The sequence below is a fragment of the Artemia sp. Qi Xiang Cuo genome, chromosome 3 (assembly GCF_049724085.1).
Source record: "Artemia sp. Qi Xiang Cuo chromosome 3, ASM4972408v1, whole genome shotgun sequence".
In the NCBI taxonomy this organism is placed as follows: Eukaryota; Metazoa; Arthropoda; class Branchiopoda; order Anostraca; family Artemiidae; genus Artemia; species Artemia sp. Qi Xiang Cuo.
The window spans coordinates 79,764,386-79,908,564 of NC_142796.1; the positions used below are offsets into that span (position 1 = coordinate 79,764,386).

Sequence of the window (144,179 nt, forward strand, 5' to 3'; positions counted from 1 at the left end):
GTAACATTGTTATTCCCCATGGAATTGCACGTAATTTGTTTTAACTCTAATAAGACAAATCGTCTTTCAAAGCGTGAATTCTTATTCTTTTCTTTGTGCCACATAATACGATAGGTACTGAATTACAGGAAAAATAAATCCTAGCGATAATTCGATTCTAAAACACCAAGAAAACAAAACAAATTTGTCTTTAATTCCAAATTTTAAATTATTATCAAAATACATTATTCCGAAAGCTTTTAAATAAAATTGCATATCTTCCATTCAAGAATGAGTAAAAAATGTCCTACTCACCAATAAAATATTCAATTTTCACTTGCATACTTGGGGCAGTTCACATTCCAATGTTTTAGTATTTTACAACTCGACATTAATTTGCATACACAATCACTACACTAAGATGATATACAGTTCAGATTAAAACATCAAGCTTGTTAGGTACAGTCATGATCACAGGAAACTATAATCTCAAAAACTTCTTAAACTGCAATGCGCTGCCGAGGATTCAGAAAATGTACGAAAAAATACCCAAGTAGCTCCAAATGTTTCCTGTTGTATGATTCAAACGGCTACTGAAAAGCTCACAGATCTTGGATTCCACTCACGATGACGGAGATTTCTTGACCATACAATCCGGATAAAAACCACAGGCCTTTTCTTATCATGAACCGATTTCAAAGACTTCTTGTTATTAACTCAATACGAAAGGGACACAGAAGACTTGCAAAACAGTTGAGTAGCCCAAGGATTTTGACTTCCACGATTGCTAAAAACTACGAGGATCTACAGCTTTCACTAATGATCGGACTTTTTCTCGGAATGAGTTACGTTTTGGATACTGAAGTCGACTTCGTCTTATACACCCTGGATATTGCAGACTAGGCGAGAATGACTTGAAGAGTGATCATTGAGAAGTAATGAGAAAACATAAGAATAAAGAAGGTAAACAGACAATAGACAGGGTGATTGAAGGGATAATTCAGGCTAATTGTGAAATGGCATAAATCTTGCCATTTGTTACCCAGAAGAAACTAAGATTTGAATTAATCGATGTTTCTTTCAATTAAATCTTAATACAGCCAGAAAACCAGATACATGAAAAAAGAACGTCAAAGATATTCTCGGGAAAAAGCTGAGACTTACAAATAACTCGTCTTCAACAGCCAGCTTACAAGGGATACATGAAATAGCTCTACACTCAAATTTGATTACTTGATAACAAAACGTGAAGTGTAAAATCCAAAACCATGCTACTTGAGGCTGCATAACAGTACGCTGGAAGACTTCAAATCGACGAGAGGACACAAAGGGGCGGGATTAGTCCGCAGAAAGTTTCTTCTTTATTTTCAACTTGATCCAGGATGCATTTAATGCAGGTGTGGATACAACTTAAATAATATACATCCAAACCTATACTTTTGTAATCATCTGTCCGAAGCGTCTGGAACCTTACAACGATTTCGCTCATTCAGCATTTCTTGATATGAGATTATTTCTATGAGATACATTTTGATGTGAAAAATATTTCTACACCATTTCTTTCTTCTTTTTTTCTTAATTGATCTGGGATGTATCTAAGTATCCAACATTAAAAGCATAGAAAACACAAAGATCCAAACGCATATTTTGTTAATTATAATTCGATGTGTCTGGTAGCTTATAAACAATTTCATTCGTTTAACATTTCTTGATATAATTTGCTAAAGTTTTCATACGAAGATGACTCATAAAGACGCTGACAAAAACTAAGCTAGACAATTGAGAACTGGGATAATTTTCAGTAGTTACGGTTCTAATTGATTATTCTAACATTGCCAATCTTCTAGTTAAAATGATGCAACGAGATCCAGTCAGTGAACGTCAAATTGATACCGCAATGGAATTTGATAAGGTCGACTTCGGTAGGCTTTATTAAGGTAGTGATTGAAACTACACCTCAATAAGTATTTATTACTGCCATCGTTCTTCAAGTAGGGCGAATTAGTGCTAAAGCTTCCTTGAAACGTTACATTGAATTCTCTTTCAATTCTTCTGAAATATCTTCTAGAATTAGAGCTCCTATTCACCAAATTACTGTCGAGGTTTTCAGCGACTGACTTATATATGCTTCAGAAATAAAAAGGATCGTATAAAGCCTGCTTTACCATGAGTACACAATCAAATGAATCCAGTACATCATCGAATATATAGATACATCCTTAATTCCATATATACGTATTGTATTAACCATTTCGGGGTAGAGAATATATTGGAAAAAATTGTACCAGGTTCGTTAGCGTATACAATTTTCAATCAGACATTTTTGATTATACGACGTTCACCATTCGATCAAATGCGAAAACAAACTCAATTCTCTTATTTTTTTCTAATAAAGATTATTCTATAATTGACCATTTCAACGTTGGGATTGGACTTCTTCAAGCCATCCTCGTAATTGACCAAGCCATCTTCGACTTAGATAACATTAGTATGTCTAGTATGTTTTGACTTTCTTGAATTTCTACTCAATCCTAATGAGTTGGAGATGTCGTACCGCTTTTCCAAGTATCATTTCTTGAGCATTGTTTCCGGATGTATAAGCAACAGAAAACAAAAATGATGTTCAAAGCTAAAAGAATTCACAGGAAGTTCCAAACATTCTTCTGAAGGATCATCAGCGCGCACTAGGACTAAGTCCCGCCCCATTTTGTAACTTTTAAGTCCATAATCACGTCAAATTCAAGCAATATATGACTAAATATTCTGCAGTACGGAGACAGAGGTTCTACAATCAATTAGCTCTTTGGTTTCGTCCGTGTAGGTAAGGCCCATATCTTTTGTGAATAAATCCCATTCATCACGGGTCATACACAAACTTTCCCTAATGAATTTAACATCTACATTTGGACGATAACTAGAAATAGAACAAACATTAGTGATATCTAAACACAAATGTTACCCTAATCTTTAAAATATCTATTCAAGACCAGTTCGGAATTTAGGAGTATCTCTCGATATAAATAAACACTAAAATAAATAAATGACCTCCAAATTAATGAGTTGTGCTTAATTCGTCTTAAAATAATTTTTATTTTTGTGGATAAAATTTTTACTTTCGAATAAATGTTTATTCATATATAGTCAAAATATACAGAAACATGTTCGATATTTCTTCATTTTATTTCGATTTTCTTCAAAATTTTTTATTTCTATTTGTATGGATGAAGTTTTTACTTTTGGATAAATATTTATTCATATATAGTCAAAATATATAGAAAAATATTCGATATTCTGTATCCATTGATTCAAAATATTAACAGTAAATAAATAGAAGTGAAATTGGCGTCAGCAATATTGATAATATCTTTAGTGAGAAAGAACCATTCAATTTTATTTCTGGTGGATGTGTGCATTAAAAAGCTAGTCAAAGGTAGAAAATGCAAAGGTAGAAGTACCAAACTTATTAAAAATCTAGTATATCTTATAACCCTCAAGTGTCTAGTGGGCAAAACCTTTTGTATAGATCTGTAGATTGATGTCAAATCAGAATAAAAAAGTTTTATATTAAGTGTCACATGGCTAGGAAAAAGATGGCGTTTAAAAGATGGCGTTATTGGCGTTTCTGGTCGATAAAGTTGGACTACATCAGTAGCCTACTATTGAAAAGTTTACTGAAAATAAGTGAACAATTATGGATTTGCTACGTTTTCATAAGCTATACTATTGGGTACATACATTTCTGTGGTGAGAGACACACGTGCTTTAGTTCAGAACTTTCGTCTTATTCTGAGGCCAACTATTGCGCTTTCCAAGTTTCAACAGACAGGGTGCCAAGGAATGTCTATTACTCCAACACCGCCTATTTAGTATTACCCATTTGAAAATTAGCCTGCAAAACTATATGTATCTAATAGTAGAGCCCATATAAATTGTTTTTGCTGCTCTAGTGTCTAAACTATGAATAGTTTAGACACTAGTTTAAACTATGAATAGTTTAGACACTAGAGATACTTTATTTCCTCATTTTGGCCACAGTTGTGGAATTCTCTCCCGTAGGGTATAAAAGTAACATATAATGTTTGCCAGTTCAAGAGCAGGTTGAAACGTTACCTCCAGGGGAGTTGTGAACGATTTAGATTAAAATTTATCCGTTTTATTTGTTTTTCCTTTTTTTCGTTATTTGGTCTTCCGTTTTGTCATTTTTAATTTATAGGCGAGGTATGGATATATACGAGTAGTAGTAGGTTATAAGGCTGGAAATAACCATCATATACAACCCGATGAATTTTCCTGATCATTACTGAAAGGTTATGTAAGCGTTGGTTTTACTAATAATTATACTTGTCTCTTTTGTCTCTCTCTCAAAACTTTCATCAGCCAAGCATTGAACTTCCCTAGGTGAACGAAACTTGATCAATCAAGTTTTCAACAATTCTTATTTCTATCCTGATGGATATCATAGCGTTGTGTTTACACATTAAATTATTCGAAACACGGATCAGTATATATTCATTTTTATCAATGTATATCTTCCGGCATATTTCTTGCTAAACTAGGGATAAAAAATGGTAAACAAAAAATTAAGCTTGAGTATCGCTTTCGTAGTGTTATTGCAAAACCGTTTTGTTGAAGATATACAAATATTCAAAACCAGTAATACTATGCCCCCGTTAATTAACTTGTTAATTAACACCCGTTAATTAACTAATCTTGACTTCGGTCCGCCGTGACGAAAAAAGAACATTGATGTTACGTAAGTAACTAAAAGAACATTATTTTGGTATTTTTTATATTTAATAATATTATCAATGTTGTTTTCAGCATAAGAATTGAGAGATACAAAGGATGAGTACTACTCCCCCTCCTCCTTAGACTTTATTTTGAAATACGCAGGCATTTCTTTTATTTGCGAGACTACACATAGAGATATGAGACCTCTCGGGGCATTTCAAGAACAGCCCCGACGTCTGATTGACATTGACATCTCAGAAAGGCAATTTCCTCAGAGAAACGCGAGGAAGAAAAGAAAAATGACAGATGAGATTTCTGACAATAAATATTTTTTTTTGAATTTTACATCATTTTCATTTCAAAACATTAAAAAAGCGGCTAATCTCGACGCGTACTTTTTTTCACTATTTTTTATTTTATTTTAGCCACTATTGAACTAGTATCTGCTACATTTTAACATAAGTTTATTTATATTATATAAAAACCCAAAACTATTTGCTATCAAAATCTTATTATAGTTTTCAGAGCAATTCATTTTTAGGCTAAAAATCCTTAATTATAGATTTTAAGCCACAATAAATAAAAAAAGAAGGAGGAAACAGAATTTTTTCAAAAAGATAAGACCAAAAGCTTTAACTTGTTTCCGTTTTTTTCATATTTTTGATGTGCATGCAACAACCAGGTTATTTACTAATAGTTTTGGTAAATCTAAGGGAAATATTTTTATACTAGGGAATGAATTCCAATGACTCCCCAACAATTCTACTGTGCGGAAGATAAAAAAAAAACTTGGCGAAAACTTTGCTAAATCCCTACGTAATTTGGTCTAAAAATAAAAAGAAAAGAAAAACTAAGAAATCATACGCCTTGATTATCATTTTGAGAGCTCTCTTCCTTTCTCTGGGAATGAACTTCTCTATTAGATATCCCGAAAATCTGGGTGCAACTTGATAGAGGCGGAAAATTTGAACGAAATTACCAATCTGCCATGCACTTCTAAGTTTTATGGCGAAGTCAACCAAAGGATCTTCCCGTTCTTCTTTTTGTATCGTCGATAGTTCCGTTACCATGTCTGAAAAAAAAGAAAGTTGCTTTATAGATCTCAACTAGACCCCGGCGCCACGCCGCCAACGAGAGGCACGGTTGACCGCCGCCGAAGTGTCGCGACGCTGACGGCAAAGGCGGCGGCGTTCGGCTGACTGAATTATTTTTGCGGCAATTCTTTATGGTGTCAATCACAAAGTCTGAGCTTTTCTTTTCTCGTGTGGTTAAGTATTTCAATTTTCCTGATCAGAAATCAAGCAGGGCCTGCACTATCCCCGAATTTTCGGGGATTTCCCCAAAAATCTATGTGTCACCGCAAAAAAAATTTGGTTCCCCGAATCTCCGAAAATCACCTAGTCACGGCGCCACCCCTAGTGATTTATCCCTAGTGACTATCCTTGCCAAATATTATTTAGCATACCATAATTCTTCACTACTCGCTTGTTCATTAATTTTCGTCCCTTGTGTTACTTTGCATAAAAACCAAACAGATACAATACAATTGCAATATACACGGTTCTTCATATGTTGACGAAAGTATCGATTTTATGAAATGAGATTAAACCATTTCGAATGCAGTTTCCCAACATCATTCGTAGTCAAAAATTTTATTTTAAAATTGAACGGAACGCATACACTATACAGGTTCAGTTGGACTTTGAAATTGATATTCAACAAATTGTTGCGACAGCCCAATCGTAAGTTTGCAGAATTTTGTTTTCTTTTGCTATTTTCAGATACATTTTCTTAATGTTTAATACACAAGTATTGAATGCCTGATAGATTAAGGAAAATGCAATCTTCTTTCTGAAAAAAATTTACCGCACCCCCTAAAAAACCTTCTATTGAGACAAAATTTAGCTATAGACTATGTACAAGGTTGGGGAATTGAAGATTGAAACAGAAGTTACCCCAAAACATGATCATACAAAAATTGTAAACTATTGCCAACAGCGGCGGGGATAGGGGGCTATCATTTTAAATTATAATACCTCAATTTTTTTTTTAATTGAAAGCAGGGATCCCAAAAAAGATAATTATTTTTTTTTGTTTAAAGCGGAGACGGAAGAAAATAATATCAAATTCCCTGGGAAACCATAGGAATACTTTTATAGACCCAGGGCCCCCCCATTGGGACTTGTTCATTGTCGTGGGTACTTTTAGATTTCTCATAGGCTATTGGCACAATTTGACTTTTGTATGTGCTCCCTTTTAATTAGATTCCTTGGATCTTATTGAATGTCACGGCGAATCTATGACTCAGTTTTCCAGTAATTTGAGGTATATCTCGACACTTTTGTTGTTCGACCTTTATAATTTTTAATTTAAAGCAGAGACGGTATCCTATCAAAGTGGTATCCAGATAGGGGGGGGGGGGGTTAAGGGATTGCCATATTTAAACGATAATACACCGAATTTTTTTAATTGTAGGCAGGGATGCCAATTTTTTTTTTTTAATTTAAAGCAGAGACGGTATCCTATGAAGCCAGTATCCAAAGGGGGAACGGGCAGGGGCTTTCATTTTTAAATACAAATACCTCGATTTTTTATTGAAAGCAGGGATGCCAAAAAAGTTATTTATTTTCTTAATTTAACGCATAGAGGGTATCCTATCGAGGCGGTATCCAGAGCGGGGTGTAGTGGGTTATCTTATTTAAATGATAATACCTTGGTTTTTTAACTGAAAGCAGGGATGCCAAAGAGTTATTTTTTTTTTAATTTAAAGAGGAGACGGAAGAAATGATATCAAATTCCCCGAATTTTCCCGAAAATTCCCGAAATTTTCCAGAACACTAAGCTGTTTAACGTTATTTCGCGTGTTTGTTTGAACCATATAGTAACCTAGTTAATTATTAAGTAAATAATTTTTTTTAATGTAAAGCTGAGACGGTATCCAATCAAGGTTGTATCCAGGCGAGGTGGGGGGAGGAGGAGGTATTATATTTAAATGATAATATCTCGATTTTTTTTTTATTGAAAGCAGGGATACGAAAAAGTCAATTATTTTTTTAATTTAAAGCAGAGACGGTATCCTATCGAGGTGGTATCCAGGGGCGGGGGCGGGGGGTTAGGGAAGTTATCATATTTAAATGATAAGATCTCGATTTTTTTTATTGAAAGCAGGGATGCCAAAAAATAATTATTTTTTTAATTTAAAGCAGAGACGGTATCCTATCAAGGTGGTATCCAGAGGGGGCGGGGGTAGGGAGTTATCATATTTAAATGATAATACCTCGAATTTTTTTATTATAAGCAGGGATGGCAAAAAGTAATTTTTTTAATTTAAAGCAGAGACGGTATCCTATCAAGGTGGTATCCAGAGAGGGGGGGGGTATCACATTTAAATGATAATACCTCAATTTTGTTCTTATTGATAGCAGGGACACCAAAAATTTAATTTTTTTTTTAATTTTGTAGAGACGGTATCCTATCAAGGTGGTATCTAGAGGGGGAGGGGGTTAGGGAGGTATTATATTTAAATGATAATGATAAATATATTTAAATGATATTCAACATTGATCGCGCCGACATTTCACCGGCGGCGGCGCGGAAAAATCATCGGCGGCGCGCCACCGCTGCTATTTTTGGCCCCGCCGCAACCGGCCTTCCCTTATCGGTGCGGCGCCGGGGTCTGATCTTAATTAATAACAAAAATATTGTAGCTCCCGGACGTGATAATAATCGAATTCTGTTTAAAAATACAAGAAAGGAAAGTTTCTGTTTTGTTAGATAGGCAAACAGAATCCTTAATTGTAAGTCTGTACCAACTTTCAAATACCCTTGGAATCTTTTCGGGTTAGAACATCCTTATAGGTATTCTAACTTTGAAGCCTTTTTTCTCTAGCATAAATTGAATATATGAAATCGGCTCTAAAGCCTTTTCAGACATTATGAAAACCAGATTCAACGAATGTGGTTTGACGAATAGATTCATCTCAAGAGTTCAGGTTAGAAAGAAAAATATTTGAATAAATAAAGTAGAACAAAAACTGTTTTAATTTTTAAAGAAAATAAAAAAAAAACGACGTAACAGCAATAAGTCCGCAAGTTTTTAATTTTTTTTTTTTTGAGAAAAAAGGCTAATAGATTCATTCAAAATGTTTTACTTCTCAAAGAGTTTTCATTTTTCAAGTATACTGTTTTCTTGTTCATTTGTCAGACAATGAAAAGGACCAGAATTCAAAAATCCAGATATGAGGGAAATTCTTTACATTCTAATGGAGAAAAAAAAAATTAATTATAAAAATCCTTCACAAAGTTTTAAACACTTCAATGTCAACGCAACGTAAGCTTTCAAGTGTAATATAGGATAGAATGTGATCCGTAACCAGTAATCCAAAAACTTGCTTCATGCGTTGAAATATGATAATCAGCGCCTTTTCTCCGCTCAATTTTGAAAGGATCAGAATCGAATGACTTTTTTCTAATTTTTAAAACGATTCTACTGTGTAATTTGGCGTTTCATTACCTCTTTTGTTTACTACCATAGATTTTCATATTTCTTTCATCTTTATTTGATTCATGATACTAACAACCCCAACGTACTTAAGAAGAACCACCCCTGCCCTCTCAAAAAGGCTGATTATTTTCTTTTTTGTCTCTATGTATAAATTATAATCATACCTAAAACTTTTGATTTTTCAAATTTTTTTTTTCTTTTGACTCTATTTAAAAAAAAATCATTGATAATTCACCCCAGGAGCTGACAAAAAGCTTAGAAAATTGTTCTTTTAGAGGCAAAATATCCGTATTCTGATTTTCTTTGACATTACTTCATCTAAGATCGTATGACCCCCCCCTTCTCCCCTAAAAACCCTCACCTCGTTTTTTCATGTAATTTGAAATTCTCACTATTCTTTCGACACATTTTTCATTTAATTAACGCTACTAAATACCATATTAACTTGAAAGAAATTGAAGAAAGGGGAGGGATTTTAACCTCGTATACGTAAACACTAATAACTAACCTTTGGTATTGATGATATTGCTTATAAATTAAAGTTCATAGAGCCAATTTATACTACGCACCAACACAAGTTATGAAATCAATAACTATAGAAATGATCAAAACCTTATTCTAGAGACAGGAGGGAATTTACACTTCTTTGTGTTTCACAAAATCATCCTAAGGAATATCTTCCCTACAACATCTTCTACGCAGAGGTCTGTTTTCAAACAAACACTCAACTCTAAATGACAAATACGGTTCTATGCGTTTCCCTTCCGGCAATTACACCCCGCGGAAAATACCCCCCCCCCCTGTGGAAAATAAGGCTGTCCAAATTAGAAATTTTATTTGAGTTTTATTTTTTTAATTTCCGTAGGGGGAACGAATTTTGGTACTTGTGTATTATGCGCCACTCAATCAAGTTTACGCTGTGGAAAACTCGAGAAATAACTGGTTTCTTCGTTGTTTTTTTTTTCAACTTAGCGCGAGACAAGACAAAGACAAGTGACAGAATATATGGGCTATATATGTGCACCTAAGGAGGGGGGGGGGCAAAGTATTTGGACAGTTTGAAGTCACGAAACAATTCTTTCTAGGTATATGGCCACTAAAAATTTACAGAAGAATAGCGAGGTATTTGGAAATTTTGTTAACAAAAACAAAATACAAAATATAAATAAAAAATTATATATAAAATCTAAAAAAATCCAGTATAAAGTAAATGCAATGTTTCACTTAATTCAATTCAATTTATTTATAACCTGTCAAAACAAAAAAGGGCGCAGATCCCCTAAATGACAGAGTACATAAGGGGAAAAAGAGAAAAGAGAAGAAAACTTATACATTGAACAAAAATAAGTAGTTTTTACAATCATAATAATCATAGACATAATCATAAATCATATATATTAATTAATCACAAGATAATTGAGACATAGAAAAAAATCATAGCCCAATCATAAAAATAAAGAAGACCAATCATGATTTAGTTTACTGGCGGAAGCTTTAAAATCTTTCACTCTTTTATCAATAATTGTGGAAGGAAAAATGAGTTTAAATTTGTGAGACAATAAAAAAGAGTTACTAGTCCAAGGGGGCATATGTAAACAGAATTTAGTAAATTTAAAATAAATCTGGTGAACAAGTTTTTTTTTAAGCAGGAAAAAGTTGCCAAATAGGAGACAGCAAGAAGATGAGGCACAGTTAAGACGATTATAAATTTTAGAAAGATGGAAACGACTAAGGTGTGAAACGTTAGAGACAAGTGACGCATAAGCTATCTTGTCTTTTTTTTCAAGATCTTGGATGGCAAGCTTAATAGTTTCTTTAATTGAATTTCCAATGGGCATTCCCAGGTAAATAAGGCCTTTAGAGAGAGGGGTACAAGTTTCAGTAAGTTGGAGGGATTTATCAGAGTACCCTTTGAGGTTGAAACCGACAGCTACAGTTTTACCCACATTACAACTTAAACCAATCTGCTGATATTCTAGTTTTAACTTCGAGAAAGTGCTTTCACAACCAGAGAAAGTGCGACTCAGATTCAGGATATTATCAGCATATGTAAGTAAAGAGACGTCTAAACCCCCGGAAATATAGGTAGACTCAACAGAACTTTGGGCTGGAATGACTGAATTATTAAAAAGCGCGGGGGAAGTGAGACCTCATTGTCTAACACCCTTTAGCACATTACAAAGCTCTGAACCGCCCTTCATTTTGGCAAGAAGATGTTTATACATGTATCGAACACATTTTATAACTGAGAAGTCAACCCCTCTCTTTAGAGCTTCTACCGAAATCTGGGCAAAAATACACGAATCAATTGCTCTGCCAATGTCCAGAACACATAGAACAAGAAAATCCCCGGAATCTTCCACATTTGCAAGAACCTTAAAAAGGGAAAAATTAGCATGCTCACGAATAAGTTCTTTCTGAAAACGGAACTGATGCGCAGGCACAGAACACTTTTGGGAAATATCTCTAAGAATAATAGACTCAAATATTTTAAAAGTAGTGCTAGAAACGGTTATAGGCAGATACGATCGACAATCATCGAGCTCTTTTTTTCCCTTTTTTCGGTATAGGCGTAACCTGGCCAATACAAAACTAGTGAGGCACAAACCAGAAGAAATAGACATTTGAAAAAGTAACGAAAGGTGCTGCAACAAAAGACTACTACAATGTTCCAAGTGTTTAGCAGTTATTAAATCAACACCGGCAGAAGATTTTTTCTTAATTTTTTTTTAGAGTAAACTCAATACCAGACGGCGTCACTATAAAAGCAGAATGCATAGAATTAGCAAGCAAACGGTCAAACTCTTTCATATTTTCTTTCTGCAACAAGGTCAGGCAACGAAAAATCACTTTTATAATAATCAATCCTGCTTTTTTCTGGAATACTACCGACAGAAGTCCGGTCACTTTCTTTAAAACTTTCCCACAAAAGTGAAGGATCACTAGCTATCTTATCAACATTATTTTGTGAACTTTCTTTTTGTCTTCAGACGCAATTCATTTATTATACCGGAGCGCGTTTTATCGGATTAGTCCCAGATTCGGAGCCACAATTTAGCTGAATTACAAGCTGCAACAAGACTTTGATTTTTAGACCAGTCGGTGACTTCCGTCTTTTTGCGAACACGTCTAGATGGGACTGCACACTTTTCTGCGCATCGAAGCGCGTGGTTGATTTCTGCAAGATAACTCGTAAGCTGTATTTCGATCTTGTACTCACTAATATAAGACCAGCATTCTTAACTAAGTAGGTGAAAATGAACTTTTAATTTTGTTGAGTAACATGTCCCACTCGGACACGATTAACTTACGATCAACGTGACTCCATTCTTGAACATAAAACCACTTTTCCTCTTGCAGGGTTTTGCTTTCGACATTGCACTCAATTGTCACACAAATAGGTAAGTGGTTAGAGTAGTATTTTTTCCAGGTGTTAAGTTTTTTTTTTCAATGACTGTTTTTCCAAGTATTAAATGTTATTTGTGTCTTTCATTTATATTATTTTACTGTGTTCATGGCCGTATATTTGGCTTTAAAATACACTTATCTATCTATCTATCTAATATGCAGAATAATAGTACCAAACACATTTTGCATGTAGACCCGCTATACTTTACCCCCCACCCTAATGTGCGAATCTATAGCCCAAATTTATTTCTAAAGTACCGAAGAAACTAACAAAAGAACCGGTGTGTTCTCGGATTTTACACAGCGTAAACTTGAGTGAATGGCACATAATACACAAGTACCAAAATTCCTTCCCCTACGGAAATTAATAAAATAAAACTCAAATAAAATTCCCAAATTTGGAAAGCCTTATTTTCCACAGAGTGGGGGGGGGTATTTTCCAGGGGGATATTTTCCGGGGGGGAGGGAGGGGGTTAACGCCGGCCACCGACAAATACGATCCCTAAGATTGACGATATCATGTTTAGAGGTATTAAAACAGGACAACCTTCTTTTCAAAACCTTACCTCGAGTATTTTTGGTGAAAATATAATAAATAAGTCGGTAAGCAATGAATTCATTCTTTTTTTCTCCACCAACTTCTTTATACAATATTTTGAGCTGAGATTGGCATCTGTTAAACTCTTCATGATCAAACTTCTCCAATGCTATAAGGGCGTGGGTCTCATATACGTCCACTGTAAACTTGTTTCTTATTCCCTGAACCTAAATAAGGAAAAGGCGTTGATCAAAACAACATTAATAGATATAAAAAAACCTATATGTCAACCTAAAAACCTACCTCTTCATAAAAAGAAGGATGTAAGTACATCGCAAAGTTGGAACTTGAAACAAACAAAAATTATTGATTCGGATTCCATGTAACACCTAGCTACAAAACCACCTCAGATTATACCTGTGCTTTACTGAAAACACAAAACCCTCACGAGAAAATGATGCTCTTCTAGGAGCGTAAGAATTGTCAAGTACCAGCGAAAAATAAAAAGCCAATTCACAAGGTTCTTAATGTTCTTTCACCGCCCACGATCTATTAATTTCAATTATGTAAAATACTTAAAGAAGCTCATATTTCAGTAAAGCGCTATTTCTCAGAATTCTATAAATAATTACAATAATAATAGTGTAATGTTACCTCCTGCACATGACGTACTAAGAATAGTATGGAAAAAAAGAAGAAAAAGAGGAAAATAAAAACGAAAAGGACACTGACAAAATAACGCACAAGTATTAAGAAAGTGAACTTTAAAGCATTCACTCAAAATGGGACAAATACTATGAGATTTAATAGCTTACGTCACTAGACACTTGATAAGAAACACACTAATGGAAAATCAACAACAATATGGCAACGGTCAGCAAACCCACGAACAGTTCATCCATTTTTTTGTTTGACAAATCTCCAAAACACCATAGAGTCGGGAGAAGTAGCTATTATGAGTCCAAATAGGAATACTGAGAAAATACTAGTAGGACTTCACGAAAACAAAGGTCCTCAGTAGGTTAATTCCTTGACATTATTTCTGTGAATGAAACATTTTAAAGACTAAGAATTTGTATATGGACTTATGTCTACTTAGCTTAGGACAACATTTTTAAAAAAAGGTTCAATGGAAATATAGGCATTACTATTAGATTAGAGAAAATAAATACTAGGTTTTGATATTGTGGGTATATTTTTTTTTCTTAGAGAAAAATTAGTGTTAACCCTGATCCAATCTATGACCTTTTCTGCCTTTTCAAAATTAAAAGTTCAATTGTTATAGAATTGAACGCTGCTTAGCCAAAGTAAACATTTCTTACCGTCATATCTTGTCTAATAGATTTGAGCTGATCACATGTCCATAGATAGTCCTGCTTTTTCACCCATTTCTGCTTCGCATTTGTCAAAGCCAATTTTAGTACAGACTCAGGCCTTATTGTAGATGGGTCAGGTGCCTAAGAATAAAAAATCCAATCTTAGTTAATAAAACAACGGAATAAGGACTTTTATTGACATTGAGACTGTAATTTTTTGTTACCTAGTTAAATCCCAGCAATCGTTTTGTAAGCTTCTAGTCTGCATCAAGTTATGGAAGTTATCAACATTTTTGAACTATTGATCCAATTGCAGTTGCCTTCCTGAACAGGACCCTCCTATGATGATATTCTGCATAATCATTCCTGGAACAGTTTGAAGCCAATGGGATATGTGCCCACCCTGGCAAGCTCTGACCAGCGGGTATCCAAGAAGACTTCCTCCTTCTCAAATAGTACTTATGATTCTCCGGCATTGGTGTCCCAGTTAAGCTTCAAGACCAAATAATTTACTAGCAAATTCTATAATTTCGAATATTGGACAATCCAATTTGATTGGGGAAGGGGGGTGATGTCCCAGGAGATTCACCAACGAGTCCTCTCCCAGAATAATCTTCCACCTAAGAGTCGGACCTGTGTGCAGCAACAGTTACGTACTAATTTTCTAGAACTAGAAATGTTAATTTAAAACTGATTTGCATGGGTGTGTTGAAGTCCATGTCTTTTTTATATTTACTTTTTTGTAATAATCAGCCCCTTGGCGCGAAGCAGAAGCTACTTTTGTCAATTATTTTCACAGCATCACCATGTCGGAAAATTTGTCCCTAGTTACTGCTTTATGGATATTAGCAAAAGAACAAGAGATGTACCGGAGAATTTATCTGGAACAAGAGCAAATAAAAATCGAATCATTATTGTTCTTACACGTCCTGAAATTGGGTTCATCAAAATTGTATGCAGCGATTTGTATAAAGCAGTACTGCTTAATTAATTAGCCACCCTGCTGTGGAAGAGGTCAGTTGAACGACATGAGAGTGATCAGTAAGAGCTTTGACATTTAGCATGTAATTAACATTCAATATATTGTTAATTGGAGATCTCGGAGACATCCAGACTTGGAGATCTCGATTTTGCTGACGACATAAGCCTTCTTGAAACTTGCAAAACTGAGACTGCAGACCTTTATAAATTGTGTTAAAGATGCAGCAGAACAATTTGGACTAAAAATTAACACATATAAAACAAAAAGCATAGCTACCAGTGGATCTCCTCTTGATAATAAGTGCGGAGCTGACCGAATAGAGCAGGTGATTGATTTCAGATACCTGGGCAGTACAGTCAAAAATACTGGCTCAAACGCAAAAGAAGTTCAACTTAGGTTGGGACAAGCACACGGGGCGTTTAATCATCTCAAAAGACTTTGGAAATGTCAAAAATACTCCTTGAGGCTAAAGATACGACTGTTCCAAAGCAAAGTTTTGTCAGTACTGCTTTATGGATCTGTGAACTGACACCCCAACCAACAAAAAGAGAAAAAATATAATCCTTCGAAAACACTTGCCTCAGAAGAATCATAGATGTAAACTGGATCCAGAGGATAAGAAATGACACCATCATGAAACAGGTCCAGCTACCTTTAATAACAAACATTTTCCGTCAACGTAGAAGGTGTTATCTTGGGCATGTCATTAGGATGAGAAGAAATCGCTTACCAAACTTCATCCTCTTCTTGTAACCAGAAGGATCAAGAAGACAAGGCCGTCCTGGAAACACCCAGAGACGTTCACACAGAATAGACTTGCCAAATGTACATGCGTCCCAACAGCCCGAATGAGAAGACGTACTAGCTGCAGCACACCTCCGAGATGACTGGAGACTTTTCGTGGATGCCCTAGGTGCCTCTGGAGGCACAGGAGGAACTAAGGTCTAAGGTAATATTGTTAATTCAAACTTCACTTTTGTGAAGCCAGTTTGTTTTTTGTTTATGTATAGATTAGGGGCTAATTCACAAAAATATATGAGGCAGGAACAAGGATTCTTCAACATTCTTTTCATAAAGTAATGTGGTATTTCTCTACCTGAGGAGGGGGGGGGGGGAATTATTTTACTTCATAATGAAAATATCAACGAAGGTTTTTTTAAACCAAAACATATGTTTTCACATTTTAGGCGGAAGTTACCTCCCCCTCCTCTGTCGGCAATACTGGTTTATTGAATTGAACTGATTTCAGTCAATTATTGAATTGATTTGTTTTGATGTATCTTAATCAAGCTTTGAACTTGTTTTGATACAACTAAAATTTCCAAAATCACCACAAGGCACGTACGGCATGCAAGAGTTAAGGCATAGGCATTTAGCCTATTTTCGATGACAAGTCTGCCAAAAGAACAGAGTAAGCAATTATTACCGAATTTTGATCATATATAAAAAAAGCTATTCTATGATATATCTTGAAGTCACTACTGTCTTGGGTTTATTTTTCCTGCTCTTGCTGTAGAACTCTTTCTCAATTCTCAGCAAAACCAATAGAACATAAGTGCCAGCAAGCGTTGCAAAGCGACACGAGTCGCAAATTTTTAACATGTTCCAGATGATGCAAATTAATTTCCTGTGGTACAATTTTACTCAGAAAACTGGTACAGTTTATCTCAAAACGTTGGCAATCTCATCCTAAAAGCATCTACTAGTTTAGATAGTTATTGCAAATTATCACAATGGATAATTTGCAGACTTGAACATAGATGAATTCAAGTCCGAATCCTTAGAGAGAGGAATCAATCTTGGGAAGAGTAGAGCCCAGTGATATATGAAAATTTTTGAAAAATACATTTTCATTGCATCAAGCAAATATGCACGGTGCAGGTCCTCAGATCAACCCAATGGAGTTTATTGCAATCAAATGCAGTAACTTACTGAATAAGCGTAATTGTTATACTCTACTGAACGCTATTTGAACATTATGATGAATTTCTTGAAACTAAACACAAGCGCTGTTAGCTTATTCTGATAGATAAATACTCCGAGAATTTCCAATCTGTGAAGACGAGTTGTAGCTTATAAGAACAATAAGCAAATAATTAAGTGCAATAGACTTCTCAACACCACAAATTACAAAAATCAACTGCGATAATGAAGCGCAAGACGAATTTATACCAATGGGCAACATATCTTGGATTCATCCATATACTAACGCTTTTCATATACAAAACAATGGAAGACGGTCCTTTGCACAACCTTTAAGGAACAAACATTTTTAGGAAGGTAAGGGGGAGGGGCTTAAAAAGCGAGTTTTTATGTGAGCATAGGGGGAAGGGCACACCCCTCCCCTCCTTCAAGAGTTTAAAGAATACTATTTTGGCATTTTCATTCAAATATGTTTTTTTTTGTTCATTGAAAAAAATATCATGAAAAAAGAAAATTGTCCCCTCCCTAGATTTTGGAAAATACATTTTTGACCAAACTCAACCCCCCCCCCCCCACACACACACAACATATTTTAATTCAATTAAATAGCCAACATTTGTAACAGCCTTTTGTAGAAAAGACAACAACAAAAAACTCACAGTTGTAAGCCTAAAAAAAGGTTTTTCTATATCAGTTGATGTTCCAACAATGTGCAGCGAGTTGAGATCAAGTACTTTAGGCTCCAAATCCAAGTCGATTTTCATGCGTTTTGCCACAGGAGGGCTGTTTACTGATCCATACTTTTTAGCTCGCATTGCTAGTAGAGATCTTGCATCAGTATTGTCTTCAATTCTAAAGAGGAAATAACTAGTTATTTAAAGAAATATACAATAATCGAATTAAATAAGGAAGAATACAACTTGGAATATTAATCACTGGTGTTCCAACAACTAGTTTAAGAACTACTTTTTGTTCTTATTTTTGAAGCTCCCTTTAGCTCGAACTATCTTGAATGCTCCGTGTCCCACCAAAGATCAGATAACAAATTGGTTACATTCAAACAGGACTGTGAATATTATCCGTGGCTTTTCCTGTACTTTTTACAAAGATGAATCTTTACTTCAAGAGAATGTAACTTGGCAATATAAAACATACCCTACTTGTTTTGTAAAGGCATTTATTCCTCATTTTACACATCTGATTTTATTTCTTGGCGTTTTTTATTAAGTTTATGGTATTGAAAATGATGTAGCACTTGCTATTTTATACTTTTATTGTTACTTGCCTTATTAATTAATTCCTCACATTATTCATTTTTTTTTAAAAGATGTGCTCGCTAAAAACTGTTGCACCGAATAAACATACTCTGTTCTATCCGAGCCTAAAATAAGCAGATATACCACTTGGTCTATTGCCTTTTCTTGTTTAATACTTTCTCAGTCACGTTTAACTTATTGCCATGTTTCTTTCTATTTCCTGCGATCACCCAAAATCTCACGATTTATCTGGTTTTTTTTTCCTATTATATGTTCATATAATTCGTTCATATCGGCTTATTTAAATAGCTATCGTAGCTCTAAAAATTAACTCTAAATTACCCTACTTCTACAATCACAAAATAAATAGCAACTAAGAAAAAAATGACTTGTTAAATGCACTTACAAAATATGGCACGAAGGAGTTACGGCACTTAAGAGGTCGTAGTAATTCTGCTGATCTTTGCAGATGGTGGAAAAATATATTGGTGTTTCTCGTTTGCTAATAGCGTTTTCCCAGATCATAGGCAGCGCAATAGTGCTACCTAAGTAAAGAGCGATGTGGGCAAATGTTTTTTTTTGTGTTTTAGATCAGGGCACTTCGAGTTGAAAGAGTTGTCGTAGAAACTTCGAAAAGGGGTCATTCGATTGGAAACTGAAAGGGCTAGTGTCCTTTTTAATAGACGAAAGTGATTGGAGAGCAACTAACCCCCCTCCCACGGCTACAATTTCCCCAACACATCCAATAAAAGTTTTGAGATGTTCAACGCAGTTGAGAGATCCGGAAATGATGTCTTTGAGGATGACAACCTCCCCCCTCCCCCACAGCCCTCAGGGCAAGGGTTTTAAGTCATGCCCTTGGGGCATATAAGGTATATATATATATAGAAAGGGTGATTGTATAAACTTTGGAAGGGGCTCATTGGATTGGTAATCAGAAGTTCTAGTGCCCCTTTTAAGATTCAGAGTGATCGGAAGGTGGACACCTCCTTCCCCAGACCTCGTATTTTTCCGAAATGTATCTGATAGTAAAATTTGAGATGGCCATTTTTTGTTGTAAAAACTTCGAAAAAAGCTCAGTCGATTGGAAATTGAAGGGCCTAGTGCTATTTTTAATAGTGAAAAGTGATTGGAGGGCAACTAACCACCATCCCACGCCCACCATTTCCCCAAACACATCCAATTAAAATTTTAAAACAGCCATTTTGTTCAACGTAGCTGAAAGGTCCGGAAATTATGTCTTTGAAGATGACAACTGCCCCCCCCACAGACCTCATGGCAAGGTTGTAAATTATGCCCTGGGGGCACAAAAGGTTTATATAGAAAGGGTGATCTTATAAACTTCGGAGGGGGCTCATTGGATTGGTAATCAGAAATTCTAGTGCTCTTTTTAAGATTCGGAGTAATCGGAGGGTGGATACCCCTCCCCCCCCCCCCCCACACCTCGTATTTTCCCGAAATGCATCTGATAGAAATTTTGAGATTGTCGCTTTGTCGTAGAAAGTTGAAAAAGGACTCATTCGATTGGAAATCCAAAGGGCTACTGCACTTTTTCATAGTCGGAAGTGTTTGGAGGGCAACTAACCCCCCTCCCACGCCCACCATTTCCCCAAACACATCCAAATAAAACTTTGAGGTAACCAGTTTGTTCAGCGTAGTTGAAAGGTGAGGAAATTATGTCTTTGAGGATGTCAACCCACTCCCCATATCCCTCAGGGTAAGAGTTGTAAATCATACCCTGGGGGCATTTGAGGTTTCTAAAGAATGGGTTGTTGTATAAACTTCTGAGTGGGGCTCATTCGATTGGTAATCAGAAGTTCTAGTACCTTTTATAAGATTCAGAGTCATCGGAGGGTGGATTCCTCCCCCACCCTATACCTCCTATCTTCCCAAAATGCATCTGATAGAAATTTTAAGATGGCCATCTGTGGTCGTAGAAACTTCGAAAAAGGCTCATTCGATTGAAAATTCAAAGGCCTAGTGCCATTTTTAATAGGGAAAAGTGATAGGAGGACAACTAACCACCATCCCACGCCCACCATTTCCCCAAACACATCCAATTAAAATTTTAAAACAGCCATTTTATTCAGCGTAGTTGAAAGGTCCGGAAATTATGTCTTTGAGGATGACAACTCCCCCCCCCACAGCCCTCACGGCAAGGTTGTAAGTTATGCCCAGGGGGCATACAATGTTTATATAGAAAGGGTGATCATATAAACTTCGGAGGTGGCTCATTGGATTGGTAATCAGAAATTCTAGTGGTCTTTATAAAATTCAGAGTGATCGGAGGGTGGAAACCCCCCCCCACACCTCGTCTTTTCGCGAAATGCATCTGATAGAAATTTTGAGATTGTCACTTTGTCGTAGAAAGTTGAAAAAGAACTCATTCGATTGGAAATCCAAAGGGCTAGTGCACTTTTTCATAGTCAAAAGTGATTGGAGGGCAACTAACCCCCCTCCCACGCCCACCATTTCCCCAAACACATCCAAATAAAACTTTGAGATAACCATTTTGTTCAGCGTAGTTGAAAGGTGAGGAAATTATGTCTTTGAGGATGTCAACCCGCTCCCCATAGCCCTCAGGGCCAGAGTTGTAAATTATGCCCTGGGGGCATTTGAGGTTTTTAAAGAATGGGTTGCCGTATAAACTTGTGAGGGGGGCTCATTTGATTGATAATCAAAAGTTCTAGTACCTTTTACAAGATTCAGAGTCATCCGAGGGTGGATGCCCACCCTATACCTCGTAATTTCTCGAAATGCATCTGATAGAAATTTTAAGATGGCCATCTGTTGTCGTAGAAACTTCGAAAAAGGCTCATTCGATTGGAAATTGAAGGGGCTAGTGCTCCTTTTAATTTTCAAAACTGATTAGAGGGTAACTAGCTCCCCTCCTACGCCCATCATTTCCCCAAACACATCCAATCAAAATTTTTAGACAGTAATTTTTTTCAGCGTAGTTAAGAGGTCTGGAAATTATGTCTTTGGAGGATGACCTCCCCCCACCACAGCCCTCAGAGCAAAGGTTGTAAGTTATGCCCTGGGGCATATACGGTTTTTATAGAAAGCGTGATCGTAAAAACTTTGGAATGGGCTCATTTGACTGGTAATCAGCAGTTCTGGTACCCATTTTACGATTCAAAGTACCCCCCCTCGTATTTTCCTGAAATGCATCTGATAAAGATTTTGAGATAGCCATTTGTTCTTGTAGAAACTTAAAAAAGGCTCATTCGATTGGAAATCGAAAGGGCCTTTTAATAGTCAAAAGCGATTGGAGGGTAATAAGCCCCCCCCCCCCCACCCGTAAATTCCCAAAACACATCTAATCAAAATTTTGAGATAGCCATTTTTGTTCAGTGTGGTTGAAAGGTCTGGAAATTTTGTCTTTGAGGATGACAAACCTCCTCCCTACGGCCCTCAGTCCAAGGGTTTTAAGGTATGGCCTGAGGGCATATAAGGTTTTTATAGAGAAAGGCGGTAAAAACTCCGAAAGGGGGCTCATTGGATTGGAAATCAGATGTTCTAATTACCTTTTAAGAGTAAAAGTTATCGGGGGCAGCCCCCCCCCCACGTTGTGTTTTCCACAAATGCATCCGATAAAAATTTTGAGATGGCCATTTGTTCAAAAGAATCCAAAAAAACATATAATAAGGCCTTTGGGTTGGACAGAATCCCCCGGAGTCTGGGGGTAAGAGTTGTAAGTTATGTCCTTGTAAGTTATGTCACCCCTTCCACAAAAGCCTGAAGGCTTTTGTGGAAAGGGTGGTCGTGTGAACTTTAGAAGAGGCTCATTTGATTTGAAATGTATAGTTCTAGTTCCCTTTTAAGAGTCAAACATAGTGGAGAGTAACTAGCCCTCCTCCCTCCCCGACTTCCTCTTGTTCTAAAACGCATTCAATTGACATCGTGAGATAGCCATTTTGTTACCAATAGTCAAAAAATCATGAAACAATATCTTTAGGGCGGACAAAATCCCCCCAGAGCTCTTGGGCATAGGCTGTAAGTTATACTCACGGCATATAAAGCTTTAATGGAACAGGTGGTCGCATAAACTTTGGATCGAATGGAGCTCATGTGATTGGAGTTCGGAAGTTTTAGTGCCCTTTTTAAGAGTCAAAAGTGAATAGGGCAATCAGTCCCCCCCCTCCAAGCCTACAATTCCCCAAACATATCTGATCGAAATTTCATGAGATCTATTTTGTTCAGCATTGTTGAAATGTCCAGTAATTATGTTTATGGGGATGTCAGCCTCCGCACAGTCCTCAGAACAAGGGCTGCAAGTTAGGCAATTCGTTCATCGTTTACACATACCATATGTTATTGAGAAAGGTATGCATGTTCAAACTTTACTTTCCAGAAAGAGGAAGGGCATTCAGGTGAACCTTGAAGAAAATGTTGAGGGAGTATTAAACAAAACCAAAACACGTTATGTGTATACGGATTTTCAAAAGGGTGCAACTATAATTTCAGTTCTTTTCAATGTTGTGACAAAGAGTCAAACCTTTGGCGTAAAGAGCGAAGCGTTGAGGAAGAGACAACTCCTTTCATATACGGTATAATTTCTGTTCGTTTTAAGTTTTAATGTCGCTCCTTACTTTCCGTTAAAAAAACTTGTTTTTTTTAAAATTTAATTTCTGAATGTTTTTGAATTAATGCAGGTTTTTATTCTGTCTTACCGCATGTGTATAACCAGAAAGAAATTTGCATATTAATTTTACTTTTTTGGTTAAATGGCTTTCTCGAAAGTTGTTTAATTTTATTTACGAACGTTTTTATTAGTAATAAATATACGTAACTTAAAAATTAACTTACGTAACGAACTTCAATATTCATATATTTTTAATATGTATATTAGGGGGTTCGCCCCCTAGTCAATACCCCGCTTTTTACGCTAAGGTTCGAATTTTGTTCCAATGCTTTAAAAATGACCCTTAATCACAAAGGCCGTTAATTAGAATAAATAGTTCTTATGAAAGTACTAAAAAACTTTAGCGTAAAGAGCGAGGTATTAACTAGGGGGCGAACCCAATCATATACGTAATAATTTCTGTTCGTTTTAAGTTTTGATGTTGCTCCTTACTTTCAGTTGAAAAACTTGTTTTTCAACTGAGCGCAATAATCCTCTCCATCCATACCAGAATTTTTTTTTTAGAATGCCAGTTCTCTAAAAATTATACAAGCTACGTTAATACCACGTGCAAAACAGAGAGGCACAGGCCACGTGCAGAGTTATCAGTTGTAATCCGTTTTTAAACTCTTTCTAACTTACACAGAAGCTCTCTTCAGGATCAGCTTGAAACATATCTTAAGAAAAATGAGCTTTTTCTTAGAGCTCAGACAATCAAATATTTTTTGCGAAAGTTCATAAAAGGGATTAAAAAAGAAAGAAAGAGATAAAAACATACTTTTCCAAGTCTGCGTATCCCCGCTTTTGAGCTTTCACCTTTTGTTTCGTTTGTCTTTTTTTCGATAAAGATGCTAGGCGAACAGGGCTAAAAATAGAAAGAAAAGGTTAAAAGATAATTCTAACCTTGTTATACGCAAAATATTTAAACAAAAAAAATATGAGAAACATGAATTAAAATACAGTACGTTTTTAGAAGGGTCATTTTTAGATCAATCTTCGGCTGTAGTTTAATTTTGATTTTGATATAGGCCTATTTGATTACTACATAAATCCAAGAGCCAACAAATACTTGGAGGCTAAAATGTCAAAAAATTAAAACATAGATTTCGCCCGATAGACTCTGAAAGGGTCTTAAAGGCATCCATTCAGCCAAGTCTTTAAAACTTACCCGGATCTAGTCTGCCGCATTACTTATCCAGTGATGTCTGAGCAGGGGCGGATCCAGGATTTTTTTTTTTTGGGGGGGGGGGGCAAAATAGGTTGATCCGAAACTTTTTTAGGGGGGGGGGCAAAATAGGTTGATCGGATAAACTTGCGTTAGGAGCAAGCTTATTTAACACATACTTGAGTTAATTAAGTAAATTACATTACTTCAAACTACGCTAGGGGGACCCCCACGCCCCCCTCCCTGGATCCGCCACTGTGTCTGAGTTGAAACAATTCAATTAACTAAGAATATGAAAATTCACTAGTCTAAACGATAGAGTACAACAAAAGCCTATCAAAATAAGATGACTTCAGTTCAAGGTTCAAGGTTTAATTTTAAAATATCTGTACAAAATAAACATAAATAGAGGGTAAACGCCGGAGACATAAGGTCGAATGACAAAAACCCGGTACATTAATCGGAATAAACCTGCTGGACAACAAAAAATAAATAAGTCATTTCATGGCACACCAGTAGACGGGCACCCACCACACAAACCCACCGACACCGGGCAAAGATCCACCAAAAACACACCAATAAAAAAACAACAACGGGCGAGCAAGGGTAACCGATAACCAGCAGCTCACAGGGCAAAACACCCAACAAAACAATATTATCAAATGTACCCAGTTTATTAATATATTATTAATTCTTGGATTTATTTATAAGGATAGAATGAAGTTGCTTTTTTATATTTGGAAGAGATTTGCTGCAATCAATAAATGGTAGATAAAGACACCATGAACCCGTGATTAAAAATAATGGCGAGAACCGGGATCCCTCTGTGTTTAATTTTAGGTGCAGAATGTTCCATTTATGTCGGGTTTCATAAGCATGGGCATGTTGCACAGGGAAAAAATTATTCGAACGAAAGTACGGAGGTAGTTCCGACCGGTCATATTTTACCTTAAATAAAAAGAATTAAGGGTGAATATCTGTGAAACAGGCAAAATATTAGTTAGAAGATATAGTTTCAATTTTACTCTTATTAGGATACGAAGACGGTGATGATAAATATTTCTGTAAAATTAGAAGAGATTTGTATCAGTTTCACATGACATTTGAATGTTGCCAAATATATCAGAGGACAATACGTAAGATGGGAATGAACCAACGCAAAATAAATTAAACGTAGGATTACATATGGAAAAAAAAATGCTGAAACCTTCGCATTATACCAACCCCTTGAGCAACTTTAACCCGTAATCTGTTACAATGTTCTTTATTTGACAGGTTTTCATCAATAATAATACCCAGATACCGGAGCGAAGTTACCCTTTGAATTTGAATATTTGTAGCATGATCAAATATTGTTCAAATTCCTTGTGCATTCTGCCCAATTCTACTATAAATGATAAATTTGGTTTTTTATGCATTTAATGACAAACGATTAGCTTTTAGCCATACAAGAAGTTGTGAAAACACGATTTACAACTTCTCTTTGAGATCCTCTTCCGACTGTCCAGTAAGTGATGATCCGGTATCATCAGCTAAAAGAACATTCAGACCATGGTTTTCTGTCGCTGATGGAAGGTCATTTATGCATACTATAAAAAGCAGTGGTCCCAGGATTGAACCTTGCGGGACACCATTATTTGACAACAGACATGGATCCGAAACTGTGTCGTTGATCCTAATCACTTGGGAGCGACCACTTAGGTAAGATGCGATAAAATCGTGCGCTGGTCCTCGTATCCCACCATGGTTTAATCTGTACAACAATATTTCATGGCATAACGAATCGAATGCCTTCTCAAGGTCCAAAAATATACTCTCCGGGATCCATTTTTTTCAAGATATTCGTAAATAAATTGTACCATAGTTAATGATAATCTAACTAGCTTTTTTGAAAAACTAGAAAATCAAAGAATAGTATTAAAAATAAAACATAACTTAGCAAAAACTTGAAATCCCCTCGTTTGTATTGTTATTTTACTAGCTTAAATGACAATACAAATTTAATCACAGTTGTTTGAAACGAAGATATACATAGAAGAACAAAATTCTCATAGAGGATGAAAGTTCTCACAAATATCTATATTTCTTGCCATACAAATAAGTTTTCATTCTTAGCTTATGAACAGGTAAAGGAAAAAAGAAAAACAAAATAAAGAAGAGTAAAGCGAGGTAAGCCGCCTGGTCAAAATTATTACCTTCTTGATCGGGATCTTTTACGTCTTTCTCGGGATTTTGACCTCGACCTGGATTTTGAAGAACCAGATGATCTTCTTGACCTTGCCGACAAAGACGAATCTCTGGATATCGAGCGACGAAACCGTTCTTTTTTTGAAATAGTATCTGGACTTTCTCCAAATCTTTTACTGAGAGGAGCCGAGTTTTTAGCTAACCGTTTGAATACACCTTGCTGCTTAAAAGAACCCTGTTGCTTAAAAGTCATCCTTGTTTCATGAGCCCTTTGTCCCAAATCTTGAAATAGCCTTAAAATGAGAAAAATTTGCGGATGTAAAGAGAAACATTCCTGCTTATTTTTCTAGAATTACATAATAATAAGCCGTCCCTTGAGATTAAAAATGCCTGTTTGGAAATTAACACGGGACATCAGTTGTAGCTCTTGCTCTCTCTCTGTTGTTGTTGGGTTGTACTAATCGAAGCTATAGCAGTCAAAAGGACCTTCAGATGCACCAGAATTTTCTTCACATTCATGTTTTAAATAGAAGAAAACAAAATTTCAAACTCGATCTCCACAGAGTCTCTTTTTATTATGTGGCTCGTATGCTAAAGGAACGAACGAAGTCGATTATTACCTTTTTTGACACCCGACTTATAAATATTACAGTTAACCCGCAACAAGCGGCCCGCACCAGAAATACCACGTGGTCTAAAAAGCCGGTTGAGGGGGGGGGGGGGGCCAGGATCCAGAAGAAGTGTCCATTTCTGCACGAAAATTCTACCAGTGAAGTCAAAGGCTATCCTGCCATGTCGGGATCATAACGCCCCATTGCGAAGCAACGGGTACAAATTTACTGTTAAAATGAAATTTGAGTATTGCAGCCAAATAATAGGGTTGTATCAGACATGACAGCACGGGTAGGGATCAAGAGAAACTACTTTCTTCTATTTCTAGACAATTTATTGCTCGTTTTTAGTATTATTTTGGAAGGACCTTGGACAAAACAAAGTAATTAAAACTTAGCTTTGACTAATAGAGGAGCAAGGCACCCGACAAACAGAGCTGTTACTCAAAGAAGATAATAACGTATGTTTTCCTCTGATTTCATGATTAATTAGAATACTTGAAAAATAGAGACCCAAAATTTGTCTTGGTATTTTTGGACCAGCATTTTTTATATAATAATTATTAATGGAATATTTAGGGGTACAAGACTTTTACAACTTAAAAATTTACTTTTTAACTCAAACATTATTATTATTTTAAATCAAATCTTGACATAAATGAACAATAACCAAAACAATAATCAATAATAAAAAGTAACCACATATAGTGAGATTAGATATTACTTCCAAGAAATAAAGGACTTTTTTCACAGACACAAACAACACAACAACTGACCATACTTAGTTAAAACACATCCAGGACAAGCATTTCCAACAATTGATTCTAAGAATTTTCTAGTCTAAAAACTTTCAACTTGGAAACGAACAACTGACTGTACTATCTGCATCATGTTTGCAGCAGTAGCTGAAACCTAGTAAAGAGCTAACCACACTAAGAGCACCCATAATAGCCAAAACTTAAAAACACATTTTTAAACAAAATTTCAAATGTAAATGAAAGGAATGTTAGCTACAATTAAAGGTAAACTTAACAGTAAGGAGCAGACGAAAACAAATCTATGGGTATTTCGATCTAAATGAGCATTCCAGCTCCAAAAATCACGAAAAAAGGGACACATCCAAACATAAAGTATACCAATAAAATCACGATAGCCAAAATCCCTTAACCGAAGGACTTCAGCTCTCTATATAAAAAATTGAAGAAAATCACATTTTAGCTTAGCCAGCACTTGTGTGTCAATTTTTTTTTACTCTAGCCGAAGTGGGGCACTGTGAGATTGAAGAGTTGTTTAATGGCTTCTTTGAAAGCTAATACTTACATATGTATGCTTTTTATACATTCCTTTCGCATTAAACTAAATTTCCTTTTTTTTTTATAAAAAACTGCATTTTCCCGGGTCATTTCTTATTTAACCTTAAAAATGGAGGCGGATCGAAATGAAACATGCATAGCATAGGGATAACCATGGTCGAAGACCCTTGACTGGAGAGTTTCTAACCTACCCTTTCCCTTCTCATCAGTCGAGTAAATCATACTTTAGCCTGAGTATCAACGATGTATCTGCTTTTTTCTGGTGGCCGCTAAGAAAAAGCCGAAGATTTTTTCATATATGTGATAGGATATCAATGTGGCTGCCGTAAGTTTTGTAAGATCTAAAACTAAGAAACTCTTAAATAAAATTTTAGGAAAGATTCATTTATTATCAGATACTATTACTCGGTAGTAGTTTCACCATTTTATTGAAATCCCTATGTTTCCATAAGTTACTATGATAATACGCTACTATGAGTTCCAGCCTTAAAAGGGAACTCTTCAAAGATAACTTATTAATAGTTTCTTTTGGGATCGTGGGGTTTTAGCAAACAACCAGTAAGCTGGAGGATTTAGCATAAGGCCTTGAAGTAACAAAAGTATCACTTGAAGCAAGGCTGGGACTACTGCTTTTAAGATGCCTTCCTTCCACCTAGACAAGACCTGCTTTAGTTTGATTTTTTCCTTTGTTTTTTTTTTTTGCTTACTTTGTAAGCTATATGTTATAGCTAGCTTGATTCCAAAGGTTTCAGATTTACTATGTATAATCATACTCTGATTTTGTTATTTTAAAAATGAAAGGGCGTATTTCGTATTTTATTAATTGCAGAGAAGAGCAAAAATAAGGTGCTAAAGTTGTTATTGGGAAAGAGCGAATGGTTTGCACTTGGTGGAAGTAGATAAGATTGTTCAAACTCAACCGCATGAAAAAGAACAGATAATTTTATAGATGATGAACATCATAGGCAGCGCGCTAGCGCTGCCTAAGTAAAGAACGATATGGCCACAATGGGGTTTTTTCCCTTTGACAGGCACTTCGTATCGAAGGAGTTGTCGTCATTCCCCCAAACACATCCAATCAAAATTGGAATCGAGATTGCCATTTTGTTCAGCGTAGTTGATTTCCAGATAGAAAATGTGTTTTTGAGGAGGACACTCCCCCACAACCCTGAAGGCAAGGGTTTTCAGTTATGCCCTGGGGGCATATAAGGTTTTTACAGAAGGCGTTGTCGTAAAGACTTCAAAACAGGCTCGTTCGATTGGAAATTCAAAGGGCTAGTACCCTTTTTAATAGTCGAAAGTGATTGGAGGGCAACGTGCCCCCCCACGCCCATCATTCCCCCAAACACATCCAATCAAAATTTTGAGATAGCCATTTGTTCAGCGTAGTTGATTTCCAGATAGAAAATATGTTTTTGAGAAGGATACTCCCTCACAACCCTCAGGGCAAGGGTTTTAAGTTATGCCCAGGGGGCATATAAGAACGATGTTGGCACAATGTACTATTTATTATGTTTTTTTTTCCTTTAGAGCTGGGCACTTCATATGGAAGTGGTCGTCGTAAAAACTTGAAAAGGGGCTCATTCGATTGGAAATTGAGAGTTCTACCGACCTTTTTAATAGTCGAAAGTGGTTGGAGGGCAACTAGCCCCCCCCCCTGCCCATCATCCCCTGAACACATCCAATCAAAATTTTGAGATAGCCATTTTGTTCAGCGTAGTTGATTTCCAGATAGAAAATATGTTTTTTAGGAGGAAACTCCCCCTATATATGTGCTCTTTTTAATAGTCGAAAGTGATTGAAGGGCAACTAGCCCACCCCCGCCCATCATTTCCCCAAACACATCCAATCAAAATTTTGAGATAGCCATTTTGTTCAGCCTAGTTGATTACCAGATAGAAAATATGTTTTTGAGGAGGATATTCCCCCACAGCCCTCAGGGCTAGGGTTTTAAGTTATGCCCGGGGGCATATAAGGTTTTTATAGAAGGCGTTGTCGTAGAAACTTCGAAACAGGCTCATTCGATTGGGAATTCGAAGGGCTAGTACCCTTTTTAATAGTCGAAAGTGATTGGGGGCAACAAGCCCCCCTCCCCACGCCCATAATTCCCCCAAACACATCCAATCAAATTTTTTAGATAGCCGTTTTGTTCAGCGTAGTTGATTTCCAGATAGAAAATATGTTTTGGAGGAGGACACTCCTCCACAACCCTCAGGGCCAGGCTTTTCAGTTATGCCCTGGGGGCAAATCAGATTTTGATAGAAGGCGTTGTCGTAGAAACTTCAAAAAGGGATCATTCGATATGAAATTGAAAGGGCTAGTGCCCTTTTTAATAGTCGAAAGTGATTTAAGGGCAACTAGCCCACCCCCGCCCATCATTTCTCCAAGCACATCAAATCACAGCTATGAGTTAGTTAGTTTCTTATACCTAACTAATTACCAGATAGAAAATATATTTTTGAGGAGGACATTCCCCCACAGCCCTCAAGGCTAGGGTTATGAGTTATGCCCTGGTGTCACATGATGCTTTTAAAGAAGGTGTTGCCATAGAAACTTCAAAAAAGCTCATTCGATTGGAAAATTCAAAGGACTAGTGCCCTTTTTAATAGTCGAAAGTGATTGGAGGGCAACTAGCCCACCCACGCCCATCATTCCCCCTAACACATCCAATCAAAATTCTGAGATAGCCATTTTGTTCAGTGTGGTTGATTTCCAAATAGAAAATATGATTTTGAGAAGGACACTCCCCCACAACCCTCAGGGCAAGGGTTTTAAGTTATGCCCTGGGGGCATATAAGGTTTTTTATAGAAGGTGTTGTCTTAGAAACATCAAAAAAGGCTCATTCGATTGGAAATTCAAAGGGCTAAGCCATAACCCTCGGGGCAAGGGTTTAAACATATGCCCTGAGGGAATATAAGAACGATGTTGGCACAATGTACTATTTATTATTATTTTTTTTCCTTTAGAGCAGAGCACTACATATGGAAGGGGTCGTCGTAGAAACTTCAAAAGGGGCTCATTCGATTGGAAATTGAGAGTTCTAGTGCCCTTTTTAATAGTCGAAAGTGGTTGTAGGGCAACTAGCCCCCCACACCCATCATTCCCCAGAACACATCCAATCAAAATTTTGAGATAGCCATTTTGTTCAGCGTATTTGATTTCCGGATAGAAAATATGTTTTTGAGGAGGATACTCCCCCACAGCCCTCAGGACAAGGGTTTTAGGTTATGCCCTGGGGGCATATAAGGTTTTTATAGAAGGCGTTGTCGTAGAAACTTCAAGAAAAGCTCATTCGATTGGAGATTCAAAGGGCTAGTGCCCTTTTTAATAGACAAAAGTGATTGGAGGGCAACTAGCCCCCCCATGCCCATCATTCCCCCAAACACATCCAATAAAAATTTTGAGATTACCATTTTGTTCAGCGTAGTTGATTTCCAGATATAAAATATGTTTTTGAGGAGGACACTCCCCTACAACCGTCAGAGCAACTACTATAAGTTATGCCCTGGGGGCATATAAGGTTTGTACTGAAATCATGGTAGTTAAAACTTGAAAAAGGGTTCATTCGATTTGAAATTCATATGGTTACTACCCTTTTTCATAGTCGAAATTGAATTGTGATATTTTTGTTGTTGTTTAGACCAGGGCACTTCGTATCGAAAGAGTTGTCGTGGGAACTTCGAAAGGGGCTCATTCGATTGAAAATAGAAAGGGCTGATGCCCTTTTTAATAGTCGAAAGTGATTGGAGGGCAACTAATCCCCCTTCCTCTCCCACCCTCCGATGCCTGCACTTCCATTGGCCCATTATGTTTAAAAACTAACTGTTGTCTTAAGATTAAATCAAAATGCACTGTGATATTGCTAATTCCAAAAAAGGCATCTCAGCAGTATACCAAGAACGACTGAGGGCATTATTTTCAAACTTTCGGGGCTACTTCAGCTCTTAAAATTTAACCAAATCAAAATAGCGTAAGTGTATCCATGCTATCAAAGAAAGTAAACAGATTTTTTTGCAAATGGTATCAAGTTTTCCAACTAGAGGAGGTATGAAACTAAATTAAACAGTACTATTTGTGTCCAGATTTTTAAAAGGGTGTATGTTGTTAAAAATTGCTGAAAATTTTTTTCCAGCATAAAAATAGCAGGCCAAACTATAAAGTCTTAAAAAGAAGAAAAAAATTTAACTATTATTTTCTTTTTCCCTGAAAAGACTATGTCAACATAAAACGAACAGAAATTAATTAAAAAAACTTTTTCCACAAAATAAGTTTTTCAAAGAAAAGTAAAGAACTCCATTAAACAAAAAATGTGCAAAAATAGAATCATATAATCTACCAAGCGTGAAACTACCACAAATCAGCATCGATAAATAAAAGGAACCAAAAACGAACCGAAATTACAATAATTAACTGAGTCAAACTCAAAACGAGCAGAAATGAATATAACTTGGGCGCCAAACCCCTATGCCTTCCCAATGCCAGAACAAAATTTGTACTTTACTGAAAAAATACAAGTGAATGTGCATTGTCAGTTTAATATACATATACTGATATTTAGTAATCAAAATGTTAATATTATTTGATTTATTAAATTTATAAAAGTAAAAACATTTATATTTTTTTCAGTAAAGTGCACAGAAAATACAATAAATAACCGAGTCAAACTCAAAACGAGCAGAAATTTACATAAGTTGGGCGCAAAATCCCTATGCCTTCCCAAGGCCAGAACAAAATTTGCACTTTACTGAAAAAATATAAATGTTTTTACTTTTATGTTGCTTTAATGTTTTGCTCCCAACGGCCCAATCACTTGAGGATATGAATTTTAGGTCAATCAGAAAACAATTCTTCTTCATTGTAGGAAGCCCATATACCACAACTAAAACTGTTTTGACACAACAGGGTCACTACGACACAGGGACTTGAGGTTTTAAGCTTCAAGTCATTCAGGAAAATAAGTTTTTGTCTCTTTGTTGGGCCCTATTTTTGAGAGAACCAAAATTAGTTTATTTAACACTTTCTTTCTGCATTAGAGTCCCCTTAGCCAAAGGAGTTCATGATATAAGTTTTGAGAAGATTAAAAAATAAAAGATTTTTGGCTCTTTTTTGGGGGCCTCTGAAACAAAAAAATATTTTTAATTAGGCAACCGAGCAAACACGCCAATTATTATTATTGAGACAAATATAATAATGATTAACCACATACAACTTTATTACAGATAATAATGCATAATTGAACGGGTTTAGTTTTAAATTACAACTACTCATTTTCAGAGGCAACGCTATAGCGTTGCCCATAGTAAAGGCCATACGGCTCCAACATTTTATTATTTATTATTATCTTTTCCCAGAGGCACTTCATATGGAAGGGGTCGTCATATAAACTTCATAGGGGACTCATTCGATTGGAAATCAAGAGTTCTAGTGCCCTTTTAAAGAGTCAAAAGTAATCGGAAGGCAACTAGCACCCCCCCCCACGCCTTTTTCCCCCAAATACACCCGATAAAAAAATTTTGTGGTACCCATTTTATGAACACTAGTCCAAAGATTATATAACGAAACTCTGGGGTCGACATAAGCCCCCAAGGCCCGCGGGCAGGCTCTGTAAGTTATAGCCTGGGGGCAAAAATGGTTCTTATAGAAGGGATACTCGTAAAAACTTCAGAGAGGGCTCATTTGATTGGAAATTAAAAGTTCTAATTAAATTTTTTAGAGTCAAAAGATATTGGAGGGCAACTAACCCCGATCTCACGCCCTTTTTTCCCCAATTGCAGATTCTTATGGAAGAATTCTCGTAAAAACTTCAGATAGGGCTCATTTGATTGGAAACTAAAAGTTCTAGTTCACTTTTTATAAGTCAAAAGTGATCGGAGGGCAGCTAGCCCCCCCCCTCCACCCTTTTTTCCCCAATTGCATCAGAAAAATATATTGAGATAGACATTTTGTTGAAAATAGTTCAAAGTTCAGATAACAAAAACTCCGGTGTCGATACGGCCCCCCATGGCCCGGGGGCAGGCGTTGTAAGTTATGCGATGGGGACATATATGGTTCTTATGGAAGGGATGCTCGTATAAACTTCAGAGGCTCATTTGATTGGAAATTGAAAGTTGTAGTTCACTTTTTAAGAATTAGAAATGATCGGATGGCAGCTAGCCCCCCCCCCCCCAAAAAAAAATTTAAAAATTTTGAGAGCCATTTTGTTAAAAATAGTTTAAGGGTCAGATAACAAAGTTTTCTGTGTCGAAACAAATTCCAGGGCACGGGGGCAGACGCTGTAAGTTATGCCTTGGGGGCATATATAGTTCTTATGGAAGGGATGCTCGTATAAATTTCAGAAGGGTTCATTTGATTGGAAATTGAAAGTTTTAGCTCACTTTATAAGAGTCAAAAGAGATTCAAGGGCAATTACCCCCCCCACGCCTTTTTTTGAGTTAGCTATTTTGTTCAAACCAAATGTCAAACAGATACAGTTCCAGGTTTGAATCCCCCCCCCAGCCCTGGAGGAAAGGGCTTTAAGTTATACTAGCAGCCCATCGTTAACATATAAAGCTTCTATGGAAAGCGTGGTCGTATAAACGGCGAAGGAAGTTCATTCGACCTGAAATCAAAATTTATTATGCGCCTTTTAAGAATCGAAAGTGATCAAAAAGTAGCAAGTCCCCACCCCCCTTGGGCCTTTTTCCCCAAATACATCTTGTAAAAATTTTGAAATGGCATTTTTTTCAAAATAGTCCAAAATTCAAATTACTATAACTTAGGGATTGAGAAATCGTCCTTAGCCCCGGGGCACGGATTGTAACTTATGTAAGTTCCTTTTATTAGAATATAAAGCTTTTGCGGAAGGGGTAGTCGTATTAACTACGGAGGCGGCTCATTTGATCGGAAATCGAAACTTCTAGTTCTTTTTAAGAGACAAAAGTGATCAATGAGCAACTAGCCCACGCCCCGCTTTTTCAAAGGATATCCGGTCAAAATTTTGAGATTACGATTTTGTTCAAAAAAGATCAAAGGTCAAATAACTATTCTTAAGGGGTTTAACCCCCAACCCCGGGGAAATGGCTCTGACTTACGGAGCTTGCTTATTGTTACTTTGACACTGTGTTTACTTCAATACTTGGATTTAATGATTTACGTGGCGATTTCGATTTACGGTGCAAGGGTTGTAAATTATGCAAGTTGCTTATTGTTACTTTGATACCTTGTTTACTTTGATGCTTTCTTTCCTTAGTTATTGTTTTACTTTGATACTAGTTTTGATACTTTGATGAACATTTGATGTTAAAAAAAAGTTCGAATTTGAAAAAAGGAATTTTTAAAAACTTGAAACTTTTTGGAGTCAAAAACAAACAAATATTACTTTTAAAAAAAACTTTCCAAAAAAGAAGATTTTCAAAGAAAAGTAAAGGCCATTTTAAACTTAAGATCAGCAGATACTAATACCTGTTAAAATTCAAACCCAAAACGAACAGAAATTAAATAAACAATTATAGCAAAAAAAACATACAACAAGTAATAATATAAATGAATAAATAAATCTTAAAGCGAGTAATGCTTAAATTGAATATGCAAATCAAGCTTTAAACAAAAAAAATATTTTGCTATTTAAGTATAAATAAAACGAATAGAAATAAAATAAATAATCAATGCAAACAAACATACAATAGATACTAATATAAATGAATAAAATAAGTCTTAAAACTGTTTAAACTTAAATTGAATTTGCGAATCAAGCTTGAAACGAACAAAAATCACAACAAACAAGAGTTTGGGTATCGCCTCCTTCTCTCACCGTAAAAGTCTAAAATCTACTGCGTCATTGGCGCTTTACTGAAAACGAATTATATTACAAATCTTTTCTTTTGTACTTAGAATTGAAAATAAACATTAAAATTACAGTAAAATTTTGAACTGATGAGGTTTCAGCAATTAATATCATTAAACATCAAATATTCAGTTGAATTTATTAGTTCTTAGTAAAATTGTTCAAGACAAATATAGTTTCACTACAAACAAGAGTTTGGATACTGCCCCCTTCCTTAACTGTAAAAACCTAAAGCCTACTGCGTCATTGGTGCTTCACTGAAAACGAATTATATTACAAATATTTTCTTTTCCAGTTCTTACAGCAGTTCTTCTTTCTTTCCAGTTCTTATTTTCTTTCCCAGTTCTTACAGTATTGAAAATGAAAATAAAATTACAGTGAAATAAAATCTTGAACTGATGGATCTTTCAACAATTAATATCATTACACCTCAAATTTTCAATTTGATTTTGTTTATACTTTCCAAGACTGTTCAAGACACACATAGTTTTCAGTAAAGCGCCATGACGCAGTAGGTTTTAGACTTTTACAGTGAGAGAAGGAGGCGATACCCAAACTCTTGTTTGTAGTGATTTTTGTTCGTTTGAAGCTTGATTTGCATATTCAATTTGAGTTTGAGTCGTTTTAAGATTTATTTATATTTATAAGTTCATTATAAGATTCATAGTATCTATTGTATGTTTGTTTGCATTGATTGTTTATTTAATTTCTGTTCGTTTTGAGTTTCATTTATACTTCAATAGCAAAATATTTTTTTTTGTTTTAAGCTTGATTTGCATCTTCAATTAAAGCATTACTCGCTTTAAGATTTATTTATTCATTTATATTATTACTTGTTGTGTATTACTTGTTGTGTTTTTTTTTGCTATGATTGTTTATTTAATTTCTGTTCGTTTTGGGTTTCATTTATTCTTTAATAGTAATTTCTGGTCGTTTTGAGTTTGAATTTTAACAGGTATTTGCATCTGCTGATCTTAAGTTTAACATGGCCTTTACTTTTCTTTGAAAAGCTTCTTATTCGGAAACTTTTTTTTACTTAATCCGTATAAATGGCTAATTCGGGTTCAGTGATATAAACTGTCATCTCTTTGAAGCCTGTGAGGCAAAACTTTTGCATGGGTCCCAGATAATTTGGTTCCTATTCCTCAGAATTTCTTCCTTTGATAATATCCCTCTTTGACTGTTTAGACCATAATATTGTCTTAAGATATGTACTTTTTTCTAGCAGCCAAGTCTCATATTAATACAATGGAAACCTAGCGGTTATACCAGCTCCTAGAATTCAGTAGAGAAGTAATATTGCTTTCTTTTTGACAATTTTCTGGTTCAGTTAATTATGCACAGTTGAAAAATTGAGAAAAATAGGCAAAAATATAAGGACAGTTTGATTGAAAAGAAAGTGCAAATACCAAATACCTAAAGGTTTACACAAAGAGAAGGAACAAGAGAGTGAGGTAGAGAGGAAAAGAGAGATCAAAACAGAAAGAACCACCTGGAACTTACACTGGAAGAGGCTCCTTATCCCAGTCTGCGTCTTGCAAAATACGTTTTTCTTCTGTTACTTTTCTTCTAATGAATGAATTCACTTCTTTTCTTTGGTAATCATCAGTACAGGCTGACAAACACCTATACATATAGCGCCTAAAATTTTCATCCCAGATAATAAAAATGAAATTGATAATTCAATACCGTCAACAACGACAACGTCAAGAACGGTTTATACCGTTACCAACGAGATTAATACCGTCAACAACGAGTTCAATATTTTAAGACAGACTTCTTATGCAAGTTTAAAGGTACTCCTGTCAGCGTTCCATGTCATCAGAGTTCTAGTTTTATTTCAAGGGTGACTATTATACTAACCTTCTACTGCTTTTACACATTTTAGGAAGCAAAAGACAGATCCAGTTGTGCTTAGCGTTAGTGTTGGCCTTTCTTTCGTAAGTCTTACGCTGCATTATATGCATATTGATAATAATAAACTGTATAACAAAATAATAATAAAATGCTATAACAAACGTAGCTTTGTATCACTGATTGTACCACGAAATTGACAACGCACAAGAGAGAGAAGCAGAGAGGGAGACAGAGAAACAGATAAAACATTTATTTAAAAAAAGAACGCTTATTCGAAAATTCGAATGTGGGTTAATATCCTAATTGCTTAAAGGCTAAATAGACATTCTCTTAAAGCCCTAAATCTCAAATCTATAGAAGATTTGAATAAAACTCTCCAACACAGTTAACCTTCTTTCTATTCCAAACATTACTTCAAAACTGAAAAAAGTTTGTTTAAAAACAATTTATCTGTTATTTCTAAAAGCAATTTAAGTGTTATGGACCTTCTTAATTCTCTTAAGGATAAAACACCAGTTACTCATTAAAGAGGGGTATATCAAACACCGTGCAGTTGCGCGAATTATTAACGTAGAACACATAAAAACTTTGGAGAACAGTTAAAGCCATACAAAGAAAGCCTAACAAAAGCATTAAATTCAGATAAGTTTAACATCCTTTGATTCAACATTAAACAGAACCTTCACATGTTTTTCTTAGTTTCCCCATTCTTCTTTCGAACTTCAAAGGAGAAATAAAGGGTAAAGGCAAAAAAAAATATCAGTTGGTAATAGGTCAGACAATGCTGGAAGGCTCTGGACAATAGAAGCAACGGATCTGTTAAGGTTATTGGCGGCAACTCTCGGGGGGGGGGGGGTCAGAAAGTTTGAAATTAAGTGGGTCATGTCTCCTAACATACAACTTTTAAACCTCGGGGTACCAATTTTTTTGCTTATTTTTAAACCATTCTTCGACATTAAACTGTAATTTATTTCTAATTAATGTCTTTAAGGGTTGATTTGCATACGGTTTGTCATTAACGCGTTTTTTAACCTTTTTTTTTCTGGGAAAGATATTCGATATTTATCAGTTAACTGTTAGTGGAAAGCAGCAGTTTTCACATCAAGACTTGATCAATTGTAAATATCGGACCAGTATTCAGCCATATGCCAAAAGAAAGAAGGCTTGAGTTCTGAAGAGGGGGGTAAGAATTATAGGCGATTGAGAAAGAATCTTTGAAGTTTGAAGAGAGACAAAACAAGAGAAGGGTGATAACTCCCATCCAGTAGGGGCAAAGCTGAAGGATGACTAAAAATCATTCACACTAGTTGGAATAACATCAAGAGAGGTATTTCCTCTAGTTGTTGGTACTTTAACTATTTGCTTAACCTTGCCGAAGAGCAAATAAAACCCATCTTAAGATCATTAGCATCACTAACTGAAAAAAGGCCAGCATTGCGATACTTAGGAATAACCAAATCAGCACCTGTCGGAATTACTGGATAATCTACGTTTTTCATCAACATCTTGGTAAGGCGAGTAATAAAGGACAGTGATTGCAATAATATTAAAGAGACTGGGGCGCACCTTCGGCCTGATACTTAACCAAACAATTTCCTCATACTCAAATATGATGGGGCAAAGGTTACTCTTAGTAGAAAGACAAGGCACCACCACGTTTTCTTGGTGATCTAGAGGACGGAGTTTAATAAACTGTGAATAATTAACAAAATAAGGGATTTTAGGTACTGGGAATGTAGTTCTGTAACAGCTATAACATCTATTTGATTTAATTCCGATAACACCTCAACTTAGGTAAGCTTGTCATATTAAAAACTTCCGCGTTAGTAACTACGGGTTACAAACGGCTTGAGAAATGCGACAGTTGATGGGTTTGAGCGTTTCCTGACAAGGGTTTCAATTTTAGGCGTTGAGATCTCGGAAAGGTGGGGTTAGGGGTTGGCTTATCTAGGTATTTGAGAGGTAGGGGAAAGGACGATGGTGCATACAAAGAGCAATCAGGAGGGTGAGCGTGGTTTTCCAGTTGACAACAAGGAAGAAAAAATTGTGTTTGCCTAACTTTGATCTTAGTTCCACCTTTGCCACTCTGAATATCGAGGAAGAGCCTCCAATCATCCCGTTGATTTGCTGCAGCTACCTTATCCTCCCAATCGGGTTAGATAAAATTGTTAGGGCTGCTGAGATTTTGGGATCGACATTCTTTTCGAAGCCTGTTAAATGCACCATTTGCCTGTCCGATTCTCGCCGAAACTTCTTGCGCCATTGAGCCAGTATTTTTTATTATGCTCCCTAAGTATTTAAGCCAGACTGCTTGCTTGGCACACTGGTGGCTGCCATGCATTTAGAGCTTTCGGCGTTTATTTTCAAAACCAATTCAGACCAAATCGGCTCTTTTTTTCAGCCTATCCAGTATGTTTTTGGAGACGAATTTCTAGGCTAAGCTGGATACCACCTGGTTCACTGCGTCTGAGAATGTAGTCAATAGTTTTACGAAAAGTAGTGGCAACAAAATACAGCCCTGCTTTACTCTTGACGCGATACACAAAATAGCGTATGATCGTCAGTCGTCTTAACGTAGCATCCACTGCTTTCATACACCGCAACGATGAGGGTAACTAGTTTCTCCAGGATGCCGTAGAGTAGAAGGATCTTCCACAAGTTTTGCCTGTCTACAGAATCGAAGACCTTGTCGTAATCGACAGAAATCATGTAAATTTTTGAGTGCCATTCCCGACTTTCTTCTGTTAAGATTACAAAACTTGGAACCGATATTTTTGACAAAGAAGGATAGAGCCCTGAACAGGCTGGGAACTTCTTGGTAGCCAGTAGAAGATTGGGCAAGAGGTAGTGGAGATTGAGGGGCGTTTAATAAAGGAGGAATATGGTCCAGACAAATTTAAGAAAATTTTTATATATGTAACATGGTGTTGGCTGTTAAAATTATATATTTTTCTTTGGATGGGGAGTGGGATATTCAGAAAAGCTCTCTTATAGAAATAGTAAAGACTAAAAAGGTAAAGAATACGGCGTTGTATTTTACAATCCCTACTGGCAATACAGATCTCCATTCCATGGCCCTTCAGCCACGTAGTGCAATGGGGGGTTGGGCCAGGTTAGGGGCCATCCATCCTGTGCTTTCGCAAACCCTTCTGTTTACTTTCCCCAGATTTCTCCAGGTACTAGTTTAAAGCTGGGTCGGCTTTGGCTGAACTTACAGAGTCACGCCATAGACTTTGCTTTTCCATAAAAGCGAAAGAAAGAGAAAGAGAGAATTTTGCGTCACTCGATTATTCTTAAAGTACTAGCAATAACATTTATCAGAAATTGGAAGAAACGTAAAAAAACAGATTCAAATGAATATAAAAACAGGCGAATGGAAAATTTTGGGATAACCGCAAAATCTTAAGATTTCAAGGGAGGCTCAAGGGGCTATCTGTCTTGAGCGCCTAACCACTGAATGAGTCAGGTGGGACAGAATAGCTTCTTTAGGCTTCACTCGTTTCTTTTCGTAATATCTCCCTTTTTCAAGTTATTTCACAAGACAAGTTTTCAGTTGTTACTGGTGTAGTCTGTAGGAACATTCTGCAGTTTGTTCGAATAATAAATGAAATGAACTAAGATTATCTGGATTTAGCGAAAAAATTAAGAAGCGTAAATCTATGCCCTTGAAAAAAATATGAATAGTTTTCCACATAACTTACGATATTAAATAGCAAATTTTACCCAACTGAAATCATTGAGCTTTAAATTCAACGTCTTATTTTGAATCTGAAGCAATTTCTGATGTCCAGTTTTGCGGCAAGAATTCTTAAAATTTGCTTTATTACAAAACTTGGTTATTTTGAATGAAAAAATAAAGAAGAATATAAAAGAAAGAAGATAATTTTGCTACTGAAGAAGATGTTTTATGCTGAATTCAAGAATATAACCAGAATTCTTTCTACCAATAACAATTTTTAATGATAAGTATTCTAAATTTCTTTCAGTCTGATACCCCACGAATTCTTCAAAAAAAACTTTAGATTTTTTTTTTAGCTGTTTTTTTTTCAAGCCATAATGCCAAAGTTCTGCTAAGAAAAAACTTCAAAAACCAGTAGACAAAACTATGGGTAGTGCTTGGCTGCATAAGAGCAGAAATATTGAAAGATTATAAGTTCTTCCAAAAATTGAGGGACTTTTCATAACAGCTTGTTTTAGATTGAATATTGTATAACTTAAGACTAAAGTTTATTGTTTACAATTAGCTCGAATAAAATACTTACTGCAAACCTGGTGAAAGCTCTTTAGAAGGACCTGGAGGTTTCATCTCGGATGCCAACTCATCAACACCTGACACAGATTTCTAAAAAACAAAAAAGATTATGACGAATAACTAAAACAGAATAAACATATGAAACTAGTAAGACAGGAACTATTCTAGATAATTTGTGCTATATATAGAATAATAAATATATAAATTGAAAGAATGTAGTCTTTTTATTACAACGAGGATAACAAGAAAGAATAGCATCTCTGGCCAATCTTAGGCGGATTAATTCTATGGCATTTACATATGCCATAATTAAACACTGAAACTTGTTGACCGTTTCCTTAACTTACTGCACCTTACTTTAAACTGATTAGGCGACATTTTTTCTCTTTTTATGGAGGGGGGGATACACACGGGCTGGATGTTCTCTTACCAACATCAACTGCGAAGTATTGCATTAAAACTATATTATTCAAGTCAGTCAGGTAAGTAGATGCTTACCAGAGAGATAGAGGAGGGATGGGGCCAAATTTCGGATGAACCCCAAATTCCTGAAGAATAAGGTAAAATATACAAAAACCAGGTAATTATACGGAAAACACACACATTTTCAAATATCGGGGCGGGGGGGGAGAAGAGCTTCGTCTCAAAAGTCCACTCAATAAATGTGTCAGATTAAAGCTTATGCTATACTACTATTATTCTGAATACAAAATATAGTTTCGGATCGACTGAGATATTCGTCATTACAAAAATTTATGAAAAAGCTAAGAGTCCTTTTTATCAAACAGTTCGTGGTAACGAACTGTAAGTAAGGAGCAACTTGGTTCAATAGTAACCAAAACTCTAAAAAACAGAGTCTTGATATCCATAGATACATAAAAAGAATCAGTTTATTATGCTGATTCCAAATATATAAGTTTCATAATTTTAGTCTTACCCATCAAAAGTCACGCGCCTGAGAAAATTTGGCTGATTTTAGAAAAAAAAGGAGGAAAGACCCCCTAAAAGTTATAGAACCTTAATGAAAATCCCACCATCATATTCAGCGTATAAGAGAACCCTACTGTAGAGGTTTCAAGCACCTATCTACAAAAATGTGGAATTTTGCATTTTTTGCCAGAAGAAAGATCACGGATGCATGTTTGTTTTTTTTTTTGCTTGATCGTATCGACCCAGTGGTCCTAGAATATCATGGGAGGGCTCATTGGAACGGACATTAAAAGTTCTAGTGCCCTCTTTAAGTGACCAAAAAAAAATGGAGGGCAACTAGGCCCCCTCCCACGCTCATTTTTTTTCCAAAAGTCAACCGATCAAAATTTTGAGATAGCCATTTTGTTAAGCATGGTCAAAAATATGATAAATATGTCTTTTATGATGACTAAATCCCCCAAAGTCCCCGGGGGGGGCCTGAAAGTTATGAACTTTACCCAATCTTAATATATAGTGTTGGTTATTGGGAAGTATACAGACGTTTTAGGGGGGATTTTTTCTGGTAGGGGGGGGTGGGCGGGTCGGGGGTTATATGGGAGGATCTTTCCATGAAGGAAGTTTTCATGGGAGAAGGGACATTACTATGAAGGGGGTGTCGGATTTCCCAGCATTATTTAAGAAAAAGATCAGAAATTAAATAAAAAAAAAGAAGAAGTTTTTCAACTGAAAGTAAGGAGCAACATCAAAACTTAAAATAAACAGAAAATATTAAGTATATGATTGGGTTCACCCCCTAGTCAATACCTCGCTCTTTAAGCCAAAGATTTTTTTAGTACTTTCATAAGAGCTATTTATTCGAATTAACGGCCTTTGTGATTAAGGGGTCATTTTTAAAGAATTGGAACAAAATTTGAACTTTAGCTTAAAGAGCAAGGTATTAACTAGGGGGCGAACCCCCTAATATACGTATTAAAAATCTATGAATATAGAAGTTCGTTACGTATGTTAATTCGTAAGTTGCGTATATTTATTAATAATAAAAACGTTTGTAAATAAATTAAACAAGTTTCGAGAAAGCCATTTTACCTAAATAAATTAAAATTAACATGCAAACTCTGTTTTAATTATTCATGTACGTTGAGCCAAAATCAAAACCTGCATTAACTTAAAAACGTCCAAAAATTAAATTAAAAAAAACATGTTTTTTTACCTGAAAGTGAGGAACGACGTTAAAACTTAAAACGAACAGAAATTATTCCGTATGTGAAAGGGGCTGTCCCCTCCTCAACGCCTCACTCTTTACGCTAAAGTTTGACTTTCTCACAACTCTATTTTTTCAACAATAAAAAACTTTAGCGTAAAGAGCGAGGCGTTGAGGAGCGAGACTATATTAATCCGCTTTGTGACAGTTTTCTTTCTTTTTTTTTTACCAGATATAATCCTGTCTTAACTTATTTTTAATGTATTTCTTATACTTTTAATAGAAACCAATCGTAAATTCAGACAGAAGTTTAGGACGAAAGTAGAAAATGAGGCTCAGTGTCTGGCTCAAAAGTAGACTCTCAGGCAATCTCTCTTGTTTTAAAAGCAAGCAATTGTCTTAATTATATTGAAAGATATATATTGTGTTTTCCCAAAAGTTGTATTGGCATAGTAAAGATCAAGTGGGTCTCAATGAGATGAATTTTGACATAGTTAAAATTGAAAGTTATGGTGCCCATTTTATGGATGGCAGTGATTGGTGGACTATCAACCCCCTCCCGTGCCTCCTTTTGCCCCAGGTACTTCTATAACTCCCCTAGAATCAAATCAAGGCATCAAGATACAGCCATTTTACTCAAAATAGTCCAAAGACTCAATAAAAATGACTTTGGAGATGACTGGACTCTCCCAACCCTAGAGAAAGGGTCCCAAACTCGGCAAATCGATCATTGTTCACAAATAGGTTTTCAAATAGATATTTGTAACCAGTGCCAATAGAAATCCAAGGTTTGAAATATAATGGCAACATTAAAAACTTTAAAAGAATTTGATTTCCATAAGGATTCTAAATATATAGTTAAGTTAAAGAGTATTTTTTTAAATTTATGATCCTGAGAAATTTCTTATCAAATTAGAAGAAAAGAAAACACCCACAAAAAGCAGACCAATCTTGATGAAAATAAATAAAAAATTTAGCAAATCAAAAAACCCCAAAGCAGAGGTTTCAAGGGTGTACAAAATAAACTATGATTATATTTTTTGGTAGTTAGGAATGTACGTTAATATTTTCTTTTATTTTATTTTTTCCACCAGGGTTCACAGAATATTGAAACAATTTAACGGAAATTAGAAGTTCTAGTGGGAATTACTTTAGGTAAACATGGAGGGAAGGGAGGAATAATTTACCAACTAGCTTCCCTGCATTCTGAGGTATGTTTTTGGACTGTATCTGCAATATGGGTAACATGGTTAACAGCTCCCTTCATAATACAGGCAAAATTTAAGTGTGGCATTAAATATTACTCTCACTTACCTGCACAGCAGGGGGAGGGTGGGTTCGTATCTCCAAAAAAAAGGATTTGTCCAAAAAAGCTCCACAGAAAACGTGAAATGAAGATACCAAATTAGTTTTTGATTTCCCCCCCCACCCAACCAAAAAACATTTAAACGGTGCAGTCTTCAGGGAAGATCGTCATTCCCAACTCATTATTACATATTGATTAAACGTGAGCGTAGACAAGGGGCCTTGAGGGCAATGACAGCCTTACTGACATTTCAGCTTGGATAGAACAGGTCGAAGAAACAAGCTGTAGGTAAAGAGGGACTCTTGGGAATATAAACTAGATCTATAAAATGGAATTTTGATTACAATTATATGCATTAGCAGAATATAAATTTTATACTGATGCAGAAGATACGCTACCGACTAATTCTGAATTTGTTCAGCAGAAGTTATTAGCATAAGCACATTTTGAACAATTTTAGAAGAACGGATGAAACACACTAAAAAGTGCTGCGATCTTTATGGAATTTCAAAATACGGGACTGATAAGATTCAATTTGAGTACTTCATTGGAATTTCCGTTTCAAGAAAAAGTGTACTAAAATACACAAAAGACTAGTGTTGGGTGATATTCAATATCGATATCGAAAACGATATTGGTATTTTTCTTTTTTTAATTTTTGGCTTTTCCTTACAACTAACGGCTAAGGTCCATTCAAAAGAATTTAAAAAAAAAAAAAAATTATAAAACAGGGTCCGTTATACAAACACAAATTTACAAACTCAACTGTTTTCCTTTGAGATTCGTTTAGACAATTCGTCAAGATATTGAACCGTATTAAGCCAGAAAAAGAACTAAAAACAGAACAAATATGAAAGAATGGCACTCCTTTGAAAATGTATCGGTGTTATCTAACACAGGCAGATTAAAAAACGCAAATATTATTTGTTTGTTTTTTTGTGTCGTTTTAAGTTAAATTCCCTAATAATGGCTTCAGTCTATATATGAATATAGTATTTCCTCTTGATCACAGAAATTTATGTTCGGGACATTTTGCTTTGTCCTGTTGAATTTATTTTTCTTCGGCCGCCCATTCCAGTTTATTGCGGGAAATTCATGAGGGCCTAACCCCAAGCATTACATTCTGTGAAGATATGTACAGTTCTTGCCTGGGACCAAATAGGATGGTTTTCGTTCGTCCTTGAGCCAGAGCCTACAACGACACATTTTTACAGTCTATTTCATATAAAACTATATGAAGTTGTTCAACATAGATATGACATGGGCCCACGGCTAATCCAATATCCCCTGCTCTTCTCACCGGAGAGTTTTGAGCAGAAGTGTAGAGATATTGCAACAGATTTTAACTGGAATCACACAATGATGTTTCAGTATGATTGTACAGTCAAAGTGGACCATATGTTCCTCCAATACCCCACAAGTTTGCTAACACATGGGTGAGCATGTAGCAACCGGCTTGAACTAGAATCGTGCAAGTTTTTACTATGTATTTACGGAGGACCAAAATAGACCTATTTTCCTCTACCCACCGGTTTTTTAGCAGAGAGTTAGAGATTTTGCACAGTGATTGAAGCAGAATTTTGAGCGAATGCAAAAAAAACTTACGGGAGTTATACTGGTTCTCAAATCCTTCTTATTCGCTGCAGACGAATTTGCAAAGAAAGGTGACATAGACGCTGCACTTGCCATGGCACTAGCTTCACGTAAACGCTTATTTCTTCGCTTACGAGCACTTTTAGTCAAGCCTAAAATAAAAATTAGTTTACAATTTGGCATCTTGAAATACAAGTTATGACATGTAAATACAAGATAACATGACCGACATAATCTTTACATTAACAAGAGTTCATGGTTTCTCATATTCCTTTTCTTTTTTTTTCTAAATTGAGTTCCTCCCTATACCCAACCTTCGTTTTCAATTGTATTGGTTAAGATTAACTTTATCTCTATTCCTTTTCATAAAAACCAAGCTCTGTTTCTGTAGTTGTATTAGTTATAACATCTCCCCAATTGCTTTTACGTAGGTTTTAAAATAAATAGGACACTACTACTACTTACCGACTCTTCACAGCACAAACCCTCCGAGGCTACTAAAATGCAAAACTAACTAAACCCTAAACTAAAACTCTAAATGGCTTTTTATGCTGATCCAAATATGTAAGATTCATCAAGTTTAAAATTACCCATCAAAATCTAGGAGCCTGAAAGAATTTTGCCTTATTTTCGAAAGGGGGGGGGGGGCACCCAAAAAAGTAAAGCTATTTTAATTAAAATTATACCCGATTCAGCATATTAGAGAACTCTACTGTAGAGGTTTCAAGCTTCTTTCAATAAAAATGAGGAATTTTACATTTTATGCCAGAAGAAAGATCACAGGTGTGCGTTTTATTTTTCAGGAGTGATCGTATGGAACCAATGGTCATAGAAGATTGGGAGGAGGTTCATTCAAACAGAAACCAACAGTTCTACTTTCCTTTTTTAAGCGACCAAAAAGATATGATGGCAACTAGCATCCCTCCAAGCTCCTTCCCCCCCCCCCAAAGATATCCAATCAAAATTATTATATAGTCATCTGATTCAGCATAGTTGAAACGTCTAATAACTATGCCTCTGGGGATGACAAGATTCCCCACAGCCCCTAGGAAAAGAGTTGTAAGTTACAATATTCGCTCATTTTCTGAGTATTTTCTATTGGGAAATGTACATTTTTTTCGGGGAGGGGGGAGAAATGGGGATTGGGAAAATTTTTCAGTGAAAATTTTACACGGGGAGGGGAGGAAGTTTGCTGGCATGATTTGAAAAACTTTAGCATGGAGAGCGAGGGTTGAGGAAGGAGTAGCCCGCCTCATATAAGGAATTTCTGTTCGTTTGAAGTTTTAATACCGCCCCTTAATTTCAGCTAAAAAATTATAGAGAACCAGAAACCAAAATTATGGAATATCCAAGGTTCTAATTAGATGAAGAATATTAGGTCGCAGTATATTACACAAGTACAGTTTTTTCTAGGATTTCTGGTTCTCATGATTCTCAAGGAATTATTATATATATATATATATATATATATATATATATATATATATATATATATATATATATATATATATATATAAGCCACTTGAGGCCAAAACAGCTGCGCACGCTCCTTCTCCATCCCAATCTATGCATAACCACCCTCTTTACACCTTCCAAGGAAGTCCCAATTTCGCTTAAATCTTTCCTTATGATATCCTCCAACACCATTCAGTGACGACCTGTTTTCGTTTGACCCAATAGGGTTGGCTGAAAAGGACGATATGTGGCAATCTGTTATCCTTCATCCGCAGAACGTATCCTAGGCATCTCAACCTTTCAATCATTACAGCCCTAGAACACGGGATTGAACCACATTCCTTACAGTCTACTGTTTGAGATACAGTCAGTCAGTCGGGTAACCAAAACAATCAGTAGACAATTTCTACTGAAAACGTCTAGCAAATACTCTTTCGTCATTCGAAGCGCCCACGCTTCAGAACCATACTTGACCACTGTCATCCCTGTAGATTCCAATATTTTAATCTTGGTTTATAAACTTATCTTCCTATTCTTCCAAACTTTTGTCAACTGTGAAAAACACCCTGAGCCATGGCTATTATACTTTTAACGTCTTCACTGCTCCCACCGTCTTTACTAATAAAACAACCAAGGTAAGTTAAGCTGTCCACTGTTCGTTACCCAATACCATTTTTTCATCTTCACTTCTTCTTAGCCTTCGCGACTCAGTCTTCTTAACATTAATTTTCAAACATGTTCTTGCATCCTGAACTCTCAAAACATACAAAAATTCAATCATTTGTTAAGGTTTTCATCTAGGAAACTAATCATCAGCAAAATATTGCCTAGGAGAGTTTTAATTCGCTAATTTATTGCCTGTCCTCCCAATGCCTTTGCTGTGCTCCTTAGAACAAAATCCATCAAAATGATCCGTAAAGATAGGAATAGAACGTAAGCATGCTTAAATCCTAATTTAATACGAAACCAGTTACTAGCCTCCCTTCCTGCCTTAATCGAAGCAATATTATTCTCGTACATAGCACTAACCACTTTTATATACGTTCCCAACTGGGTTACATTTGCATTGTATTTGAACTAGTATTTGTATCAAATTCTTATGCAGCAATTGTTGGATTAATTAGCCACCATATGGGTTGACAAAGCAGGTCATTTGAACTTTGAGAGCGATCTTAGCAAGATACTCAACAAATAATACGGTTATTCTGGACTGAATTTTTAGTTAAATCAGTTTGTTTTTCCTTGTTTCATTTGGGGGCACCAATTCAGAGACTGACTAGTCACAAAAATAAAACCAATGTCAAAACAACTAAATCCAGAAATATAAAACAAAAAGGATTTTTCCTATGTGAATTGGGGTATGGGGGGATAGCACGGACAAGGTTTTCATTTTTAAAATTCGTATCTCCAAGCGAAGCTCGGTCTCCTGGTACTTTAACGAATCAGAGGATTATTATAAATTCTTGGCTATAAACACAAAAAATTCAATTGCATAAATCATATTTTGAATGAGTATGACGTTAGGTAAATTTTGGCATCATTTAAGGGCCTTCCGCAAAACATTAGCTAATAATCCTCAAACTAAGTGTAATTTATTCTAACCTAAAGCATAGACTGTTATGTATCCAATTAAAAACCGTGATACAAAACGAGAACAAAAATATTTCTCTGAGGCATATCTGTCATTCGGAGCTTTGATTATCCTACTCCTTGTAATCTGAAAGTTAACATCTTAAAAGGACTCCCGATCGGAGGTTGACAAAGTTATTAATATCTCGGAAATTGTGGTCTTCACTGATTGATCTTGCAGGATCAATCATGCAGGAAGGAGCGACCCGGCTCAATAGTGACCGAAACTCTAAAAAACCGAATTCTGATACCAATAGATACATAAAAAAGACCGGATTATGATGATATTAAATATATAAGTTTCATCAAGTTTGGTCCTATCAATTTTTTTTTTTTATAGTTTTATAAAGTAGAGTTGTGAGAAAGAGTCAAACTTTAGCATAAAGAGCGGGCGTTGAGGAAATGACAGCCCCTTTCATATATGAAATAATTTCTGTTTGTTTTAAGTTTTAATGTTGTTCCTTATTTTCAGTTAAAAAAAAAACTTGTTTTTTTTTATTTAAGGATGAATTTAGCCATATAAATTACCTGATAAATCCTGTGTAAGTTTTCCTTCTTCAAATGACATAGACATCCCAAATGCAGATGGTGTCAATTCACTTAAAATATGTTTCTGATTAGATAAATATGGCTTGGCAGGTGTAGAAACGGTTTCCTCTTTGGGGGGACTGAAAACTGGTGGTAAATTGGTGCCAGGAGGGCATTCTTCTTCAGGAGGGGGAGGAGGTGGGGGTATATCCAGCAGTGATAAAGTAGGAGGAGGAGGACATGGTATAAAACCTGTAAAATAAGACAAAATCATCACAATAGAGTGAAAATAGAGTTAGAAGGCAATACAGAAGTTAGATCAGTTTAATAAAAAGGATTTAAAGCAATACAATTTATACTAAGACCCAGGTCTGTGTGACAAGCATCAGGAAAGGTACTAAGAGACAAGCATTATTACACCAGAACTTTTCAAACTCTTGTGGAAGATTTAAATGACAATACAGACATATTTGGATGCAGAGGAATAACATCAATATTTCCCAAAAATAGGGCAAAGATCCTTAGGACTTTAGGTTAAAATTGCATGTTTCTTGTTTTCAGCCAAAATCCAAATGGCTCTGACCCAAATCGATATGCACCTACAAGCAAAGTACAGATTGAACTTTTAGTTCTTAAACACACCTGAGAGAATTAATACTGAAAACCGACTTAAAGCTGCAAATTGATTCTACAGATTTTGTTAAAGTTAAATTAGGAACTGAATAGCTTATTTTACAAGCCTTAATCAAATAAACTAGCAAAATAGTCTCGTCATTTCCACAGGACATATTTGGGACAGGAGTGCATAATCAAAACACACACAATAAAACTCACACGGTACAATTATTTGTAATCTCCTGCTAAATATTATCTCTAATCTCAAGTCATTAGATTAAGCTGAATAAATTACGAATCAAAATTGTAAGTTCCCACGGCTGTTCTTATAAATCAGTTGCAGTATTCAAGAGACATTATTGAATCATTCTGGGTGAAACATGGATTTACACATTAGTCCACACTTCCCTAACAAAGCAAGGTCTACTGATTGCTCCAAACTCTTAAGAAACCACAAACACTCAAAAATGCTGCTTTGGTTCTAAGTGTGCTGCACGGTAGACTGATTTTTTTTACACAGTCCCTTTTTATTCTATATACTTCTTCTTCTTTAAAAACAGCACCTGGAATCCAAAATAGACTTCTGTTTGGCTTCTATCAGGTTTTCTTCTGACAATTCATCTGATGCTTCCAATACAAATTCTTCATATAAAAAAGCCTTTATTTATTTATTTTTTCTGCTTTTAAGTATATTCAAAGTTTAAGCTCAACAAGAAAACTACTAGCCTATGGTACAAAGCACAAATCTAAAACCAATGCTTAATGTCCCAAATACCATTATTACTTTAGGTAAAATGGAGGAATAACTTACCAGGCTCTGGGTATTCTTCAGCATTCCAGTATGGAAAATTGTTTCGATATATGCTCCCATATTGATGAGAAATAAAACTACTGAAATATAAATTAGTGTAAGTTTATAACTGGACAAAAAAGAGTAAATAAATGACTAGGCAAAAGGACGAAAATTGGGTAATTTTTCCTTTAGTTTCAACAAAAGTGTTGTTTTGTTTGTACATTAATGTAAATTTCCATAAATTCACAGGACTTGGCAGAAGTGATTCCTGACTGTCTTGCAGACACTAAAGCAGTTCACAGTGAACATTCTCATTTTAACTAAAATTTGAGTCAAATTCTAGTAAATCTTAGTAATGGGTATTCTAGTTAAATCAATACTAAAACTTTTTGCATAAAAAAACGTTTTTAGTAGATTGTTCAAAGTCAAATGCAACAAATAAGAGTACCACTAACCAAACTCGAATAAAATGAACTGAACAAGACTGGTTTAACTTGTACAGAATCTTTCCACAAACAAACAGCTTGCAAATTCATAAACTTGATGGAAAGCAGTGTTCTTTATGTTGTTTTTTTTTTGTTATAGTAGATTTACAAATTTTGCTGTTCCATAGTTTGCAATTCAACAATCAAATTTTATGAACCAGCTTTATAGACATATTTCTTCTACTTATAATTCTGAATCTGGTCTTTAGTGGATGCCTGCAAACTTTGGTTCTGCTACTAAGGCTATGCTGTCATTATTAACTCATATAGTGAGAAAACTTCAGTTCTATTCAATATACAAAATTTATACATTGGAGCCCCAAAAATTGTTTTCGTTGTTAAGGCAATGGTCATTAGGCTACATAGCTTCCAATAGAGTTTGATACTTATCAGACCCGCCAAGCTGAAATGAAAACAAACATTTTGACTTCCAGCATATAGAAGACAAATTAAAACTAAGATTGTTTTTAACAGAAGGAAAGCACCTCTCTATGGATAAGGCTATTCTTATTGGTCTCTGTCCACTTTAACTTTGATGAGGTCATGGGCTTCATCAAACACTAATGGCAGCACAAGTTAAACAATCATTTTCTGGGCAAAACTACATAATTATACCAGTTGTTGCAATTACACCTCAGCCCTCCCCCTAATGGGGTCACACATACCACTAGGTTGTAGAGGTGCAAATTCACAAAAAAATTTGGGAGGCAATAATTTTTTCTTCAACTTTTTTTAATGAAGAAAAAAAAATTAAATTCTCCAAAACTAGGAAGGGGCAACTTCTTTTTAGTAAAAATGCTCAAAGATAGTGATTCTCGAAATCTAATTGGAAGGGGCGAATGCCCCTTCCAATCCCAACCCCCTTTGCTAGAGTGAGCATGAAATTATAGTATACTAAGTTTGTAGGTTTGCAATTTTTTCGTTTTTGCTTATTTTTTTTATGAAGAATTGGTTCATAATGCCAAATAAAACAAATTTGGATAAAAAGAAAAAATTAGTAAATTTCAATAGCTTATACAGCCAAGGGCTGTATTTGGTCTTTTTCTTGGAAGGGGAGTTTTCTGCAAGGGGAATTTTCTGTAGTTCTGAAGAAGAATTTTATTGAATTTCCTTTCTTTTAAGATTGCAGCAATGCTTGACACGTAAGGTAGTCAGTTACAAAAAACCTAGAAACCTTGTTAAAAACTAATATTTCATAAGCTATTAGCAACATCAAAGCACAAGTACCTGATCATGAACATCAAGTCACCAATAACTGCTCTATTTCCAAGGTAATTGTTAAAAAAATATGACTATTCTTTGCAATTGGAGAGCTCCAACATCAGCCCAAATTCTTTTACGATGGAGATCTACCAGTTTGTTCCTCTCCTTTAGTAAATAGCATGGTTTCTTCTTCAGTTTCTTAATCAAAAATTCCTTGTTCAGATTTATTTCAAGCTTCTTCTAATTTGTCAAGTACATCATTCTAATTTGTCAAGTGCATCATTGTTCAAAAAATGAACAATGTGTGCCAGCTAATGAATTTATTTAGCTTGCAATAATTCTAGTTTAGGTGACTCCAGTTTTAACAGTGCAGTTTCTGGGCCAGATTTCACACCATCTATATATTTCCCTATCTAAATTATCATCAACAAGTGCTCTGCTCCCATACATTGGTGGTGCATGCAGAGCTGACTTCATGTGCCTCTGGATATCTGGCTAGCCACCAGAGAACTAAATGCATATAGGAACGGTTGGGCTGGCAACCCTCCTGCTGAAATTACTTGCTACATAAGGAACTGGATATACAGCCTTGGATACCCCACCTACTACCCCAATTGGACCCAGGCCTACACAAGGACATAACCCTTTGAATATCATTGACCAAAGTGGCATTAATGTTGCCACCTGGAATGTCCTGATGCTGAACCAGACTAGTTCTAAGCTTCTTGTAGCAAAAGAACTAAAAAGATAAAAAGTTGCAGGAATAACAGAAACACACCTTATGGGAAGCAGCAAAGAAAATATTGGAGAAGGATGGCACCATCCTTCTCCATATAAACAGCCATTTATTGTCATGTGTATCATCCCTTATTAAGATAAATGTGTGGTAGCTTTTCAGTTTTTAATATTTCATTATTATCTTTTTTCAGAGTCACTGTAACCTGATGGGTTGACTGACAAGAAATCAGATAAAATATTTTGCAGTAGACATGGCAGTTGACAGAGATGAGAGCAAAGCAACAAAATGTATTAGTGACAGTTTCTTGTGCATTTTTGATTCTTTACTATTTCAGTGGCTATAAGGTAGAAGGGTCCAAGGATATGTTAATAGAGCCACCTTGCTTTGTGGATGAAATTTAGTTTACTGTTGCCACTGCAGGACTTGTGTGCAGTGTAACCCCAATCTCCATAGATATCCATTTTGAATATCCCACAGCAAAGCCCCAATATGAGCAAAATGTTATACATCTTATTTCATACTTATTGTTACTACTATCTAGTGTTCTCTCTGGGACACTAGATAGTCCCAGTTGTGTAAATGTTTAGTATTGGTTAAACATGAAAAGAAGGACAAATCCAGTTTTTTGCAACACCACAGAGAATCAAACAGTTCGTGATAAATGAACGGTAAGTAAGGAGGACCAAGCTCAATGGTAACCAAAACTCTCAAAAACGGAATTTTGATACCAATAGATGCATCAAAAGAATCAGATTTTAATTCTGATTTCAAATATGTAAGTTTCATCAAGTTTAATCTTACCCATCAAAAGTTAAGCGCCTGAGAAAACTTGGCTGATTTTTGAAAAAAGGGGGAAAGACCCCCTAAAAGTTATAGAACCTTAATGAAAATCACACCATCATATTCAGCATATCAGAGAACCCTACTGTAGAGGTTTCAAGCTCCTATCTACAAAAATGTGGAATTTTCCATTTTTTGCCAGAAGAAAGATCAAGGATACGTGTTTATTTGGTTTTTTCTTTTTGCCTTTCCCCAGGGGTGATCATATCGACCCAGTGGTCCTAAAATATCGTAAGAGGGCTCATTGGAACGGAAATTAAAAGTTCTAGTGCCCTTTTTAAGTGACCAAAAAAATGGAGGGCAACTAGGCCCCCTCCCACGCTCATTTCTCCCCAATGTTACCCAATCAAAATTTCGAGATAGCCATTTTGTTCAGCATGGTCGAAAATATAACTATGACTCAATCCCTCAAAGACCCCAGGGGGAGGGCTGAAAGTTATGAACTTTACCCAATGTTAACATATAGTATTGGTTATTGGGAAGTATACAGACGTTTTCAGGGGGAATTTTTTCTGGTAGTGAGGGTAGGGGTGGGTCAGGGGTTATATGGGAGGATCTTTTCATGAAGGAAGTTTTCATGGGGGAAGAGACATTGCTATGAAGGGGGCGCGGGATATTCCATCATTATTTTAAAAAAAAACAGAAATTAAATATACAAAAACAAGTTTTTCAACTGAAAGTAAGGAGTAAATAATTTCTGAGACCACACTGGCTAATCATGATAAAACAAAAAATCGCAAAGAAATGAAGAAAACGAGGACAATTAACAGCCAATGAAAAAATTGAAAAATTATGCAAATATTTTGGTCAAGACCTCCGCTTGACCATCCTCAGTGCAGAATAAAACTTATAAAAATATAAAAACCAAACCTTAAAATAAAAACACCAAACTAAAATTGGACGACCCTTTCCTAGTAATGGTGAAAGGGTAACTCCTTCACCATTACTAGGAAAGGGTTGTCCAATTTTAGTTTGGTGTTTTTATTTTAAGGTTTGGTTTTTATCAGTTTTATTCTGTACTGAGGACGGTCAAGTGGAGGTCTTGACTGGAATATTTGCATAATTTTTCAATTTTTTCACAGGCTGTTAATTATCCTTGTTTTCTTCATTTCTTCGCGATTTCTTGTTTTTTTGAAAGTAAGGAGCAACATCAAAACTTAAAACGAACAAAAAATATTAGCTATATGATTGGGTTCACCTTCTAGTCAATGCCTCCCTCTTTAAGCCAAAGATTTTTTAGTACTTTCATAAGAGTTATTTATTCTAATTAACGGCCTTTGTGATTAAGGGGTCATTTTTAAAGAATTGGAACAAAATTCAAACTTTAGCTTAAAGAGCAAGGTATTGACTAGGGGTTACGTAAGTTAATTTGTAGATTACATCAGAACCAAATTTAGAGACAGCCATTTAGCAAAAGAAAAGTAAAAATTTTATGCAAATTTTGTTTACTTATTCAATGACAGTGAGCCAAAATAAAAGCTGCTAACTAAAAAACGATCAGAAATAAAATAAAAAAAAACAGTTTTTTAAACTGAAAGTAAGGAGCAACATTAAAACTTAAAACAAACATAAATTATTCCATATGTGAAAGGGGCTGTCCCTTCCTCAACGCCTCACTCTTTACACTAAAGTTTGACTCTGTCTCACAATTTTATTTTTAAAAACAATAAAAAACTTTAGCGTAAAGAGCGAGGCGTTGAGGAGGGGACAGCCTCTTTCATATACTGAATAATTTCTGTTCATTTTAAGTTTTAATGTTGCTTCTTACTTTCAGTTTAAAAAACTTGTTTTTTTTTTATTTAATAAAGGTTAAAACAAGTACATGTTCTCCAAAAGGAGGACGTTTGATAACCCTGCCCCAATCCCATACTGAGGCCAGATATAGCCATAGGCTATATACAAAATTTTGCTATTTTCTCCAAAATTGGCATATTTCAAATTACCACCTGTTGATGAGAAAAAAAGTTAACAAAAAAATAAGGCAAACCAACAGAATAAATAAAGACAAGAAAATCTATCCTTCATTTAACATTCTTTCCAAATATAATGGCTCCATTATTAGCTATAGATTATATGGAATTTGAAGGGACTTAGGAGCAAATTAAGGCCCATACCATCTGTTGCACTCCAAATTAAACATGGTGAATTTTTGGTACTGTGTTAGGTCCTAGTGACATGCTGTAAGAGAGGTCTGCAGGAGAGATGCAATTTAAGCCAACTCAGTAATTATGACAACAAAGTAGACATTGTCTGTGATGACCATTCTCCAGTGGTTCAAAGCTGACACCACCAGACAACAGCCACTTTGGATAGAGTATACAAGGTGGGAAGCCATAACAAGCAGCACCAGCCTCCCAGCAAGACATCATATGATGAGGTTTGCATCAATTGGTAATTAAACAGGACAGACAGGCCCACTCATATTCCCATGGCTTGTGAATCTATTCCTTGTCAAGTCTGGATTTAAAAGATGCAGCTGTGGGTACAATCACTGTTTAAGCTTAAAGATTATTTTAATCATTGACAATCTGCTGTGTATGTTGTATTAAGCAACATTCAAGCCTCTTGTATGTTACTGGCTTGAATGTTTGGTAAAAAGGGTGTTATTCGGTTGTGCATTATACTTCTAGGCCAGCAGCATGTTACCATGGTAGCATCTTAAAATAAGTGTTGGCAGCTGCAAGCACTCCAGTCTCTTCTTGTAAGGAAGATCATATAGTCCAGCTATGCACTTTGTGTCATGTCTTTGACCTCCCTCAATTAGGCTTGTATGCTTCTTATAAGAAGAGGAGATGAGACATGCACTGAAATCAAAAACAGGAGAGGTTATAGCCTTGGAAAGACTTTGCAAAAGTAACTAGTTATGATACATTTGAGGAGATGAGACTTAGTTTGCTCTTGAGACTGCTTGTTGCCAGTGGCCTTGGAGCTTTAGTTGTTCATCTATAAGTACTCCCAGATCTCTTTCTTTGGGACTTGTCTTAAGCTGAGTTTGACAGTGAATTGGGATCCAACATGTTTTACTTGTGACAGAGGTTGTTGTTATCAAAGTGAAGGGCACTGTACTTTGATATGCTGAACTCAAGTAGCCTATCTTGTGTCCATGTTTGTCTTTTAAGAAGGTCATACTGCCAACTTCACTGATTTCCAGGTCAAAACAGCCTGGCATCATCAGCATAGAAAGTGATTTCGTTTTTTATTCCATCCATTGTATCAATGACATATATGAGAAACATGGTAGGACCCATAACAGTGCCTTGGAGGAATCTTCTTCAACAATCACATTCTCTTGCAAAAACCTTCTCACCATTGGCAGAGAAGAGTCAAACCTGCTGAGTCAAAACTGTCAGAAAGTCCACAACCCAATGAACTATGTTTGTGAGGGTACGTGCTGCCACAAGTTTCAATTTGAGGTGGTTGTGAGGCACCTTGTTGAAGGACTTAGCAAGGTCAAATTAAATCAAGTCCACGGGGATTCCTTTATACAGGTGACATTTTATGATGTTGTATGACTTGATGAGATTGGTCTCAACCAATTTCCTTGGCTGAAAACCATGCTGGCAATAGGACAGAATATTGTTGGTGAGGAGGTAAGTCAGAATTTTAGCATTCACAATCCACTCAAGAGTTTCAGCCACTTCTGAAGTAGTACTGATGGGTCAGCTTCCAGTCTAAGGGTACCTTTCTTGAGTCAAGCAACAGTTGGAATACATTACACAGTGGTATTGCAATTTCTTTGGCAAGCTCCTTCAGTAGTCTTGGACACTAGTTATCAGAACTAGTGGACTTGTTGATGTTTAGCACTTCAAGTTGCTTTTGGACAACAGGTAAAATATGTTGAATAGGTGGTATTGGCTCAAGGATGTCAAAGGAATAATACTGTCTGGTTTGGTGTTAAAAACCAGTGCAAATTATTTGTTGAAAAGTTTAGCAATATCCTTCAAGCTAGTTACATCCCTGCCATCATACATGCAGAGTGTTTTTACTTACTATCTGATATGGTCTCAATTGGATATGTATTTCCTGAACTTCTTTGGGCTTTCTTACTGTCATCAGCTAGCTTAGACCCAAATGTGCATAATGTTCTTTAGTTAAATTTCTTGGTTTGTTTTGAGCTTTTGCAAATTTTTGACAATATTCCTCTTTCCCTCCTTTATTGTACTTTTTCCAGTATTGCCCTTTCCTATTCCTTGCAAATTTGGCAGGTCATGAAAGGTGGTGTTTTGGACTTTGGCACAAGTTTGACTGATGTGTGCTTTTTCTGAAGTGTAAGTAGCTCACCCCTTGTTGGTTAACATCCACTTGAAGTAGAAGTAACCAGATTACACCTTCCAGCCCTTTTTGGATTGCCCCATAATAAATACAAGTTTTCTTCATGTAATCATGTTTATCTTACAAATGACAAGTTTACTTCTAGGATCAAATGGTTGCTCTTGACTGCTTAAATGGTTGCTTTAATATATATCCTGGAGAGATGTTATCAAGCTACTAGATCTACATGTTCCTTCTTTTTAGGGCTTAGAGAATTGCATGGAAGACAGGTCTACGCCTATCTAAATTTTGACAAAAAAAGTTTTTCCTTAATTTTGTTTTTTCAATCTCTTTGCATTGGCTGTAGTTTTATAAAAACATAAATTCCTATTGTTTCACTCAAATTTTTAAACCATATGAAGAGTTTTTTCTTAGATTTAAGAAACATATTTAAACCTTATGGCTAAATCAGGACTGAACAAAGTTATGAGGCTCAAAATATTTTCTTTATGCCTCATTTGAGCATAAGATATATGTCTCAGTGCTTTCACCATTATAACACAAAATTGGAAAAGGTTACCAAAAGAGTTCACTTTAAAGGTGAGGCAGTGGATAAAGATATTTCTCTGGGGGGATCATAAAGTCTCTGGATTCATTACTACAAGTTTATTTACCTTGAGGTTACCTCAAATCTTACTTCCTAGCAATAGGATGAATCATGTGTCCACCAGCTTCAGTGATGATAGATAGTTAGTCCTCTGTGGGGTTCTAAGCAGAGGTCCATGGTTTATTGAGCCACTCCCTATCCACTGATGACTTGGGTGCCTCCATGCTGGTAGATGTCACTCTTTTTTCACTGAGGGAATTCCACAAGCTGACAATTCTGTTTGAAAAGAATTTGTTCCTTAGTCTGGTATTTGCTTGTTTCTGTTAAAGCTTATGAGGGTGACCACAAGTTTTCTTTGAATTGCCCAGTTGTAAAAGGTCAGGAAGGGTATCATCTACATTTAGAAGCTTGTATGCTGTTATCATATTACCTTGTTTGCATTGAGCTTTGTGGAGATGTTAGATATGGTATTCTGAGCTTGTAGGGATGCGATGGGACATCACAGAGGCCTTTAATACATGTTGTTGCCCTCCTCTGGACTGATTCCATTGCTGCTTAGTCAGTCTTGTTGATTGGGCATGCAACACACATTCTAAATTCTAGCCATGGTCAGACTAGACTCTTGTACAGCTTAGTAATAACATTTGGAGATGTTAGTGAACATTGTTTTGATTAAGCCAAGTGTCTGATTAGCCTTTGTAATAGTTACTCATGGATGAATATGGAAATTCAACTTGTCATCTACTTTGACATCAAGATCTCTCTCTAAATGGCTGCTGGAAATAGCTTTGCAGGACCCATCACTACAAATCATATGGTACTGAAAGTCTGGGTTTCTCTTCCCCAGGTGGAGTCTTGAATTTGCTGCATTGAATTCAAGCTTCCAAATATTGATCCAGAGAGTGAATGCATCAAGGTCCAGTTGTGTTGACTCAATATTTTCTGCAGTGTCTGCACTTTAAAAACATTTTCAATCTTTCACCCAACTTGGTAAAATACTAGTTTAGGTGGGGTTTGGCTATCTTGCATAGTAGTTGAGTTCATTGAATAGAACTTTCAGGAATCATCAACTCAAATTAGGTACAAGAAGAGCATTTTCAGAGTATTAGTCTATAGTTTGGTCTACATAAAAAAAAAAAAAAAAAAAAAAAAAAACACTATAAAATTTTGGGAATGACTTTAAAAAAATCCTAAATACTTACTTATATAATTCTTATATATTTACTTATATAATTATAAGTGCTTTACTTTATCAACACTCCTTCCTATAATGTGCAAATATATAGCCTATGTTCTTCATACTTTACCATATGTCACCCTTTTATTCAAATACATTTGACAGCAAAGAAACAACATCAATAAAATCAAGAAACAGGAAATAGTAAGAAAACAAGTAGGCTTATTTAGACTATATACATGAAAACTAGGGGGAGCAAAGTAAAGTGAATTTTTTGTCAGGATTCAACTAACCCAGGGTTAAATCTGTCATAAATACTATCTTCTAAGCCCAAAAAATAAGAAAAGGGTAAATATAGTAGCTTAAAAATTCCTTCTTAGGTTATAAGCTATTTTTGAACCTGTATTCATTCCTGAAAAGTGAAAAGGCTCTTGACTAGAATTTTAACCTAAACTCAGTACCAGTGTACAATTAGGCTTTTGAGAAGGAAACATGAAACATGAAGAAAAATTGTGGTTTATCATTCCTACAAGCTCTTCACTTTACTTTTATATGCAAATATATACCCCAAGTTCATTTCCATTACATTTTTGTTTCTTGATATTATTAATGTAGTAATTCAACTCTTTATGCAGATCACCTGAAGCTTCTTGGACCAGCTTTGTCCTGTGAAGATCATGCCCTGCTACAAAATAATCTTCATCTGCTGGGAGGCCTGGCTTCTTGAATTCAATGTTGCCAAGTGTCATATCATTCACTTTGGCAAAAGTGAAAACATCATTTGATGCCTTTTTTTATGCTCTTTCATAAATCAATAATTGCTTCTGTTGCAAATTAAATCTTGAGCCCTTAAAGGGGTCACAAAGGTATTTCATTTTTGTCACCACACAAAGGAAGTTATCAACAGTAGTTAAGTTATTGAAAAGTTGTTAAAAGCTTATCACTAGTATATAAATAGGTTGTTCAAGAGAAATATATTCCAAATATACTTATTTATAACAAAACAAACCTTATTTATTGGGCAACACAAATATAAACCATTTTCAAAACATTTCAAGTTTTTTAAATGCCATCAATAAAAATAGTGCTGCATTTTGCAATTTGAAACTTTGCTGTCAACAATTCAGGGTATATTCTAATTCAGGGTATATATTTGTACATTAGGGGGGTGGGTAAATTTCATGGTAACTTTGCAGTGGGCTAGATAATTTAGCTAGGATGAAAGTAAAAATATCATTTGATGCTTTGTCTATGCTCTTTTATAATTTATATAAATACTTCTGGACCCCTTTAAGGATTCAAGATGCAATTTGCAACAGAATCAATTATTGAATTATGAAAGAGCATAAAAAAAGGCATCAAATGATGTATTCACTTTTATTCTAGCTAAATTATTGTACCACTTGTAAATTTAACAACTCAACAGGGCATATATATTCCAAAATTAAGAGAAGCCTTTAATCTAGAATTTTATCATTGGGGAAATCAAATGGTTGGCTACTAGACTACTTTTTCTTACTGTAGTTTTGTTCAGAACAATTTGTTGTTCTCTGATTTTGTGTCCATAATATATACAAGGATAAAATTCTGTAAATTTCTACCAGATCATATTATTGACTTATGAACAAAGTGAATATACCATTCAATGCCTTTTTTATGCTCATTACAAAAATAATAATCATCTCTATTTGAAATGAATTTCAGCCCCCCCCCCTCTGCTATATATGCCAATTCAGGGTTAGGTTATAGAAATATATACCCTGAATTGGCATATATAGGGGGGGCTGAAATTCATTTCTGATAGAAATGATTACTATATTTGTAATCAGCATGAAAAAAGGCATAGAGTGGTATATTCACTTTATGCGTAAGTCAATAATATGATTTGGTAGAACTTTACCTAAAATTCTGCTTTAGCTACTACTGGCTGTCTTAGAAAGGGTTAGGTTAGGACAATGAAACTTTCAGGAATGAGTCTAGACCTAGAGGTTAAAGGTTAAATATTTACCAAATCATATTAGGCCTATTGAGTTACAACTAAAGTGAATATACCACTCGATGCCTTTTTTTATGCTCTTTAAGAATATAATAATCATTTTTATCAGAAAAGAATTTTAGCCCCCCCCCCTATATATAGCAATTCCAGGTATATATTTGCCCATTAGGGGGGTGGAGGGAAATTTTAAACTTACCTCTCATTTACATCAGAAATAAAGTTACCCCTACCCCCTTAATGTACAATTAAATACCCTGAATTGGTATATATAAGGGTGGGGGCTAAAATTCATCTCTGACAAAAATGATTATTATATTCATAAAGGGCATAAAAAACAGCATTGAGTGGTATATTCACTTTAGTCATAACTCAATAATATGATTTGGTAAATATTTACCAGTTAATGTATGTCCTGGGAAGGAATTTTGAAGTACCTATCTCTACTCCTTTGGTAAATATATACCAAATCATATTATTGAGTAACAACTAAAGTGAATATACCATTCAATGCCTTTTATATGCTGATTATATGAATATAACAATCATTGGTCAATATCTACCAAACTGTATTATTGAGTTAGGAATAAAGTGAATACACCATTCAATGCCTTTTTTTATGCTGATTACAAATATAATAAGCATTTCTTTTGGAAATGAATTTCAGCCCCCCCCCCCTATATAGGCTATACCTAACCTAGCCCTGATTTGGCATATATAGGGGGGGGGGCTGAAATTCATTTCCAGGTCAATATATACCAAATCATATTATTGAGTTAGGAATAAAGTGAATAAACCATTCAATGCCATTTTTTATACTGATTACAAATATAATAATCATTTCTATTGGAAATGAATTTCAGCCCCCCCCCCAATATAGGCTATACCTAACCTAACCCAACATAACCTAACCCTGAATTGGCATCAAATGGTGTATTCACTTTAGTCCTAACTCAATAATATGATTTGGTCGATATTGACCCAATCATTTCTATCAGAAATGAATTTAGCCCCCCTATATATGTCAATTCAGGATATATAGCCTATTTGTTTTTATGGGGGTGGGGGTTAGGTTAGGGGGGAGGCTGAAATTCATTTCCAATATAAATGATTATTATATTCGTAATCAGCATAAAAAAGGCATTGAATGGTGTAGGCTAGGCTAGCCTATTCACTTTGGTCAATATATACAAAATCATATTATTGAGTTAGGACTAAAGTGAATACACAATTTGATGCCTTTTTTTATGCTGATTACGAATATAATAAGCATTTTGGTCAATATCTACCAAATCATATTATTGAGTTAGGACAAAATTGAATACACCATTCAATGCCTTTTTTTATGCTGATTACAAATATAATAAGCATTTCTATCGGAAATGGGTCAATATAGACCAAATCATATTATTGAATTAGGAATAAAGTGAAGGTCAATATATACAAAATCATATTAGCCTATTGAGTTAGGACTAAAGTGAATACACCATTCGATGCCTTTTTTATGCTGATTATGAATATAATAAGTATTTCTATCAGAAATGAATTTCAGCCCCCCCCTATATATGCCCCCTATATATGGGTTAGGTTAGGTATAGCCTATAGGCCTATAGGGGGGGGGCTGAAATTCATTTCCAATAGGCTAGGCTAGAAATGCTGGTCAATATATACAAAATCATATTATTGAGTTAGGACTAAAGTGAACACACCATTTGATGCCTTTTTTATGCTGATTACGAATATAATAAGCATTTCTATCGGAAACGAATTTCAGCCCCCCCCCCTATATAGGCTATACCTAACCCAACCTAACCCTGAATTGGCATATATAAGGGGGGGGGCTGAAATTCATTTCCAATAGAAATACTTATTAGGCTGTATTTATAATCAGCATAAAAAAAGGCATCAAATGGTGTAGGCCCTATTCACTTTAGTCCTAACTCAAAAATATGATTTCGTATATATTGACCTTCACTTTATTCCTAACTCAATAATATGATTTGGTAAATATTTACCAAAAATTTTGAATTGCTAGGCCTAGCCTACCTTCAGTAGCTTTTAGCTTAGCCTAATTAAAGTTAGTGCCATAGATAGGCACACATTTAAAATTCTCACTTAGGCCACATATCCTGTCCCCAACCATCCATAGTTGATATATCTGATGACCTCTAAACAACAAATTCGAAATTTTATAAAATTTAATAAAAATTGATAATTTTCTTTATTTCTTCAATAAACTCATTTCTGAATGAGAAGAAGTAACCAGAGTTGCCACCAGACCAAAAAATTTCGTAACGTCCGAACTATTAAAAACGTTACTTTTTCGTAACTTTTCATAGGAAAGTCTTATTTCAAGGCAAGTACCTTGATGTTGCTATCAAGAGCGGTACTTAAAAGGGGAAGGATACATTTGCTGCATTTATAATCTGAAAAATACATCTTTAAGTAATCTCATTAAAAATCCTCCCTCCAACTTTTAAAAGGTGCTTACAAAGTATATAATAATAACAATTCATGCTTCTTTACCTTCAGGAAATTCCTGATTATTCAACTGTAAGTGCTGCTTCCATTTTACCTGCACAAAAGAAAGACCCCCGCCTCCCGATGCGTGTATATAACCCCAGGCTACTATTTTTATTATTTTGTTGTTGTTGTTTTTAATTGCCATTATTGGTGTCAAGACAAAAATGTCTTAATAATTTTATTATACTTATTTTAAAGTTGATTATATTGAAAACTAAGCTTTTTAAATTGCCAAGCAAGTTTATTGGCGGAAAAACCTCTTACGATTAACTTATTGCTCAGTATTTGACTTCTACTTTTAAAATCGATGTAATTAGTACAAATTCTCCCATATCTAGTTGGGAAAAATTTTTACGTCATCTCTTATTTACGGGTGAAATGTTTAATTCCACTTTCGTTTGTATTTATCTTTTTTCTAATCCATGCGCTCTTGTACTTCTGTTGCCATTCTTCTCTTTGACATGAACTTTATTTGACTTCATTTTTTTATATTTCTTTTCTTCTAGTATTGAATTGAATCAACAAACATTTTTGAGTTTGTGTATAATTTTCACACTTGTTATCTTTTTTGTATTGTTTGCCCAGTTAATTTATATTGATTTATGACATTTATTATTTTATTGGTTTACGAGAGTTATTTTATTATTTAAACAAGATAAAAGGCAGGTCAATAAACACAGGACAATTTAGAATTTTTCAGAAAAGAAGAAATTTAGAATTTTTCAGAAAAGAATTTTCAAAAATTTTTCAGAAATCAACTATATTTTCTTTTATTAAATTTCAATAAAAACGATCTTAATAAATCCAACTTCTTAAAAACACCCAAAAAATCATTTTAATCGCTCCCTTGAAACAGTAGTTATTTTGAATATAATGCATTTTTCCGTTTGTAATTTTAATCATAACTCCCAACCAAAAGCAAGCAAGAAATAAAAGAAGAGTTCACACAATTCAACCCCAAGATTGTTATCCAAAGCTGTTTTGATGGGTCTCACAAGTCCAAGCAAGTACAAACAATAAAAAAATAAACTCATTTTCAAAATGAACTAAAAAGTAGAGAATTATTTTTTTCTCAAAAATATATGAATATAATCGAACGTGAGGGGCACAAAAAGCATTGGATTTTACATATCATAAACACCAAATTTACCAAGGTTTTAAATCCATAAACGGAAGAAGTCGATGAGTTGAGGAAAACAAATAAAAAAGAACAAATTATACAAAAACGAATTGATTTTTTGCCCGAATTTTCACTTATATTTATAGATTCTGAATTTTTTTTTTATTATTTTAATTTTCCAATTAAAAAAAATATAATGTCTCATCCAAGATTACAGCCTAAGTTAAAACAGTTTCGGGAAGTGTTTTTACCGTTGTGCTATACTGATAAAAGTGGGAAGTAACTGAACATTCGGAAGCGGTTGAAAAATAGTTAGCAAATAAAAAAAATTGTGTGGCAATAAATAAATTGAAGATGAAACAAAAACATCAGTGAGTTAATATAAACTAACTATAAATGATTTTCTTAAAAAAAAATTGGGGGGATGATAAAAAACCTATGATTTAATAAAGAAATGCCGAAAATTTCGAAGAAATTTACATTTTCAGGGAGTTGGGGCCCCAGTGCAGCCTGCGTGGTCCCTATGAATCATTTTTAAGTGAACTGTAAGCCCACCCTATACAGATACAAGAATGTGTATCTTCTTCATAAAAATTGGTACTAGTCTAGTTGTATTTTTCTAAAGCGAAATATTTAGTGATTGTCCTTTTCTGAAGAAAACATGCTAAACACACAACCAGTACCATTAAATTCTTTATTTTATACTATTTCCAAATATCATGTCCCCTTTTCTCAAAATACACCCATCCCCCCACCCCTGATGGTCCAGGATATAGCCCTACGAATATGTTAAAACAAATCAACCAATAAAGTTCTTACTTTACAATATGAAAGAACACGAAAGAATATAGCAAGAAAGAATGTCATCACAAGATTCGACACAACGATGAAATGCATTTATACAGTTATATTTGAGACCTCAGATGGGGAGGGGGGAATATAATGTCAAAAAAGTGTCAAGTAATGTCAAAAAAAGAATATAGCAAGAAAGAATGTCATCACAAGATTCGACACAACGATGAAATGCATTTATACAGTTATATTAGAGACCTCAGATGGGGAGGGGGGGGGAATATAATGTCAAAAAAGTGACCATGATATTTGGAAAAAGTCTAGCATAAAATCGAAAATTCTGGAACAACTAACCCACCCCCTCATTAATGCTAAGATATAACCAAAAAATGGCTCATTTTTACAGTTTCATATATTTTGTCAATATCAGCTGTTCATAATCCCATATAAAAAGAGCTAGTTTTGTATATTACCTGATATTATGTCCAACCAATCAGAAGGGGGATGAGGTCGTTACGCAAAGAATTGTGATTGTCTGATTAGATTAAAATACCGCGATATGAAGTATAACGATACTCATGTCAGTGTAATTAAAATGGGAACAGCGGATTTTCTTATGGGAGGGAAAAAATAGATTACTCAGAAAATGTGGAACTTACTCATTGTTCAAAAGCGTAACATAAATTCAAAAACGTAACAAAAATGTAACGTTTTTAGGACCGTAACGTAAAACGTACCGTCTTATTTAAAACTTACCAAAAATGGTACGAACGTAACCTCGGTGGCAACCCTGGAAGTAACTAAGGATGAGAAGAAGTAACGAGGCTTTAAGCCTCGTTTTCAGGCTCAGCGGGTTTGAACACGGGTTGTTCTCGTCTAGTGCATCAAGCGTTTTCACAAAGCGGGTTCTGAAAACGCTTGATGCTGAGGAATAGAATTACCCTCTCAATTACTCGGACTAACTGTCTTGTTTTTTCTACAATTGGCCATGTATTGATGCCTATTGCAAAATACTTGATTTTCAATTCAAAATCAACTGTTTGGGATCCCAATGAGCAAACTTCATGGGCTGTGAATTCAGGATGGTTAGCCATTTTTGAATTTATCGCCAATGAACGCAGAACTCGGGTTTGAACCTTGTATTTCTTCGGGTTCCAGATTCAAGGAACCCGGGTTCAAACACGGGGAGAACCCGGCAGCTGAAAACGCTTAGAAGCAGATTCCTGCTCAACCCGCAACCCTAAAAACGCTTGATGTAGAACTCGATAGCAACCCGTGTTTGAACCCGGTGCCTGAAAACGAGGCTTAATACGGTAAATATTAAATAGAGGACACTTTTGCAAGGGTGGACAGTAGTGAAGCGCCAAAAATATGCGGTACACTGTTTTGCGGCACACAGTGTAGTACGGATCTAATGTGCACTTGAATCGGTTAGTTCTTTCACTAACAACTAAAGGGGGTTCCACTATTTTATATTTTTCTATGGTAAGGGTGTTCTTCATCCACGGAGGAAGATTGAAAAGGTAAAAAAAAAGTCCCCCCAGATCCCAAATCAAATTCCAGTGAAAGTGTCATAGTGAAAGATACCCATCCTGGCTGGTCAAGCACACTATCTCAAAGTTCTAATGATAGCTCCAATTCGGAGAATAGGACAATGATAACTGTAGGGGCTAATGCAACCATAAATGATGATAATGGGTTTCAAGAGGTCCTCTCTAAAAGCTCTAAAAAAAGGAAAAAAAATCTCCTCAATTAAAAGCATTTCCCCTCTCCCTGCCCAAGATCCTCCCTCCAAAAACTTAGGAATTTACCTTAAAATTACTCCCTCTACCCCCTTTGAAATAAAAATGATCACTGCAATAAGAGTTGCAATTTTTAAATTGCTAAAATCAATGTTCTCTCTTAACATTAACCGTGATGGATCTCTGCTAATAACCGTAGAAGATCAGAAATCAGCAGATACAATACTTAACCTAAAATCCCTTCTGAATACACCAATTATTGCATCTAATTGGAACCCAAAACAATCACCAACAAAAATAGTAGTTTGTAGTGTTCCCCAGAGATATCTACTCAGGAGTTAAAAGAAGGCCTCTCAGATAGGGCTGGAAACACAATCCCAGTTGAGGATGTTACCCAACTTGGAAAACCTAACTCTAATGGCCTAAAAACTAGTAGATTCTTCTTATTCACACTGAAGGATAAAATTGATATCCCAGAAAAATTATTCCTATTGGTGCAAATCAAACCACACAAGGAATACAAACCTAAGCCTATCCAGTGTCAGAAGTGTTTCAAATTGGGACACACGACAAACAAATGCAATGAAATTCTCCAAGAGTGTAGTGATTGTAAATCTTTCCATCCTAAAGAGCTGACAACTTGCAACAACACTCAGCCTACATGCATCAATTGCAAAGGCCCACATGAATCTACAAATAAATCACTATGCCCTGCATACAAGAAAAGAGCTCTAACACTCCAAATATCAACAGAGAAGGCCATCCCATACCCCTTTGCAGCAATGGAAGCAAATGCTGCCCAACAATACCAAATAAAGCCTGTAATGAAACCAACCAAAACCCCCAAGTCAAATGCCCCCAATGCATCAAGCACGCCATATAAAGCACCATCTTCTAAGTTCCCAAGCTTAAACCCCTATTAGAAGGAATCACCAAGCAAAGTAGCCCCAGTGTCTCTTGAGATAAGGTCAGTTTGGCCCCCCTTCCCAAGAAAAAACACACTAGACACACTACCAGGTCTTGGTATCTTAACCAACAAAAAGGATGCCCAACCACCAATGCACTCCCTAAACATTTGCTTATTAATTTTAAACTGTAATGCAGTTCAGCCCATGAACATACATCAACTACAGAAAACAAAAATTATTGCAGAATTGGCAAAAATCTACATCCCTGATGATATGCCCATTCAAGCAAAAAAAGATCTTGCTTTACTTTTAATAGAGCTGAACATTGATACACAGTCATATGAAGAATAAATCAACAACACAACATATATCAATACTCCAATGGAATGTAAGATCACTCACAGAAAATAAGCTAAATGAACTAATCTCATTTATGAATAATAATTCCATTAATATTGCTTGCCTCCAGGAAACTCATTTAACCCAAAATCAATAAATTAAGTCTCCGGGATATACTATCCTGAGAAAGGATAGATCTTCAGAGAGAAAAGGAGGTAGGGTAGCTTTATTAGTTAATAATAATATAAAATTTTGTGGCATCAATTTTCCAGATTTTGCAAATGATGTTGATGTAATTGGTATCAGTGTTTGGCTGAATAATTTAAAAACCTACATAATAAGCTTTTATAACCCTAATGGCCAAACTACAGATGACAAGGATTTATTTAACTATATAAATAATTCTAATATTTTAAAAAAATATCGTTATTTGTGGTGTATTTAATGCCCATAACCTTTTGTGGGGGACTAAACCAGCAAATAAAGCTGGTAAATTCAATGAGCATATGCCTTCAAATAATAATGAATTAGCTGTTGCTACCCCTCCCAACCTGAACACATATTTCAACCCCGAAAGTGGCAAATTCTCCACAATTGACCTACAAATTGTGTCATTAAATTTTTTGAACAAAATTTACATAAATAAAATTGATAGTCTATGTACTAACCACTTTGCTATAGTTTGCTCCCTAAATGAACCTGCTGAAACTTTATCTCATACCGTACCTCCAAATATATCAACACTAAAGCAAATTGGTCTATGTTCCAAAATAAGCTAAATGATGAAATTACAAGTTTCACCCAAAGTTCATGCATTTCTAACACAACAGTTGACACACATGCTGAAGCCTTGACTTCTTTACTAATAAAAACAGCTAATCATGCTATCCCCAAGACAACACCTAAGAAAACATTCCCTAAACAAATTCCTAAAGCATGGTGGACCAATGAGTGCCTAAATAAATGGAGGACGAAAAAGGCAGCTAGGACTTAATTCATAAAAAAACCATCACCTACTACATATTTAAAAAAATTACAAGCAGAATCTAATTTAAAAAGGACTATAATAGATGCTAAATATAAATACTGGAATAATTTTGCAAATAATCTCTCCAGAGAAACGCATGAGTAAATTATACATAAAGTCATAAGCCATACCTGTTGGAAAAAGACTTCCCCCAGCCCACTCCTGTATGAGCTTATACATAGTAATACCCATTATGACAATGATAATGGAAAAGCTAACCTATTTGCAACTCTTTTCATTAATAAGCTAACATCAAATAATCAAAGCGAACTGTCCACAATTCCTATGAGTCCAAGTTACGAACCACTCACAGGATCCGAGTACATAACCAATCCATTTTCAATCCATGAATTGGATAATGCAATACATCATATTAGGACCAAAACTAGCAGCAGCTATGACAATATACACCCTACATGGATAAAGAATCTCACACCTTCATACAAACAAGAACTGCTAAATTGTTATAATTACGCTTGGGCATCTTCTAGGTTCCCCAATATATGGAAATGTTCGTCCCTCCTACCAATCCTAAAGAAAAATAAACCAAAAGATAACCCTGAGTCTTATAGGCCCAAAATGATTACTCCTGTGATGGGGAAAATAATAGAGAAAATGATCTATCACAGAGTCCTCAGGTTTTTTGGAAAAAAAAATGTGATCCCACACCCTCAAACGGGATTCAGGAAACACCACTCCTTAACAGATGCTTTCATTTTTCTAACAAATGCAATAAATGAATCTTTCTCAAATTATAATGTTCTATTGACAGCATCCCTATATTTTTAAAGGGCATATGACAATTTGAACTAACAAATCCTTTTTAAATAAGCTTGCAAACATGGGAGTACCCCCTATACTAGTATCCTTCATTAAATCCTTCATACAAGTGTAGAGTTTCGTAGTCTTTACTGGTTCAGCCTCATCATCCCATAAGACAACAACCAAGAGCCTACCTCAGGGAGCAGTCCTCAGTTGCCTCCTATTTGCCCTATATCTCTGGGACATGAACCTACCCCACACGAATCTACAATATGCTGATGATCTGGTGCTATGGTCATCTGGCAACACCTTTCAGATAGCACAGTCAAATCTGCAAAAGTCACTTTTCCAGTTTGAAAAATTCTCTCAACATTCAGATTTACCTATTGCACCCATCAAGTCAAAAATAATCCAATTTCACCGGAAGCGAAACCATGTTAATGCAAAACTAACTCTAAATAAAACAACTATTCCAGAAGATAATCGTATAAATTACCTAGGTCTCATGCTTGACCAAAAACTTAATTTCCACCTCCACATTTCAAACACAATAAAAAAATGCTATAGAAAAGCAAATATACTAAGAAGACTTCTATCCACACCCTGGGGTTGTAAGGAGAAAACCTTACTCCAGTTTTATAAATCACATATAAGACCCCATATTGACTATGCGCTCATCGTCTATGATGCATGTGCAAAGACCCAGATGCAAAAAATTGAAACAACACAAAATGATATAATACGTCTCATATTTGGTCTTAGGAAACCCATAAACACCAAGTGTCTGTTTATGGAGAGTGGATTAACAACAATAAGGGAGAGATGTAGGTTTCTCTTGACAAAACATCTTACAAAAATTGAATCAAATAGCTCACACACATTATATAATTGGTTTAGAAATCCAGCCATGTATAGAGGTATTGCAGATGAGTATGCCAATATTCAAAAGAAGTTCCCTGTACCAGCAAAGTCTATTGCACCTACTTTCCCCCAATCCCCTCCATGGAATTGGTCATTTCCCATAATAAATACTGAATTTTCAAAATGGAATAAAGATTTAACCCCCATTGCTTTTGTTCAGAAAACAATTTCAGAACTTAATACAATTACCAAAAAAATCACTTGCAAATATTTGTTGATGGGTCAAAAATTAATGAAAAGGTTGCAATTGGTGTTTTCCTTCCTTAACTGAAAATTTCAATGGCAGAGAGATTATTTAATAATTTATCTATAATGTCTGCTGAGTTAAATGCCATAATCATGGCATTAGAACACCTTAAGCAAAACCAACCTTTGATTGCAAATTCGAATAATATTATCATCTATTCCAACTCTTTATCAAGCCTTGAGTTGCTGGCCTCAGCTCCTCAATATAAGTTGGACATTGACACTTATCATTGTCTCAGTATTATTGATAATCTTGCTTGAACTGGAATAAAAAGTTATTTTCAGTACATTCCTAGCCACTCTGGCATAAGTGGTAATCATCAGGTTGATGAAATAGCAAAAAATGCTATAAATATTGACCAGCCAAGTGGGAGACCAATCCCAATTAGAGATATTTACCGATGGAGGCTATCAGATATTAATTTTAATAAGATTAATCCTATCCTTTCCCCCTTTCCCAATAAGTATCTTTCTAAAATTTATCATAGAATTCGTTCTGGAACAAATGGACTAAATTTCCTTGCATTCTCATATAAGCTTTCTAATTCAAGTGGTTCAATTCCCCTGTCCCCTCTTTGCAGGCATTGTAATATGAATAATGAAACAATTGACCATTGCCTATTTGAATGTAATATGCTGACGTCTGCACAACATACCTTGCTTTGTAAACTGTTGAAATACTTCAAACACCACAAAATCTCACTATCAGCCAAGAGCCTAGCCAACTATACCTGCACACAGAGCACAGAAATCGATATCTATCATCTTATATTTGAACTCATTGAGTCAAAAGATCTACTGAAAGATATCTGAGGATATCTAATAAATAAGAGACAACCAAGATAGTAGCTCTGTAGCCCACAGAGTGAAGCAAAAAGAAGAGGGCTAAATAGTACCAACTAAATAGCCCGCCTGCTGTGAATTAGAAGAAGAAGAATAACAAGCGCTTCTAGACAAATACATAATATATCTGGCACTAAAACACAGTTAAATATCACCTGGTTAGATGTATAAAAAACTGAAATCAGGAGGGCTTATTTCAAACATTTAAAGTTCTTTATCTGGATTCCTCCTTGGACTAGGAAGAGTACACTGCGGTAGAGATACAGCTTTCCGGATCTTCCTGATGTTGTACATAAGCTTTTCCCCAGCTTACAGAGTTTCCGTCATACCACTCTTGGAAGGGTATTTTTGTTTTAATGCTAGTTGGCTTATCTTTTAATATATTATTATCATTTTCATAGCTCTTACTCTTTTCTGATTGCCACATAATTTACATAAGTTTTCTTTGTGTAATCATTTTTATCTTACAAAGTGACAAGTTACTTGTAGGATCAAATGGTTGCTCTTTCTTAAAGGGGGTAAAATATTTACATCCTGATGCTGGTCTTTATTGTTGGAACCCTAGGTCCAGTAGATTCAGACTCTGTAAAAATTGATGTCTAGTTAGTTGATTGACAATCTCGTAAATTCAGATTGTGAAAATGCTCTGTAAAAATTTGTGCCTCTTCTTCTATCCTACTATTAGCTCTAGGCCATATGGAATTTTTCCATATAGCCATTCAGTTGGCATTGTCGTGCATTCTTAAATCGATTATTCCGACTCCCAGCGAGCTTATATTAGACCTTTTATGCCAATTTCTAAATTCTTGACCATATCTCTCAAAAGCCTTCATATTGGCCTTTCTTTTTTTTATCTACATCTATTTCTCTACTTTTTCTATGGGCCTCTCTTGCCCTTTTGTCTGCCTCCCTTTTTTGCCATTTCCCCTTAAACTATTCTAATGTAGATTTCCGTCTACTACGGTCTGAATATGAGTTATTATCCTTAGTTCCAGTTTGTCTCAGTGAGTCAAGAAGTTGTAAATTTTCATTCTTAAATGACATTGTTTCTTTTAAAATATAGTCAACGTCTCAACTAAATACTCAAATGAGCAAGATAGTTTTCAGTAATATCGCTCAATCAACTAATCAATTGTGGCGAATTCAGCAATTGCCACAAAGCAAAAATGACGATACGTGATATACTATTTCAAATTATCAGCGACATGCAATACAATAATTGAAATATTATTATGAATAATCTGAATTTTCCACACTTAATTAGCGAATAACAATTTAGTTCGCTATCAACAATTCTTTGACAAGTGAACTAAATCTCCGACAAGTGAAATAACAGGGATTAGAAGAGAAATTAAACTGAACAAACGTACAAATGTACTACTAAAGGATTGAAACCAAACAGGGAAATCACTGACTAAAAACCAAGCAGGGAAAACCACCCTAAGACACAAACCAAGTATCCACCCAGATATTGATTACTCAAAATGTAATCTCTACCTAGGTATATTATGCCAAAAAGGATAAGCTTATCTAAAAATTACCAACAAACTTTACTCAATTTGCCTTTTCAGTTTATCTTTTAGCCTTCAATACTGATGATTATATCAAACAGTCCATTGAATCCACTCGAAAACTAATTTAACTTTTACTTTCTTTTTATCCATTCCTATCCCATAATATTTTGTCTAATACGGAGAGATTCCACAACTGTAGTCACAGTTCATCTCAAATTCAATCTTTAATTAGATCACTCCGATCACATAGTTTTCCAAATATTGTGAAAAATTATCAACGTTTCAATTAATCGTGTGTGTTTCGCAAGATCTGTAGTCGTGTGAATATATAACTTACAAATTTTTTAAATAAGGAGCAGGCCCAGCAAGTTTTCCTTAAAGTATGTATATCTTTGGTGGCATTACTAAGTTCGAAAAAAGAAGGTTTCAATTTATGGTTATCTTTATAGGTTATATGTGTCGGCTATTCTTTTATACGCTAAAATCTAAACCCAAATCTTTGAAAACGTTTATTTAGTTCACTACCAGTGTTTAGTAGTAACGTTCTTCTTCCTGCCACAGGTGGTAGTATCCTAACGGCGCCAGTGTATGTGGCACAGTGCCACTACTGATTGGTACTAAGGTATGGTATCGCCGTGGAAACGGCTACGGGTTCTACGAGTTTTTCCTGCAATGATATTATAAACAGTGAGGGTACCACAAGAGTACTACCTGTGAGGGAGGGGGGTGACTAAGTGCCACACTATTTCACCCAAGATGCCACGACCTATTTGACGACTAATAAAAATATCCTCGGAGAAGGACGTGTCTTCTAGTGGATACTACAGTGACGATAACTTCCCAGAACAAGGGTTCTGGGAAAATAATCTAATACAGTTGAAGAAAATGATTCACTTTTATTACCAGTGACAACTCCAATACCAAGTAGCTGAATTCTGAACGCCAACTTAAAAAGTTTAAAAAGTATATATACAGAAAAGAGGTAAGTTCGCATTTTCAGCATCACGTGACGCCCTGGGCCAGAAAACTTGTTAGGAATGCCAATTGGATGGGCAAAATTGACACCTAGAGAGTTGAAAAATTACCTTCCTCTTTGAATCTCTGTTTAATAAAGAACAAAAAAAACTTCAATACAAACCAATTGATTCCTTCTACAAAATTATTATATTGAATGCAGGTTAGCCTCTCCGATAGTTTAACTCTTAGATAAGATTATTTTATAGGTAAATCTATGTATAAAAGAAAAGAGATTTTTATCTGACAATAAAGGGGCATGGGCCTCAACAGTGTTAGATTGGTAGTAGTAGTAACAGTATTAATAGTAGTAGAAGCATGTACCTGTTGCATTTTGGTCAGTTGAACATTTCCATGATGATAACCTGCAAGTTTCAATTTGATACGGTGTTTCCCAAAATATTGCAGATACGCCCTTTTCACCCCCTTTTGACTCCCTTTACATCTCAACACTTTTAGCCTTAGAAGTATTAGCAATAGAAATAGTAGTTGGAGTAGTTTAGTAGTAGTAGAAGTAGAAGTATTAGAAGTAGTAGCAGCAGCGGTAGCAGCAAAAGTAGTAGTAGTAGTAGCATTAGTATTAGTATACACATGCTACTTTTGGGTCAATGGATTCTAGCAAAAAAAATCTTTAAGCATTCTAACAAAAAAAGGATGTTACCCAATAAAAAACTCGGTGGAAGAATTTTCCCCCACCCATACGGAAATTATCCTCCATGGGGAATCCCCTAGAAATGTTTCTTGCGTTTAAAATAGTTACGTTTTTTTTTTAGTTTAAACTATTTGAAAAAAAATATGCGATTTATAAGCTTCTCGTTGAGCATCGTTTGATTAAGAATGTCCAGAAAATCTGAACAACTCATGGCAGCATTGGGGATGAAACATCACATTAATTAGAACTTTGCATGGGATGCCAATTGGGTGTGGAAAATTGACACCAAGAGTTTGAAAACTACCTTCCTTTTTAAATCTTTGTTTAAAAAAAAATCAAATCTAGCAAATTACATAAATTTTTTTTGTGTAAATCAGGGCATGAGGGTATATATTTCCGGAAAGGGGGGGGTACCGAATATTATCTTATGTCTAAAATTACTTTCACCAAGCAAAGCTCGGTCTCCTAGTACTGCATGTTAAAAATGATAACAATAGATAAAGAGTATGGGTTGGTACCTCTTAGATGAGAGCATAAAATTTATAAATAGTGAGAAGAATATACAAATATTATTTGGATTCACTTTATTCTACCTGCAGCATCAGACATTTTGTGCAACATACTGGTGCAGAGATAAATATCACATAAGTAACGCAGGTGTTACGTGAAATGCAACTAATAAGAGTAATAATCCTCAGTACATTTATGTCAATTCATTTTTTGGATCTGGTTAAAAGAAATATTTAGAAAAACGAAAAGAACGAGAAGTCAACATGGTATTGTGCATAGAGGGAGTTCTAAAATTTATGGGCTGGTATGTGAATCCAAAACTCAAGGAGTAGGACATTATCGGCACTTATTATGCATTTCAATTGCAAATAAGAGAGTTTGGAGCTATATTGGAGTTTTTATTTAAATATTGGAAGTAAAAATTAAGACATCCAAATGATTCCTGAAGCTGACCCCCCCCCCCTATTAAATTTAATCACTAAACTACAACCGAATTGACCTATCTAGCTACAGTACGAATATTATTATAAAAATCACTAAGTCTCATTTTCATTTTCGTCGATTTTTTTTCTTGTTTTTCAATGACAAATGTTTTACTTTCAATAAGTTTTTAGTCGTAGAAAATTTCGAAAGGGCTCATTCGACAGGAAATTTGAATGGCTAGTACTCTTTTTAACAGTCCAAAGTGATTCTAAGGCAACTGACACCCCTTTCACACCCACCATTTCCCCAAACACATGCAATAAAAATTTTGATATAGCCATTTTGTTCAACGTAGTTGAAACTTCTGGAAATTATATGTTTGAGCAGGACACTCCCCCCAAGTCTTCAGGGGTAAGGGTTATAAGCTATGCCCTGGGGGCATACATGTTTCTTATGGAAGGAATGCTCGTATAGATTTCAGAGAGGGCTCATTTGATTGGAAACTGAAAGTTCTAGTTAACTTTTTAAGCATCAAAGGATATTGGAGGGTAACCAGCCCCCCTCCCCCAAAGACTTTTTTCCCAAATGCATCCAATAAAAAATTTAAGATAGCTATTTTGTTAAAAATAGTTCAAAGATTATATAAAAAAAAATTATGGTGTCGAAACACCCCGTGGGCCCGGGGACAGGTGGAGTAAGTTATGCCCTGGGGGCATATATGGGTCTTAGGGAAGGGATGCTCGTAATAACTTCAAAGAGGGCTCATTTGATTGGAAATTGAAAGTTCTAGTTCATTTTTTAGGAGTCAAAAGAGATTGGAGGGCACTAAGCCCCCCTCCACACCCTTTTATCCTCAAACCCATCCGATAAGAACTTCGAGATAGTTTTTTTTAAATAGTTCGAAGACCATACAACGAAAACTCAGGGGTAAATACAGCCCCACAGGGCCCGAGGGCAGGTGTTGTAAGTTATGTCCTGGGAGAATATATGGTTCTTATTGAAGGGATGCTCGTAAAAAATTCAGAGATGGCTCATTTTATTAGAAGTTGAAAGTTCTAGTTCAGTTTTATAGAGTCAAAAGAGATTGGAAGACAACTAGCCCCCCCCCACGCCCCTTTTCCCCCAAATGTATCCAATAAAAGTTTTGAGATAGCCATTAAGTTAAAATTTGCTCAAAAGTCAGATAACAAAATCTCAGGTGTCGTCACAACCCACCAGGGTCTGGAGGAAGGCGTTGTAAGTTATGCCCTGGGGCATATATTGTTTGTATGAAAGGGATGCTCGTATAAACTTCAGAAAGCGCTCATTTGATTTGATATTGAAAGTTCGAGCTCACTTTTTAATAGTCAAAAGGGATCCAAGGACAGCTAGCCCCCTTCCCCCACGCCTTCTTTTTAAAACCCATCTGATGAAAATTTTGAGATAGACATTTTGTTAAAAATAGTTCAAAGGTCGGATAAGAAAAAATCCGATGTCAATAGGTCAATGGTTCTTATGAAAGGGATGTCAATGGTTCTTATGAAAGGGATGCTCGTATAAACTTCATAGAATGCTCATTTGATTGGAAACTGAAAGTTCTGGTTCACTTTTTAAGAGTCAAGAGAGTTAAACTAGACCCCCCCCCCCACGCTTTTTTCCCCAAACCCATCCGCTACAAATTTTGAGATACCCAGTGTTTTGGAAATTGTTAAAAATTAGACAACAAATACTCCCCCAGAGCCCGGGGGATAGGCGTTGTAAGTGTTGTCCTGGGGGCGTATATGGTTCTTGTGAAACGAATGCTCGTATAAACCTCAGAGGGGGCTCATTTGATTGGAAATTAAAAGTTCTTGTTCAATTTTTAAGAGTCAAAAGATATCCGAGGGCAACTAGCCCCCCCCCCCACACCCTTTTTTCCGCAAGACCATTCGGTAAAATTTTCATAATAGCTAGTTCATTAAAAATAGTTCAAAGGTCAGATAAGAAAATTTCCTGTGTCAACAGAACCCGCCAGGGCCCGGAGGCAGGCGTTATGAGTAATGCTCTAGGGGCATATATAGTTCTTATGGATGGGATGGTCGCATAAACTTCGGAGAGGGCTCATTTGAATGGAAATTGAAAGTTCTTGTTCACTTTGTAAGAGTCAAAAGAGATCGGAGGGAAACTGGCCACCTTCTCCTCCACACCCTAATTGCACCAGATAAAAATTTTGAGATAAACATTTTGTTAAAAATTGTTCAAAGATCATATAACAAAAACTCCTTTATGTATTGTCGTTTCGTTAAAAATAGTTCAAAGGTCAGAAAAGAAAAGCTCCTGTGTCGACACCCCCCACCCCCCAGGGCCGGGGTAGGTGTTGTAAGTATTGCTCTGGTGGCATATATGGTTCTTATGGAAGGTATGCTCGTATTAACATCAGAGAGGGCTCATTTGAATGGAAATTAAAAGTTATAGTTCATTTTTTCAGAGTGAAAAAGATCGGAGGGCAACTAGCCCCTCCCTCCCTCCACACCTTTGAATGTATCGGATGGATAAACCCATCCGATAAAGATTTGAGGTGACCATTTTGTTAAAAATAGTTCAACCCTCAGATATAAAACTCCAGGGTTGACACAACTCCCCAGGGCCAAGGGAAAGGCTTTGTAAGTTATACTCAGGGGATATATATGGTTCTTATAGAAGGGATACTCGTATAAACTTCAGAGAGAGCTCATTTGATTGAAAATAGAAAGTTCTAGTTCACTTTTAAAGAGTCAAAAAAGACCGAAGCTTAACCTAGTCCCCCCACATCCTTTTCCCTATAACCTATCCGATAAAAATTTTTCGATAGCAATTTTGTTAAAAAATAGTTCAAACATCAGATAATAAAAACTCTAAGGTTGACACAAACCCATTTTTTCGCTTTTATCTTATTACTTCTATACCAGTGTTGATACTTTGATGAATATTTGATTTTTTTTTTCTTAAGTTTGAGTTTGAAGTAAGGAATTTTTAAAAACTTGAAATTTTTTGCAATAAAAAACAAACAAAAATTAATAAAAAAACTTTCCAAAAATAAATTTTTCAAATAAAAGTAAAGGCCATTTTAAACCCACCCACCCCTTCTAATGTGCAAATATATAGCTCAAATTTGTTTCTAAACTATTATATTTTTATCTTATTTTGATATATTTCATTTGCATTAACCAAACTTCACTTTTCGCGTGTGTTACAGATATTACATAAGTAATATATATATTATATATATATATATATATATATATATATATATATATATATATATATATATATATATATATATATATATATATATATATATATATATATATATATATATATATATATATATATATATATATATATATATATATATATATATATATATATATATATATATATATATATATATATATATATATATATATATATATATATATATATATATATATATATATATATATATATATATATATATATATATATATATATATATATATATATATATATATATATATATATATAAATATATATATCAAACAGTTTGTGGTAACGAACTGTAAGTAAGGAGCGACCAGGCTCAATGGTAACCGAAACTCTAAAAAACGGAATTTTGGTACCAATAGATACGTCAAAAGAATCAGATTTTAATTCTGATTTCAAATATTTAAGTTTCATCAAGTTTAATCTGACCCATCAAAAGTTACGCGCCTGAGAAAATTTGGCTGATTTTCGAAAAGAGGGGGAAAGACCCCCTAAAAATTATAGAACCTTAATGAACTTCACACCATCATATTCAGCGTATCAGTTAACCCTACTGCAGAGGTTTCAAGCTCCTATCTACAAAAATGTGGAATTTTGCATTTTTTGCCAGAAGAAAGATCACCGGTGCGTGTTTATTTGTTTGTTTTTTTTTCCCAGGGGTAATCGTATTGACCCAGTGGTCCTAGAATATCTTAGGAGGGCTCATTGGAACGAAAATTAAAAGTTCTAGTGCCCTTTTTAAGTGACCAAAAAAATGGAGTGCAACTAGGCCCCCTCCCACGCTCATTTTTTTCTCATAGTCACCCAATTAAAATTTTGAGATAGCCATTGTGTTTTGCATAGTCGAAATCTAATAAATATGTCTTTTACGATGACTTAATCCCCCACAGTTCCCAGGGGAAGGGCTGCAAGTTATGAACTTTGCCCATTGCTTACATATTGTATTGGTTATTGGGAAGTATACAGACATTTTCAGGAAGAATTTTTTTCTGGGGGGGGGGGGAGGGGGCTGGAGGAGGGGGTTCATCGGGATACAATTTCAGGAGAGGATGTGTGGTGGGGGTAAGGGACATTTCTAGGTAGGGGCGCCGGATTTCCAAGCATTATTTAAAAAACGATCAGAAATTAAATAAAAAAAAACAAGTACTTTCAACTGAAAGTAAGAAGCAACATTAGAACTTAAAATGAACAGAAATTATTACGTATATAAGGGGGTGCTCCCCCAAGTCAATACCGCGCTTTTCACGCTAAAGTTTTTTTTTTAGTGCTTTCAAAAGGGCAATGTACTCTAATTAAACGGCCTGTGTGATTTAGGGGTTTGTGAATTAAATTTTTTTTCAACTTTTAAAGTAAAGAGCGTGGTATTGACTAAGGGAGAACCCCATCATATACGTAACAACATATACGTAATAAAAAAAAAACAATAAAAAAAAACAAGCGATACGGCTCAATAGTAAGTGAAACTTTTAAAAATGGAGCTTTGATGTCAATAAATGTATCAAAAGAATGGGCTTATAATGCTGATTCTAAATATATGAATTTTATTAAGTTTAGTATTACTCATCAAAGGCTACGAGCCTCAGAAAACTCACCTGATTTTTTAAAGAGGGGGAAACATCCCCTAAAAGTGAAAAATTTTTAATGAAAATCACACCGTCAGATTCAGCGTATCAGAAAACCCTATAACATAGGTTTCAAGCTCATATCTGCAAAAATCTGCAATTTTGTAATTTTTGCCAGAAGAAAAATATACGAATATAGAAGTTCGTTACGTAAGTTAGTATGTAAATTACGTCAGAACCAAATTTAGAGACAGCCATTTAGCAAAAGAAAAGTAAAATTTTTATGCAAATTTTGTTTACTTATTCAATGACGGTGAGCCAAAATAAAAGCTGCATTAACATAAAAAACGATCAGAAATTAAATTAAAAAAAACAAGTTTTTTAAACTGAAAGTAAGGAGCGACATTAAAACTTAAAACGAACAGAAATTATTCCGTATATGAAAGGGGCTGTCCGCCTCCTCAACGCCTCGCTCTTTACGCTAAAGTTTTACTCTGTCTCACAACTTTATTTTTTTAAAAAATAAAAAAATTTAGCGTAAATAGAGAGGCGTTGATGAGGGGACAGCCCCTTTCATATACGGAATAATTTATGTTCGTTTTAAGTTTTAATGTTGCTCCTTACTTTCAGTTTAAAAAACTAGTTTTTTTTATTTAATATATATACTAAAGCAGATTTGTGCTTTTTTGATACTAAACGTTATCAAATTATACGAATGAAATATTATTTATCAAGATTTAGGATTTTTGCTTTTTTTTTGGGGGGGGGGGAATATTTAAAAAATTGAACAGTCAGTACCCAGAAGTTCAGAGAATTTAGGATTTTGGTAGGTCGTGTCTCACGCATCCTGCCGTACCCATGTCCCTAATCATTGGGTTTCACAGGTACTACAGCGACTTTGTGCTTTTTTGTTGTTGTTGTAAAACCTAGTTTTGCAAAATAGCGAAGCAACTGTGGATCTTTGGGTTTGGCAGTACTTCAGCTCCAAACCAGGATTTTTTTTACCTTTTTTAATAAAAAAGCCAATGTTTACACCCCTCCCCTCTTGAAAAATTCCTGCAGTCTGGCCATTGATATGGTATGGAAGAAGATATATATATATATATATATATATATATATATATATATATATATATATATATATATATATATATATATATATATATATATATATATATATATATATATATATATATATATATATATATATATATATATATATATATATATATATATATATATATATATATATATATATATATATATATATATATATATATATATATATATATATATATATATATATATATATATATATATATATATATATATATATATATATATATATATATATATATATATATATATATATATATATATATATATATATATATATATATATATATATATATATATATATATATATATATATATATATATATATATATATATATATATATATATATATATATATATATATGCATGTATATACTTTAAATAGTAAACTATATATAGATTAAAATTCCATGACAAGCAAAAATAAGAAAACAAAACAAAACGCTACGAAATTGTGGTAAAAAGTTCAATTTTCGAAAAGGCATTCCAGGTCTGAAGATACAGACTTGTCCTTTTTTAGTGCCCGTGTGGACTTGCTGAATTAAAAACAATATTATAAATATTAATTGCATATAATTAAATTCAAGCTAAAGTTGATTCACAATTAATCATCTTCTTTACAAGCTTTTTAGAAATTAAATTTCCACAGGTTATTTATACAGTCCTGAAACACCGCTCAATAGAAAGTCATCCGTACGTGTTTGCGAAGACGTCTACTTTTTCATTTGTTCGGATGAGGATTGTGACGTTTGCTTAAATGCTACATGGGAAAGAAAACGGAAAGCCGACGAGCTTTGTGAAAAAACTAGAAACAATCGTTAAATATGTTCTATCTATGGGGGGGGGGGCATGACCAAAAGTCGCCCTGTGTATCAGAACCGATTAACTTTTTTGTAATTGCTCAAAAAATTTACCCTCAACTCCCCTTCAATTTTAAGATCACGACGTCTGTAGTAGAATTCAACTTAATTAATCATTATTGTAACAGACACCACCGTGATATAATCTCAATTCAAAAGACACATCTATTTTTTATGGCTAAATATTCCAGTTCTAAAGAAAGAACACAGTTTACCGGTTTAAATATAATTGAAGGCTGTGGGATGTTTTCAACCGAAATCTGACCCCCTGCTGTATTAGCAACGGCTATTTATCTGAAATGTTTTAGTTGGCATGCTTTTGGCTTCTCTTCTTTATCTATAATCTGTGATTTACGAGAAGAGCCTATACAATACATACGTCTCATACTTAGGAATTTTGTTTACTTGTAAATTAGGGCAAGGAAATCAGTAGCAGACTTTTCTTCCAATATAGGTTTTTTTCTTTTTATCTAAAACAATGAATAGGATTTCACATATTTATAAAGTGAGTAACTGAGTGAGTAAGAAGTTTAAATGATCGTTAAGATTGTAAATCGATAGACAGCTCGATCGGGGTGATTTATGGGACTCGCCTTTTGCCGGACTTAACGCTGAAATATTGCTGAATTTGAAGTCTAGACTAGTTTTATGAGTCCTAGTTTTGTCAACTGCCAAAGTTCGTCAGAATCAAAAAGCTGGAATTGAGTCTCTATAAGCCAGATATCGAGAAAGAGCAAAAGCCGCTATCTGTATATTTACTATCTCTATAAAGTATTATTCGTAAGCTGCAAACTTGCTTTGATTTCCATCTAACATTCGCGATGAGTGGAAAGCAGCTTGACCGATATTTACGGGAAGACAAGAATTGTCTATATATGCTATGCTTTACCCCCCACCCCCACTCCTAATGTGCAAATATATAGCCCAAATTTGTTTCTAAACTATTATATATTCATTCTATTTTATTTCATTAGCATTAACCAAACTAGCACTATATAAAAGAGTGCGTTTAATATAGAAGTGCCTAAATTTGTAATAATTTCGTCAAGGCATATATTAAATCGGGTCTTGTCATGTCAGATCTCCAAATCTCCAGTGCAGAAAAAACCGCGGTTCCTATTCGTAAAGTGAGAATTGGGTCAGAAGTTCCAGGATGGTCGAAAAACCCAGCTTTGGTTAATGCGTGTCGACAAGCTAAAATATGGTATAGTGTGTGGATTGATTCAGGCCGTCCTAAACAAGGTGTTGTAAACAGTGTTCGATTGTATACAAAGCGGCAGTTCTCCAAATGTCTCGCCTTGCATCGTTATCGTGTGATTGATGAAAACAGTGAGTCGCTAAGAGTCGATCCAAATAAAATTTGGAAGTTCAACAAAAAGAATCGATCTGCTAAAGCGCCTAGTAACGAATCCGTCCCTAGTGAAAGTGAATGGAATAGTTATTTCACGAGCAAGTTTGCTGCACCTGATCCTGAATTTGAGAGCAAGTGTGAGAGAGATCTTGATCTCTGTTTAGAATCTTTGGAACCGGATCCTGGCCACCCTGTGAGTGCGTCGGATGTTCGTTCGGCTATCCTTAAACTAATAAAGAAGTACTCTAAAGGAGTAGATAATATCTGTGGTATGCATCTGATTCTCGGTAGCGAACTGTTAGAAGTACATCTAGCACTTATGCTCCAAATGATTTTTAGTTGCGGTCTAGTGCCAGATATTTTTTGTACCGGTGTAATAACCCCGGTCATCAAGAAAGGTAAAGAGCCATCTGAATGTTGTTCTTACCACCTGATAACCGTTGCTCCCGTTTTTTGTAAATTGATAGTTATTAGTTATTGAGGATATAAAGTATGTTTGTAGTACGCCAGACTCGCAGTTCGGTTTCAAGAGAAATATTAGCCGCGAGCACGTGCATAGCCTATTGTCTAATGTTTTGTTGGATGCACATACTAAAGGAGAAACCGTGGTACTTGCAGGCCACGACGTCAGCGGGGCTTTTGATTCGGGTATCCATGCACAACTGCTTATCTCTGCGTTTAAGAGAGGTCTTGACAGATCTATAATTACTACTTGTTGGAACATTTATTTTAAGTTGAAGGTTAGAGCAAGGGTACTAAAAAACCGGAGCTCGACTGTATCTGATTTCCTCATACCAGTACGAAAAGGCATTCGCCAATCATCACCGCCTCTTTATAATAACAGTATCATCGAGGCTCAGAAGACGGTGAATACGGGCTTTATTTTTCGTGGAATTGATTTGTCTGTTGTTAATTATGCCGATGACATTTTAAATCTGAGTAGATCCGTCAATGGCATAGAAAATAATTTCAGAGTTTTGTCTGATGAATATGCTAACATAGGCCTAGAATTCAACTCCAGCAAAAGTGAGGTGGTTGTCTTTAATTGTCGTAAGAAAGAGTTGGCACCTGTCATATTTGCACTAGGTACTGTAATACTGTTACTGCTACTGTTACTACTACTGTTACTACTGCTACTAATACTGTTACTGCAGCAGCATCAATGACTTACCTTGGTTTGCCAATTGGGTCTAATCTTAAAGCTACCCGGTCCTGTCTAATAAATGATATCAAACAGAAAGTCCAAAAAGCGTATGGGATGATTTTACCATGCAAACGCCTATATAACCGCCGCATTCTAGCACGGATCTTCAATTCCTTTGCCACCCCTCATATCTTAGCTTTGTCACCTTTCTGGTCTTTGTTTACTTTTGATGATAAAAAAACAATCCGTACAGTGTTCTATAAGTTTGCAAAATATCTGCTTAGCCTTCCCCCCTGGCAAAGAAACCGCCAGATTTCAGCACGTTACGGACTCGATGACCCCTTCGTCGTGGTCGTGACCAGGAGGAAAAAGTTCCTGAAATCTTTAGACCCAACGCATAGTATGTTTGAAGCTATAGTTAGTATTGTGTAATGGTTGTCTTTTTATGTAAATAGTTTTGCCATTGGTTTTTGAAGTATTAATTTAAGTTGCTCGTTTGTTCGATGTGTTGTTGTTTTCTTTTCATTTTCTCTCTACTCCATTTTTACTTTTTTTGTATTGTTAAAGATGGGTAATAAAAATCATTCATTCATTCAAATTCATAGAGGTCGGACTTTTGGCCTCACCTCAATATTCGACCTCTTCTAAAATTACAAAAAAAATTATAATTAATTAATTATTAATTATGAAATTACACAATTGTTTTTCTTTTCAAAATCTTTTTAGCTATCAAAAAAACCCTAAATAAAACATCATTTAGAACGTCAGTCATTAGATATACTTTATATGAGATTTTGTTACTTCATGAAATCTTTATTACAAATGATAATATACTTTAAAATCTATAATGCTTTTTATTATAATAGAAAAAACGATTTGTCAAAACTTTAAGTATAAATTGGTCCTTTTGCACAAGACAAGCTACCGAGTTAGTAGCCCCTGGTGCGGCTGCTAACTTTTTAGCTTGTCTCGTACAAAGGGATGATTTTATGGTTAAAATTTTCACACATTGTTTTTACAACTATGATTAGAATCATTATTGAATTTAAAGTATGTTTTCGCTTGTAATAAAGATTTTATGAAATAAAATAATTTCAAATATAGCAAAGTTTATTATTGACGTTAAAAATGATGTCTTATTTAGGATTTTTTAGATAGCTTCAAAGATTTTAAATGAAAATATATATATATATTGATATATTTCCTTGTTAATTGAAGAATGCATCAGAAATTTGTATGACATTACAATTTTTGAAGAGCTCGAATAATGAGGTGAGGCCGTAAGTCCAACCTCTGTGAATTTCGAGCTCTGACAATATCCCCACTTAATATTTGCTTATATTAACTAATTCCAAATTTGGTTAGATCGGTTAAATAATCTGTCTGATCGACAGGGTTGCCAACTGGACATATTTTATGTTCAAAGGACATATTTCTATGTGCCTGGACATAATATGGCAAAAAATGAACACATTTTAGACTTATAGTGGACACATTTTCCAAATTTATGACGTAAAACAAATTACTTTCATAAACAAAATGTCACTCATCACCAAATGAGTGCTAAGACTTATATCTACTTATTTTTTAAGCACTCTATTGTATTTTCCGGGGTCGCTTGCTCTTCCCTGAAGCAAACTTTCTGAAAATGCCTTCAAAATTCTTTCACCTATAAATGGTATTATTAACCCTGATTTTTACTCGCCAAAGTCAAGACACAGACAAGCTGTCACCTTCTTCATATAAACTTACTTCCGGCTTCCGAATATATATATATATATATATATATATATATATATATATATGTGTGTGTGTGTGTGTGTGTGTGTGTGTGTGTGTGTGTGTGTGTGTGTGTGTGTGTGTGTGTGTGTGTGTGTGTGTGTGTGTGTGTGTGTGTGTGTGTGTGTGTGTGTGCGTGTGTGTGTGTGTGTGTGTGTGTGTGTGTGTGTGTGTGTGTGTGTGTGTGTGTGTGTGTGTGTGTGTGTGTGTGTGTGTGTGTGTGTGTGTGTGTGTGTGTACACACACACGTATATATATATATATATATATATATATATATATATATATATATATATATATATATATATATATATATATATATATATATATATATATATATATATATATATATATATATATTGGTAAATTTTTCGCAAATCATATTATTGACTTACGAATAAAGCAAATATACCACTCTATGCCTTTTTTATGTTCATTCCAAATATAATAATCATTTTTGTCGGAAATGAATTATAGCCCCACCCCTATATATACCAATTCAGGACATATATTTGCACATTAGGGTGGTGGGGGTAAATTTTAAGCTTACCTCTCATTTACATAAGAAATAAAATTTACCCCCCCCCCCCCTAATGAGCAAATATATGCCCTGAATTGGTATATATTTGGGTGGGGGTAAAATTCATATCCGACAAAAAAATATGAACTTCGAAAATATTACCGACGGGTCTCCATGTCTGGTTTCGTTATACAGTGTATAGCGGTGGGTACTGCATAATGCATAAGTACCTATATATACATATAGTAGTAAATATATATATAGTTTACATAAATACTATATATATTTACTTAGTTTACAATACTATAAAATAATATATGTAGTATAAGCTTAAAATTGGGGCTATTGAAGAGGAGATGTGTCAATAAGACAGTTCCTATTCTTATAACATGCAAAAATTGTAGTTATCAAACTTTGAAATCGATTTCGCTATACTTACCTCCCAGTGCCTTTAATAGATAGATAGATAGATCGTGTATTTCAAAAAGCCCAAGAGCCATATACACACAAAAAATATGAAAATAGAATAATTACAACAGAGCAAATTACAAACACACATTAACATGAATACATAGCTAAAAATACCTTCTGGTAAAAAACAAAAAAAAAAAAAAAAAAAAATTTAATTCCATATAATTAATAATAATTAATTTTAAAAACATTTCCTTCTTTTTAATTCCTTCTCTATGTACGCACCAATACGAAATATTGTGGTTGGATTACTACTTTGTAAGATATTTGGAAGCAGCAAAACAATCCCATGTAAGTAATTTTCCCTTAAATCAGAGAGCACCGGGCACTTTCGGAGAAAATGGTCCAAATCTTCGTCCTCATCCCTACAAAGAGGACACACATACCGACCATCAGGATGTACTATCCCTCTGTCGAACACCATTTGTCTACTCTGGATTGGAAGGCGATTCGCCCTAAGCTGAATCCATCGACATAAAATCATAGCCGGTAAATTGAATTTAAAATAAATTTCCTCTCCAAAACTAGGTTTAACCTGATTATAATGATTCAATGTAGCAGAATTTAAAACCAGCCCTTGCCAATACTGAATTTCTTGACCCTCTAAGATAAGTCGTACCTGGTTTACTAAATTTGTTGGTAGATCAGGGAAACCAAGACCATCATTCCATAAGTAAGCCATTCCCACACTTTCTAGTAATGACCTAATTTGGGATGGCCACGACCTTTTCGAATCATAACTCAACATCTGATAATAAGCAGCACTTACTAGTCTGTCTTCATTGCACCTAATGATCTTCAACCAAGAGGAGATATGTCAATAAGACAGTTCCTAATCTTATAATATGCAAAAATTGTAGTCATCAAACTTTGAAATCGATTTCGCTATACTTACCTCCCAGTGCCTTTAATATGCAGACTCATAGATAGACGAATTGTATTATTCGTCTATCTTTTGCCGGTGAATATTTTACGAGCGACTTCTTCCTTGGCCAAGATGACCACTCCAAAACAATTAGTCTGGAATACTGTACTGAACTATGTGCTAAGATCAATGCTCAGTGGTGTACCGAAAGATGAGATAGCTAAGACGTGCACCGACTTCTTTGGGAAAGAATCAATCAAGGAGGCTAAAATCCTCATCTACTCTATTGTTCATCCAAACGTACGCCCCTCCATAAAACCTATTGAAGGCGAAAATGTTCTCGACATAATGAAAATGTTAAAAGAATGTGATCTGAAAAGTGTGGAGCTACCGACTTTTGTTATTGCTGAGCCCAAGAAGTCTCTTCTTGCGGTAGCCAAATTAGTGCATTCGTTACCAGAAACATTAACGAGATGAATACGAAGTTAGATTCACTGATTGCCCGAAATAAGGACTCAACAATGCATAGCCTGCCAACACAAGCACCGACAAGTTCCACCTATGCTGTCATTCTTAAGAAGCCGGCAAACCCTCCACCTTCCGCTGCTGGGAGAAAAGCTTTTATTGACAAACTATGTAACAACGATTCAAGCATTACCGATCATGTTGGTAAGCTGAAGCCAACCCAAACTGAATGGTGTATAAACCTGAAAGACAAAGAAGCGGCCGAAAAACTGAGTGTTGCTATTCTAAACGGCGATAATCCGACTTTGGACCCCAAAATGAAAACTCCTACCTTTTCTGGTATAGCTAGACTTGTACCCACAGAAATTGATGCTGATGCTCTATTAGCCGTGGTCCCGAATTGTGTTAAAGCAGAGCAAATCCGAGCAACAGGTCCTTCAAACTGCAGTTTTCCCGTAAAAGTGATCTGCAACATGCAATGCGGAACCCGCCCTTGATAGGATACGAAAGAATTCATATTGATGAGTTTATTTATGTCCTACGCTGTTGCTTCAACTGTCAAAACTATGGACACCTAGCATCGAAATGTGAAAACTCTAAAAGTTGCACTAGATATGGCGAAGAAAGGCATGTTTCAAAAAAGGAGAATCCTTGCAAAAATCCTATTCGGTGCGTACTTTGCAAATCCGATAAGCACCCCTGTTATAGCATCCGTTGTCCCGAAGTCCTCAAAGTAATGAAGAAACTGTAATAACAAGAGCCACCATTTCATCTCTTAAAGTAACATCTTGGAATATGAACAGAAATCTGCGTGATAAGGTGCCAATTATAAAACAATTTCCCAAGGATCATGACTTAGTTTGCATACAAGAACACTTCTTAAGCAAGGATAGTTTGGATTGTATCACGTTCTCTGACAAGCATCGGTTCTTTATTAGAGAAGCGAAATTAAGCTGTAGAGGAAGGCCATCTGGAGGCATTGCTATTGTAATTAAAGATCACATCTCCGCCAAACTTGTCGAGCAGCAAGACAGTTTTATCGCAGTGGACGTCTATGGTATTGTTCTGATCTGTGTTTACCCTTCTACTAATTACAAGAATGATAGTTCAGAGAGAACATTCAACCTATCCTGCGAGAAACTTGCTAAATGTGTGTTGAGAATAAAGCAGTCGGATCATGAATATTTAATTATTGATGACTTAAACTGCGACCTTACTGACATTGACAGTCCCAGAACACAAATAGCTTTAGAAGTCTTACCAGATGGCTTCAAGGTTGTGGATAAAGATAAAAACTTCAGTTATTGTCATAACAGTGGCTCTGTACCTAATCTCGACCATGTTGTTACATCATTCAATGTCCAGAACGAATCTGTGTCGGTACTAATGGGTGGTACACTTAGCGATCACTTACCTATATCCTTGAGTTTCGCTTGCCCATTCTCTGAAGTAAAAAAAGCGCAGCTCCAAAGCTCAAAGTTGTGCAAGATTGGAAGCTCGAAGATGCTGCGATCCAACAGTATCAACAAGTGTGTAATAGCATTCTTGAAAAGATCCAAGTCCCTGTCCTGCTACTGATGTCCAACAGTGACATCCTGGTTGAAGAGCAGAAACTTCTGTTGAACATTTACTCTGCCTCAATATGCCATGCCCTTCGGTGTGCCGAATCAGCAGCCGTACCCTCTCGAAAAATTTGAGTGAACACTGAAATTAGAGGATGGTCCGCTAACCTAAATTTAACAGAAGCATTCCAGACTGCAAAGTTCTGGTTTCGCCTATGGTGTGACAATGGTAAACCAAGATCTGGTCAAGTCTGGAAAGTGAAGAATCATACTAAACGTGCCTTTGCCAAAGCCTTTTCTAAGCACCGTAGAGACATAATTGATGAATAAAGCAAGAAAAGCAAGTCCGATCCCAAACTCCTTTGGCGGAATTTAGTGAAGCCCAAAGAATCGACCTCTGAGGTCCCCCTTTCAACAAAAGAGGCCTGGAATACTTACTTCACCCGATCAGTTCAAAAGTCATGACCAAGCGCTACGGAATTCGTACCAGAGTGAGCTAGATGAAGTGCTAAAGTTGTCAATAGATAACATGGTAGTTAATAGAAGTATAATACGTAAATGCCTGAAATAGCTAAAACAGAAATTTTCGAGAGGTTTCGATAAAATTTGTGGCCAGCATTTACTCTATGGTAGTGAACAACTTCTTGAACATGCATCATTATTATTCCAAATTATTGTTACCAGAGGTATCGCTCCGGATACCTTTTGCATTTGTGTAATAACACCTATTCTCGAACCAGGGAAGCCTCCCTCCCGGTGCTCATCATATAGGCCCATTAATGTGTCGACTACACTATGTAAACTATTTGAGCTTCTTATTCGTGACGAAATTATAAGCAAGTGCTCAGTTCCCCCAGACCAGTTTGGGTTCCAGCGATCGCTTGGATTTGAACATGCCCTTTACTCGCTAGTACCTTTACTAACTAACGCTGAGAAGGACAATGATTCCTTAGTTTTAGCAGCCCATAATCTTGCCCGTGCTTTCGATTCATATTTTACTCTCCACGAAAAAATTTTACTCTCTGCAGCAGAGAGAGGCATAGAAAATTCGGTCATCGGACCCCTTGATTCCATGTATAGTAATCTTCGTGTTAGGATAAAGTATCCTGGTTGGGATTGTGATATGCTTTTAGAAGTTGATATACCAGTGAAAAAGGGTATTAGGCAAGGAGCAGTAAATTCACCAGATTTATTCAATAATTCCGTAATCGAAGTGCAACATGAAGCACCAACAACGTGTATTTTATGTGGAATTAATGTGTCGCTCATAGGTTATGCCGACGGCATTTTAAACATTAGTAGAACCCTAAATGGAATAAAGAGTTGCTTTAGTGCATCAAAGGTAGAATATGTTCATGTCAGCCATACATTTAATCCATCGAAAACTGAATTGTTATTTTTCAATTATAAAGTGTCGACTGAGGACATATGCGTTATGCTAGATGATACGGAAATCAAACCTGATCCATCAATTACTTACCTTGGAGTCCCGATCGGTACGTCACTCAAGGCCACACGCGTACTTATTATCGCTGATACCCTTAGAAAAGTTTGTTCTGCATATGGAAAGCTTGTCCTGAGCAAGGCGAGATTTAGTCGTGATATTTTAGCCCAATTTTATAATGCATTTGTTTTACCGAGTTTTCTCTACATCTCTCCGTTTTGGAGTTGCTTCACACAGACAGAGAAGAAAAAGTTGCGCACGATTTATTTTAAATATGCTAAGTATCTGCTTGGACTACAACCATGGTCCAAAAACCGGTATTTTATCAGTAGATTTGGATTGATAGACCCTGCCTTGGCAGTTTCTGCCAGAGTAGCTAGTTTTCATAAAAAGTTCATGACTCTAGGTCATCCTTGGGTAACTCTTCAGGGACAGACTTGAGTTGAATGTGTTATTTGAATGTCGATGTTGAGGGCCCATTTCATTGTATATATTCGTGTTAAACCGCACTTTGTTGTTTGTCTTTTTTTTTTCTTTTTGCATTTTTTTTTCACTTTTTTATACTCTGCCGCCCATTGTATCTTTTACAGTTTTGGCAGGTAATAAATCTATATTATTATTATTATATTATTATTCCCATATGTTTCCCCGTTTCTTGCTTTCGTCAGCATTTATTTGATTAAATAAAAGAAAAACAAGTTTTTTTTAACTGAAAGTAAGGAACGACGTTAAACCTTAAAGCGAACAGAAATTATTCCGTATATGAAAGGGGCTGTCCCATCCTCAACGCCTCGCTCTTTACGCTAAAGTTTTTTTATTGTTTAAAAAAATAAGAGCTGTGAGAAAGTGAAATTTTAGCGTAAAGAGCGAGGCGTTGAGGAGGGGACAGCCCCTTTCATATACGGAATAATTTCTGTTCGTTTTAAGTTTTAACGTCGTTCCTTATTTTCGTTCCTTACAACACACACAGCATGCACAAGAATTGTTTTACGAAAATCCTCCTATTTTCATTATAGTTTGTACTAAGAGTAAATATTTGTCAAACGGTATTTGATTTCCATGAATATTGGTAATTAAGATGTTGATCTAACTAGCTAGAGAAGGAGGCTACATTCTTCAAAATTGCTTTTGGTCGCCACCAAACTTTATATCCAAGGAATTTGAGATTCTTGAATACATGTCGATTATTGCAGTGCCAAACTCCAAAAACAAAAGATGGGGCATCCATCTAGTACTCCCACTCTCCATAAGAAAACACTACAAACTTCTAGAAACCACTTTAAACATTTTGAAATTCTTATTTATTTTATTCCAAGATGTAAGCTATTAAACCCTACCACCCAGCCCCTCCCCCTAATCAACAAACATAGCCCGAATTATTTACACTCAGTGAATTTTTACAAGCATGACTTTTTTCTTCTTATTAATTTAACAAATGTTAAACAAGCGATGGGAATAAAAAAGTTACTCTATTGAAAATTCATTGAGTACATACAATTTGGGGCTAAATATTTTTCTATTAGGGGGGACGGCTGGGTGGTAGATCTTAGTGGTTCACGTTTAGGAATAATACAAGTGATTATTTTAGAATGTTTTAAAGTAGTTCCAGAATTTTATAGTGTTTCTTCATGGAGTATAGGAGCACTAAGCTGATACCCAAGGCCGTACCCAGAGGGGGGTTTGCCTCCCCCCCCCCGAAATATTTGTTTGACTAGTGAAAACGTGCCAAAAATGGATATGCGTTTTTGAGGTCTTTTTTTTGCGTATCCCCCCCCCTGACAAAAAATCTGAGTAAAACCCCCTCCGAAAAAATCCTGGGTACAGCCTTGCTGATACCAAACATGGCAAGTAGCCGGCATATTTAACAAATTATGTTAGATTTTCAGCAAAATTAAAATCACCATGACTGCTCAGTCCATTACCACCAGCATAACTCATGTCACAAACAACGCAGTCACCAAACTCCTACCTTCCCAGTGGAAATACGGTCCAGCAAATTGCCAGACATCATTGACAGTAGTTCAGATAATGATGATCTTAAAGATCCAGTGGAAACGACAAAAATCAAAAGTATAATGCCAGCATTTTGACCTGCTGCTCTTAAGTCAGTGTAGACAAGTGCATACCCCTTTTATAATAGTACCCTTTCATGTTTTACAAATTTGTTGGGCCATTTATACTTTTTATATTAATTTAGTATTGTGTAATCAAAGCTAAATCTTAAACGCGGTTTTCATATGCAAGTTTACCGTATTCCATTAACTTGTATAAGATGAACTTGTGAGCTAAATTGTCCTCCAACTTTTATGTTTTTTTCTTGTGTTCTTTAAGAGAAAATAACTTTTAATTGCTTTGTATCTTAGTTTAGCATGCAAAGATCATGTTTCCCGTTTTCGTTTTCGAAGATCTTTTATAATGCTGAAAATAGAAAGGGTCAACATCTTTAACCACAGGTATCTGAGAATGAATTTTGAATCAAAAGGACCATTTCACTCTCAGGTCACTTAGTCTGTCTTGGACTATTCTTACGACGGGGACGGTACTCCTTGTGTAACCCCTTCTACTACGAGTACTGCTAATATTTTTCTCTATTAATAAAGTACTATTATAAAAATTATGAGCCAAAAGCCCAAAACAAAAACATGGGGCATCAGTTTTGTACTCCCACTCTCTAAAAGGAAACATTTCACTTATTAAAACACTGCAAAATTGAATTAAAAAAGAAAAACTGATTATAAAAACCAATTTATCCACGAAATATAAATAGCAAACTTAAAGCAAAGTTAGCTTTTACATAATGTCAAATTTAAAACGAACAAAAATCATTAGAAATGTAGAAATAGAGTATAAATGAGCCCAAATGAGCATAAACCATGAGAGCAATCAATTTAAACTTAAAACTAATAGGAATTTCCACAACATAAATTTATAATGGCATCGCCATGACATGACCCTGAAAAGGCTAGAGTATCATTTTTCCTTGAGTTTATTTTTGTTTTGCGATTGCTTGTTGTAAAAAAAAAGAAAATCAGAATACTGCCCAAGCTTCCAAGAAACATTATTTTTTATCAGTATATTTATAACTGTCTATCTGTTTATACTAGCCTAATATATAAATGAATTTTATAATGTTTTTCTTCCTTTGAAATGTGGAGAAAATAAATGTCTGACCAGAACCTACAAATTGAGCTATTTATTTAATCTTAGTAAATCGTTAATGACACTCCAGGCATTTAAGGGCTGGGCACACATAGCTGATTTCGGGAACTGATTTCCAAATCAGCGCCGATTTTAAAAGAAATTGGCGTCGATTTGAGCTTGAAAAATTTTCTCGTTTTCGGCGCCAATTTTCATCATTATCATGACAAAAAAAGGGATACAAATAAATAGTCAGCTAGAGAGGTCTTTGGTGAAAGACCCCGCTACTGAGCTGAGAGCTAAGTCATGCAACTATTATAAAACTCCAGTTGACTATATGTGTCCATGATGTTTTTTTTGAATATTTCGCGCAATAAAGTTTTCTTTCAACAATTTTTCCTTACCGCTATCGTTTGTCTACTGATGCTGAAATCGTGTCCCGAAATCAGCTGCGTGTGCCGAGTCCTTTAGGGGTTAAAAAGATTGGCAAAACCGCGCTTATTCTTGGTAATTTATGTTTGTTTAAAATTTGACTTCTTTGTTTATTGTGATTTTATTCCTTTTAGGTTCCATTTCTCCATGCATAATAATTTCATATCGTTTCAATCTAGGCATCCAGAATAAGCTCATTTTTCAACTTTATAAATTATAGATTTGTTGAAACACTGTGTTTTTTTTTAATTAAATTTTTATATAAACAAACAAACAAAAAACATATGTACACTACTCATTATTTAAAGCAGCAAATCAAGTAAGGTTAGCAATCAAATAAGCTGAAGAGCAGCAATTAAACTGGTATTGTATCCAGAGTCCTTTTCCCCAAAGGCATAGTCACGAAGAGACTATCTCTCTAGGATTCAAAACTTGTTAAATACTGCCAAGTACTTGTTAAAACCTGCTAAAATATGAAAAGATTCTTCAAAATTAAGATAAGAAGAGGTTGCTCTTCATTGTTATTGCTTGCCAAAGATAAAAACTATTTGCGGCTATTAGGACAAATTAATTTAAATTAAAAGTCATCTTCTGGGAATTTTCCAGATTTTGGTCGTGTACTAGGCGGGGCTTTCTTAATTTGTCGCTCTAGTTCGGAAGCCATGTCGCTTGTTTCATCCGAAGAAAGTTCGTTCTCCTCAATCGATAAATCTGAATCAACATCAAGAGAATTCGAGTCATTTATTCCTTCTCCTGTCATATTGCCAATAGCACGTGGTGCTTTGGAGTTTCGCCCTAGTTAAAAATGAAATATGTATTTCCAAGAATTGTAACAAATATCAATCAAACCAGTTATCAGTAACATGTGGTTCAATACCGCTTTCTAGGTCTATAATGAAAGAAAGGTTGAGATGGCTAGGGCACGTTGTGCGGATGAAGGATGACAGATTGCTAAAGATTGTTCTTTTCGGCCAGCCATCTAGGGCTAAACAGAAAGCAGGTCGTCCCCGTCTGGGGTGGGAGGACGTCATAAAGAAAGATTTAAAGGAAATGGGAACTTTGTGGGCGGGTGTAAAAAGGGAGGCTTTGTATAGATTGGGGTGGAGGAGGAGCGTGCGTGGCTGTGTTGGCCTCAGGCGGCTTGGTGCTGCGATGAGTTGTTAGTAGTAGTAGTAGTAGTTACCAGTAACACGCAACCATCCTGCTAACTAGTGCTAGGTAGTACTTGATATCGATCCTCGTACATTTTACAAGGTATTTAAATGAAAATATCAAAATTGAAAACAGCAATTGAAGTTTTACCTTTCAAACAGTTCGTGATAACGAACTGTAAGTAAGAAACAATAAGGCTAAATCGTAACCGAAACCTAAAAAATGGAATTTGGATACAAATAGATACATCAAAAGACTCGGATTTTTATGGTGATTTTAAGTATATAAGTTTCATCAAGCCTAGTCTTACCCATCAAAAGTTAAGAGTCTGTGAAAATTTGCCTTATTTTTGAAAAAAGGGGGAAACACCCCCTAAAGTCAAAGAATCTTAATGAAAATCACACCATCGGATTCAGCGTATCAGAGAACCTTATTGTAGAGGTTTCAGGCTCCTATCTGCACAAATGTGGAATTTTGCTTTTTTTTTTGCCAGAAGAGATCACGGATTCCTGTTTATTTGTTTGTTCGTTTTTTTTTCCCCGGGGTGATTGTATCGACCCAGTGGTCCTAGAAATTCGCAAGAGGGCTCGTTCGAACGGAAATCAAAAGTTATAGTACCCTTTTTAAATAACCAAAAATTGGAGGGCAACTAGGCCCCCTCCCACGCTCAATTTTTTCCCAAAGTCATCGGATCAAAATTTTGAGATAAGTATTTTGTTCAACATAGTCGAATTATCTAATAACTATGTCTTTGAGGACGACATAGTCCCCCACAGTCCTTGGGGGAGGGGCTGCAAGTAATGAAATTTGCCAATTGTTTAGATATAGTATTGGTAAGTATACAGACGTTTTCGGGGGATTTTTTTCTGGTGGGGGGGGTCAGGGGGATTAGGTTACGTGGGAGGAACTTTCTATGGACGAAATTTCCATGAAGGGGGAACTGAATTTCCCAGTATTATTTAAAAAACAATCATAAATTAAATAAAACAACTAGTTTTTCCAACTGAAAGTAAGGAGTAACATTTAAACTTAAAACGAACAGAAATTATTTCATATATGGAAGGTGTTCGTCCCCTCGTCAATACCTCACTCTTTACGCTAAGGTATTTTTTAGTAATTTTAAAAGAGCTATTTATTCTAATTAAAAGGCCTTTGTGATTCAGGGATCATTCTTAAAGCATTGGAACAAAATTCGATCTTTAGCGTAAAGATCGTGTTGTTGACGAGGGGGTGAACCCCCTCATATTACGTATATGAGGAAGTTCGACCCCTCGTCAATACCTCGGTCTTTTTCGCTAAATTTCGAATTTTGTTAAATAATGGCCGATATAAGCAATAATTTGTTTGCGTTATTTTCCGGCCAATCTTAGCATTTAATTTTTCTTTCAGTCATTTGAGAATTGCTCAACTGGTGACTTTCATTTTCATAAAAATAGTTTCGACCTCTTTGGCCGTTTTGTTACTATGCCTTACAAAATTAGTTCCGCAAATATCGCTAATTTGTTAACTGGCAGAATATTTCCATGGAGAAATTTCTCGTAGGGGAAGGGAATTTTCCATGGAAGGGAAGCTGGAATTCCCGACATTATTTAAAAAACGATCAGCAATTAAATAAAAAACAAGTTTTTTTTCAACTAAAGGTAAGAAGCAACATTAAAACCTAAAACGAACAGGAAATATTACGTATATGAGATCGGTTGCCTCTCCTCAATAGCTCACAGTTTCTTTTTTTAACTTTTAAAAGAGGTTATTATTCTAATTAAACAGGGGTCATTCTTAATCAACTGGATCTAAAATCAAATTTAGGTTATTATAAGAGTTAAAAAAAAAAATATGCAAACTTTGTTTTAATTATTCATGTACGGTGAGCCAAATTCAAAAAACTGCATTAATTCAAAGAGGTTCAGAAATTATATTAAAAAAAAAAGTTTTTTAACTGAAAGTAAGGAGCGACATTAAAACACAAAACGACCAGAAATTATTCCATATATAAAAGGGGCTGTCCCCTCCTCAATACCCCTATCTTTACTCTAAAGTTTTTTTTTATTGTTTTATAAAGTAGAATTGTGAGAAAGAGTCAAACTTTAGCTTAAAGAGCGGGGCGTTGAGGAGGGGACCCTTTCATATACGGAATAATTTCTGTTCGTTTTATGTTTTAATGTCACTTCTTACTTTCAGTTAAAAAAAACTTGTTTTTTCATTTAATTAGCCTAAGAGATAATATCGACAACTGCTGGTGTACTTCAATAAACGACTCCTAGGGCCATTTATTAAAAAAAAGTTATCTTTTGCTGTCTTAAAGAAGAGAGAAAAGAATCAGATGTCACCAACCAATGCAACACGTTTTGTTTCCTTTATTTTTTGTCTAAATGCAGGTTCTTTTACCCCTGTCTACACTCCCTGCTGCTACTAAGTCTAAGGGTATTAAGGTGAAAGTTTCAGAGGAAGTTGATCTAAATCAAAACACACTATGTGCATAGAGGGTGTCAGAAGGGTGTGTCAGCAATATCTTGGGAACGGCTTAGAGTATTAAGTTGAAACTCTCAGGGCATGATATGGGGTGATTAGTTGATCAAACGGGAATAAGTCATACTACTACTGCTACTACTGTTACTACTGCTTCCACTACTACTAATACTAATGCTGCTACTACTGCTACTATTACTGCTACTACAACTACTACTTCTATTGTGACACCTACTAAGCCTAAGGGTATTAAGGTGAACATTTCAGGGAAAATTGAGGGACAAGCTTACCTAAATCAAAACCCATTATATGCATGCATGTTGTCAAAAGCAAATACCGGAAATGTCTCAGGAACTGCTTAGATGATAATATTAGGGGGGGGGCTGTGTTGAACTAACTAAAAGGCACTAAGTGCATACTAGTACTAATACTGCTACTATAATTACTGCTACTACTGAGGTTAATGGTATTAAAATGAAACTTTCAAGGAAAGTTTAGGGGGTGTCTGAACTAAATCGTAACACACTATGTATATGCATGTTGCCAAAAGGGAGTATAGACAATATCTTAGGAACGGCTCTGAGTATTAAGTTGAAATTTTTAGGACATGTTGAGGGGATGTTGGACTAACCAAAAGGCACTATATGCATGCTACTAATACTACTTCCAATTCTAGTCTGCCACTACTACTAAGGGTAAGGGCATTAAGATGAAATATTCTTAGAATGATGAGGGGGGTGTTAAACTAGATCGAAACATACTGTGTGCAAGCAGGTTATCAAAAGGGAGTGTTAGCAATATCTTAGGAACAACATAGAGCATTAATTTAAAACTTTCAGGGCATGGTGAGGGGGATTTTGAACTAACCAAAGGGCATTATGAATTAACTAAAAGGCACTATGTGGATACTGCTGCCACTACTACTATTGTTAATGCCAGTACTACAAAATCTATTACTACTAATACCACTACTACGAAAACTACTACTACTGAGGCTAAAGTTATTATGGTGAAACTTTCAGGAAATGTAATGTTTAGGCGATGTTGAACTAAATCGAAACACACTATATGCATGCAGGTCGTCAAAAGGGCATACCAGCAATATATCAATAGCGCCTTAGGGTATTAAGTTGAAACTTTCAGGGTATGTTAAAGGCAATGGTTTTAAGGTTTGAGCCGTTCAGAAAAGACTATTGGCCCTTTTATGGCCCAATTTTCAGACAAAGACATTCAGATATGAGTTTATAAAGTCGATCAGAAAAACAATTCTGACATTAATTTTCGGAAGTCCATGCTCCCAGCCTTTTTTTTGTACATGAGGGTTCTCTGGACCCAAGAGCTCGTGGGTTTAACTTTCAAGCCGTTCAGCAGAAAATAAATAAGCCCTTTTTTAGCAAACTAATTCTAGTAGTTCGAGAGGAGACCCAACCAATTTTTTTTTACATTATGGTCCTCTTGGCCAAATGCACGTTCCAATATGGTCATAAAAAAGTCTATTGATCCTTTTAGGGCTGTTGGTAGGGCGTAGTTTTATGAGGAACCAGTATTTTTCCTTTGTATTTAGCTTCCCTTAGACCAAGAACTCTTGGATATAAGTTCCGACGTGATCATATATAAGTTCTTTGGCCAACTTGCGAGTCTCGTTCTAGAGAACCCGTGGCCCAAGAAATTTTTCGTACGTTCTTAGTCAAAGGACTAATAGCTGTAATTTGTGAACTGATCAAGAATAAAAAGTTCTTTGGTCAATTTCTGGCCCCCACAAAAATGAATATAAAACAATTTTTTACACGTTTTTTAAAGTTTATTTTAGTAACTCCCTCCCTCCTGAAAAAATTCTTTTGTAAACCCCTCCCTCCCCCAGAAAAAAATCCTGGATACGTCAATGACCCTTGAAAAGGAAACTAGAACTTTCATTTTCCAGTCAAATGATCCCCCTACCAAGTTTGTTCTCCTAGATCAGCCCTTACACACAAAGTTATAGGAAGGGGAAGCATTAAATGAACATGGAGGTGAGAGGAGGAGGGAAGCCAAAATTCTTGTCGTCACAAAATATTCAGAAGATGGTTTCGAATATTAGCAAAAATTTAGTGGAAAATAAGAGTAAATGTTCGTCTTTTCATGGCGCCAGGCCAGACTCTACCTGTGCGGCGAGGAAGCCTGGGGACGGGGAAAGGAAACCCCAAAAATCTTGTCACCAATTCGTTTACAAGAAAGAGTGGTTACATCCTAACCAAACTTGGTCAAAAGCCACAGTGAATTTCCTACTTTTACACTTGAGAGGCAGAGGGGGGGGGGGTCCACACATAATTAAGCATATTTTAAGGGAGGGCGGAAGGGGTTTTTAATTTATTACCATAAGATCATCGACGTGAAGAGGTTGCCAAGTCTCTATCAGATTTGTTAGAAAGCAAGAGCTAGTTCCCTAGTGATTTCTTCCGTAGGTTTATATTTATCTCTGTGTGTGTTGTGTGAAAGGACCTTAATTCTTGTCATTAAGATATCTATCAAAAGTGTCAACTAAACTTAATAGAAAAATAGCATAAACACGTTTTAGGCAAATCAATATGCTAAGATCTGAGATCTTTTGACAGAAAACGATTTTAGTGAAAATGTGAGGATTCTGATGTCACTTCTTAAGCCGTCGTTTTCTTTCTCGAACATCTTTCTTCATTCTACTTTGATCAGTATTCTAAGGACTTAGATGAGATTATCATCAAAGTTTTTTCACCAGTGTTCTGTTTCGCTGAAATATTGGATTTTTGGCTAAAATCAGCGAGCTACCAGATGGTAACATTTTGGCAAAGCAACAAACTATAATCTGAGCAGAAAGAAGTATAATCTAACCAATGAAATCTAATATAATGATAATCAGATCATGTAGCAAATTATAATCTAACATAATGACAATATGATCATCTAACAAGTGATAATCTAACATAATGATAATCTGATCATCTAACAAATGATAATCTAACAAATTATAATCTAACATAATGATAATCTGATCATCTAACAAGTGATAATCTGATCATCTAACAAATGATAATCTAACATAATGAAAAGCTGATCATTTAACAAATGATAATCTAACATAATGATAATCTGATCATCTAACAAATGATAATCTAACATAATGATAATCTGATCATCTAACAAATGATAATCTAGCATAATGATAATTTGATCATCTAACAAATGATAATTTAACATAATGGTAATCTGGTCATATAACAAATGATAATCTAACATAATGGTAATCTGATAATCTAGCAATAATCTAACAAATGAAATGACATCATTCTTATGCAATCCTAAAAAGGGCTTATCCCAGATTTGCCTCTGAATTACTCGGACTATCTGTCTTAGCTTTTTTCAACAATTAGCTATGTCTTGATGCCATCTGCAAAATACTTGAATTAAAATCAAGTATTTTTCAGTAGGCATCAAAACATGGCTAATTGTAGAAAAAGCCAAGACAGATAGTCCGAGTAATTGAGAGGCAAATCTGGGATAAGCCCTTTTTAATATTAATTAAAAAAAAACTTTCCGAAAAGTAAAGCCAAATTAAGCTTAAGCTCAGCAGATAAAAATACCTTTTAAAATTCAAACTCAAAACGACCAGAAACTACTATTAAAGAATAAATGAAACCCAAAACGAACAGAAATTAGAATAAACAATCATAGCAAAAATATTCAACAAGTAATAATATAAATGAATAAATAGATCTTAAAGCGAGTAATGCTTAGGTTGAATACGAAAATCAAGCTTAAGACGAAAAAAATATTTTCCTGTTGAAGTACAAATGAAACTTAAAACGAACAGAAATCAAATAAACAGTAAATGCAATCAAACATACAACAGATATTGCTGCAAATTAATAAATAAATCTTCAAACGAGTGAAACTTAAATTGAATATGCAAATCAAGCTTGAAACGAACAAAAATCATCACAAACAAGAGTTTGGGTATGACGTTCTTTTCTCACTGCAAAGGTCTAAAACCTTCTGCGTCAACCTACTGCGTAAAAGTCTAAATTCTTGCTTGATTACAATGAGCAATATGAAGTCAATGAGCACTGAAGTGCATCCACGAAACCTTTGTTTGAAACAAACTGATACTTTATTTTGCAATCCTGCCCCGTGGGCCTTACCACTAAAATTGCCCTTGAAGGCACAGATTTTCCACTTTTTGCTCATTAAAATGCCTGTCTTCCAAATTCTGATCAATGACTATTTGGGGCTGCAGGAAGACTAACGGGTACAAAAGGTGTCAAATGTGGTTTGTCAAAGTTGTCAAATTGGTTTTGTGTTTTAAAAATGACACTTTATCTCAGAACAAGAATCAAAGCTAAATTTATCTCACGAATTTTATTAGTTTTAAGAATATTCCGATACAATAAATGATAATAATGAGGAAATCAGTAGAGAGAGAGGTGCTACTCCGAACGGGACTCCTTATATGGGCATAGAGTCATTAGGGAGAACACGTGGTTAATTAAAGCGATTGGGAATTTGGAACACCTATGCTGTCAGTCATTAATCAAATTGTTTCCGGGCAAAGTTTAATAATGTCTGACAGGTACTGTCAACAATTCTCCAGGAATAGATCCAAGTCATTAATGTTCCTTGCCCTGGAAACAATTCTACTGGTCGAACTCCAAAGATATTAATAACCAAACGCCATGGAAACAATTCTCCAAGAAACATCTTAGAGATGAATTGTTTTAGCGCGGGAATCAGGTTTCTTAGTAATTTGAAATGTGACAGCGCAGAGATGCCAATAACAAAGGAACACGCTGAAATTAGGTTTAGGGGTTATTTGAGCGAAACCGTTTTAGATATTTTATGGAATTATTTCGGCGAAACAGTTAGAGACATTTTAAAAGATGATTTTAAAAGATGATTTTAGAAGAGGATTTGAGGTCGAAACTCTGTGGTCGTTATAATACACAAGTTCCATTTGAACAGTGTTGTGAGATACCCTACCCCAACCCCAAAGGGTTCCGACCCCCCCACCACAACCCCAAAGGAAGCTCCCGGTCCCCAAAGATCCCCCGGGCTCCCAAAGGACCCCCGGCGCCCCAAAGGCCCCTGAGCCCCCATTTTTTAATACTTTTTATGGCTTTATTATATCTTTTCAGAACAAGTTATTTTCTTAATATCCATCCTAAACCCATTTTACAAGTTGAAGTACCCATCCTTTTCACCCACAACTTTACTATACTGCTTTTTTGAATGCTCCAACACCAAGCAATACTTTTCAAAGGCATTTCAGAACAAGTTCTTTTCTAAATGTCCCTCCTAAACCCATTTTACAAATTGAAGTACCCATCCTTTACACCCACAACTTTACTTTACAGCTTTTTGAATGCTCCAACACCAAGCAATACTTTTCAAGGGACATTTCAGAACAAGTTCTTTTCTTAATGTCCATCCTAAACCCATTTTACAAGTTGAAGTTCCCATCCTTTTCACCCACAACTTTACTTTACAGCTTTTTAAATGCTCAACACCAAGCAATACTTTTCAAAAGACATTTCAGAACAAGTTCTTTTCTTAGTGACCGTCCTAAAACCATTTTACAAATTGAAGTTCCAATTCTTTTCAACCTCAACTTAGCTATATGTAGTAGTTTGAAGTTTCACATAAGAGACTTAGCTTAGAGTTTTAATTTGCCTTAGTTATATTTGAGAATTCAGGGTTTTTTAGATTAGATTATTATCTTTGATTGTTAGTTAGAGTTATCGTTTAGTTAGTTTTAGTTAATATTTTAGAGTGTTTAGCTTATAGACTTAGCTTAGAGTTTTATTCAGAGTTCTAGTTTAGTTTAGTTTTAGATACAGTTCAGAATTTAGAGTTTTAGCTTAGAGTCATAGCTTAGAATTTTACTTAAAGTTGTAGTTTGGTTAAGTTTTAGTTAAGAGTTTCGAGTTTTAGCTTAGAGTCTTAGCTTAGAGTTTTTGTTAGAGTTATAGTTTAGTTTAAAAGTTTTAGTTAAGAGTTTAAAGTTTTACCTTAGAGTCTTAGCTTAGAGTTTTAGTTAAACTTGAAGTTTAGTTTAGTTACAGTTAAGAATTTAGAGTTTTACCTTAGAGTCTTAGCTTATAGTTTTAGTTAGAGTTATAGTTTTGTGTAGTTTTAGTTGAGAGTTTAGAACTTAAGCTTAGAGTTTTTGTTAGAGTTCCACTTTATTTTAGTTTTAGTTAAGACTTTAGAGTTTTTTTAGCTTAGAGTCTTAGCTTAGAGTTTTTGTTGACGTTCTAGTTTAGTTTAGTTTTAGTTAATAGTTTAGAGTTTTAGCTTAGAGTCTAAGCTTAGAGTTTTTGTTAGAGTCGAAGTTTAGTTTAGTAATAGTTAAGAGTTTAAAGTTTTATTAAAGTCTTAGCTTAGAGTTTTTTTTGTTAGAGTTCTAGTTTAGTTTAATTTTAGTTAAGAGTTTTATTTTTTACCTTTGAGTTTCAGTTAGAGTTCTAGTTTAGTTTTAGTTAAGAGTTTGGTGTTTTAACTTAGAGTCATAGCTTAGAGTTTTAGTTAGAGTTTTATTTTATTTGTAGTTAAGAGTTTAGAGTTTTTACCTTAGAGTTCTAGCTTCGATTTTTTGTTGAAGTTCTAGTTTAGTTTAGTTTTAGTTAATAGTTTAGAGTTTCAGCTTAGAGTCTTAGCTTAGAGTTTTTGTTAGAGTTGAAGTTTAATTCAGTAATAGTTAAGAGTTTAGAGTTTTAGCTCAGAGTCTTAGCTTAGAGTTTTTGTTAGAGTTCTAGTTTAGTTTAGCTTTAGTTAAGAGTTTGATGTTTTACCTTAGAGTCTAAGCTTAGAGTTTTAGTTAGAGTTCTAGTTTAGTTTTAGTTAAGAGTTTAGAATTTTACTTTAGAGTCTTAGCTTAGAGTTTTAGTTAGAGTTCTAGTTTAGTTTTAGTTAAGAGTTTAGAGTTTTAGCGTAGAGTCTTATCTTAGAGTTTCTGTTAGAGTTCTAGTTTAGTTTATTTTTAGTTAAGAGTTTAGATTTTTTAGCTTAGAGTCTTAGCTTAGAGTTTTTGTTTAATTTATAGTTTAGTTTAGTTTTAGTTAATAGTTTAGAGTTATAGCTTATAGTTTTAGCTTATAGTTGTAGTTAGAGTTGAAGTTTAGTTTAGTTATAGTTAAGAGTTTAGAGTTTTAGCGTAGATTATTAGCTTAGATTTTTAATTAGAGTTATAGTTTGGTTTACTTATAGTTAAGTGTTTGTATTTTCAACTTCGATTCCTAGCTTAGAGTTTTAGTTTAGTTTAGTTTTAGTTAAGATTTTGGAGTTTTTTAGCTTAGAGTCTTAGCTTAGAGTTTTTGTTAGAGTTGAAGTTTAGTTTAGTTTTAGTTAAGAGTTTAGAGTTTTAGCTTAGAGTCTTATCTTAGAGTTTTTGTTAGAGTTCTAGTTTAGTTTAGTTTTAGTTAAGAGTTTAGAGTTTTTAGCTTAGAGTCTTAGTTTAGAGTTTTTTGTTGAAGTTCTAGAGTTCTAGTTTAGAGTTTTAGCTTAGAGTCTTAACTTACAGTTTTGTTAGAGTTCTAGTTTAGTTTAGTTTTAGTTAAGAGTTTAGAGTTTTAGCTTAGAGTCTTAGCTTAGAGTTTTAGTTAGAGTTCTAGTTTAGTTTTAGTTAAGAGTTTAGAATTTTAGCTTAGAGTCTTAGCTTAGAGTTTTTGTTAGAGTTCTAGTTTATTTTAGTTTTAGTTTAGAGTTTAGAGTTTTTAGCTGAGAGACTTAGCTTAGAGTTTTAGTTTAGTTTAGTTTTACTTAAGAGTTTAGAGTTTTAGCTTAGAGTCTCAGCTTAGAGTTTTTGTTAGAGTTCTAGTTTAGTTTAGTTTTAGTTAAGAGTTTAGTGTTTTTAGCTTAGTCTTAGTTTGAAGTTTTTGTTGAAGTTCTAGTTTAGTTTAGTTTTAGTTTAGGGTTTTAGCTTAAACTTAGAGTTTTAATTAGAGTTCTAGTTTAGTTTAGTTTTTGTTAAGAGTTTAGAGTTTTCAGCTTAGAGTCTTATCTTAGTTTTATTTAGAGTTCTAGTTTAATTTAGTTTTAGTTAAGAGTTTTACCATAGAGTCTTAGCTTAGAGTTTTAGTTAGAGTTGAAGTTTAGTTTAGTTACAGTTAAGAATTTAGAGTTTTAGCTTAGAGTCATAGCTTAGAGTTTTACTTAAAGTTATAGTTTGGTTAAGTTTTAGTTAAGAGTTTCGAGTTTTAGCTTAGAGTTTTTGTTAGAGTTCTACTTTATTTTAGTTTTAGTTAAGATTTTTTAGCTTAGAGTCTTAGCTTAGAGTTTTGTTAGAGTTGAAGTTTAGTTTAGTAGTAGTTAAGAGCTTAGAATTTCAGCCTAAAGTCGTAGCTTAGAGTTTTTTTTGTTAGATTTCTAGTTCAGTTAAATTTTAGTTAAGAGTTCTCTGCTTTACATTTGAGTTTAATTTATACTTCTAGTTTACCTTTAGCTAATATTTAGGTGTTTTAAATTAGAGTCTTATCTTAGAGTTTAGTTAGAGTTCTAGTTTAGTTTAGTTTTAGTTAAGAGTTTAGAATTTTAGATTAGATTCTTAGCTTAGAGTTTTTGTTAGAGTTCTAGTTTATTTTAGTTTTAGTTAAGAGTTTAGAGTTTTTAGCTTAGAGTCTTAGCTTAGAGTTTTTGTTGAAGTTCTAGTTTAGTTTAATTTTATTTAAGAGTTTAGTGTTTTAGCTTAGAGTCTTAGCTTATAGTTTTTGTTAGAATTGTAGTTTAGTTTAGATACAGTTAAGAGTTAGGAGTTTTGCCTTAGAGACTTAGCTTAGAGTTTTAGTTTAGTTTAGTTATAGTTAAGAGTTTAGAGGTTTTTAGCTTAGAGTCTTAGCTTAGAGTTTTTGTTAGAGTTCTAGTTTAGTTTAGTTTTAGTTAAGAGTTTGGTGTTTTACCTTAGAGTCTTAGCTTAGAGTTTTAGTTAGAGTTATAGTTTAGTTTTAGTTAAGAGTTTAGAGTTTTACCTTAGAGTCATAGCTTAGAGTTTTAGTTAGAGTTCTAGTTTAGTTTAGTTTTAATTAAGAGTTTAGAGTTTTTATATTAGAGTCTTAGTTTAGAGTTTTTTGTTGCAGTTATATTTTAGTTTAGAGTTTTATCTTAGACTTAGAGTTTTAGTTAGAGTTCTAGTTTAGTTTAGTTTTATTTATGAGTTTATATTTTTATAAAATATTATTATCATATTGTTTTTTTTTTATTTATATATTAGTTTAGTTTTATTTAAGAGTTTAGAGTTTTTTAGCTTAGAGTCTTAGCTTAGAGTTTATGTTAGAGTTCTAGTTTAGTTTAGTTAAGAGATTAGAGTTTTAGCTTAGAGTCTTATCTTAGAGTTTTTGTTAGAGTTCTAGTTTAGTTTAGTTTTAGTTAAGAGTTTAGAGGTTTTAGCTTAGAGTCTTAGTTTAGAGTTTTTTGTTGAAGTTATAGTTTAGTTTAGAGTTTTATCTTAGACTTAGAGTTTTAATTAGAGTTCTAGTTTAGTTTAGTTCTAGTTAAGAGTTTAAAGTTTTAGCTTAGAGTCTTAGCTTAAAGTTTTTGTTAGAGTTCTAGTTTAGTTTAGTTTTAGTTAAGAGTTTAGAGTTTTAGCTTAGAGTCTTAGCTTAAAGTTTTGTTAGATTTCTAGTTCAGTTTAGTTATAGTTAATAGTTTGGAGTTTTACCTTAGAGACTTAGCTTAGAGTTTTAGTTTAGTTTAGTTTTACTTAAGAGTTTGGAGTTTTAGCTTAGAGTCTCAGCTTAGAGTTTTTGTTAGAGTTTTAGTTTCGTTTAGTTTTACTTAAGAGTTTAGAGTTTTTAGCTTAGAGTCTTAGTTTAGAGTTTTTGTTGAAGTTCTAGTTTAGTTTAGTTTTAGTTCAGAGTTTTAGCTTAGACTTAGAGTTTTAATTAGAGTTCTAGTTTAGTTTAGTTTTAGTTAAGAGTTTAGAGTTTTCAGCTTAGAGTCATAGTTTAGTTTTATTTAGAATTCTAGTTTAGTTTAGTTTTAGTTAAGAGTTTAGAGTTTTACCATAGAGTCTTAGCTTAGAGTTTTAGTTAGAGTTGAAGTTTAGTTTAGTTACAGTTAAGAATTTAGAGTTTTAGCTTAGAGTCATAGCTTAGAGTTTTACTTAAAGTTATAGTTTGGTTAAGTTTTAGTTAAGAGTTTCGAGTTTTAGCTGAGTCTTAGCTTAGAGTTTTTGTTAGAGTTCCAGTTTAGTTTAGTTTTAGTTAAGAGTTTAGAGTTTTACCTTAGAGTCTTAGCTTAGAGTTTTTGTTAGAGTTCTAGTTTAGTTTAATTTTAGTTAAGAATTTGATGTTTTACCTTTTGAGCTTTAGCCTAGAATCTTAGCTTAGAGATTTAGTTAGAGTTGAAGTTTAGTCTAAACTAGCATAACCACAAAATTACACAATATTGCATAGAAATACCAAAACCATAGGTTAGATTAGGATAGGTTAGGTTAGAGGTTAGGTTTCTCCACGTTTAAGTTAGGTTAGATTAGGTTAGCTTATCATGAGCGCTCATGATAAGCAAACCTAATCTAACCTAACTTAAACGTGGAGTAATTTTGTGGTTATGCTAGTTTAGACTAAACTTCAACTCTAACTAAATCACTAAGCTAAGATTCTAGGCTAAAGCTATAACTCTTAACTAAAACTAAACTAAACAATAACTCTAACTAAAACTCTAAGCTAAGACTCTAAGCAAAAACTATAAACTCTTAACTATAACTAAAGTAAACGAAACTTCAACCCTAATTAAAACTCTAATCTAAGACTTTAAGGTAAAACTCAAAACTCTTAACTAAAACTAAACTAAACTAGAACTCTAAATAAAACTCTAAGCTAAGACTCTAAGGTAAAACTCTAAACTCTTAACTAAAACTAAACTATACTAGAACTCTAACTAAAACTCTAAGCTACTAGTCAAATATAAAACTCTAAACCCTTAACTATTACTAAACTAAACTTCAACTCTAACAAAAACTCTAAGCTAAGACTCTAAGCTAAAATTCTAAACTCTTAACTAAAACTAAACTAAACTAGAACTCCAACTAAAACTATAAGCTAAGACTCTAAGGTAAAACACCAAACTCTTAACTAAAACTAAACTAAACTAGAACTCTAACAAAAACTCTAAGCTAAGACTCTTAAGCTAAAAAACTCTAAACTCTTAACTAAAACTAAACTAAACTAAAACTCTAAGCTAAGTCTCGAAGGTAAAACTCCAAACGCTTAACTATATCTAAACTAAACTAGAACTGTAACAAAAACTCTAAGCTAAGATTCTAAGCTAAAACTCTAAACTCTTAACTATTACTAAACTAAACTTCAACTCTAACAAGAACTCTAATCTAAAACTATAAACTATTAAATAAAACTAAACTAAACTAAAACTTCAACAAAACTCTAAGCTAAGACTCTAAGCTAAAAACTCTAAACTCATAACTAAAACTAAAATGAACTAGAACTCTAACAAAAACTTTAAGCTAAGAATCTAAGCTAAAATTCTAAACTCTTAACTAAAACTAAACTAAACTAGAACTCTAACTAAAACTCTAAGCTAAGACTTCAAGGTAAAACACTAAACTCTTAACTAAAAGTAAACTAAACTAGAACTCTAACTAAAACTCAAAGTTAAAACATCAAATTCTTAACTAAAATTAAACTAAACTAGAACTCTAACAAAAACTCTAACCTAAGACTTTAAGGTAAAACTCTAAACTCTTAGCTAAAACTAAACTAAACTAGAACTCTAACAAAATCTCTAAGCTAAGACTCAGCTAAAACTCGAAACTCTGAACTAAAACTTAACCAAACTATAACTTTAAGTAAAACTCTAATCTATGACTCTAAGATAAAACTCTTAATTCTTAACTGTAACTAAACTAAACTTCAACTCTAACTAAAACTCTAAGCTAAGACTCTATGGTAAAACTCTAAACTCTTAACTAAATCTAAACTGAACTAGAACTCTAACTAAAACTCTAAGCTAAGACTCTAAGCTGAAAACTCTAAACTCTTAACTAAAACTAAACTAAACTAGAACTCTAATTAAAACTCTAAGTCTAAGCTAAACCTCTAAACTAAAACTAAACTAAACTAGAACTTCAACAAAAACTCTAATCTAAGACTCTAAGCTAAAAACACTAAACTCTTAACTAAAACTAAACTAAACTATAACTCTAACCAAAACTCTAAGCTGAGACTCTAAGCTAAAACTTTAAACTCTTAAGTAAAACTAAACTAAACTAAAACTCTAAGGTAAGTCTCTAAAGTAAAACTCCAAACTCTTAACTATAACTAAACTAGAACTCTAACAAAAACTCTAAGCTAAGACTCTAAGGTAAAACTCTAAACTCTTAACTAAAACTAAACTAGAACTCTAAAAAAAACTCTAAGCTAAGACTCAAAGCTAAAACTCTAAACTCTTAACTAAGACTAAACTAAACTAGAACTCTAATTAAAACTCTAAGTCTAAGCTAAAACTCTACACTAAACTAGAACTTCAACAAAAAACTCTAAACTAAGACTATAAGATAAAAACTATAAACTCTTAACTAAAACTAAACTAAACTAGAACTATAACTAAAAATCTAAGCTAAGACTCTAAGGTAAAATTCTAAACTCTTAACAATAACTAAACTAAACTATAACTATAACAAAAACTCTAAGCTAATACTCTAAGATAAAAAACTCTAAACTCTTAACTAAAACTAAACTAAACTAAAACTCTAAGGTAAGTCTCTAAGGTAAAACTCTAAACTCTTAACTAAAACTAAACTAAACTATAACTCTAAAAAAAACTCTAAGCTAAGACTCTAAGCTAAAACTCTAAACTCTTAACTAAAACTAAACTAAACTAGAACTCTAACTAAAACTCTAAGTCTAAAATAAAACTCTAAACTAAAATAGAACTTCAACAAAAAACTCTAAACTAAGACTCTAAGCTAAAAACTCTAAACTCTTAACTAAAACTAAACTAAGCTAGAAATCTAACAAAAACTCTAAGCTAAGACTCTAAGCTAAAATTCTAAACTCTTAGCTAAAACTAAACTAGATCTCTAACAAAAACTCTAAGCTAAGACTGTAAGCTAAAAACCTCTAAACTATTAACTAAAACTAAACTAAACTAGAACTCTAACATAAACTCTAAGCTAAGACTCTAAGCTAAAAAACTCTAAACTCTTAAATAAAACTAAACTAAACTAAAACTCTAAGCTAAGTCTCTAAGTTAAAACTCTAAACTCTTAAATAAAAACAAACTAAACTAGAACTCTAACAAAACTCTAATCTAAGACTCTAAGCTAAAAACTCTAAACTCTTAACTAAAATAAAACTAAACTAGAACTCTAATTAAAACTCTAAGTCTAAGCTAAAACTCTAAACTAAACTAGAACTTCAACAAAACACTCTAAACTAAGACTCTAATCTATAAACTCTAAACTCTTAACTAAAACTAAACTAAACTAGAACTCTAACAAAAAATCTAAGCTAAGACTCTAAGCTAAAATTCTAAACTCTTAACTAAAACTAAACTAGAACTCTAACAATAACTCTAAGCTAAGACTCTAAGCTAAAAAACTCTAAACTCTTAACTAAAACTAAACTAAACTAAAACTCTAAGCTAAGTCTCTAAGGTAAAACTCTAAACTCTTAACTGTATGTAAACTAAACTAGAACTCTAACAAAAATTCTAAGCTAAGACTCTAAGCTATAACTCTAAACTCTTAACTATTACTAAACTAAACTTCAACTCTAACAAAAACTCTAAGCTAAGACTCTAAGCTAAAACTCTAAACTATTAGCTAAACTAAACTAGAACTTCAACAAAAACTCTAAGCTAAGACTCTAAGCTAAAAACTCTAAACTCTTAACTAAAACTAAAATAAACTAGAACTCTAACAAAGATTCTAAGCTAAGACTCTAATCTAAAATTCTAAACTCTTAACTAAAACTAAACTAAACTAGAAGTCTAACTAAACTCTAAGCTAAGACTCTAAGGTAAAACACCAAACTCTTAACTAAAACTAAACTAGAACTCTAACTGAAACTCAAAGGTAAAAAATCAAACTCTCAACTAAAATTAAACTAAACTAGAACTCTAACAAAAAAACTCTAAGCTAAGACTCTATGCTAAAACTCTAAACTCTTAACTATTACTAAACTAAACTTCAACTCTAACAAAAACTATAAGCTAAGACTCTAAGATAAAACTCTAAACTCTTAACTAAAACTAAACTAAACTAGAACTTCATCAAAGACTTTAAGCTAAGACTCTAAGCTAAAAACTCTAAACACTTAACTAAAACTAAAACAAACTAGAACTCTAACAAAAACTCTAAGCTAAAACTCGAAACTCTTAACTAAAACTTAACCAAACTATAACTTTAAGTAAAACTCTAAGCTATGACTCTAAGCTAAAACTCTAAATTCTTAACTGTAACTAAACTAAACTTCAACTCTAACTAAAACTCTAAGCTAAGACTCTATGGTAAAACTCCAAACTCTTAACTAAAACTAAATTAAACTAGAACTCTAAATAAAACTAAGATAAGACTCTAAGCTGAAAACTCTAAACTCTTAACAAAAACTAAACTAAACTAGAACTCTAATTAAAACTCTAAGTCTAAGCTAAAACCCTAAACTAAAACTAAACTAAACTAGAACTTCAACAAAAACTCTAAACTAAGACTCTAAGCTAAAAACAGAAAACTCTTAACTAAAACTAAACTAAACTAGAACTCTAACAAAAATTCTAAGCTGAGACTCTAAGCTAAAACTCTAAACTCTTAAGTAAAACTAAACTAAACTAAAACTCTAATCTAAGTCTCTCATCTAAAAACTCTAAACTCTAAACTAAAACTAAAATAAACTATAACTATAAAAAAAACTCTAAGCTAAGACTTTGAGCTAAAACTCTAAACTAAAATTAAACAAAACTAGAACTCTAACTAAAACTCGAAGCTAAGATCCTAAGCTAAAACTCTAAACTCTTAACTAAAACTAACCTAAACTAGAACTCTAACAAAAACTCTAAGCTAAGACTCTAAGCTAAAACTCTAAACTAATCTAGAACTGCAACAAAAAACTCTAAACTAAAACTCTAAGCTAAAAACTCTAAACTCTTAACTAAAACTAAACTAAACTTCAGCTTTAACAAAAACTCTGAGCTAAGACTCTAAGCTAAGACTCTAAGCTAGAACTCTAAACTTTTAACTATTACTAAACTAAACTTCAACTCTAACAAAAACTCTAAGCTAAAACTCTAAGCTAAAACTCTAAACTATTAACTAAAACTAAACTAAACTAGAACTTCAACAAAAACTCTAAGCTAAGACTCTCAGCTGAAAACTCTAAACTCTTAATTAAAACTAGAATAAACTACAACTCTAACAAAAACTATAAGCTAATACTCTAATCTAAAATTCTAAACTCTTAACTAAAACTAAACTAGAACTGTATCTAAAACTCTAAGCTAAGACTCTAAGCTAAAACACCAAACTCTTAACTAAAACTAAACTAAACTAGAACTCCAACAAAAACTCTAAACTAAGACTCTAATATAAAAAAAACTCTAAACTCTTAACTAAAGCTAAACTAGACTAAAACTCTAAGCTAGATCTCTAAGGTAAAACTCCAAACTCTTAACTATATGTAAACTAAAATAGAACTCTAACAAAAACTCAAAGCTAAGACTTTATGCTAAAACTCTAAACTCTTAACTACTACTAAACTAAACTTCAGCTCTAACAGAAACTCTAAGCTAAGACTCTAAGCTAAAACTCTAAACTATTAACTAAAACTAAACTAAACTAGAACTTCAACAATAACTCTAAGCTAAGACTCTAAGCTAAAAACTCTAAACTCTTAGCTAAAACTAAAATAAACTAGAACTCTAACAGAAACTCTAAGCTAAGACTCTAAGCTAAAACTCTAAACTCTTAACAAAAACTAAACTAAACTAGAACTCTAACAAAAACTCTAAGCTAAGACTCTAATGTAAAACACCAAACTCTTAGCTAAAACTAAACTATAACTATAACTGAAACTCAAATTTAAAACACCAAACTCTAAAATAAAATTAAACTAAACTATAACTCTAACAACAAAATCTCTAAGCTAAGACTCTAAGCTAAAACTGTAAACTCTTAACTATTACTAAACTAAACTTCAACTCTAACAAAAACTCAAGGCTAAGACTCTAAGCTAAAACTCTAAACTATTAACTAAAACTAAACTCAATTAAAACGTCAACAAAAACTCTAAGCTAAGACTCTAAGCTAAAAACTCTAAACTCTTAACTAAAACTAAAATAAAGTGGAACTCTAACAAAAACTCTAAGGTAAAACTCTAAACTCTTAACTAAAACTAAACTAAACTATAACTCTAACTAAAACTCTAAGATAAGACTCTAAGCTAAAAATCTAAACTGTTAACTATAACTAAACTAAGCTTCAACTCTAACTATAAATCTAAGATAAAACTGTAAGGTAAAACTCTAAACTTTTAACTAAAACTAAAGTAAACTAGAACTCTAACAAAAACTCTAAGCTAAGACTCTAAGCTAAAACTCTAAACTCTTAACTAAAACTTAACCAAACTACAAATTTAAGTAAAATTCTAAGCTAAGACTCTAAGCTAAAACCCTAAATTCTGAACTGTAACTAAACTAATCTAAACTAGAACTCTGAAAAAAAGTCTAAGATAAGAATATAAGCTAAAAACTCTAAACTCATAACTAAAAATTAACTAAACTAGAACTGTAACAAAAGTTCTAAGCTAAGACTCTAAGCTAAAAAACTCTAAGCTCTTAACTAAAACTAAGCTAAATTAAAACTCTAAGCTAAGTCTCTAAGGTAAAACTTCAAACTCTTACCTATAGCTAAGTTGTGGTTGAAAAGGATGGGTGCTTCAATTTGTAAAATGGGTTTAGGACGGTCACTAAGAAAAGAACTTGTTCTGAAATGCCTTTTGAAAAGTATTGCTTGGTGTTGGGCATTTAAAAAGCTGTAAAGTAAAGTTGTGGGTGAAAAGGATGGGAACTTCAACTTGTAAAATGGGTTTAGGATGGACATTAAGAAAAGAACTTGTTCTGAAATGTCCCTTGAAAAGTATTGCTTGGTGTTGGAGCATTCAAAAAGCTGTAAAGTAAAGTTGTGGGTGTAAAGGATGGGTACTTCAATTTGTATAATGGGTTTAGGAGGGACATTTAGAAAATAACTGGTTCTGAAATGCCTTTGAAAAGTATTGCTTGGTGTTGGTGCATTCAAAAAAGCAGTATAGTAAAGTTGTGGGTGAAAAGGATGGATACTTCGACTTTTTAAATGGGCTTTGGAAGGACATTAAGAAAAGAGCTAGTTGTGAAAAGATATAATAAAGCCTTAAAAAAGTATTAAAAAATGGGGGTTCAGGGGCCTTTGGGGCACCGGGGGTCCTTTGGGAGCTCGGGGGACCTTTGAGGACCGGGGGCTTCCTTTGGGGCTGGGGTAGGCGGGTTAGAACCCTTTGGGGTTGGGGTAGGGGACCTCACAACACTGTTCAAATGGAAATTGTGTATTATAACGACCACAGAGTTTCGACCTCAAATCCTCTTCTAAAATCATCTTTTAAAATCATCTTTTAAAATGTCTCTAACTGTTTCGCCGAAATAATTCCATAAAATGTCTAAAACGGTTTCGCTCAAATAACCCCAAAACGTAATTTCAGCGTGTTCCTTTGTTATTGGCATCTCTGCGCTGTCACATTTCAAATTACTAAGAAACCTGATTCCCGCGCTAAAACAATTCATCTCTAAGATGTTTCTTGGAGAATTGTTTCCATGGCGTTTGGTTATTAATATCTTTGGAGTTCGACCAGTAGAATTGTTTCCAGGGCAAGGAACATTAATGACTTGGATCTATTCCTGGAGAATTGTTGACAGTACCTGTCAGACATTATTAAACTTTGCCCGGAAACAATTTGATTAATGACTGACAGCATAGGTGTTCCAAATTCCCAATCGCTTTAATTAACCACGTGTTCTCCCTAATGACTCTATGCCCATATAAGGAGTCCCGTTCGGAGTAGCACCTCCCTCTCTACTGAAATCAAATTTATTACCTTCCAGTTTGGAATTCTTCCCGAAAATACAGTTGTACAACCTTTTGCAATGTACGAGTATTTTAGAGTAGTCATACGATCAGGTTGTACGCAGAATTTGGCTACCAGCTCACTGCAGCACCGAGCCACCTGAGGCCAACATTGCTACGCACGCTCCTTCTCCATCTCAATTTATTCAAAGCCTCCCCTTCAAACCCTCCCAAGGAGGTCCCATGCCCTTAAACATTTTCCATGGACAATATTCTCCCACACCATTCGGGATGACCTGATTTCTGTTTGGCCCTAGATGGTTGGACGAAAAGGATAATCTCTGACAATCTGTCATCCTTCATCCACAGGATATATCCAACCAATGTCTTGCTTTCTCTTATTATAGCCCTAGAAAGCGGACCAGTTACGACCAGTTAGTTGGGTACCCAAGACAATCCATAGGCAATTTCAGTGGAACATAAATGGCAACTCTTCTTCCGTTTTGCGGAGCCACCAAGCTTCAGAGCCATAGTTGACCACTTCATCACTGTAGCTTCTAATATTCTAATCTTGGTTGGCAGCAGTAGAGATGCCTCAGGAGGTCGTGACAGCACACCAAATATGGGCATAGAATACTGACAGCACACCATATATGGGCATGGAATCCCTAGGGAGAATGATTGCGTAATCGGTCAATGACCTCTTTTTCCAAAGTCGATTTATTTGATGTTTCTATGTGTAATAACTCCGGAACGAAGGTTGCACATGCGAATTGAATTCTAACGGGAACAATTTTATTGATCTAGGACTCGAGGGGGAAGTGAATTTCCGAGAACTTGATTGCGTAATCGATCGTGAATGTTATGATCCAGAAATAGTATTCGTTGTTGTTGCTCTCGCCAAATGTTATGAGTTTCCCGGAAACAGTTAGATCACGTGTTTCCTTCTCAGCCAACCAGAGGGCTTGTTACATCCTCCTTCTCAACCAATCAGGGGCCTGCTTACATATAATTTTCCCCATTACATAACAATTCGCCCTTGAGATTTCATATATAACGGTCATGCAATGTGATTAAATTATCAGAAAGTATTTTGACATAGTTGATATAACAATGGATAATATTGATGAATTAGAAGCCTTGGCAACTACAATTTACCATGTAAGTTCCGTTTTAGTACATTTTCAAATAAAATTATTTTCCTTGGACATCCTCCAGTATATTCAGCTAAAACATAAATATATTCCTTTACCCCAAACCCCCCCCCCCAAACCTTACAAACATCATTATAATCAATGGAAAACATAAAATATATTCTTTTTACCATAACCCCCTCCCACCATTGTTTTACAATCCAAAATTATCGCAAAAAGAAATACCATTTCGTTAAATTCCTTCCTTCTACATCCTAGCTAAAAGCGACCATTGACTTCTATCAATTTTTAATGAAAATGCCGCTCTGGTTTTGACATAACGCTCTACGCGAGGTTAAAATTAGCTGACACCCCTTTTCCTATGTGTTTACGAACGCGGCAGCCAAAGTCAAAAGGAACTGTTTCTCCGTCAAAATTAAATACATAAAATATTTTCTTTTACCCTCAAAACCTAACCCCCCCCTCACTGTTTTACAACAAAACTCTCGCAAAAAGAAATGCACTTTCGTTAGATTCCTTCTTTCTATCTCCTAGCTAAAAGCGACCAGTGACTTCTGTCAATTTTTAATGAAAATGCCGCTCTGGTTTTGACATAATGCTCTACGCGAGGTTAAAATTAGATGTCACCCTTTTTAAAGCACTTCCTGTAAAAGGTTTCTCATATCGAAATGGTTTGTTTTTCCGACAAATTAAAACGGTTTTAAGCAAAAAGAGATTGCTGTATATTAAGCTTGTAGTTTCGTAACCTTGTATTTGTCAGAGAGCCGGTGAAAGAGATTATTTTCAAATTAAGTTTAACAATATATTTAGAACATTATGTGAAAGGGGGGGGGGGCAATACATTGCGTCTAACAGCTTCGTTGTAAGTAAATTATGTAACGGGGGAGGGCCATGCCTTCAATTCTAGCGCCATCAGTGTAAAATGAAAACAAACTATTTCTTCACATTAAAAGTAAGGGCCTTGTATTTGTCAGAGAGCCGGTGAAAGAGATTATTTTCAAATTAAGTTTAACAATATATTTAGAACATTATGTGAAAGGGTGGGGTGGGGGGGGGGGGGGGTTGACATGCCGAAATTCTATTGCCAACATTGTAAAATGAAAACAAAATGTTTCTTCGCATGAGAAGTAAGAGGGGTGATTCGTTGTGTAGATATTTATACCCTTTGACAAGAAAACTAATGTGTAAATATATGCGTTGCGTCTATAGGCATGTTTTTAATTTTTTTCAGGCTTTCTTTCGATAAAGTTTCTTTTATATTCCCAGGAGGGGTGCGTGAAAACTATGTTTTTTAACTTTGATACGCAAGGCTAGAAAGAAAAGTCTTTAGGAGTTGCATGAAGCTTATATACTGCGTAAATTGAATAGCATTTTAACCTATGTTTGCAAAATATAGGCCTACAGGTCGATGGGTTAACGATCTAATTTAAAGCCTATAGACCGGAAAATTTAATATTTTTCTAAATGGTAAAAGTAGAAACAATGATTCCTATCCTATGGCTATAGACTACTGATTGTCTAATAAAAACGTTTGATTTCTAAGCATAATATATTTCTCGCAAAATTTTTACTTTTTGCTTTACTGAAAAGAGATAAATTACATGGATGAGGGTACTAACTTTCTTTCTGTAAAAAAAAGGGGGCAAATTATTTTGATACAAATTTTTTCTCTTCTTTTTAAGGCAAATTATGAAGAATGTGTGCCCCCTCCCTCCAAGAAAGCCAGAGGGGGTGAGGCAGCCCCATCAGTGCCAGCCCCAATGCGGCCGGGCAGAAAGTTAAAGAGAGAGTGGACGGATAACTACAATGCTGAAGCTACGCAAGATCGTGAAATAGCCGGCCCAGCCGCGCAAGAACATAGCGCTGCCGCCCCGCCCGCCCTCCCACACACGTTAACAGAGCCTTTGGGTGCCCCACCCCAGACGGCTTATGCTAATGTATGCATTTTTTCCTACCATTCTATTTCGTCCCGTGTGTTTTTATTTTTCAATCCCAATATAAACATATCTCAGCAGGATCTTCACCCCTCACCCCCCAACCATTGTTTTAAATTTATCCCCCTCGGATATATCTAAATGTAATTTTATTGAATAGAAACCACTCTTTTCAAATCTTTGCTATCGCTTCGATATTTCATAAGCGAATATTTTTAGGTAATTTCTATTAATAATCACCGCCTTTGAAACTCAAAATGCTCTTTTTCTAATCTTTACTATTTTCTCTATTGCTATCACATATATTTTTAGGTACCTTTGAAACACCGACTGCTCATTTTCACCTAATTTTGAGAGAGATTATCCCATCTGTCACATATTGTCGTTCTAATTTACACTGAATATTTCTATCGTGCCATGTTTCGCTCTTACATAGAATATAAAACTCCAATATCCTAATATTAATTTTGCACACAATTTGTTCTCTGCGATTTAAGAAAACACAGAATTACGCAAAGGCCATTGAAACCTTGATTTACTAAAACTGCTAGTGTAAAAAAAAACAGGAATAGTAGATGCCAAAATTATTTATAATCTCGCACAGAGAGCATCATGTCAAAACATAGTGGTATAATGCCTAAGAAGTGTGTGGGGAAAGTGAGTTATCGATTCTCAACATTTTGAAGTTCAAACTCATTCATCTAACCTTCATAATTAAACTCATGTGTTTACCGAACCTGTATGGAATTAGAAATATTTCATCTTTTTTGGGACATTACGTAAACGGTTGGGAGCCACGGAGCCGGTGGGTCCGGGAAGGGCTGTGGGGGCACGGTTAGGGGCGCACCGGGGGATGCGCCACCGGTCAGGGAAGTGCCACAGGGATGCGCCACGAGTCAGGGGAGCGTTGGGGGAAGCGCCGCGGGTCAGGGATGCGCTGTGGCTCCGAAAAGCGTCGAAAAAAAAACACAAAAAAAACAAATAAAATTAGTAGGGGTGATTTGAACACTGAAAATAAGCTATTTTTTTCACAAAATCAAATTACAGCCTTCCATGTAAAGCGGCATTTTAGTTTGTATTTATCTTATATTAAGTTTGATTTTCTTTCAGTTGAATTAACCAAATGCTATTATGCAATAATTCAAATTTTAACAGTAGGGGATGATTTGAACACTTTGAAAATAAGCTATTTTTTCATTTATAGATTGCTTTGGTCCCCTACTCTCCGTCCAGTGAAGAAGGGGAAGAACCAATTCTAACACCACCAGTGGAGATTCAGGACAATGAAATCATTAACTCTATTGAAGTACCTTTCGATATTGATGAGTTTTTAGGTGATTTTTTAAATGTTGATTATAGCGCAGTTGAGCAGGGGGACTTACCTTTGCTGAGTCCAAACACATTGCAGCTTTTGGATGATTTTACCCAGGAATTAACACGGAACCCTCCTCCTCCTCTAGCCCCCGATAACCTACTTCCACTTCAATTGAATGAAGTGGAACATAGCCCAAATATTGTTGAACAACTTGGGGGAGGGGTTATATCTTTCCGCGATTTTCAATTGTCGAATACAATATTAAATAATATAGTTGTTTTCACTGCGACGTTTGGTGATCCCTTTAATTCACTTATTGGGGGAAAATTAGTTTTTGAGCTTGTAGAAATTGTGCATGTATATGTAGATAAAATTCGTGCACTTCTGGAGAATCAAATTCAATTGTGGGGAGGTAGGGATTCAATTAAGGTTTCAATTGTTATGAAGGTTTTTTATTTAAATGAGGGAAAAAGTGAAGTTTATTATCATTTTATTCATTCCGAGATGCGTTTGGTTTATTCGAATTTGGAAAATTTTGGGGGTGTTTTCATGGATTGGGTAGATAAAATTATAACGCATCTCGAGAACTTTAATGAAAATGGTAGTGGATCTCTAGTTCTTTTTTATGAAAATTTCTGCGTTAATATATGTAAATTTAAGAAAGTTTTTATTTTAAGCGGGGGTGGGGAAAAGGCAGTAGTTTTAAAATATAATCCAGATCTGGTGGGTTGTCAAGGTGTCCAGTGGATTTGTTTTGAAACAGATCAAAAGTGTTTCAAATATGCTTTCCTCATATCAGCATACGAGCCTCTAGCTCGGGACCCTAGCAAGAAGAATTTAGACGATTGGGCTGTACAAGGGAAGGAAGGATCCGATTTCCCAGTCGTAGATTTTTCGTGTTTAGAGGGGAAATACCCAGTAACGCTACGATCTATTGATATTTTTGAAAGGGCTAATGCCCACTTAAATATCGGCGTTACTGTGGTTCAGTATGAAACAGAATTTGAAGATGGGGTTCGCTCTAAAAAGAAGGGGATGGTCTTCCCCGTAAGGAGTCCGTCAGTTGATTTGGTCAGACACTGGGTTTGGTTGCTATACACGCCACCTAGTCAACCGAACGCAATTGGTCATTTTAACCCTATCAGTGACGTTAGTAGAGTTCTGGGGGAGGCTAAGCATAGGGGGGTACGTTTCTACTGTCCAACATGCCTCTCTAGATTTTGGACTGAACTAAAGCTGCGAAATCATATGAGGCATTGTAGACGGCATGGCTATCAGACAGGGGAAACGGTTTCAGGGGATAGGGCCATTCTACGATTCAAAAATTTCCAAAACATCCTTCTCCAGTGCGGCAAAATATCTTTAGACTGTGAAGCTAAGCTGGTGGAGGTGAACGACCCCCAATTTCCAGACCGAGTCAAAGAACATAAGGCTATTGCAGTGTCCTACGCCCATGCGCAAAGAGACAATTCTAACACCATGCGGTTGTTAGAAATAGTAGAAACATTGGATGAGAGGGAGTGCATGGTCAAGGAATTGACTAAACTGATTGGCACGGCTAATGGTGCTATTTCTCGTTTGAAAAATACTCATTATCCAATGGTGTTGTCTGCAGAGGATCGTCTCGCGATTAAAAATCAAAAAATATGTTGGGTTTGTAAGGGAGAGTTTGCAGAGGGGGATAAGGGGGCAAAAGGGAAAAGAGGGGGGAGGGGGAAAGTCAGAGACCATGATCACTTGTGGCAGGAAATATCATCGGGGGGTAGTAATTTTAGGGGGGTTGCGCATCAATCGTGTAATTTAAATGTTAGCCAGCAGTTTTTTATCCCTGTTTTTTTTCATAATTCCAATTATGATTTAAAATTTATTTTACCTGCACGGGCACGTAGGCACAGGGAAGGAGGGGAGTAGATTGTCCATGAGTAAATAGTTCATTTACCTATAACATTATTCCCAAATCGGCTGAGAAGTTATTGCTTCTCGAACTGAAATGGCAGGCAGTGGATAATGGGCATACGTGCTGGAATAAAATCAGGTTTTTAGATTCCTTTAGTTTTTTTCCCAAGGCATTGAGTCAATTGATTCAAGTGCAAAAAAGCGTCAATTTTGATAGCTTTCCCTTGCTTAAACAGCACTTTCCAGACAGTGAAATGTATGATCTGTTGACCTGCAAAGGTATATACGCATACGATTATTACTGCTCTGGCGCACGCTTAAGTGAGGGGAAACTACCTCCAATTGAAGCTTTTTACAATTCACTGACCAACAGTGAATGCACAGCTGAGGAGTATGAGTTTGCCAAGAAGGTGTGGTCCAAGGGGGATTGTAAAAATGGGTGGGATTATTGTAGACTGTACTTTGCCAGTGACGTTCTAACTCTGTTGGATATAGTCTGTAAGAACACAGACCAGATCTATTCAGAGTTCGGGTTAGATATAGGATATTATTTTTCTACACCCCATTTAGTGATGGATTTAATTTTAAAAATTACCAGGGAGGAAATAGGCCTAATCACCGATGTAGATCAGCACCTTTTTGTAGAGCGTTCAATGAGGGGTGGGTATGTTTTTTATGGGGACCGCGTCTTATCAACCGATCCGTGCGGACAAAGCACCGGTGTAAAGTCAAATGCAGTGTTCTTGGACATGAACTCATTGTACCCCTCGGCAATTTCACACTAATCTTTACCGTGTGGAAACTATCAATGGCTTGAGAATCCTTGTGAGTTCCCCGACATTACCACCGTCGAGGACAATGGGGCACCAGGATGGTTCTTTGAACTTAACGGTCACATTCCGCTGGCGCTTCACGACTCAGTCAAAGATTTTGTCTTTCCCTGTATCAATCGGCCCGTGAGCAGGGACTCTCTGAGCCCCTACAATCATTCATTGGTTGAGAATATGGGGATGCACTGGACTCCCTCTAAACAGAAACTGTTTGCTGATTTGGACCCTAATGATATTATCGTTGTTCACCTTGTGCTTTTGCACTGGTTGTTTAGCAATGGTTTAAAAATCACCAAAATACACAGGGTCCTGCAGTTCAATCAGCGACCATATTTGAAAACGTTTATCGACACCTTTGTCGATAAACGCTCTAGGGCAAACTCAAAGGTGGAGAAGGAAATGTATAAGCTCATTCTAAATTCAGCGTTTGGCAAAATGTGTGAAAGCGTTCGTAATAGATCTCGCTGCGACGTCGTGACTGACCCTCTAGAGTGTGCACGAATTATTGCCGACCCCAATTTTACATCGTTCACGTGCATAGAGAGTGGCGTGGTTCTTCTACACAGGCGAAAGAAAAATGTGGTACTGAACAAGAATATTGCAGGTGGTAGTTCAGTACTAGAAATTTAAAAAAAGCTCATGTTGTCGTTCTTTTACCATTACAAGGTGCACTGGCACCGGGAGGGGGAGGTTCAAGTTTACTGTGATGATACAGATTCTCTGCTGTTAAAGATAAATGGGACAGACTTGGATTTATTGTGTTATTTAGAAAAGGGGGAATACATCAGCTCGCGGATGGATTTCACCAACTGGAATCCATCTCTCTACCCCGAGTTGGTGAAACGTCAAGCCCCCAACCAACTATTAATGTTAAAATCAGAGACGGGGAGTGATTTGATATCCAGGGGGGTGTTCCCGGGTCCCAAAGTCTATTGCGTGGAAACACATAGTGGTGATGAAAAGAAGGCGTGTAAAGGGGTGCCTACACATTTTGTAAAGAGCAATTTCAACATGAGCGTGTACAGAGACTGTGTAGAAAGTAGCCTAGTGCCGAGAGCACAAGTGCTTGCAATTCGCTCTCTACAGTATAGAAATTATACTGTGAGAGTGGAAAAGAATGCAATATCGTGTATATCCGACAAAGTCTATGTGCTCGAGAATGGTGTGACTGTCCTACCCCACGGCCACTACCGTATTTCAGATCGGGTTGAATGCATAGACTATCGCAATCAACTTGGTCTGGATAAATTAACCTAACCAACTAACCACCACCCCAACCTGTTCATAAATTAACTAATCCCAATCTAACCCAATCTAACCACCACTAACCTGCAGTGACGACAACTATTGTAGTGTTTCACCCCCGCGGTTCCCGGGGGGGGTCCCTTCCCGCGGCCACCCAGGGGGGGGGGGGGTCCCGCCCGGGGCCGGCCGGCCTCCGGCCCCGCGGCCCTGGGGGGGGGGGGGTCCCGCCTTTAAATTCACCGTAATGTGTTCAACTGTGCTAGCAATTTCCAAGTGTGTTTTCTGTTGTATAGAAAAGTGTTGTATAGAAAAGTGTTGTACAAAGATGTTGTACAGAAATGTGTTTAAGTTGACAATAAGTGCTTTAAAAGATGGACAGAAAAGTGTTTAAAGACAATAAGTGCTGCTGATGGACAAAAAGTGTTTTTTTATTGTAGTGTTATCATTGCCGAGCAGTTCATGTTGAACAAATAGAGTTTTCATGTTGACCAGAGAAATTTTGTCAACTGTTCTTGTTGAACAAGTTTTATTATTTTTATCGTTGTGCAGTTCATGTTGACTGCAAATATTTGTTTTCATGCAGTGCCGAAATAAATGCTGCCATGAAATATTGTTTTTTTTTTTTTTTGTTCTTGAATAGATAGATACATGTGAACATTATTATTAATTATTCATTGAGCACATATGATTTAGTTAGTTGCAGACCGACTGTTTTCAGCAGCATGTATCAATTTAAATCTCCATTCAAATTAGTTCTGTGCGGTCCCTCAATGTCGGGTAAAACAACAATTTTAGTTAGAATAATTCAAAATTGCGATAAAATGTTTTTGTAGAAGGAAAAAAAAACCTACTATTGCTATAGTATCTGGCAGGAGTCATATGATAAAATAAAAGCTATTGACACAACCATACCAATACAATTCATACGGGGACTTGATGTTTTCAATAGTATTGAATCGAACTCGTGGTTGATTATTGATGATTTGGCTGAATCCATTGAACAGTTCTCACAGGAAATGCTACAACTATTCACTGTTCGCTCCCATCAAGAACACATTTCTGTTACTCTGGTTCTACACAATCTGTTTCATCAGAGCAAATGTATGTGAACCCTTGCTTTGAATTGCACTATTTATATTATCGATCGAGTCGTACGCAATTAGAGCTTACGAACACCTTACAATAAAGAGATAGGTCCCGGTACTTCAAAAATTATGTTGTATGTACACACACTAGAGCTAAACAAGCCCTCTGTTTTCCACTTGTTATATATTAATCATAGCAGACATGATTAGCTTTGTGCTATAGCTAACAATTACGACAGAGAAATTATAGCATATATACCAGTGAGCAGTAGAAAAGACTATTAGTCACCATTATGACACTGAAGAAACTACACGAACAACGGCATCTGTTTTCTGTTTTAAGCACTTGAAAACCATTGCTTAGGAAGGCTATACTCAAACATGGGGTTGACAATGATTTCTTTAATCTAATATCTGAACTTTGTTTTATTAACTGAAGGAAATGTTCAACTGCCAGAAGATGTTAGACAACAGACAAAGCAACATCGTTCCACTGTACGCGCCTTGGCTTGTAAAAACAAGGGAAAAAAATTTAAAAGAAAACGGCTGTTTCAGGCGGGCGGTAGCTTTTTCACACTTTTACTACCGATAATTGCAGGACTTGTAAACAGTTTTCTCTAGTGAGAATGGCAAAATTCTATAACTTGACACCATTTGAACATGTCCTCTCACCCGTCGAACATTTTGAAGACAATGTAAGGAAATTCATTAACGACGAAAATATTGCCGATGACAAAAAACTGCTTTTACTTCAAGATGCATTGCGACGTTTGGACAAACATAAACCATATTGTGAGAGACCCCCCGTTGCCACTGACCCCTCTAAACAAGAAACATCTCCTCAAGATTCTGCAGAAGCATCAATGGAGAAGGAATTGAATTCGATTTTATTAAAAAGTGGAAACCTAGTGCCACTCACCTATCGAGAACAGAGTAAAAGAGTATTATATTATCTCATGTTGGAAACTGGCGATCCAGTTCAAGTCGCCAGCACAGGGAAACGAATTATAATTCAAGGAAAAAGTTATAATCTAGTTGATTTAATTTGTGATATGATGACGAATCGTAAAGGACTCTTATCCTTTGACGATAATCTATACACCTTTCTGTGTGTATCAAACTGTACCAAAAGTCTTATTGGCAATAAGCAAATTCTAAAGAAACTAAGAGAATATAGTCCTTCTCCTTCAACACCATTTAAAAAAGAGGAAGATTCAATATTTGAAGATACTAGCAGCGTCACTGATTTTACAGCACCTTTCGTTGCTAGTCAAAAGCGAGGACGAATTGATTCGCCCGCCAGTGTGCAAAAGGGGAGTGGATATTACACTACATCTTTACGTTCAAAATGGATAAAGTTTTGAAAGGTATTTATGAAAATAATGGCGAAGCGGGAAGTTTAAGCTCCCCCAAAACACTTTCCAAAGCTGTCTCCGGCACCACCACATTGAAAAATGCAAAAGAGTATCTAGAAAATGAACCGAGTTACACACTACATCGGAATCACAGGCTTCGCAGTAAACAATATCGACAAACTAAAGCCTTTTTCCCTCTGCATATAATTCAAATGGATCTTTTAACTTTAGACACACTTCAACAACGTCACAATGCCCCCTACAGATATATTTTAGTGGCAATCAGTATCCTTAGTCAATTTCTCTATGCCAGTCCACTACCATCACAGAGAGTTGATAAACTTGCTCGGGTCATTGAAAGTATTCTTGACCAGGATTCTTATAGAAAAATTCAATCGGACAGTGTCAGTGAATTTGTTAATACCCATGCACAAAAGGTTCTTTTGAAATATAATAAAACACTTTATCATTGTCCAAGTCCAATAAAGGCTGCATTGGCTGAACGACTAATAAGAACGATTCGTCTATTAATTTCAAGATATTGCACATTGAAAAATACTCCGGCTTTTATTCATGATTTAGATAAAATCATGTTGATTTATAATCAACGACCACATCGATCTCTGTCCAACTCAAGCCCTCGGGGTGTTCACTACAATGAAAATACATTTGATGCTTTTCTAAAGCAATACTCCAAGGGTGAAAAAGAGAAAAAGAAGAAGAAGAAATTCAATGTTGGTGATACTGTTCGAATTGATAGAACCATCAATATTTTTGAAAAGGTGAATTATTTATGGAGCACCGAACTTTTCAGCGTGTCTAAAATTTTAAACACTAAACCCCCGAAATATGGGATGCGAGACAGCAAGGAGGACAATATTTTTGGTGGTTATTCTGACTATAAACTTCAAAAAGTTCGAAACACTTTCTAAATGTATAAAACTGGAAATATATTAGAGAGTCGTACTCGCCATGGTAAGAGACAGTTGCTTGTTCGCTGGCTAGGATACAACTCAGATTTTGATTCTTGGGTCAGTGCTGAAGACATTGACAATGCCCAATTATTTATATGTGACTTTCATGTCCAATGTTTCTGATCCTCTCTACAATGACTTGAATAGAACAAGTGATTTTTGGACAAAACTCTCCCCCACCATCAAATTCGACAACGGAAAGTATGAAGTGGCTCTTGTCGACTGTATTCTCAAAAATACCTATGACATCCTGAGAAAGGATCGTAAATATGAAATAAAAATTAGACCCTATGATTGGCCGCCTCCACCCACAGGTGATCAAGAACAAATTCAAAAAATCAATTGGATGGATTATCCATACATTGAATTACCCTACGAGGAACTCACCTGTATGAACGATTTATGTCGTTCTATTAATAAAAGAATTTCCGCTCGTAAAAAGGGGGCTTTTAATTTCAACTATTCAAAGGAGGAGGGTAAGATCTACATTAGTTCACCTATTGCCAACGAAAAGGTTATTCTCAACGACAACCTAAAAGATACTCTTAGCTTTAAACTCAATACAATCAACCGTAAAACTGCCTAAAATCATAATTTCACTCTCGTATACTATACGTCTGAATTCTCCACAGACACCAATATATTTCTCTACGCCTCATTTGAGCAAACATCCCGGGTCGGTAACTCAAAAGTTCCTCTTATACGAGCTCTTGAACTAAAAACAAATCAAGCACATATTCACAACTACAATATAAAGCATCTTCAATATATTCCCGTAAACACTTCCTATTTTGGAACTCTGTCAGTTAACACTAAGAACCGAATTGGGTGATCCCATAGCAATTTCAAAAGGTTTGGCTGTGATATTACATGCCATTTTCGTCCCATCGTTCAAAACCAAGATGTCTAATAAAAAAGTGGTATTCACTTGTCCTGATATTGACTGCTATGTTAATACTCTTGGACCAAGACAACGGGGCAATGGAATGGACTATTACAAAGATCACTCGTCAATATCTGGCTATGGTCTTGGCAGTTGGTTTGCTAGGCTCTTTCGCTCTTCACTACCACTGGCTAGAAAATATCTTGTACCGGCTGCGACAGAATTTGCATCCTCTACACTATACGATTGGGGCTCTGGCGAAGATTTTAAAAAAAGTGCTACGGAAAATCTTAGGTACAGTGCGCGAACCCTTGGCGAGAGATTAAAACAAAATGGTAAGGGCTTAAAAATGTCAAGAAACAATGCATCACTCATCAGTCTCTACTCAGGTCGGAAACGAAAGACATCATCCCTCTTGTCAAAGAAAATAAGGAAAAAGCCGACACTTAGTGTAACCAGAAGTCCCAGGAAGAAAATTGTCAGATCGAAACTAGATTTCTTCTCCTAAAATGTCCTACCTACCTAATAAGGATTCTCAACCTTAAATCACAGACTCTTTGAATCTATTAAATGCTGAAAATGTTGATGTGAGTTTCAAGCATGGATACTATGAACAATTTTATCCACAACAAGCCCTCTCCGATAATATCCACTTTCAAATTTATTCCAATGAAGACTACTTTATGGACATGTCTTCAACATTTATAGATTTACAAATAAAAGTCCGGAAATCCGATAATACAATGCCAATTCGGGGCGATGGAATATCCTATGAAAATTGCATACTACACAATTTATTTCGTCAAATCAGTGTCTACATCAATAGCACACTGGTGAGCACTAGCAACAATCTCTCAAACTTTACTAGCTATATGCAATTCAAGCTGGAGACACCCAAGTCATACAAGGAATTGACAGGCATCTCCAATGGATATGAATATATTACTAATACTGATAGTACAGATGCACTTAAAAATGCTACAACTAGTGAATTACATCTAGTTGGAAAAATATATCATGAAATATTTAATATACCCTAATGGCTGCCGCCCAATGTTAAAGTGGATATAAAACTCACGCTTGCACCCTCCAATTTTATATTGAGAAAAGGACTTGCTGCCAATCGTGATGTAAGTCTCTCCCTCACCTCGGCAATACTTCATGTACGCAAACAGCAGGTCTAGAGTTCTGTTGCTTTGGCCATGGAAAAACTAAGAGCCAATGGCAACAATATTAAACTACTTGTTCCTCATACAATCACCAATCAGCGTCATATTGCAATGGGCTCACGCACCTTCACCGATTCATCCTTTATCAATGATGAAATCACGTCAAAACTAGCGTTGGCATTTGTAAAAAGCGCCAGTGCACTAGGATCATGGACTGAATGCCCACATAAATTCGAGATGTTTGGACTTTCGTCTCTTGTGTGAAAAGTAAACTGCATCCCACTCTACAATCTATCTTTTGATAAATCTTATAAAACACTGTACGAGTTGACCATTCAAACCCTAGACCTTGACTCACAACTATTTGAAAATGTTATAACCGAAGATATGTTTGCTAAAACACATGGTATCATTGTACTGGATTTGTCAGGTACACAGGATATGAGTATAGTACGTACGGGGAGTGTGCGTTTAGAGTGTACATTTGCCGACTCATTGGCTGAGAGTATTTCACTAATCTTACTAAATCAATATGAAACCTATTGGGAAATCACTCCTGAAGGCAGTGTTCTACTAGACTTGGCGCCATGAACACCAGTCAAATAAGCAATGTATTTAATAAGGACCCCTACATGTCCCAGTACAAATCCTATTGTCTGCCCTTGGACTATCTTGGAAAAATTCAAAGTGTCAACAATACCTTGATTATTGTTAATAGCAGTCCGTCGACTGTGCTGACGGGTCATTGGCTGTGCATCTTTCAAACAATGAAGACGATTGAATTTTTTGATCCTCTTGGTCTACCCTATACATTCTACACGCCTCACATCAGCAACTATATTGAGAGCAGTGGGAAAACGATTATTCAAAATCGGAAGAGGGTTCAGGATCTAACGACTAAAAGCTGTGGCTTCCATGCACTACTATATTTTGTGTTCCAAAATCGTGGCTATACTGACAAGCAGGTTCTCCATATTTATGTTGACATTCCTCGTCTGAATGACTTTCTAGTTGAAAAAATCCTCTCAGACCTATATAGTATTGATTTTAGTACTCTAATCGTAAAGTGCTCAAAAAATGTTAGTAAATTTGTTAATTAATGAAATGCATATATATATACAACAATGTCTTTAAATCTTCACTTTGGATTTCTTCATCTTCAATGTATAGTCAACTGTCGTGAACCCCTAATGTAGGTAAATCATTTGGATTCACTGTATATTGATCTTGATTGACTGCAAAGTCAGGGTCACATTTTCTACAGTACAATGTATCTTCACTCTTGTAATGTCTCTTTGTATAGTCAATGATACTATTTGCATTTATATTATGAAAATTCACGAGTTTCAATCTGTCTATTTGAAGCAATATCACATACAGTGTTTTCAAATGGTGAATCACATTCCGTCACAACCAAATAAAAATCACTTGGTTTATAGTCATAGTAGGTGGTGTCGTCACAGCGATGACGTAGAAACCAAATTGTCTTGTTACCCCAACAGTTGAATCACAGACCAGATTCTTCTTCCCAGAATAATTTAAATCCGCGACGATACCAATCTCGTAGAAATAAACTAAAATCACGTTTAGGATTCTTTCCAATCCTAGCGGGGTAAGTATTCTCCCACTGATCACATTTATCATAGTGACACTTGGAGCACAGGTGCCCTCTAGGATGAGAGTCACACACCTCCTCAAGACATGAATTACATCCTTTAATTTGTACTGCATAGCCTCTATGTAATTTACAAGGATTAAATAATTTACACTTTTCACTATAGTCATCAATAACTGTACAATTCTCACATTGATTCCAACTGCCAAGAGTTTACAAGCAAAATGTACATATATAGAACATTTTGCGGTTTCCGATGTCAAAGCACCCGCAGCTAAAACGAAACTGATCATCATCGTTCGATAAATTAAATGAGATGGAAATGGGGGGGAGAGGAGTAGCTATGTTACGTTACCTCTTTCGAATGATGGGGGGAGCCATCTACATTGAATCCATTGGCAATATTTTCAAAAGTATATCCACAATATGATTCTGCTTTGTTCCAATTAATATATCAATAAATTGACTATAAGCATTTGAGTCACTTTTTAAAAGTTTCATACAATAGTCCAATGGGGGAGAATCACTCCTCATTATATTGTCAAGTGTTCCCTGACAAGAGTATATCCTGCGTTTAAGAGATAACTCGAGAAAATCATCATCCAAAATCAAATGTTTTACCATAAACACTAGATTTGATCTAAGTCTCTCTTTCTCAAATTTATTATTTTTTAGATCCAGTTACATCATCTGCTGAACCTAGACTGAACATGATTCGTGTGCTCTTACCCAGAACTGAAAGGAAACATTTTCGATTTTGAAGCAATTTTATTAAATAATTACAACAACAACATCAATAATAGATATAATGTAGAATTAACAATACTGTTTATTTTCTTCAATATGATTCAGCAATGCACTTAAAGCACATTGAAGTCTATTCACATGTGCTATATCAACTTTAGCGGCAAAACATAATTGATCTTCCATTTTAAATTTGCTCAAGGATATCACATATCTTGCATATACTGCATCCCATTCCAGACAAAGACGTGATCCTTTCGCAATTTGCACCGCAATGTTTGGTGCTCTTGTACTATTACAATCAACTCCACTATCAACTTCTAATAGGGTAAACATTCCACTCATTATCACAAATATATATCCAAATGAGTAAAGTCAAACTGTTCTTCTTCTTACTCCTTTGAATTCTATTCACAGACTAATAAAACTTTAGCAAAAAACCCTTTCCTTATATTCCCTCCGCCACCACTATGTAAACAAAGCCCTCTGATTGGCTGAGAAGGAAACATGTGATCTAACTGTTTCCGGGAAACTCATAACATTTGCTCAAAACATCAACAAGAAATACTATTTCTGGATCATAACATTCACAATCGATTACGCAATCAAGTTCTCGGAAATTCACTTCCCCCTCGAGTCCTAGATCAATAACATTGTTCCCGTTAGAATTCAATGCGCATGGGCAACCTTCGTTCCGGAGTTATTACACATAGAAACATCAAATAAATCGACTTTGGAAAAAGAGGTCATTGACCGATTACGCAATCATTCTCCCTAGGGATTCCATGCCCATATATGGTGTGCTGTCAGTATTCTATGCCCATATTTGGTGTGCTGTCACGACCTCCTGAGGCATCTCTACTGGCAGAATTATCTCCCTATTCTTCCAAACTTTTTTCAACTTTGAAAAAATACCCTTGGCCTTCTACATTGATTTTCAAACCTATTCTATCACCCTGAAATTGCAAAACCTTTAAAAATGCATTCATTTGCTAACATTTTTGTCTAGGATGTTTAAATTAGCAGAATAACCTAAGTCTTGGAGAGATTTTTTCCCATTTGATTCCGTGTTGTCCCATTGCCTTTGCTGTCCTAGTTTACGAATCAATGAAATTTTTTTTTAGTTTCTTTTTTTCAGATACGGTATTTTACCCACATTTTCGAACAATTATGAATATTTTTTGGGGGGGTGGGGGGGGAGTGGTTCCAACCCAGTAGGCATTCCCTAATCCTCCACCTCACTATAACTATGCATTTAGTGTATGAAGTCTTCTCAAATTTGGTGAAATGATTTCCACTTAAGTGGACTTACTCGAGCATAAACAGGCCAAAATTTATTGGTTGACTATTCTCATCAAGGTAATTATTCTTGCTTATTAAAGATGCAAAATGCTTTTACCCAATGGTCACATCAGGTGATAAAGTTAAGTTATTTGGGTTTAAGTTATGAAGTCTCAAAAGATTAAATGTCAACACTTCTACTGGCATTTTAACTAAGGTATTATTGGGTGGTAAAAGTGTTTCATATATTCTTATTTTCTCTTAAATTTTTTGAGCTTAATATTCAGTTGATGCTTTAGATTCCTTAGTAACTAAGACTATGTCGTCCGCTACCCTTCTTCATCCAGTTGTTCCTTCTGATGTGCCTGCGAAACTAATGCATGGGTATTTCTCACGTTTACTAAGTTTGGGCTAATACATACAAAACGATACATACCTTCCCGTCCGAAGTTTTTTCGACCTCCGGCTATCAGGAGCCTTAGGTAAGTAATTTTGCCCTCTTTTTTAATAAAAATGTTAAAAGTTAATTTAAATGTTAAAAGCAATAAAATACTTTCTAAACATAAAAAAGCAATTTAACTTCCACTGATTCCTTTTTTTGTATAGTCTCTATACAACTCCTTAATGGACTGAATGTTGATTAAACAGCCAAAGTTACCAGTAATATGAGGTTTTTGTTTTTTTTAACATCAGCTTAGCAATAAAGAAGCAGTGGGTTGAAATAGCGAGAAATCGGTTTGAACAGTTTCAATTTTAATTTGTTTCAAACTGTCGTGTACTAACACTATATCTACACATTTTAGCAGATTGATCATGCACATAAGACAAGTGCTGCCAAAAGCTTCAATTTTTTCATTTCTAAAAAAAGTTTCTACTCTGATCTGTCAATCTTAAAGAATATCCTAGAAATCTGAACATATCCCAACTCACCCAACTCAGCAAATTATGTAGTGGACACATTACTGGCGTTGTAGTAAAGCGTAAATTTGATTTTATCCACAAATTGGATTATAATGGGAAAATGAAAGGCAAAAGAATCAAGGAAATCTAAAAAAAAACATATGTTCTTTTGTTGAAATCAATAAAATTAAAAAACTAAAGAATATGGAACATGTTTTATATTTCTAGCCTTTTACCGCATCTATTTCAGTGGTCTAAACCAACGAGGTTGGAATTAATCCAAAAATATAAATTTTAAACATTTATTATCATTATTTATTTATCATCCGTTTTACAGGTAAAAAAGTACCAGCCTGAAGTAATAGCCCATCGCCCATAGCCCTGGCCATCGCCCTATGTTCAGTGTTGCCAAATTTTGAAGAAAACATCCCTCGCCCAATCTTTCAAATTGATTACAGTGTTGCCAAATTTTGTCTCCTTTAACCTAAAGGACTATTAAATATACTTTAACACAATTGACTCACAGGAGAGGAGATTCTAAAGGGTCAGACACTACTTTTTGGGACTAAACCTTATCTGCTTGACTAGTAGCTCATGTTAAAGCCCATTTTTCGCTGATTCATAATATATACGTTTTACCGCGTTTAAAATTCTTGAATTCAATTTAATTCCCAAATAAAGTTTTTTAAAGAAATTCAAAACCCTTGTCTTACAAAAAAAGGCGATGACCTTGCTTTTCCTTGCTTTGGCTTATTATGTTCTATACAGTGTTTTTATGAAGTGAAAAACATTTTACCATAACATTCAATATTTCCTTCATTGCTACAACTCTTTGTGACTTTTTCATTTAATCAGGGCGATTTTCTTATCGCCCTAGTCTTAAAGCTCCAGCCATAAGGTCTTAAAATTCCAGCCATACGACATATTTTATATTTCTAGCTTTTTACAGCATCTATTTCAGTGGTCTATACCAACGAGGTTGGAATTAATCCAAAAATATAAATATAAATATTAAAAATTTATAATCATTATTTATTTATCATCCATTTTACAGGTAAAAAAGTACCAGCCTGAAGTAATAGCCCACCGCACATCGCCCTGGAAATACGTCTTACCGCGTTTAAAATTCTTGAATTCAATTTAGCTCCCAAATAAAGTTTCTTTTAATAAATTCAAAATCCTTGTCTTACACAAAAAGCCATCGCCCACTTTCTAGTCAAGCATATAAAGTTTAGTCCCAAAAAGTAGTGTCTGACCCCTTAGAATCTCCTCTGCTGTGAGTCAATTGTGATTGTGCTCCGATTTGTGGCGAGTGACAGCTCATTTGAAACGTCTCATCCATCTGATGATAGCAATCCACGTTTTGAGAAGAATAAGAACCCTTTTCTCATTCTTTGACCTTACGACTGGAAATTTAAGACTAGGGCGATAAGAAAATTGCTCTGGTTAAATGAAAAAGTGACATAGAGTTGTAGCAATGAAGGAAATATTGAATGTTATGGTAAATTGTTTTTGCCTTCATAAAAACACTGTATAGGGTATAATAAGCCAAAGCAAGGCAAAGCAACGCCATCGCCCACTTTTTTGTAAGACAAGGATTTTGAATTAAAAAAAAAAACTTTATTTGGGAACTAAATTAAATTCAAGAATTTTAAACGCGGGAAGACGCATATATTATGAGTCAGCGAAAAATGGGCTTTAAAATGAGCTACTAGTCAAGCAGATAAGTTTTAGTTCCAAAAAGTAGTGTCTGATTCCTTAGAATCTTCTCTGCTGTGAGTCAATTGTGTTCAAGTTTTTTTAATAGTCCTTTAGGTTAAAGGAGACAAAATTTGGCAACACTGTAATGAATTTGAAAGACTGGGCGAGGGATGTTTTCTTAAAAATTTGGCAACACTGAACATACGGAGATGGGCTATTACTTCAGGCTGGTAAAAAAGTAGAGCATCAAACACAAAAGAAACAAAAAGAAAAAAAGGAATATGTATTGCCGAAACCTAACTAAACTACAACCACTGCAAATTTATCGCGGTACCGTGGCTCCCCAGATTAGTGGGTGATTATCACCCAGTGTAGCATAAAAATTTTCTTTGAAATTGAGGCTTTGCCTGGTAAAGTAATTTATAATATTAGGAACACTAAAAACTTGTATGATTCTCCTACTGTTGGATCTGAAAGATAGGATTAGCAAAAGCTTCCAATGTCGGTATTGGAGGACATAATGTTTAATATCGTGGCTACATAAATGGTCACTTCCCTCGACAAAATGCTACATAAGCGGTTACTTCCTCATGGCATCGGAAATAGGTTTATTTGCTTGCATATACCCATAGAAATTATGGGTGATAAAAAATAGAAATTTTATTTTTTGAAAAAGTGTTGTGTAACTTGGCTGCTATCCCCAAAATACTAAGTTTTGAAAGCTTCTTATTAAAATGTCGATAGAGACTAAGGGAAGTTCAAAGGGACCAAACAAAGTTGGAAGGGTCAGAAAGAACTAAAAGAAGTCCGATCGGAATACTGAAAGTCAGAAAAGTGTAAGAATGTCGCAAAGGATTGAGTAAGTTCAACGGAATCAAAGAAAGATGGAAGGTTTTACAAATGTCAGAAAGAACTGATAAACGTTGGAAGGACTAAGAAGTCAGAAGGCTCGAAAGGAAGCTGAAGGTAACAAACAAAGTCGGGAGGGTTAGACAAGACTAAAGAGAGTCAAAGGGACGAAAGAAATTTGAGAGGGCCTAGGAATGTCGGAAGGGAAAAAGAAAGTTCAAAACAATCAAAGGATCAGATTAAACCTCCTTAATAAAATGAATTTTGATTAAACATCCAAATTAACCAGTAATATCTGGCTTTCATTTGTGGCTTTATTTTGAGAAGCATTAGGTTGAAATAGCAAGAAATTGGCTTGAAAAGCTTCAATTCTAATTTGTTCCAAACTGTTATGTCTAAATTTTTTACTAATACTATTCTTTTACTAATTACTACGACTATATCTACATATTTTAGCATATTGATCATGCACATAAGACTAATTCTGCCAAAAGATTCCATTTTTATTATTCGTGAAAAGAAATATGAATTAAGTTTCTACACTAATTTGTCAATATTAAAGCATATCGTTGAAAGCTGAACTTAGCCCAACTCACCCAAATCAGCAAATTATGCAGTGGAAACATTACTGGCGTTGCAGTAAAGCGTAAATTTGATTTTATCCACAAATTTTATTATAATGTGAAAATCAAAGGCAAAATAATCGTGTAAATCCAAATAAAGAGCATAAGTTTAAGTTTAATTGATGAATTCAATAAAATTATAAAACTAAAGAATATGGAACACATTTTATTTTTCCAGCCTTTTACCACATCTTTTGCAATGGTCTATACCAAGGTTCAGACAAATGCAGAGTCCAATGAATGGGATCAGTAGAAGAAACAATGCTTCAGGCTTCCAGCGTGTAACAGTTCGTTCATGCTAAATAATGAAGAATAAAATTAAAGTTTTGGTTCGAGAAAACATGCAAGAAATTTCACAGTTGAACCAGAAAGCATTAACATAGAAAAACTGGGCTGTCCCTGAAAATGTACACAAATTCGAAGATTAGCTTATGAAAATTCCCGAAGTTGGAATTAATCCTAAAATGTAAATAGGAAACGTTTATAACCGTAGTTTATTTGTCACCCACTTTACATGTATAGAAGTGGAGTATCAAACAAAAAGAAAAAAGAGACTATTTATTGCAAAAACCTAACTAAGCTACAACCACTGCAATTTTATCACGGTACGGTGACTTAAGAGATTAGTTGGTAATTATCACCCCGTGTAGCATAATTTTTTTTTTTTATTAAGGCTTTGTCTTGTAAAGTAATTTATAATATCAGGAACATTAAAAACTTGTATGATTTTCCTGCTTTTGGATGTGACAGACAGGAACAGCAAAAGCTTCCAATAGTCTTCAAACATAATGTTTAATACCGTGGCTACATAAATGGTCACTTCGTTCGATAAAATGCTGCATACATACAATAAAAACAGCTAATACCTGCATTAAAACACCCTTTCCTATGCTTAACATGATGGTTGTCTTAACCTCTGATTTAAAGTATGAAATTGTTCAGAAAATAAAATTTTATAATACATCACAAAAGAATTGCATGGAAGTTGTACTCTCTCCGATATCTTTTGTTCAATATAACGGGTTTTAAGATTTGTTTTATCTTTATTTCAATATAGCCTATCTGAATGGAAGGGAGAATACTACCACTTTACGTTTATATACCCATAGAAATTATAGGTGATAGAAAATATGAGTTTATTTTTTGAAAAGGTGTTGTGTAGCTTAGTTGCTACCTCCAAAATACTAAGTTTTTAGAGCTTCTTATCAAAATGTTGATAGGGACAAAGGGAAGCTCAAAGGGACCAAACAAAGTTAAAAGAGTCAGATAGAACAAAAAGAATCGGAGTACTGAAAGTCAGAAAAGTGTTAAAAAGTCGTAAGGGGTTGAGGAAGTTCAAAGGAAGCTAGAAGGTTTAACAAATGTCAGAAAGGACTAATAAAAGTTGGAAGGACTAAGAATATCAGAAAGCTCGAAAGGAAGTTGAAGATTCGTGAGGGTCTGATAGGACTAAAGAAAGTCGAAGGGATGAAATACATTTGGGGGAGGCCTAAGAATTTTGGAAAGGAAAAAGGAAGCTCTAAACAATCAAAGGAAGTAAGAGAAAGCTAAAGAAAGTCGTTAATAACTATGAAAACAAAAATTGATAGTGGGAGATAGGGGACTGGCTGAATTTGGAAGATACTAAGAATGACGAAAGTAGGAAAGGAAGCTCAAAGAGATCAAAAATACTTTGGTGGGTCACAAAGTACTAAAGAAAGTTGGAGAGCCTAAAGGAATTTGGAAGGGACTAAGAATGTCGGAAGGGGCTAAAGAGAGTTCGAAGCAATCAAAATAATTTTGAAGGGACTAAAGAAGACATAAGAGACTAAAATAAGTCAATAAAACGACTAACATCGAAAATAAATCTGAAGAGAGGGTAATTAC

General features: G+C 35.1%; 2 protein-coding genes across 5 annotated transcripts in view; both read right to left on the reverse strand.

Annotated features, from left to right (window-relative positions):
• Window positions 1-1,395: 1,395 nt before the first annotated feature.
• On the reverse strand, window positions 1,396-66,034 carry LOC148954591 (uncharacterized). 4 transcript variants are annotated; one of them, XM_089086623.1, is made up of 13 exons: window positions 65,930-66,034; window positions 52,538-52,617; window positions 51,112-51,363; window positions 47,512-47,651; window positions 42,480-42,559; window positions 37,864-37,986; window positions 26,622-26,906; window positions 24,040-24,126; window positions 18,041-18,233; window positions 14,483-14,617; window positions 13,189-13,387; window positions 5,575-5,782; window positions 1,396-2,893 (listed from the first exon to the last, which is right to left on the reverse strand). In XM_089086623.1, exons 1-13 carry the CDS (start codon window positions 65,959-65,961, stop codon window positions 2,734-2,736), a joined length of 1,974 nt encoding a protein of 657 aa, XP_088942749.1. In that variant the 5' UTR covers window positions 65,962-66,034; the 3' UTR covers window positions 1,396-2,733. The 4 variants fall into 4 exon arrangements, with proteins under 4 accessions (XP_088942749.1, XP_088942747.1, XP_088942748.1 ...); XM_089086621.1 differs by having other exon boundaries at window positions 37,864-38,001; XM_089086622.1 differs by having other exon boundaries at window positions 37,864-38,001; window positions 52,538-52,614; window positions 65,930-65,999.
• A 76,374-nt stretch (window positions 66,035-142,408) lies between these two features.
• The window catches only part of LOC148954592 (uncharacterized), a 93,263-nt gene continuing 91,492 nt past the window's right edge, over window positions 142,409-144,179 (reverse strand). The window contains exon 3 of the mRNA XM_089086358.1: window positions 142,409-142,611. Within this exon, the coding sequence (XP_088942484.1) occupies window positions 142,480-142,611 (132 nt within the window). The 3' untranslated portion in view covers window positions 142,409-142,479. The remainder of the gene's footprint in view (window positions 142,612-144,179) is intronic.

Excerpts from the sequence above, each read along its gene's own strand:
- LOC148954591 (XM_089086621.1), bottom strand. The coding sequence starts at position 65,961 with ATGGATGGTTGGGGACAGGATATGTGGCCTAA. Across the intron at positions 18,234-24,039 it reads GGATACGCAGACTTGGAAAA|AATTGAAGACAATACTGATG; the intron begins GTATGTTTTTAT and ends TTTCCTCTTTAG. Across the intron at positions 14,618-18,040 it reads CTTTTTTTAGGCTTACAACT|GCACCTGACCCATCTACAAT; the intron begins GTGAGTTTTTTG and ends TTTTATTCTTAG.